Consider the following 144,179-nt stretch of genomic DNA (forward strand, 5'->3'; position numbering starts at 1 on the left):
GCGCAATATATCGCCATTTCCTCCGGGACCGAGTTCGTGCAAGGCGTACACTATAAAACGCAGATCGGCAGAGATCTTTTCCAGACGTGGTTTGTGTGCGAGTAATTGCAGAATTGCGGCAGTGTATGGTTGATTGCGTGCAGCGTAATGTCTCAGGGAGACATCAATTATTGTTTCAATGTATGTTTTAAATCTCCTTTACTTTTTACTACTGAATTTTATTTCTTACACTGTTTCTTTAATTGTTTTTAAATCTCCTTTTCTTTTGCCTTATGTTTTGATGCTTTTAATGGTTTTATGTGAAGCACTTTGAATTACCTTGTTGTTGAAATGTGCTATACAAATAAACTTGCCTTGCCTTGCCTTGTCATATTAGTCATGTGTAGCAAATAAGCTACAACTGCATTTTGTTGTTAAACCCTTGAATCCATTATTACCAGTTTGAGATGCACCGGGCTCTAGTAATTTCAATGTAAACCCATCCTCATTATTACTAGACGCTCAGAGAAAGTGCTCTGGGAGTGTGATGACGTAGTATAAAAACGAAGAGAACCAATACAGGGTGGATGAATCAACTCAGGACATTGAGTGTTGAGATCATTTAAAGTTACAGTGTTCTGTACTTGTGTTACATGGATAACGTTTTACATACTTTACTTACTTTTCTTTTGACCAACCATGACGTTTTTTCCTAAACCTAACTAAGTGTTTTAGTTTGAATTCACACCGTTAACCTTGTGTTCACTGCGACCGTAGTGTAGCATCAAAATAAAAAAAAATCAAATTTCAACAAGAAACTGAACATTCATGAAGGTAGGATTCATTGCAGGACTATTAGACTGCATTCGTTTTAGCTTGGTGTAAATAATACACTGGCAACTTGGAGTGTATCCTCCAACAGGGTCATTAACTTTGTTCCATCAGTAATATCTACACACAGTAGGAAACTGCTGTTTTCTCTCCCCAACAGCTAAGAATAGTGTTTGAAATCATAAGCTTTGAAAACAGGCACACTTATGCTGGGCTCCAAATCAGCTCATCTTTGTGTCGGATGGGTTTGGGCCAGTTAAGCTTTTGTTTAGACTTTAAAACACTACCTGCTGCTTCTTGAGCTCTCAGGTGGGAGGAAATGAAAAAACACCATCTAACACGCACGCACGCACGCACGCACGCACGCACGCACGCACGCACAAACACAGGAGAATACTGTGACACTACTGACTGGATGCTGAGACAAATGGAAATATAACAAGCCCCGGTCAGAATTCATTGTACAGAGACAATGTGGACACTACACATCTGCTTTTGCAACATTATAGAGCCTTGGCAATTAACCAATAACTTCTCAAAACTAGTGGGTCAGTGTTGCTGGGAGGCCATCAAACAGGCAGCTGATTTATTGCATCTTTGAGTGCTTCATTTAATTTCCCAGAGGGCTGTGAAAACTGACTGCTTTTTATTTATTCATGTCATGAGGGAAGCTCATAATAAGACTAAATATTCAGATATTTTTGTCAGGAAAGGTATTTTCTGTTCACAAATGCCATATATTGCTCAGAATTTCATATTCAGCTCATACTCCTCTCCCTAAAGAATGTGAATGTGACATTACAGGTACTGCAGATCAAGCCTCAGATTTGTGCATTAAGTGGCAATAGATGTAAAAAATGACATGTTGAGTTTCACCAAACACAACGTACGATATGTTTGACTGAAGTCTTGACTAACAGTCTCTCAGGCCGCTCTGGAGGCAGTGGATAAGCAGTGTGCACTTATAAAGACAGATATGTGCATACATAAAGCTGCACACTTCATTCTGTTTTTTAAATCGTAGTCATTGAGGCACATGTGCACGAGCCTCATTTCCACTCCCATGGATAGCAATGAATAGATGTTCAACGACCTGAAACATGTGGCATTGGTGAGGTTCATCAACAGCACCAGTGCAGCTGTCCCTATGTGTATTATCCGCACCACTATTCATCAATTTTCACAACCTAAAAACCAGTGGCGGCTGGTCAATAGAGGGCCATGGGGCATGAGCCACACAAAAAAAAAAAAAATTATAATAATCATAAATTATACAAATTGTCAATATTTGTGTTTTTGAACTATGGAATGTACCCAGTAATGTGTGTAAAATATGATATCTGCGCAAAATATATGCTTTTCCTGCTCGTGCTCTCCGCCTGTGTGCTCTCTGCTCGTGCTCTCTGTCTGTGTGCACGACACTCTGAGAACGCGTAGCTTGGGGGGCCTGATCGTTTTGGCCCAAAAGAGACGGGTCTATGAAGCAGTTTAGCCAATTGCTGATTCAAGATATAAATGAGTGACATACAATTTAGCCAATCAGCGGCCTCAAATAGATTCAGAGTGGGGCCAGAACGATCTGGCCCCCCTCGCTGCGCGTTCTCGTCAGGAGAAGTCTCTACAGGCGCCCGCGCCAGCGCGAGCACTCCTCCTCCAAGACCCGTTTGAGAGGAGAACTTTGAGGAGATTCTGCAGCCAAAGAGCTGATATCAGATCAGCCTGACCTCACAATCAGACAGCAGACTCGCGGGAAAGGGAAGCAGTACATGCGAAGCTTCACTACTAGCTGTACACCAGACAGGTTTGGCTAGCTGGATGACGTCATGCTAATAATTTATTTAGCTTTTTAAAACAACGGGGACGGATCCAGCACGGACAGTTACAGGAGTGAGGGATGAGGAGGTAAGGAAACATGAGAACACCAGGGTAGGGAGTGAGGGATGAGGAGGTAAGGAAACATGAGAACACCAGGGTAGGGAGTGAGGGATGAGGAGGTAAGGAAACATGAGAACACCAGGGTAGGGAGTGAGGGATGAGGAGGTAAGGAAACATGAGAACACCAGGGTAGGGAGTGAGGGATGAGAAGGTAAGGAAACATGAGAACACCAGGACACACATGAGAACTCTGTCAAGCTACATATGAGACAAAGTGAACATCTTTTCTTCTACATAGTTTTCCTCAGTCTCATCTGCTTAACTTGGTCATGGAGGCATCAACATGTAATAGAGATGTTAAATTAACAGTGAAAACTCATCATAGCTTAATTTAACATCAGTATTCATAATTACACTTCATGTTTACTTCTCCTGATCTTTACCTCCTATAACAAGGTCCATAGGGGCATCTCAATAAATGAACATGTTATATTATATTATATAAGTGTTATTTACTGATTGTTTTTGTGTTGGAATAAATGTTAAACATTTAACTGCCAAGTAATAATGAGTGTTTGATACTTACATTTTTTTGCATTAAATCATACTGGGATGTTTGCTGAAATTGATAGGACGGCCCTACCTAGAACATTTTCCACCAGCCGCCACTGCTAAAAACCCTGTTAGCCGTCTCTAAACATGCATTCAATCTCCTCCTCATCATTTCAACGTGTATGTCTTGTCTCGGTATGTGTGAGGTGTGCACATTCTCACTGCACATTCTTCCTCTCTAAATATATATATAGTTATTCATTTATTTTTACAACTCAATGCACTCTCAATACTTACCATTTATCTCTAATGTAACAACATAAATTACCATGACGATAAGGTTATTATCCAGGTTAAAAGAGAGGCAGCTTTGAGAGATTGAGCTTTGTGTCATCATCTACACCATATTTAAGATAGATAATGAGCAGCCAACACCCAGGCACAATGTTGATTTTTTGAGTGAACCATGGCTCGACCTTCATTCTTGCAGCTCAAATTGTATACACCGTCTAATACACACGTCATGCAATTTTTCTCTATAATTCTGAGCATGTTGTTGTTCAAATCATGGACTTCCTCCACTGGTGGCCCGTCAGGCTCTGCTTACATCATGAGATCTGCCGTGCCAGAGTTTTTTTTGCTGCTGATAAAAATACATACTGCAAATGCTGCATTATTGAAGCAGTGATGCAAAGCTGACAATCTGTTCCACTGCACTGCCAATGGGCAGAGAGGAAATAAAACACCAGGCAGCACACACACACACACACACACACACGCGCACACACACACACACACACACACGGCAAAAAGCTGTGTGATAATTAAATGAAAGCAGTGAGTTGAGGATTACATGCACATCAGTTAGCTTCTCTACATTCTGACATTCAGTGTAGTCAGAAGCCGCTCTGCAGAGGGCCGGAGGTGTGTCACAGCTCTCACTATCTTGTCTACCAGCTGCAGCTTTATATGGCAGTAAACAGGCCAAGTGTGACCGCTTCATATCTGGTCCTGCTGAGCGAAAATAAGCAGGAAAGTGGAGTGATTTTTGGCACTGTGGGACATATGGATGGAAAGAAATGAGGAATGAGGAATGAGGAATGGGGAATGGAAGAGCTCTTACTGAAATTAACATAAACCAACACTCCTTCATTTTCTCTGTTGTTTTCGTCACTTCGGGACAATGGGATTGAATTGGCAGGAATCTAAGTCTATCTTCTGTGTTGTAGGCTGAGAGACAAAGGATAAGAGAGATGGAAACAAAGCTAAGATACCAGCATGTGTGGAGGAATTGTAAGTAATGATCACCACATTAACTTCAGTCAACAATTCAACTGGCCGGAGCAGAACTTGGGTGGAGGCCAGCTGAGGGAGAGAGAGCCAAGGTCATGACGTCAAAAATAGAATTAAAACAATGTTTTTCAAAAGGAAGAAGCTAATTGGTAAACTTGGAATGGAAATTTGAAAAGAAAAAAATCTTGTCTTGTTTAACGCTTAATTCAACTTCGGCCAAGTTAACCAAGTTGTCTGGAAAGAACTTGCTGCCGCACATAGATGTTAGCTGATGTAAGGTGGTGTTCTTGGGTTGGAGAAAGACAGACAGATAGACAGACAGACAGACAGGCAGGCAGACAGACAGACAGGCAGGCAGACAGACAGACAGACAGGCAGGCAGACAGGCAGGCAGGCAGGCAGGCAGACAGACAGACAGGCAGGCAGACAGGCAGGCAGACAGGAAGGCAGACAGGCAGACAGGCAGACAGACAGGCAGGCAGGCAGACAGGCAGACAGACAGGCAGACAGGCAGACAGGCAGACAGACAGGCAGACAGACAGGCAGGCAGGCAGACAGACAGGCAGGCAGGCAGACAGACAGGCAGACAGACAGGCAGGCAGGCAGGCAGACAGGCAGGCAGACAGACAGGCAGGCAGGCAGGCAGACAGACAGACAGGCAGACAGGCAGGCAGACAGACAGGCAGACAGACAGGCAGACAGGCAGGCAGACAGGCAGACAGACAGGCAGACAGACAGGCAGGCAGGCAGGCAGACAGACAGGCAGGCAGACAGGCAGGCAGACAGGAAGGCAGACAGGCAGACAGATAGACAGACAGACAGACAGACAGACAGACAGACAGGCAGACAGACAGACAGACAGGCAGGCAGACAGGCAGGCAGACAGACAGGCAGACAGACAGGCAGGCAGACAGGCAGACAGGCAGACAGACAGACAGGCAGACAGGCAGACAGACAGGCAGGCAGACAGGCAGGCAGGCAGACAGACAGACAGGCAGGCAGGCAGACAGGCAGGCAGACAGACAGGCAGACAGGCAGAATGCAAGGAATGCAGATAGAATTTGTGGGCCAGGTGAGTAAACTCATTTCTTCACAATTTTCACAATAAACTCCACTTTGACTCAGTTCTTTTTTTTACGAGGTAGTTTGCGTTATCATTGCTATCAGTAACAATGACATTGTACTCATTTAGTTAATAACCTGGGAACATGCTGACAGGAAGAGTAAGAGAGTAAGTCAAACGTTCAATGCTGTCTCTTAAAAATTGTTGCATATATTGCTAAATAGTTTGATCGCTTGATAGTTCAATGCATCGTAAACAGACACCAATTGCAATTTCAGTCATCCTGATCTGATCATACTGTATTCCATCACTTTTCCTTATGATATCCAATACAGAACCCATGCTAATACCAGACAATGAACAGCATGCTGTTTGCTTCCACCAACACTGTGTTGTGAACACTTTAGTTAATAGCTCCAGCCCTTCATAATGTATTAACTTGCCTTACGCTGTCCTTTCTTAGCCAGGAAAACTGTGCAGGCAGTTCTGTCTGTAAAGCAGCTTTACGTTGGATAAATGAGTATAAAGCAGATGACCAGCAAACCTTCAAATTTGCTAAACCTTTTCACTTATATTTAATGAATCATATAATCAATCACATATTAAGAAAATACTGTTCCAATGGAATCTAAGGCATGTTCACAGAGTCTTAGCATACTGTGTACAGACTATTGGACCACATCATTACACTATGTCCTGTATCCTGTCATATTTTCAGCTCTATCCCACAGTGCAGTTCTTAAAGCTACTTCGTCCTTCAGTCTGGATTACAAAGGATGGTGAGAAGGGGATGTTTTATGCAAAATGGACTTTACTGTGTCATAACCCGGCTCCTAGGCCATGACAAATACGGCAGACACAACAAATGATGGTAACGTAAAATGTTTATTTAACCAAATGAAGGAATAGTTAAAGTTATGAAGTGTGTCAGTCAATAACATCAGTAGTGTCAACGTGGATGCGTGTGGGATGCGTGTGGGGAAGTGTGAGTGTTGTCAGCGAAACCAAAGGAAACCAAAACCAAAATAACCAGCAGCAACTGGCTGGGAACCCTTCACGTACGCCGGAGAGTAGACCCCCCCGCCCCGAGCAACGCCAGAGCAGGGTTTTATGCCCGCCCTGTTCCTGGACCAGGTGCTACGCATCAGGTAATCTGCTCTCTAGGGACAGAGGGACAAAAGCATACTTGCCGTGATTAGAGACAGGGGCCGTCACACCTGTTTGAACGATAACAAGAGTCAACGGCTGTCTGCATGAACGCCTCTCAGAGTGCAGCTCACAGCCACTCAATGCTACTTCAATGTTGTTGTGTCCTGTGACAAAGCCAGACAGCAGGGGGGGGGGGGGGTTGGTTAATGATACACAAGAGACGAGGAGCCATGAAGATGGTGGGCTTCATTTATTCCAGACCAGCGCTGTGACAGTCATGGCCAAGAGCATAACCAGTGCTTAGTCACAGAGGAGCTGTGGAAAGCACTAGGAACACATGTCCTGTACAACTCAATACATAACCGGAGACACCATGACATTGTGATATAATTCCAAGCTAATGGGAAAAGCTTAAAGAGCTGAGCTTATTTTCCAGTAGGCCTGGCTATATATGATACACACATTGCATAGTTTACTGCAGGACCTCATGATATCACCATTTAGTCCCATTTGTAGTCTGCTGGTAACCTCCTTTTTCCAGCTTTTGTCTTTTCTGAATATACTGAATATCCAATGTCCAATGTATTACTGTGTTTTCCAGAGAGTTACTTTCAAATAATCCCAGAAGTCATGAATCAACGGACCTTTTGTACCACATGCAGTGTTTACTGTGTATATTAAATGTGCTGCCAATCAAAAGAAAAAAAAGTGATCTCATTTAACGATCATCAGTAAATTCATCAGGTCATTCTGTAAGACAAGCACCATTCCTTTATCCCTACAAAATTGTTCCCGAATGCTGTGCCTGTGGCGTATGAATGGTTAGTTACTCCTGATGGGGACCTTATATAGTAGCCCCCGTCATCAGTGTATGAATGGGTATAAATGTTAATTAGACCTGATGGGCAGGTGGTACCGTGCATGGTAGCCCCCGTCATCAGTGTATGAATGGCATTAAAGCGCTTTGAATGATCGGAAGACTAGAAAAGCTCGATACAAGTACACTCCATTTACCCTTTACCAATGGAGTCTAGACAGTGGTGGTGGTGGACAGCAGTGCTGACGCATGCAGATGGATGGTTGTGATGAAAACTGGAGGTGAATTGGGTGGAGGAGAGTCACATTGATCTGACACTGAAATAACAGCAGCAGAGAAATGATCAGTTTAAACTTTGGCAGCGAGAGAGAGAGAGAGAGAGAGAGAGAGAGCGAGAGAGAGCGAGAGAGAGAGCGAGAGAGAGCGAGAGAGAGAGAGAGTGAGAGAGAGATAGAGAGAGAGAGAGAGAGCGAGAGAGAGAGAGAGAGAGAGATAGAGAGAGCGAGAGCAAGAGAGAGAGAGAGAGAGATAGAGAGAGCGAGAGCAAGAGAGAGAGAGAGAGAGAGCGAGAGAGAGATAGAGAGAGCGAAAGCAAGAGAGAGAGAGAGAGCGAGAGCGAGATAGAGAGAGCGAGAGCAAGAGAGAGAGAGAGCGAGAGAGAGAGAGAGAGAGCGAAAGCAAGAGAGAGAGAGAGAGCGAGAGCGAGATAGAGAGAGCGAGAGCGAGATAGAGAGAGCGAGAGCAAGAGAGAGAGAGAGAGAAAGAGAGAGTGAGAGAGATAGAGAGAGCGAGAGCAAGAGAGAGAGAGCGAGAGCGAGAAAGAGAGAGCGAGAGAGATAGAGAGAGAGAGAGCGAGATAGAGAGAGCGAGAGCAAGAGAGAGAGAGAGAGAAAGAGAGAGTGAGAGAGAGAGAGAGAGAGAGAGAGAGAGAGCGAGAGCAAGAGAGAGAGAGAGAGCGAGAGAGATAGAGAGAGCGAGAGAGATAGAGATAGAGAGAGAGAGAGAGAGAGAGAGAGAGAGAGAGAGAGAGAGAGAGAGTGCACTCAGCAGGAGGTTACATAGCTCATATACTTTCACTTACCAGTATTCAAGCTACTGACTGATCTGTCATCCCTTCCATTGCACATTTTGACATAAAATAGTTTCATCTTTGGAATGACAACATTTTCCCAACCAAAATCCCATGAACACAAACCGTGTCAGAGACCAAACCACAGAAGCACTGCATTAGTGCAACAGAGACCTAAAACCCATGGAACATATTTAAAGACCCCTGGTGGTCCCTTGACTTCAGTTTCATAACAATGCAGTGTCCGTGTATTCAGAGTGTAGAACAAGAACAGAACAGAGCTTATTTGGGAAAAGAAGTCACTGTGAAGCCCACTTCAGTGATCAACAGTGTTATGGTGAAAAAGGCGGAATATGCTCATGGCAGTGATCAGGAAGCTTTAATACTGGTCATGCTGACTGGTGTAAGTTGTCAAGTGAGGACAGTAGGGGTGATGGCAGGACCGAGCAACCACCATGCTCAATCACGGAGACAAACAGCAGAGCTCGAGGGAATATGTCACTCCGAATCACAGCACAGGACAGCAGCAGCCAGTGGGAAGGAGTAGCAGAGAAGAAGAGAGAGCGCGAGGGAGGAAATGTAGACGAGGACACAGTGTTAGAGGGAGGAGAGGAAACAAGGGAGCCTGTGTTTGAAAGACATCAGAACAGATAACTGTGACAGGAGGGGTACAGGAACGGTCTATGGTCACAACAACACTATGGACACATAATGTCTCTCAGGCTTTGTATGAAGGACTTGCTGGAATTTTGCATGGACAGTTAAAGCAACTGAATGTTAACAATGTGGTCAAATCTTCTGGGGGCAGGGCTATTACTATCCAGGCAAAGTGGGCCCCGAGACCTCACACCTTCTGGGGCTCTGACCTCTGACAACACCAGGGGCCAGATGTACAAACAATGACCAACACAAAAAAACATGCATAAAGCATTCCGCAAGTATAAACTGGTGTTCATAAAAGACGAATGTGCCGGGTTAATGAGCACCCCATGCAGACTTCAGGACAGCTCACAAAGTTGTCTTGAGCCAGCTGTTGGTAAAATGATATAGTGGAGAAGAAACATAAGGTGATAACCTTACAATAAAAGACTGTTTTATGTTGTTTCCAATTCCACTGACTGTTATATATTTTTTTTGATTACCGGTAACTACTTTTGAATTCTGTATTTCCTCCATTTTCTATTTACAGTTGAGCCATCGCTTCCCAATCGTAAAGCTCTATTCATTTGACCTCAAGCCCTTATAGTCTGTTCATGAGCGCTATCATTGATCATCTGAAGTTCTGAGGTTTAAAGTGATGATTGTAATGATGGTTCACAGGCACATGTGATAAATGAATGCTATAAATAGCCACAGCTGTGCATAACAGCTGCTTTGGCACTGTTGGAACGCCACTGGTACCAAACAAACGGTGACATTGCACTTCTTAGAAGGTAACCCTACGGTGAACTGAACCAGCTGCAAAGTAAAACACTTCCAATGTTTTATTTTTGCTGTTTTTTCCCAAGCTGCATATCATAGCACCAGTTTGGGTCCTTGTACGTTTTCTATGATTAGGTAAATTATTTACCAAGATGATATATGCCAGAAAATGTATTTGAATTATGATGATATTAACAAAGAAGTCCTAGAAGCCTGTAACCAAATCCACTCGTGTCTTCAATGATAAATGTGGCCTAATAACTCAAAGTGTTTATTAAATAAAAATGGTAGTTTCATTGAACCACATTGTTTTCTAATTCCTATAAATTGTACATGTTGCACAGGCACATTGCAAATCCTCCATGAACACAGTATATTCTGTCCTTCTGTTCAACTGCTCAGCTACTTCTGTTAAGCTATGTGCCCAACATGTGGAAAAAAATGGAATTTCATGTTTTTGAACATTTATTGTTACAGTGCATCTTTTCTTCTCAAATATGAGGTTAGAGCCCTAATAACTACAGCATAATAAGACCTTATCAATATGTTACCTGTTGTAATTGAGTTGAGATATCCTTCATTATGGAGCTGACGTTCAGCAAAGGGGGCATCATTGTGTTCTAATAAGTTTTAACCGCTCTCTGCTTTTGTGCACTTTATGACGTGCATAATTGATTTACGAATTATTGGCACTGACAGAATCCTCAGTGTTAAATGTTGTGAGGACATCAATTTCTTCAGGGACAGCATTGTGTTCTCCTGTGCATCCCACATATGGTCAGTCTTCATCAAAACAATCTTTTAATAAGCTTATTTTCATCAAGCATTCCAAAAACATGCTGCTGCCTTGTTACAGTCAGACAGGGCAGGTGTATGGAGGTTTTGCTGGGTGTTTCCAATACACCAATGTCAGTGCCTGGATTAGCCCTGTGAGACTCCGTGCCTCAGGCTCAACTGGATGCCCAACAACATTCAGATAGATTACTGGACATTTTGCCTGGGGCCTTTCTGAAATGAACTGATAGAGGATTGCTGACACAGATACCCTCAAAATCATGAACCATGGTCGTTAGCAATTTGTATTCAGTCGTGATCAGATCTGCTGCGTCGTGGTTTATCACACCAAACTTGTATTTGTGAGATAAAGTTCTGGTTTTAGTGGAGTTATAGTCACTGATGCCAAGACATAATTCCAGCATGTCCTCCTCAACCCACCAATTGTTGTTTTTATTTACATTTACATTCAGTTTGTTGAAAATTGCAAAAACGTGTTAATCAGTGAGCTTTAGAGGTGTTGGCAAGCATATTTTTTAATTTTGCACAGAGCCAGGCTAAACGAGATTAAAAGAAAGAAAGTGAATGTATTTCTGAAAATGTTGAACCTTTCCTGCACAGTCTGCTGGAGAACTCTGCACTCTGCACTGCCTGCAACACATCTGGTAGGCGGAGGCATACCACCGTTAGACAGTAATTCCAGAGTTCTGTAATGTTGGAGATGATGACAAACAATATGTTGAAATAAAACTTAAAATAACTCATCTTAACTCGTGAGGAAATTAAATACAATCCAGACGTGTAAGTGCTGTGGGCCAAATCAGTTCTTGAACATTAATACTTCATTTTCCATTTTATCTGTCTCCTTTGCCTTTTTGCCTGTTTCCTTGCAGTGGTTGAAAATAAGAAGCAAAATGAGCAGCCTGCAAGTTGCAGAATGTGGGTTCCACTCACTGTATCTTATGCGGTGTTTAACTCAGCACGCACACAGCGAAAGGTCCCAGGGGAAGCTGCTTACCCTAGCAAGGCTTTTAAGTCAACCAGGGAGAAGTGCACATGAAACCATTTAGAAAATACAACAGCTGATTCCTCTTAACATGCACTCCAAGCATGCAAATTACATGACTGCTATTGCTTTTCTGTGGCCATTACAGAAATGCCTGTTGAGTGACTTTTACTGGTCGCCCTACATTATGTGTTGCACATGTTATGCAGGCTTAGCAATGTTTTTGAGCATAGGCTGAAAAGCCTTTAGTGAACCAATGTGTGTTGATTAGATCTAGCATCCCCCCTTTTGACGCAAGATAATGAGGGAAAAGATGCTTAGGGAGGCATGGCCTACCATCGGGCCCCCACCAGACATTGTCCTTACTTTTATTTTTTCTAAAGTTTATTGTCATAAACATTTACACATATACAAAATTTGTCCTCTGCATTGAACCCATCCCTAGCTTATTGGGAGCAGTGTGCAGCTGAGAAGCTGCCCGGGGAGCAGTTGGGGGTTCAGTGTCTTGCTCAGGGACACTTCGGCACAGGACACGTAGCAGCCAAGGATCGAACCGCCGACCTTGCGGTTGCCGGACGACCCTCTCTACCCAGTCTAAAGGAGCGTAGTTTGGCATGAAAGATCTACAATATGAACCCATTCCCATAAATGACATGAGCTGTTTCTTAGTGAGTGGCTTAGGCAGATTGACAATGGCTGAGATGCGTTTTAGGGAAAGAGATTTTCCTTGCCCCAAAAATGTAATCTGTTGCTGGACAAACTGTATCTTAGAAAGGCTGACTTTGTGCCCTTCTTGTCACGGCTCCACTGTGACTGTGTGTGTGTGTGTGGCTTGAGCGCGGCTGCAATCATCCGGCACCTGGGCTCATCTCCTCACCTGCCAACAATTAGACCATCATCACCTTCAGCTTAAATACCCCGGCTTCCTGCAGTCTCATCGCCAGATTGTTCCTTCAGCTCAGTGCGATTCCCGTGCCACGTCGTCGCCCAGCCTCGCACACACCGCCTCGCTGCTCCACCTGCATGTTTCACCGGCTCCACAGACAAGCAAAATAAAAACCCTTTTCCTCACCTACTCTGCTGTTCCGGTGTCTGCGTTTGGGTCCAGAACAAACCGTCCGTAACACTTCTGCTGCCAAATGTTTGAGAAGGGTGACAATGTCTTGTTCACATTGCTTCTTGGTGGCTGAGGCAATTAACAAATCATCAACATACTGCAAGTGCTGTACCCGGAGAGAACTGTAGGGGCGCTAGGCTATCCCTCAGGGCGTCATTGTACAGGGTCGGTGACTTGCAATAACCTTGGCAGAGACGTGTAAATGTGTACGGTTTGCCGTTGAAATTAAAAGCAAACCAAAACTGACTGTCTGGGTGAACAGGGACACTGAAAAAAGCATTAGAAAGGTCAACAACAGAAAACCACTCCATTTGGACCTGCTACTTGGACCATCGGGAATGAGAGTTCAAGTCTTTCCTCGTCCTCGTCTGTTCTTGGTCCTCGTCCACTTCTGGTATCATATGAGTGGTGGTAGGAACTTCTCACTGCGCCTCCAGTTGCCCCCAGGTCCTCTTGTGACTTGTCTGGGCTGCCTAGTTGGGACATGGCGTGTGCGGCCTGCTGCATGACGTTGGCGACGGAGGAGATCGTGCTTGTGAGGCTGCTGGCAGGAGTGCTGTTTGGAGATGAGTCGAAGTCAGGCTGTCTTGGTGTCAGCGGGCCTTGCTGTGCTGCTGGACCGGGTGGTGGGGGCACATATGGTGGAGGGCATGCATCGAGATCAGGATCCACCCTGTGCAGTGAGGGATAGAGAGAAGATTTCTGAGAAGCTTTATCTGCTCCTTTTTCACTTGGTTTATCCACTTTAGGCATCATTTTAGATTATTTTAGTTATTTCCCTACTTTCAGATTCATCCTTCCACATTTTCAAACTTCTATTGTGACTTTCTATCATTTCCCACTGTTTGACCTATATTTTCTTTTTCTTCCTGATTTCACCCTGCTAAATGATCCTCCTTGAGGAAACCCACATACATCAACCCATTTCTTCAGATGCTGACAACTCATTTCACCATACTTGTCCTTCATGGAAATGACATTAGGCCCATCAGGCGGAGGAACCTGACTTCCCTGTGCACCCATTTTGAGCCACAGTCAGTGTACACTTATTCTTCAAACACAGTCTTTGGACAAATGGCACAATCAAAGTCAAGCCATTACTCTAACAGATTTATCTTTACAGATTCAAAGTCAAAGTCTAATCTTTTCTTTTCCAGTCTCCTTACGGATTCTTCGTCTTCAGATTCGGAAACAATCTTTCAGAGTCAATTTTCCAAATTTCATTATCTCACCGGATGTTTAGAAGTCTATCTGGACTCAATCAGGTCCTTTCGGATCCCAGTGATGAAGATGATCAGGAACCACGGATCGGTCCTCTCTCTCTGACTTTGAGGTGCAGAAGGAGAAGCCTTCTGGATGATCAATCCCCGTCCGCAGTTGGTTCCCGACGATCTTTCAAGGGATCCTGTTCATGACGCCAAGTTTGTGGTGGAAAAACTATTCAATATTACCGAGTGAGTTCTACATTACCAAACACTGAAATAAGAAAACATTGAGAAAAGAAAGTCTGTCTTTGGAACATTTATTCTCTGCGCAGAGAAGGCTCTATCAGTCATACAGAGTACAGTGAAATCTGTCGGAGGTGTTTCTCCTCCTTATCAAGCCCCCCAGCGCAGGGAGGGGGAACATCAGATATTTACATTCTAACAATACATTAGCAGTTTCAAGCTGCCCATTGACACCTCCATTCACCCCCTTCCTCTTCTGAGCTTTGTCACACAAATACATTATTATATTACCCTTGCTGTCCCATGGGAATCTTCACATCTTGAGGTTATCTATGTGAGTCAAAAGCTCAAACCACTAAAAGGCTGACAATAGAAACAGGTAAATATCTCACAGTATTAGGAGTATTAGGAATTAGTAAAGTATAAATTCTCCATCACACTAGAATGCCCTTCTTTCATAGAAGACCCTGTGAGACATTTCTGCTATCAGAAGACAGCTTACAGTGACTGATATATTTTGCACCATAGACTTTCCTTCAGTTGAAATTGTTTTATGTAACTGTTTTGAGAAAACTTTAATAAAAACACAGCCTTACCAAGTGACTGGGGCTCAAACTGAAACGTGCGATATGTGACAACATACTCTACCAGAGGAGCTTAAGGTAAGATCCCTGGGTGAAGACTTGGCAGTGTTAGTCAAAAATGGTGAGAAAACTAAAATAGGCAGTAGTAAGGTACAGACCTTCTACGTAACTACTCATACTGGGTGTTAGGGTTACATCCTACAGAGAGCGCCTAGGATGTAGCCGTACAAGACTCTCAGAAAGACAATAATTCCGAAATCCTAACGATTCAGCTACGGGGTAAGATAAAAGGCAGAAGGACTCCTGACTCATAAGAGGGACACTAATCCCCTAAGGTCGGACTACTGACGGAGTTACCACTGTGTTAGGTGCGATCCTGCCCTTCTTTACGTTGGGCAGGACCCGCTCACGCTACAATATGTAAGAAGTTTTACGTGACATAATATTTTTAGCATTTTGGCATGTTTGCCGGTGACAATCCCAATATCTGCTACCTCTGTGGAGCGTACATTTTCAGGCCTCAAACGCATTAAAACATATTCAAGAAATACAACTGGGGAGGCTCGACTGTCTTCACTGGCGTCCATGAATGGAGAAGGACTTCTTACTGGAACTGAATGGCACCGATGTTCTGTACAACTGTGAGATTAAACTCTTTGTAATCAAAGAAAGGAGGATGGACTTTGTCTTTAAATAGTGAACAGCAGCTTTGGTAAGTGAAGTGCTTTTGTGTTTTTTACATCTGCAGTAGTGTTACTACTGTGTTCATTTTTTCTATTGTGTCATTTTTTATTATATGCTTAATATTGTTCCCTCTGGTATGAACAATATTTGAATGGTTGAGTGTGTGGTGGAATGCGTGTTTTAGTGCCGCAGTGTTGCTGGAATGTGCAGAGAACTATTGAATCGTGTTCTATCGGGTAATCGGGTTTTATGTTATTCTACCTGCTTTGTTGTCATATAAATATATGTGACTGTATTTTGTGAGTTTGTTCTTGTCATTGTGTTAATTACATTGATTTTGACTCTATGTATTGTCCGTTAATCACAAAGCATCCCGTCATGCTGGCGTCATGAGGTTATTAGGCGGTGGTTCATAAAATACACGGGCCGCCAGTGCTTTTAATGTAGGTAGATAATACAAAATAATGAGGGCCGGGGTATCCATTTTTAAATGTCATGAAACAGTATTTGTGGATTTTATTTTTATCTTCCTCATTTGGATCCCAGTGTCCCACGTGGATTCATGATTTTAAGCTCTTGAATTTTTGTGGAAAAGGTGCTAATTATTGCAAACTCTTTTTTATTTTTTGAAAACTATCCAACTATCTGTCTTCATAAGACAAATGTAAACAGTGATATCATAATCAGGACTAGAGACAGAATTTAATCAAAACAATGGATACATTTGTGTTTATTCTGTGCATTTATTACAGCGTCCTGTGATGGTAAAGTGAGGTTTCACAATAAAGAAAGAACTTAGAAATGTTGATTTGCTTGTTTCCAACGAGGAAGGGAGTGCCATGATGAAGACTACAGCACAGTGAAAGAACATGTTCGGCTGTACAGAATATTGTGTTCGAAAAAAGCATCATGTTTAAAAATCAACAAAGTATAAACTTCATATGCCATACTGAATAGTGTTTGATTTAAAATGGGCAGTGTGTACTGAGCAGGAGGTTATATATTGTTTTAATATCAACAATGTAATGTTACAGTGTGTTTGCATGAACTCAATATGCCAATATTAAGACAAACCATGTGAAGGTAATACTTTGAAGATAATCATGTATGGTATACCAGCTACATTCATTGTAATAGACGGTAATGTCCGGGTCAATTATCTACATTGTGTTACACTATTGAAAGCATAAGACAGGGCTGAGCAATTTTAGGTTCAGATGAAAAGTACCTTCAAATATTGTTTGTGTTGAATGTCTCCAAATCAAGTGCTAAAGTTATTGTAGGTGACCCACAAGAATATATTATTGGTCTTCCTTGTTTCCCTAAATCATCTCAGCCACTCCATAATATTTTCACACTCATTCCTATCATATAGCACTGTAAATGAGTAAACAAATAACCAGCAGCCAACAGTTTCAACAACACTGAAAGCAAAACCTTTAGTTCTGAGCTCATTCTTGAGTTTAGTTTCATCAAAATGACCACTATGATTACAACTTTTCAGAGCCAATATGCAACAAACAAAAAAAACCTCTCCAACCATAATGGATAATGCATTTTTTGAAAGGCTGTTCAAAATGTAATTTATTTGAACTTGTGTCATATTTCAGTGGTGTTGGCCGTTCCTAAACATTCACCAGGATATGGGTTGCACAAACTTTTCAGAAATCCATTTCTAAGTTGTCTTTTACTAAAGCAGGTTGTGGCATTAGAATTTCTGTCTTATCTAGTACATGATTGGTGAATTGTTTGAAACATCAGTAACATCCAATAAAAAGCAACCAAGTGTGCAAACAGAGATAATCTGAAGTGTTGGCTTTTTTACAATCTGTCTGGCTGCTCATGTTTCTCGACCCATCAACCTCATGGTGATGTTATTGTGTTCCCAGACATCATCAATTTGTTGATGTGTAAAATGTTATCATAACTGATTTAAATGATGGGCAGAAGTGGAAAAATGTGTTTTAAACTGGAATCCTCCTTTCAGCTTTATGAGGACAGCTCATATTCACTCACTATATTTGAAGAACTGGTGTAATTAATGAGTGTAATTAACGGCTTTATCCAGAAAACCTTGTTAATGTGTTGACGTGGCAGTTTCAATAATTGGAGTATTTCCTTAATTGGGTTGTAATCAATAACAAATGTGAATGTAAAGATTTGAGTTGAGGCCACTATCATCCTGTGTTGTCTCTTCATTTTTCAACTGCTTCAATACCGATCAAGCAGACAGTCATCTAATGTAATCCGTCATGTTTAAGGTCACTTTCATTTGAATTCCCTCTCTCTGGATGAGTACACACTGCCCATTTGGTAGAAAAGTAGAAATGTTAGACATATGCAGAAATACTGTTGATACTCTCTGTGACTAGAACTATCTCATAACTGGAAAGCTCTCAATACAAAATCATGAAGTTACAAACAACTGAGCTGAGTACATCTAAAACATAAACATAGAAAAAGAAGACAGATGTGGGAATAAATAAAGGTAATTTCAATACACTGTTGTCTCCTTGGTCCTGATAAACAAGCACTACAACAACAACAACAACTAAAACAATCAAAAGATCACCCAACAAATGATGGAGTCAGAACTCTAAATAAGATGATAGGAGTAATTGCCCATGTGGTTTGATAAAATGAATCTTTTTTTATACAGAAATTGAAAAAATATTTTTTTCGCATTGAAAGGGTAAATAAAATATTTACTGTACAAGAAATGATACCAAACTTACGGTTCAATTTGAGAGTGACCCTCGAGTCCCGATGAGTACAATGCCAAGAAAATCACCCACAATGCTTTTATTAATGCTGCTTGGAACACACGGTTAAAAAACACTTGACCTCCAATTTATTGAACCAATTGTGATGTTAAGAAAAGCTGTAGAAAAATAAAGTACCAGTAATCTCAAGATTAAAAGACCAAATGCCCTTGAACATTTTCTTGAACTCTCCAGACAAATTGGAGAGGAATACATCTACAATGCTGTACTTTATTTCTTTTTTTTGTCTTCAAAAAAGTTTTTTTCATTAGTCCGGCACGGTTGATCTTTAGTGGAGCAGAGGGGATTGTGGGGAATACTGGGAGGGTTTTTGGGAATTTTCTGGCGTCTCCTTCAGGCCAAACTCCATACTCATGGAGGTTAAAGTTCATAGTTCGACATTGAAGCTTGTTCCCTCTGATGTGGTCTGGTGGTCCATGTCGTAGACAGTGCAGTTGGGTGTGATGGCTGGGGGTGCTGTGGTGAAATGGTGTAATGGAGACACAAGTAAGGGGGGGAGGGTAGGGCAGCTGAGAGGACTAACATGGTTGAATGATTGGTAGATTGAGAGAAAGAGAGATTGACAGCTGACCAGAGAAAGAAAAGAAGAGAAAGCTATTTTTAGTGGATTTTAACAGCCAAACCTCAGTATTTCAGATCCCAACACATGAGAACAGCAGCAAAATCACATATGTGAGCACAGAAAGAAAAAGGTCAATAATGACCAGAATAGGAATAAGTAGAAAGAAGAAAATACTGTGGCAGCCGGAGGGGCAACCTCAGAGGAGAAGTGGTAGAGGGACGATATTGCCGGACATGGAGGCGGAGCCCCATGTCAGGGAGTGGAAAAGAGCGCCAAACCACCATCAGCCCAAACAAGCAACACCTGAGGAGGAGAGCCGAGGGAGCGACCACACCCTATCGGAGGAGGAGGAGGGGACTATAAAAGGGCCCCGGACACAGGAAACTAGGAGAGAGTAGGAGTGGAAAGAGACGGAGACACAGCAAACGCATTGGAGACAACTGGCTTACCCCTTGATCACCCTGGAACGTCTGACTACCCGCCCGGCTCCCGACCCCTGCCTGTACGACTACCCTGCTCCTGCCCGCGCCCTGGACCGTATGAGGAATACCCGTTGTGCACCGAACCGTGGAAGTGAACCCCGACCATCCCTCTGGAAAGCGGACAGTGTATGGTTGAGTGTCTATCCTACCTCTATCCACTCTCTATCTTCAGTAAAAACCTCACTTGCACCATTTATCTACCGACTGGTTGTGTTTATTGGTCCGTGTTGTCGTGAAACCCCCTTGCCACCCCGGGGGCTGTCACAATTTGGTGGAGAACGTGGGCACAGTCCGGTTCTGGCAACACTGACCGATAGACCGACCAACCCAGTAAGCATGGCCACCCCGGTGCCATTTCAAGAGCTGCTAGCGGGGCTAATCGCTAGCAACCAGGAAACCCAAAAACGCCACGAACAAGCCATGCAAGTACAAATGCAAATCCTCCAAGCACAGCAGCAACAACAATACCAACAGCAAGTACACATGGAGCAGTATATGGCGGTACAAACCGAACGCGCGGAGGCGATGCAAAGTGACATCAAGGGCATGTTACAGACACAACAGGAGCAACGTACCGTGGAGAAAGCCAACCCAGCGCGCTTCCTTCTCAAGCAGACGGCAGCTGACGATGTGGAAATATTTTTTCAGATATTCCAGACAACGGCACTCCGGGAAAAATGGCCAGAAGAGCACTGGGCTGAGTTGATAGCCCCCTTTTTGATCAACGAAACGCAAGTAACGTATCAGGACTTAGAGCGCGCTGGAAAAGTTGACTTCCGGGTGTTGAAAGCGGAAGCGTTACAGCGATGCGGGGTCACGCTGGTACTAAAGGCACAACGATTTCATGAATGGACATATGACACCTCCCTTTCTCCGCGAGCCCAGATGCATGAGATCAAGAGGATTACGACGGCCTGGCTGCACGCAGAGCCCACCGAGGTGTCGCCCACCGATCGTGTCGTCATGGACAAATTCCTCAGATCCCTCCCGTATGAGGCAAAAAAATTGGCCGGCCAGAGAAACCCCCGCAACCTCGAGGAACTGGTAGAGATCATGGAGGGTTACCACGCAGCACAAGCGTTAGTGCGTGGGGGAAGAAACCCGAAAGTGGAGGGGTCCACCCGCAAAGAAAAGATGAGAACGGAGGAAACTACCTATGTGTCTCCCTCCTTTCCCCCAGGCTTTCCCCGACGTCGGCCGGCGGGTGGACCGGAAGAGAGGAGGTGCTACCACTGCGGCGAGATCGGGCACATCGCATGGGAATGTCCTCACCGCCAGGACGCACCCATGACCACGGCCAGTGAGGGGAGTCGCCCATGCGGACTGATTACCGGATGCTGGGCCACTCACGAGGACCTCATGCCCCTCACCCCGGTCAAAGTAAACGGCCGCGACGCCTCCGCGATGGTGGATTCCGGGAGCGCGATTACCTTGGTGAGACCTACGTTTGCTCAGTACCCGCTCCTAACCGGCACCCGAGCGGTCACGGGCATCCATGGGGAGACCCGCGAATACCCCACCACCGCCCTCGAAATATACACGACGAGGGGTAGATACGTCGGCACTGCAGGAGTAGTGGAAGGACTCCCCGTAGAGGTGCTGGTCGGCCGAGACCTGCCCGTGTTCCAGGAGCTGTGGCGCAGCCTGGTGGTGAAACCAGGTACGACCCCTCACCGAAAGTCCAAGAAGAAAGCCATCTGTGGGCTGGGGGAGGAGATCTCCACCGATCCCCTATCGGAAGGAGTCGCCAGTGCCGTGGCCCGGGCGTTGGTGGAGGCCACCCAACCCAACCCCGAGGACGTATATGCCACAGCCGTCGAGAACGACGGACCCTCCAGCCCCAGTGAGCCCGAAGGAGAGGCGCCACCCATCCCCGAGGAGGCAGATACCCCCTCCCTCGAAGAAGAGGAGCTGGCCGGGCTGTTCCCCCAGGACCCGGAGGAGCCCATCTTACCCGGGCCCCTCACAGGGAGGTTTGGGACGGCCCAGTTGGAGGACCCCAACCTAGCCCACGCCCTTCGGCAGGTGGCCGCCGTAGACGGACGACCACTGGACGGGGTAAGAGACCTCCCTCCCACACATTTCTCCATTTATAACGGGCTCCTCTACCAGGTAGTAATAAAGGACGGGGCCCCCCTCAGGTTGTTACTGGTACCACGTCCTTTCATACCCTCTGTCCTCCAGTTAGCCCACTCCCATATCTTAGGTGCCCATCTAGGAGTGGAGAAAACCCTGGAAAGGGTGAGGGCCAGGTTCCACTGGCCCGGAATAAAAAAAGCCGTGGAGGATTACTGCCGGAGCTGCCCCGAATGTCAACAAGTGGCCCCACAACCCCATCACAGAAACCCGCTGGTGCCCCTGCCGATCATCACCGTCCCCTTCAGCAGGATCGGGATGGACCTAGTGGGGCCCCTACCCAAGACCAACCGGGGACACAGGTACATCCTGGTGATAGTGGATTACGCCACCCGGTATCCCGAAGCCATTCCGCTACGCTCTATGGCCACCAAGGGCATTGCAAGGGAGCTGGTGATGTTGTTTTCCAGGGTCGGAATACCGGAGGAGATTCTCACCGACCAAGGAACCCCGTTCATGTCTAGGATCATGAAGGATCTGTGTGGCATGCTGAAGGTGACCCAACTGAGGACGTCGGTGTATCACCCCCAAACGGACGGACTAGTAGAACGATTCAACCAGACACTGAAGAAAATGTTGAAAAAAACCATGGACCAGGACGGGAAGAATTGGGACCAACTGCTACCCTTCCTGATGTTCTCCATCAGAGAGGTGCCCCAGGCATCTACCGGATTCTCGCCCTTCGAGCTCCTGTACGGTCGACGACCCCGGGGGCTACTCGACCTGGCCAAAGAAGCCTGGGAACACCAACCCTCCCCCTACCGCACCATGGTGGACCACGTCGAGGAGATGAGGGTGAGGATGGCATCCCTCTGGCCCATCGTCCGAGAACACATGGCCGAGGCACAGGCGGCCCAAGCCCGCGTGTACAACCGGGGAACCCAACCCCGAGTGTTTAACCCAGGGGATCGGGTGTTGGTCCTGGTACCCACGGCGGAATGTAAGTTTCTAGCCCGATGGAGGGGGCCGTATGAAGTAATGGAGAAAGTGGGGCCGGTAAACTACCGAGTCCGGCAACCAGGTCGGAGGCACCCGACGAAGGTTTATCATGTGAACCTGCTCAAGAAATGGGTGCGTAGGGATGCCATGCTCTGTTTCTCTCTCTCTACCCTCCCAGGAAAAACGGAGCCAGTCGAGGTACCCGTGGGAGAAGAGTTGACCCCCCGGCAGAAGCAGGACGTCCGGGAAATGGTGGATCGGTTCCGGGACGTGTTCTCCCCGGACCCCGGATACACCACACTGGTGCAACACCGGATAATCACCGAGCCCGGGAAGAAGGTGAAGCTAAGGCCGTACCGCATCCCCGAAGCCCGCCGGGGGGCGATAGAGAGGGAGGTACAGAGTATGCTGGAGGCCGACATCATCGAACCCTCGACGAGCGAGTGGTGCAGCCCTATAGTGTTGGTTCCGAAACCCGATGGCTCGGTCAGGTTCTGCAATGACTTTAGGCAGCTCAACGCCATCTCAAAATTCGATGCCTACCCGATGCCCCGGGTGGACGAGATGATAGAGCGCATCGGGAGGGCCAGATACATCACCACCCTCGACTTGACTAAAGGCTACTGGCAAGTGGCAGTAGCCCCCGAAGACAGGGAAAAAACGGCCTTCACTACGCCCATGGGACTGTACCACTATAAGAGGCTGCCGTTCGGTCTCCACGGAGCCCCCCCCACGTACCAGAGACTGATGGACCAGGTACTACGTCCCCATCGAGAATACGCGGCAGCCTATCTGGACGACATCGTCGTGCACGGGGAGGAATGGGGGGCTCACCTCCAAAGACTGGAAGCCGTCCTGAAAGCTCTGCGAGGGGCGGGGCTGACAGCCAACCCCAAGAAATGTCGCCTCGGCCTCCGGGAAGCTGACTACCTGGGGTACACCATCGGCCGCGGCTGCGTCAAGCCCCAGGTAGGGAAAGTCGAGGCGATCCGGGAATGGCCCCGCCCCCGCACAAAGAAACAGGTACGAGCATTTATTGGGCTAGCTAGCTACTATCGACGGTTTGTTCCCCAGTTCTCTGCTCTTGCAGCACCCCTGACGGACCTAACAAAAAACCGGCTGCCAGATCGGATCGTATGGACGGCAGAGACCGAGGACGCCTTCGAGAAGCTGAAGGAAGTACTCTGTTCTGAACCAGTGCTGGTGACCCCGGACTTTACGCAACCATTGGTGGTACAGACAGATGCCTCCGAGACCGGGGTGGGTGCCGTCCTGTCCCAGCTGAGGGATGGAGAGGAGCACCCGATCACATACGTAAGCAGAAAATTATTACCGAGAGAAACGAGATACGCCACGGTCGAGAAGGAGTGTTTGGCCATCAAATGGGCTCTGGGGGAGTTGAAATATTATCTGCTGGGACGACACTTTACCCTGGTCACGGACCACGCCCCCCTGGTATGGATGTCCCGTTCAAAAGACAATAACGCCCGGGTCACACGCTGGTTTTTATCCCTTCAACCATATGCTTTCTCTGTTGTCCACAGATCCGGGGCCGCTCATGGAAACGCGGACGCCCTGTCTAGACGGGACGCCCTAGGTTCCTGGAGCAGTCCTCCCCCCAGGTCGGATTTAAGGGGGGGGGTATGTGGCAGCCGGAGGGGCAACCTCAGAGGAGAAGTGGTAGAGGGACGATATTGCCGGACATGGAGGCGGAGCCCCATGTCAGGGAGTGGAAAAGAGCGCCAAACCACCATCAGCCCAAACAAGCAACACCTGAGGAGGAGAGCCGAGGGAGCGACCACACCCTATCGGAGGAGGAGGAGGGGACTATAAAAGGGCCCCGGACACAGGAAACTAGGAGAGAGTAGGAGTGGAAAGAGACGGAGACACAGCAAACGCATTGGAGACAACTGGCTTACCCCTTGATCACCCTGGAACGTCTGACTACCCGCCCGGCTCCCGACCCCTGCCTGTACGACTACCCTGCTCCTGCCCGCGCCCTGGACCGTATGAGGAATACCCGTTGTGCACCGAACCGTGGAAGTGAACCCCGACCATCCCTCTGGAAAGCGGACAGTGTATGGTTGAGTGTCTATCCTACCTCTATCCACTCTCTATCTTCAGTAAAAACCTCACTTGCACCATTTATCTACCGACTGGTTGTGTTTATTGGTCCGTGTTGTCGTGAAACCCCCTTGCCACCCCGGGGGCTGTCACAATACAAAGATTGTTTATGATCGTTGGGCTAGTACTGTCATAATAAAGAGTTACGTAGAAAGAGTAAATTGAGCAACGTCATATGATACTGACATGACAATACTGTAAATGATGCTAATGGTGGTTGCAATGAGCAAACAATAAAGGCCAGGTAAAAAACTCAAGTCGCTGTAGAAAAACCTTTGCCAAAATTGTTGTTGTAACACATGGTAAATTAAGCATCGTGGATATTTCCACAGCCGTTATTCAAACAACACAACTCAATAATCATGTGTCATTTATTACAAATAATCTTAAAATTCACTAAATATCGCCAATCACTTCCACTTTTTGGGACTTATGTAAAGCTTCTAACTCAATATTTCCTGCAGATGTTTCCCATTAAAAGCCTACCAGGAAGGGGAGGGATGAGGCTCCTTGAGCTGTTAGAGGGTTTTCAATGTAAACGTTTTCTGGAGGGAGTGTTGACATTGATGACTCTATTGACTCTGTTATTGTACTAATGGAATTAGAGCTGTGGAAATGTACATTATACTCAATTGATCAAGAAAAGAGGACATCCTGTTTGTGTTCATTCAATAGTTCTAATGTTGTGAGTTCCTAGCAGAATGAAACAAGTGCTTTCTGTATGATCTCGGAAGGTCTTTTAATTTGATAACAAAGTGCATTAATTTTAATTCATTCATTTTAACACCTCCCCTCACTATATAGCTGAACAGTTGATACAGGGCAAAAACCTTGGGTTAATGGTAAAATAGATCTATCTTCCTATTAAGCTGTATGAGTTTACTCCGGTTTATGAAAACCAAGAAGGAAAGCAGGAAAAATGCTTTATTGTCCCAGCTTCTACTGAAGCAACAAGACATTTAATTACAGGAGTCGCATTTCAGTCCAGGTTGAGGGGAATGGTTTCTGCATATAGAACATAATGAACATGTGGAATGACTCAGGAAAAAGACGTAGTGGTTAGCGTTCTTAGGCCTCACTCTGATGTAAACACAATGAGGTTGATTTCATGTGCCAGCATAACAGAGAGGGACGTGGATCATTTAAACCCTCAATGCTGCCTCACAGTACTCATCAAAATACATTAGCAGTTGTAGAACAACATGATAAAAGTCATCACTGCTGGTTGATGGCAATGTATGCTGGGATACTCTTGATCATTAAATGAGCCCTCTTAGCTCTAGTGTCCATGCTACCGATCACATGACATGACGGGCTGAGATCATAGAAGCTGGTGTCTACAGTTCTGGCTGACTGTAGCTGTGCCCTGTTGTTTTCACTTTGATCTACCCATTCCATTTCGCAGTTTTAACACTCCGAGCCAATCAACTGACCTTTATCTTGTTTTTCTCCTGTGTGCCCCGAAGGATTACACAGACTTATATCACTAATAATGTTCGAACTTTTACTTTAGCTGATTTGCTCACCACCATGCCTTCTTAGTCTATCAGACAGCACTGAGGGCTTCAACCCCTGTCTAGACTGGGAGGTGTTTACATATCAGACTGTCAACCGGCTAAACGGCACCAGATTCCCAGCCTGGACCCTTTAAAACCACATAAACAAGGTCACAATAAAGACACATGGGCCCCATTATTGCACATCATGCAGCTGAGGCACCTTGTTTCATGTGGAAATAGACTTGTTTCTGTTACCATGCAGATTTACTGAGAGTATTGGGGTGGGCAACAGTTTTAAATGACTTTGCTGACGGTTCGGCGGTTCGATCCCCGGCTCCACAGTCCATGTCGATGTGTGTCGGTGACACTTAACCCCAAATTGCTACAGTAGTGTGATCCTGCGGTGTGTGAAGGGATATGAATGGTTCCTGATGAGCAGGTGGTACCTTGCATGGTAGTCCCTGTCATCAGTGTCTGAATGGGTGTGAATGGGTGAATGATGACATGTAGTGTTAAAGAGCTTTGAGTGGTCAGAAGACTAGAAAGGTGCTATATAATCACAAGCACAAGTCCATTTACCTGGTATTCAGAGTCTGATTCCCTACAACAGCATTTAATTACGGAGTCAGATCTGGACTGTGTCTGGTACGAAACATTAATCAGTGCAAGTCATCAGAGTAAGGTGATGACCAAAAATGTACAGAATTGTATTGTGCCATAAGGGTTCATGCACTTATGCAAGGTACGCCAACATATATTGTAAATATAAAGTATACTCAGTATATATATATATATATATATATATATACAAATAGATATTCAGCATTTTTAATGTAGGTAGATCATTTTGACTTGGTCATTTTAAAAGTAGCTCACAAGCCGAAAAAGTGTGGGCAGCCCTGGTCTACAGTGTAATTATTAATACAATAGGATGTATTAGACATAAAGAGAGACAGAGAGACCAAGCATCAGGCTCAACAGCTCAGAGTGGAGCAGGTGGATATGGATGGATATTGTTTAATTTTACTCAGGGCTGGCTAGTTAGCAATTTAGCTTACTTATTCCAACATGTTTTCATGCTACAGATACAGAACAGAAAAAAGCACCACATGAACTGCTGGGCTTGGTTTACGTTACTTTGATATGTAGAACAACTTTACTGTTTTTAACTTCTATCATTCAAAAAGGCAATATCCGTTTCAATAAGCCGATGCTAATTGCTAGCGCTACTCGCTAGAGGGGAGAGGGGCATTGGTTGGAAACAAAAGATGGTTCCATATACGTTACCTGGCTCCAGATCAGCTAATATCTAAATTAAATTGCAATAGCAAGGTTTCAATTGAGGGCAGTTGCTGTGCATATCAGTGGTGGCTGGTGACCCCAAAAATTGGGGAGGACAGGAGAACAAACCACAGCATCAAGTTATGGCTGTTATTTTTCTCTTAGGGTTATAATGTATTCTAAGAACGCCAGTTCAACATGTACAATACAGTGGTAGAGAATTGAAGATGACATTTGGAAATTACCATTGGACCAACACAATGACACTATTGTGTTCTGGTTGTTTGATTGGGAACAACCCAAGGCAGGACGTCCTCTCTTTTACTTGTTTTGGACAATCACAGATTTGCATGAAAAACATGGATTACATTCGATTTATAGAGTGGAGGACAGCAGGAGTCCGTCCTCTTGTCCCCACCACCACTTTCTTGCCTGTCCTGCAGTCGAAGCATTTTAATATAAGATTTTTTTCCAAAGAAGAGAGGAACATATTTTATAAATGATACTGAGGTTTGGTTGTGGTTTATTTACACTAATTACTCTTATTTTATGCTTTGATCTTCCTCTTGTGGAGCAGCAACCTCCTCTGCCTCTCTGGACCAGCCTGTCAAGTGTTTCAGTCAGACCAGAGAATGGAAAAAGGAACGGGTGGGTGAAGGGTGGACACTCACCTTCCAAAGCATCAGTCTGTCTTACTCTGGGCTGATCTCTGTCTCCTGGTGTACAACCACTTTGGTAACAGACATGTCTGGGTGCTGCTCTTTTGCCTCTTTAATGGCCTGAGCCAAAGCCTTTGGAGAAAGGACAACAATCCAGGCTCGTTAAGTAGGAAATGATGAATGAGTTTAATTCAAATTAAACTGCATGCAGAACAGATTTACTCGATATATGAACACAATTGCTCTATGAGGCAAATTAGGCCTACAAAGTAATTCCAGCTTCACATATTAGGTACATAAACATTTCAAGCAGAAATCTGTGGCAATATATGAGCCAACGCTGAATTACACCACATGCTGCCTGCAGAGCTTTGAGGAAAACTGCATTATTTCATTTAGTTTGAAGAGTGAAGCATGAAACAATACTGATCTTCTTCCGTCAGTTACGTTACTCACCTTGTCGTGATCAATTTCAGTGTCTCCAGTGATGACGATTCTCTTCTCAATGCGAGTCTCAGAGACTCCTCCTTTAACCGTCTACAGCAGAGACATGACACAAGCTAAAAAATCCCCTATGAAAAACATGCCAAGCCACAATCCATCTTTACTGTCCCTCTACATTTTGGATGACAACAGAATCCACATTGGGAGGGACGCCAGACACAACTTTTTTAGGATGCTGCAAAGGAAAGGATGTGTGAAAGATCAAGTAAAGCAATGTCTTATTGAAGAATTTGACTAACAACTGGAAACATTGTACATGGTGTTTTTCTGCTGGTTGTACTAGATTCAACTGGCAACATCAGCAGGCTGTTATAAATGATGCCTTAGACATCCTCCAATGTAGTTATGCTTTGTGCATATATCCAAAACAATAAGGGTCTCTTAATATGGGTCTTAACCATAGATGCCCCTTAACATGCACATGTCCATCACTTCATGTAGTATGGGCCACTCACAGGGCAGATGCCACTGAGGAAGAGTGAGTTGGGGAGGATGATAGTGGTGTGCTGCTGATAGCCAGGAACATTTTTGTTAGAGAGTAACTAAACCCCCATAGACCAAGCCCAGCAGTTCATGTGGTACTTTCTTATGTTCTGTAACTGCAGCGTGAAATCACCAATGAATTAACAAGCTAGCTAGCTAACTAGCCATTCCCATCCCCAGTCTTTTGTCACAGTGTAAGAATATCTCCAGATAATCAGTCATTTACCCTCTGAGCCCTAAGCAGTTTCAGGGCCTATTTTGCTCCTGCCACATATTTCTCTCGGTGGCCTTGATTTTCACTGCAATACAAAAGTCCTGAACCTCTATGGAAACAGCACAATCATGGCTAGAAGTAGAGATAACTCAAAAATGTATTTTGTGCAGTACACAGTCACAATGCCATAAATCAGAAAAAACCCCCAAAAAAATGCAAGTTGAATTTCCTTGACCATTTATTTTACAAAAATTTGCAAACAATGGAATCGGCATCCAAAATGTTTCCAAGTTGCCACAAGTGTACCAATGTTGGAAAACAAAATGGAGGCTCAACATGCTATACATATTAAGTAGGAGTGTAACGGTACGCGTATTCGTGTTGAACCGTTCGGTACGAGGCTCACGGTTCGGTACGCATGACGAACCGAATACTTTGAATAAAAACCTTGTTTGAACCAGGTAGTCCCATTGAGATTAAAAATCTCTTTTGCAAGATGTAAGTAACAATACAAGATGTAAGCAAGATGTAAGTAACAATACTACATAACATTAAGGAGCAGTTTCTGTTTTTTATGCTTTGTGTTGCTAAGAAGACACCCCAGAAGATGGGTCACTCAGGTATAGTTCCATCATTGTTCAAAGTCAAAGAATAACTTTATGATGTTAGTTGTAATGAATACATATATTTTAAAATCAAGTACATTTCTCTGCATTTATAGTTTTCTGCTGTACCGAAACGTACCGAACCGTGGCTCCACTGTATCGTACCCAACCCAACCGTGAACTTTGTGAACCGTTACAACCCTAATATTAAGCTGTCACGCGAGTGAATCATGGCTTCACAGTTCCACTGAGGAGCACAGAGTTTAATGTTTTTTTAACAGGATCTGTTGAGAGTAAATGGTTAATTTGGGGCAAAATATTAAATGAGAAATGTAGAATAAAATGTTGTTGATGAAAAATCACAATTTTAAGCGTTTTGATTTTAAAGTGTTTTCTGACAAGAGTGTTCGTCGGGGGTTCAGTGCACTGATTCACCAGATTTGATTATATGCTGATGGTTTTATTTCAAGTCCTCAGCAAAGAGAGAAAAGACTTGATGATTGTAACGCTACACTGGTTATCGAAAATGAGCCGACAATACATGTGACGTGTCTCCTCCCCCTTTGCACATGTTGATACTTTTTTTGGAAAAGTATTAGAGTAGTAGAGGCACTTAAGCCAAAACTCTTGGGCTTAGTTACTCTTAAAGATGGACAATGAATGACATTACAATGAATGACAGTATTCAAAATGAGCTTCTATCTGCATCTCTTTGTTAATCTTAATGAACTAAAAACAATGCCGAGCTCTTTGCACGGTTAACATGAGAAGAGTGTTAGAGCAGGGTAGCCCAACCACCCAGTCTAGTCAGTCAGTGCTGCGTGCGACGGTAGAGCCACTGTGGACAAGGGTTCAGGGGAATTCAGTGGATATTGTGGCAATTTAGTAGGCTTATTGGTAATTAAATCCTCCAGACCTGACATTGTGGAAATGAATAATGATGCTCTAAATTTTGAAGATCTCAGCTCTAAGTTCACTATAGTTCCAATAATGAGGTTTTTTAAAAATCTTTAATTTCAAAGTGGATTTATGGTATGGTTTATTTCATGATGGGCATCGGAGTGTAAATTACACTGAATATAAACAATGTATGCTGTCTCTGTGTTTATATTTGACTGAGTTATGATTCACTTATAACACTAGCTGATGGTCTTGACAAGTGGTGTAATATTAGATGAACTACAATAACTACCTTCCAGTTGTTTTAGCACACTAACATGATTATGTTCCTTCTCCCTCACACGGTATCTTTGACTTACGTTTAAGGTATGCCACTGGGTTTTCCTGTCCATATTCAAAATCAAATGTGTGTCTACTACGCCACAGCATGCAAAAAATACTTTTATTGGCATCCAACAACAACACTGTGCATGATCTTTTCGGATAGTATGCCTGTCTAAAGCTCATTTAAGTTTTTGTTTAGGGTTCTTACAAAATAATAGTTCTTAAATCTTTATTAAATTTATGGACGAAGTTGCAACATTTTAGGTTCAAGTTCAAATGAATTTGTCTTTCCAACTAAAATAAATACAGCTGAAAGAAAATTTGGTTTGACTCAGTACAAGCCGAGAGTTGCATATGTAACTATGGTTCTGTAGCACTGGATATCCTTATCAGGCAGGGCACTGATCATGGCCATCCTCTATAGAGTGTGCCTTACAGGAGTTACAGCTCAACACATGAAGAGGGTGAGTCCAACAAAACTACACACAAAATATGTCCACAGCCAATTTTATGCTATTATTGAACTGCGTTCAAACTCAACAACAATACACAAATATCCAATATACAATGCTAGTCAGCCACTGCGTGTTGCAGTCCTACACACGACCGAGGCTAAATTTACCACGACCGTGTCAGAGCGTTTCTCAAACATTCTAAACAAAAGTTATCATACAGTAGCAGCGCACAGCTTGATTAACACAGATTGCGTGATGACGTTATGGTTTTATACTGGGACGTGCGCCCTATGTCATTGCATGGTAGTAGGTGACTTTGTTGGTATAAAGACTAGACCTGCACATATGCAAGGTGGATATATCCAGTGCTAAAGCACCATCGTCTGGTGGTCAGGAAGAATGAAATAGAAACAACAAAACATCAGAAAAAACAACATCTCATTCTTGCCTCAAAAACCTGAGTGCAATAAAAGAGTTGTTTACATTAATTCATTTTTTTAAATTGTAATTTCAGGAGCAGATACCCATTTGACAAATATGGACAACAACTGAGAATTTTGTTTAAAACACATCAATGAAAGAAATCCACAGGAAAAATACATTGGGGGCTAGCCAGGTATCTACATTATGACTTTGGCATTCTAGCCACGTTCATGTTTTTGATGGAGATGAGAAGAAGTGGTAGGCCATTTACAGTTTACTCAGTTACTCTCCAGCAAATACTTAAATATTGTGTTGTGAAGGCTCAATACCACTGACAGAAGTGACAAAATAGGGATAAGTAGGGATCGATTATTACTGTATTGTTCTGTATTGACTGACTGTGGGGCTGTTAGTGAAGTGAACAGACCTTGGTGATCTGGGTGGTGGTGGTGGTGCTGATGGTCTCTGAGGTGATGGTCTGGGCGCTCAGCAGCACTCCTGAGTCCCTCTCTGCCATGCCGTCCACTGGCTGTGGGAGAGACACCTTTTAAGTGTTACAAAAGAACCTCAAATTAATAAATTGAAACATACTTAACTCTCCTATCTGTTATTTGTATGTGTGATTTGTAATTCATTTAATTGTAAGACTTTTAAAGACATTCTAACCACACTTGGAAGTAGAGCTGGGTATTGAACCTCAGAACTTCTTCTTCAAACTTCAGCTGCCTTTGCATGTCTGGTCAAATAGTTTTTCTTCTTTATTCATTTTTCACTCTTGACATTTTCTGATTTAAATCTAAAATGTCCATTCACTATACCACTGCATGTGATTGAGTGACTGTAAATTGTTGCATTTATTTAGCACTTCTATCCAGAGTGCTTTACAAATTTTCTAACACTCCCACATGGTAGCGACCTCCCATTTAAGGGTTCAGTGTCTTACCCAAGGACACTGTGACACATGAGGAGCAGCTGGGGATTACCAAACCCTAATATATGGGCAACCCACTCAACCTTCTGAGCCTCAGGACCTGTTTTAATCCCTGGACATAATATATGGCCATTTCTACTAACGTAAAGGAGCCAAGGATGGAAAAAAGTAAAATATCCCAATGAATGACCTGAGCTTAGCCTGATTTCAACATATTTGCATGGGTCAGACAAGGGCCAATATTTCAGACTTAGGCTGTCCACAGTGAACATCTAAAGATGTGTACAAGCACATCTGTAAAAATAACTGCACTGCATACAACGTGAGATAATTAAGACTTAAACTGGAATTTAATCAAGGCCTGTAGAAACTGAAATCTTACTTTTTTTGTGAACAATTCCCAGAATTCCCTCACCTCTGCTGACTCGTATGTGATGGTCTTGGTCTCAGTGTGAACTAAGGGGATGTCCTTGTAGGTCACACTTCCTCTCAGGGAGTTGGTGATGTCTGAGATGGTGATTGTCTGGGTCTTTAGCACAGGAGACTGGAGGGATCAGATAAACAGTCAGCAACTCACTCTCGGAGGGCTTGATCAAGACACAACTACTGTACTTTTCTATTTGTTAAAGAAGGCAAAACATTAGTAAAATCAGGAAACCTAGATTACTTATGAATTCACTATTGTAACTTTAGTTCTCATGTTGACCGCATAGGCAGGGCTCATTGTGTGGAATGAATCTGAACTCATATTGATATGGAGAGGTACATATGTTAATAGCCACTTATTATATTAATCACCTGGGCAGTATATCCTCAGGGATAGGTCACCAATGTTATGCAGCTGTCCAGCCCGGTCTTATTCCCAGAGCCTCAAATATCGATGCTTTGTCATGCCCTTCAGTGTCGGATACCAACGCACAAAGCACCCTTTTACGTCTGTTTAAGACGCACAAGGCTTTCAAGTCACTCCAATGTAAACTCATCACCATCATTATTAGATGCTGGGAGAAAATGCTCTGGGAGTGTGATGACGTAGCATAAAGACCGAAAGAACCCACATAGGGTAGGAGGGAGGGACTATGTCAAACAAACAGAGAACTTTCATTGGTGTTCATGTGTTATTGAGTTCTTTTAAAGTTACATGTTTTCATGTGGAGCGCTATAGTTTAAAACACTGGGCTACCCCTTACATTCGGAAGTGACGTCTTTGTATATCCCTTACCTTATTGTGAATTAGCGATTGAGGTTTTCCATGCATGCTTGTCTTTCATTACATTTAACTTTTTAAATGAAAAATGTTTGCATGTTCATAGATTCTGGGTGAGTTAATTCATTTTAAATATAATTTGTAAAAAGGTGACTGAATCTTTTTGTGGAAAAACCAAATCAGACACATTTCTATGACTTAAAACAATAAAACTTAAGGAGGGGATCTTTAAAATTTTCAGTTGAATATGAGCAAAGACTTTTTAGCTCCAGGGGCTCGTGGGGTCGCCTCTATGTGACTGATAATATCTGAGGGGAGGTCTCCAACGGTTGTTTGTGCTCATGCACCAAACAACAGTTTAGAGTACCCGGTCTGCAGGCGGCGTTCTAGAAAGGACGCTGACTGTGGACTTTATAGTTCTGTAGGGGGACTTCAACGCTCATGTAACAAGCTCTGCTCCTCTCTTACCGTGCTCCTCTCTTACACGGTAAGAGAGGAGCAAGTCAACTGATCGCTACCTGGTGGTCAGTTATTTCAGATGGCAGGGGAGGCTGCCAGACAAACCTGGAAAACCAAACTTCTGGTGAATTTCTTGTGTATCCTCGTTAAGCATGGGAAATGGAATCTGAGTGGGCCATGTTCAAAGCCTCCATTGTAGAAGTGGCTGCTAGGAGCGGTGGTCATCAGTGCCTATTGTGGCGGCAACCGAACAACCCGCTGGTGGACAGTGATGGTGAAGGAGGCCGTCAAGCTAAAGAGGGAGGCATTTCGAGCTTGGCTAGCCCAGGGGTCTCTGGGAAGAGGCGACAGATCCGGTTGGCCAGAAGGGCTGCAGCAATGATGGTTGCCAAGGCAAAAACCCTAGAAAATAAGAGTCAGAAAGGGAAAGCAGGGCTTGGCACAGGCGGTTTCGTGTGGGGTCAGCAGTGCTGCCAGCCTTGTACCAGACAGTTGTGAAGAGGGATTTAAGTCGGAAGGCTCAGAATTCAAGAATGAGACTGCAGATACAAGCGGCCGAAATTAGCTTCCTTTGTAGGATGGTTGGGCTCAGTCTCAGAGATAGGGTGAGGAGCTCAGACATCTAGAGGGAGCTCAGAGTAGAGCCGCTGCTCCTTTGCATCAAAAGGGGCCAGCTGAGATGGTTCGGGTATCTGATCAGGATGCCTCCTGTACGCCTGCCTCCCTTTAGAGATTTTCCAGATACAACTGGTAAGAGGACCTGGGGTAACCCCAGAACATGCTGGAGGGATTATATATTTTGTCTGGCCTGTGAGCGCATCAGGGTTCCCCAAGAAGAGCTGGAAAGCTGGAGTGACATCTGGAATACTCTCCTAAGCCTGCTGCCCCCGCAACCTGGCCCGGATATGCGGAGAATGGATGGATTGATGGATGTTTTAAAGGAAATTTCCCAAGTTAATGAGGACTGCTTATACTTATCAACTTTAGATGCTGGGAGGCAAGGAGTGGGAACAGGAATGGTTTGTTTCAGGTAATTTATAGGTAAATTGCAAAATATGCCTTACTAACATGAAAACAAGCATGGCACATTTGTCTATGCTTTCTTTTTTTAACATGCTATAAGAGTGCTAACATCAATAAGTATACAAGGTGCTGCAGTTATATGTGTTGGACTATATGGGTGATACTCTACTCCAATCAGGAGCATGCATTCTCCCACTCAGAATTTGCATAAGCCCACCCGGCCAATCTTGAAGTGCCTACCCAAATACTTGCAGACCCCACAAACACAAGGCAGCTCACACCACTGTCACACACCCTCTTCAGTGAGCGGCGAAGGAGTGACAAGGTCCCCTTGGTAGAGGGCACGCATGGTGGGGACGCATCTGTGAACACGGTGACGTAAGAGGTCAATCGTTACAGTGTTCTCCCTAAAGGAGAGAATGGTAACAACGCACAATATATGCTCCTTGGCATCCATGCGGGAAGCTGGCAAACCATCCCTGCAGGTGCTGCATGTACAGCAGCCTCAGCGGCACCATTGGAAGGGCAGCCGGACAAACCCCAGCACCTGAATGCCAGGCAATACTGTAACTGTCGTAACACAGTTTGCCAACTACCTGCTGCATGACTGTGCGTCTATGTTCTGATAGAGATCTTCTTCTTCTGATTGTAAACCCCAACTTGGTTAACTGCAAGATCAACTGGGCTATGTGGAACATAGCTTATTTTCTGGACTTGGCCATGTTTACGTTGATTATATTTTAAAAGGGACAATGTACATTAATTACTGGGGTGTAACAATACGCGTATTCATATTGAACCGTTCGGTACGAGGCTCGCAGTTCGGTACGCATGACGAACCGAACAATACGTCTATTTGGAAAATGCAGAAGCTTAAATTGTGGGAAATATTATGTTTTCGTTGGAGCCACTGTTCTCAAATTGGCAACCCATATGACGTAACAGACAGCGCGCTCTCTAACACGCCCACCACCAAAGAAAAACATTCTACTCCAGTCGGGCACTTTTGCGCTGTGAGACACTACAGTGTAGCGGCTACACGAAGCTAGCTCGGTGCAGTATGGCTGTAGACCAGAACTAGAAGATCCTCCAACGGCTGCAGGTCTGGTGTTTGGAGCCACGTTGGTTTCTCTGTGAACTATGAGGGCGATGGCGAGAGAGTGGTGGATAAAAACAACAACAACGCTATGTTGCATTTGCTACACGAGTGTAGGCTACATCAGTGTGAATACCTCAAACATGTTAACCCATTTACGCCGACATCACCCCAGTGTGGCAGTGAGTGGAACTAAACGAAAACCTGGAGCAGCACACACGCTTCAAACTCTCCCCGAAGCGTTTAAGCAGCTGTTCACTACCGAGTAGAACAGGGCTAAAGCATCACCACGGCGATTGGTGCATTTGTAGCCGCGAACATGAAACCGGACTCTGTAGTGGTAAACGCAGCTTCATGAACCTGCTGAATGATATTGAGCCCCGTTACACAATTCCTTCACGAGCCCATTTCAGCCAAACCGTAATTCTCTCTTTGTACAAGAAAACAAAAGCACGAGTGGAGAATCAAATGTCAGAGGCGCCCGCTGTTGCTCTGACAGCGGATGCCTGGGCGTCGAGGGCTACACAAAGCTACCTGACTGTAACAGCACATCACCTGACCACTGAATGGGAGCTGAAGAGCCACGTTCACTCAGGTTTAGCTCCATCATTGTTCATACTAAAATGATGATGGAGAAGATGTAAGTACCAATACTCCATAACATTTTTTTAAGGAGCAGTTTTTGTTTTTTATGCTTATGTGTTGCTAAGAAGACACCCCAGAAGATGAGTCACTCAGGTATAGTTCCATCATTGTTCAACGTCAAAGAATGATGTTAGTTGTAATGAATAAATATATTTTAAAATCAAGTACGTTTCTCTGGCATTTATAGTTTTCTACTGTACCGAAACGTACCGAACCGTGAATTTTGTGAATCATTACACCCCTATTAATTACCAACATGTAAATGTGCCAGATTTAGCCACACAGGCTTATTTTCATCTGCAGTCCCTGGAAGGTTGATGCTGTGAAAGAAAACATACAATAGCATATAAGCACAGACCCATAAGCACGTAAGCACAACTAAGCCTTTGCTCTTTCTCTCCGTTGTAAGTGGGGATGGCAGACAGAAACTGTAACAGAAACTGGATCTTTGATGAGTGGTAATCTATCTTCTACCGGGAGGATAGATTCACTCCTTGACCCGTATAAATGGAGGGACACTGCAGAACTGGCTGTCTCAGTGCCCTGTTCATCCATTCTGATAATGTGCAGTTGAATTGCCACTCCCCATAAAAATGTGTTAGAAGACAAGCGGCCAGCTAAAAACCTTTGACATCGTCAGGACACTGTTATTGGTGCACTTGTAGAAGTATCTTGAGGTCCATGTGAAACTCCTCAGCGTTAAACTTCCCTGTCAGGGTGGAGGACAGGAAGTTAGGGATCTAGTTACACAGGGAGCTGTTGAGTCCCAGGTCCTAGAGGGTCCAGGGAGTCAGAAAGAGAGAAGGTGATGAAGGTTGACTAACAGCTCAAAGCACTTCATGATGGTGGAGGTAAGTGCTACTGGGCAGTGGTCATTCAGGATGAGGGCTTTAGTGTTTTTGGGGACAGAAGGACATGGTGGACTTTTTGAGACATGGAGGAACTGTAGATTGGTGCAGTGAGTAGTTGAAAATGTCTGTGAAGACATCTGCCAGTTGATCTAAACACACCAGCTCGGGCAGGGATGCCATCAGGGGCAAGGAAGGGTGTGTTGCGACCACGCTTGGGACAGCTGATGTGTTGGTAATATCTTGGCAGGACATTCCTCAGGTTGCCGTTGAGGTCTCAGTCGTGAAAATAAGTCCAAACTGCTTGTCCAGGGCTTGGTTGGACTCTATAACACAACAATTAATAACCCACAACTAACGCTCTTTAACAGGGCAAAACACCACGACACCACAGTTTGTGACAAATAAACAATTTATAACACTAATAATTGTACATTTATAAAATTACACCGCCGAACGGCATGCTGGGTACAGCTCGCTAGCTAGCTAGCCCGGTAGCACAACAGTCTGTTAACAGCTGGGAGAGGCTCCGTCGCTACAGTAACATTACATTAAATAACAGAAAGGAGCGATGCAGGATGAACACAGACAGACCGGAGATGCACCGATAGAGTCTGTGCCCAAGAGAGGAGCTGTGTCTGCTGTTTGGAAGTGTTTTGGTTTTAAAAAATCTGACATAGACCAAAAGACTATATATTGCAAAGTCTGTCGAGCCACTGTTGTTGCCGCTGGTGGTAACACGAGCAACTTACTCCATCACCTCAGCTGAGAACATGAGTTGGAATACCTAGAGTGTGATGACGGCCGTCGGATTCGAGGTCAACCAGTAACGTTAGCGCGAGTGAAACAGTGAAGCCAAAGGGTCAGACATCGCTTGAAGAGGCATTTGCTCGAGGCACTGCATATGACAAGAAAAGCAAGCGGTGGAGCGACATTACGAACGCAATAACGATCCAGCTACGCAAGGACATGGTCCCGCGACAGACAGTCGAGAAAGACGGGCTCATAGCAATGATTAAAACACTGGATGCAAGGTATGTCTGACCGGGGCGACAATACTTCAGCCAAACTGCTATCCCAACATTATAGGAACAAACGAGCACACCCTATACTAAGCAAAGCCTTTATACATGATGACATTTACATGTTTTTATGTTCTATGTACTTCTGACAGGAGAGTAAGCCACTATAGACCTGTTCAAGGAAAAAACAAATGCCTTGATATACCGTGGAACCGCCAGAATCTTAAAAAATACCGTGATACACATTTTTGGTCATACCGCCCAGCACTAACAACCGCGGTATTAAACTCTTTGTAAACAAAGAAAGGAGGATGGACTTTGTCTTTAAGTGAACTGCTTTTGTATTTTTACCTCTGCAGTAGCGTTACTACTGTGTTCATTTGTTTATGGTGTCGTTTTTATGATATGGTTAATATTTGAAGGGCTCATGTTCTTTCCTGTGCGGTGGAATACGTGTTTTAGCGCTGCAGTGTTGCTGGATTGATTTGTTGCTTTGTTGTCATATAAATATATATGACTGGTTCTTGTGAGTTCATTCTTGTCATTGTGTTAATTACATTGTTTTTGACTCTATGCATTGTCCGTTATTGACGAAGCATCCTGCCATATGCGTATTGATGTATCTGTTTTCTTTTACAAATCAACAATTATGGTCTGGAGTAATGGGGATTATGTGGCGATGGCTTTAGCCCTGTTTGAATCAGTAGGAAACAGCTAAACGCTGCGGGGAGAGTGTTTAGCGTGTTTGCTGCTATTGTTTTCCTGCTAAGCTAGTTTAGCGTAGTGTGCCTCCCAGAACACACGTGCCTCACCAGAGTAGCCTACAATGTTGTGGTTCCGGGATGGGCATGTTGCCAGGTTGAGCACAGTCCTCCGAAAACATTATATTTCCCACAATTTAAGCTTCTGCATTTTTCAAACGCACTAGTATTATTCAAACGTATTGTTCGGTTCGTAAGCCTCGTACCGAACGGTTTAATACGAATACATGTATTGTTACACCAATAGGAACAAATAATAACCGTAGCTGTGGCTTCATAATGAGGTTATTACGAGGTGGTTCAACTGTAGTAGGACAGCACAGAAGGCCCAGGTATACAATGCACGGCCCGTAACTGCATAAATGTCTGCGCTGAAGGAGGTAAAACAATGGTAATTGAGACTATGGCTAACTGATAAAAGTATTGCAATATTTATATATTTAACTGGGTCACTGTGGTGACATTCCCAGTTCGTAATACTGGAACTGAAAAATAGGATGCTAGAATGAAAAACTCCAGACTGCTAACTCTAAGCACAATTCCTTTGTTTACACTCAAATAAAAATTCCAAATCAAACAGGACTGAAATCTAGTATTGCCACTTTAATGCCAGAAGAGTCACAATATAGCAAGAAAGATAAGATAAATCTATTGGTTGAATAAGAGAAAGTCCATCAGTAGACAATGAAAAATCAGTTTAAATGTTTCATTAGTATCACAGTGAAAAGTACAGGCAGATTCAGAATTATCCCAAAATCCTGAATCATCAGATCATACAGATGTGCACATATCCATAAATGGAATATCTACTGAACATGCACAATATTCTATGGATATACTTAGTTAAATAGCGGTGTTGCAAAAGTAGTAAAGACAGATTGAAGCTTGTATTATGTTCATCCCACCAACACTTCAAAGGGTAAACATTGTACTTTCCCAGAGGTCATTTACATCCAGTCATACTTTGTCAAAATGAGCAAATTGTAAACGATTCCTGTCATTTGAAAGGTGCTGAGCATCGTGTATATAGTGAAAAACCGAGGAAGTATACTGCAGAATACATGATATATGGTCAGGATTTTTTAGAAGATGGTTTAGTGATGCAAATAAGGTAAAGCCAACCCATTGATATAAAGTAAAACTTTTACAATAATAATACATCTTCTGAACAAAACCTGAAACATTTCTCAGGCAAGTAAAGAAATGTTTGGTTCTGACCCTTGAAATTGTGGAAGTCACACATCAATAAAATGATCAGGTGAATTCAAGATGGCATGGTCCACTAAGATAGGTCGTGTCATCTTAGTGGACCATGCTGAGTGCATTAAGATACAGTACTTCCAGAAGAACAAATGGATCACAACAAAACGTCACCAAATGCACCGTAACCCTGTATTTAATCAGGCTGGGCAAAGATTTGAATCTTTCATCATCCACTGTTGGACACACACACACAGACCACATTTAAAGCTGAATATGCAACTTTTCACACTGTATGACGATTGCAATATAGCTACTATTAGCAGAATGAAAATTGCAGTACTCCGCAACATCTGTCATGTGACCCCAGAAATGGTACTTGCCAAATTTGCTAATGCCTGAAACAATAGTGAAAGGGAGTCGGTGAAAGCCTTTATTTCATATTTGAATAAAGGCTGGGTATTACTGTACATTTTATGAGACCAGGGCCTGTACAGTAACCCAAGTCTTGATGCTGAAACCAAAACAATATTTTTTCGAGACTTTACTTTTATATGAACATGGGGGGGGGGGGGGGGGGGCTTCTATTGCTGTACAAATAAAATAAAATGATTATTTCTACACTATTTACTTTTCTGTACTTTCTTATGGTCAATGAAAAAAACAAGCAACAACAAAGAACAAACATTGGCTTCCAAGATAAAATAATCACTGCAGGCTCTGAATGAGAATGGATAACATTCAATTAATAGAGGAGGACAGCAAGAAGCCCACATTCACGGATCACATGGCTACTGTGCTGACCAATCATTCTGGCACTGATACACATCCTCTCTCTGATAGTATCTGGAATTTGCTGTATTTATCCATCTCTATGGTAGACTATCACATGTCACACATGCCCTTTTTGATAATTGTTTAAAACAGAGCCTGTGAATTGGTAGTATGGAGTTTCATATCACATTTGTATTGTCTTGCATTAAATATTGTCAGCAAGTTCAAATGTTGTGCTGCACCAGACACAAGAGGTCAGGGCACACTAACAGGATGTGCTGGTAACAACTGGAAGTAAAGCTTATGCTTCATTATCATCCTAAAACATGAAGCTGTAGGCTACATAAATATGAAGGTTGACTGACAGCTCAAAGCACTTCATGATGGTGGAGGTAAGTGCTACTGGGCAGTGGTCATTCAGGATGAGGGCTTTAGTGTTTTTGGGGACAGAAGGACATGGTGGACTTTTTGAGACTTGGAGGAACTGTAGATTGGTGCAGTGAGTAGTTGAAAATGTCTGTGAAGACATGTGCCAGTTGATCTAAACACACCAGCTCGGGCAGGGATGCCATCAGGGGCAAGGAAGGGTGTGTCACGACCGTGCTTGGGACAGCTGAACATTAAGCTGTCGGCTACATAAAGCTGATAACACATGTAATCAAGAAGTGTTACTTTACTTACCGTGGTTATTGTGTTGATGCTACGTATTTATCATTTTGTTGTGGTAAATGGAACAAAAATCGACCAGCTCATCCCCAGGATGAATCAAAAATAGTAGCAGAAATAAAACATGTCCTGATGGAGGCATTAAAAGTACTTACAGCACTCTTTAAAACAATCTTTAATACAAACAGACGGAAGCATTTGTTTATTTATAAAGCAAACTGCATCAGAAAGTCTAAAAAAAAGGTGGCGACCAGGCCAACAAGCACTGAGACTACTGTCTGACTCTGGTGCATGAGTGATTCTGCTCTGTCTCTTCAATATTCTTTGGCATTAGGGCAGCAGTTCGGCATGTACAGGAAGTGTTGACGGCAGCGAATATATATTTGAGAGCTGGATCAGCAGCGGCTGAGTTGAGTCAGGCCTGTGGAGTATACGGGCTCCGAGTGCTGAACCGTATCTGCAGAGTGTACAGCATGTCAGTCACCACCTGCACTGCTTCAGTTTGTCAGAAAGTACTCGCTTGGGTTTGTAACACTGTTTAAGGCTGCAATGCTTCTATGTTGATGACTGGCAGTTAGTTGGTAAAAGCCAAGTAGAGAGCGAGAATATGGCTATTTCCTAGAGGTAGTTTGTGCCAGTGTAGACCCAGTGAGAATCAAAGTTGCAAAATTAAAACCATAAAGCCAGCAAGAAAGTGGTTGTCAAGTCGTTATTCTACTGCTATTGTTGCACCTCCATCTCACTGCCTCTTGTCACGATGCATCAAGACATTCATGTCAGTGTCAAACATTCTTCTGGCTTTTAAGACAAAGATTTAGCTCCAGGAGGTCATTTTGGTCAACAATAGTGATTGGCATTTTGTGAGGTTAAGGTTACACTGGTCACTTTTATTATGTTATATAAGTGCATTTAAAGTAACCCGAAGGCGCTAAGTGGACAATATGCTTATCCTGGGTCTTTCAGAATCTACATCATGAACATACAGAGATGAAAGGAAAAAGAAGGATTTCCTGAAGAGTTCTGTGTTTAGCCTAATTCTGAGCCTGCGCAAGCTACAGCCATACCTGTACCATCGCTACGTCGCTGTTTAGGGTGAATAAACACAGACTGCACAAACTGTCCAGCGGTCCACTTTGTGTGAATAATGCAAGGTGACCACTGTTCCCTTGAAGAACAGTCCTGTCAATACTGGACCGGTCTACAGGAATTGTCCCTTCCTATTTCAAACATGCCACTATCCAGCCCATATTAAAGAAACCTAACTCAGATCCAGCTTTGCCCATGAACTACAGGCCCATATCAAAACTGCCTTTCCTGTCCAAAATGTTAGAGAAAGTGGTGGCCAAACAACTTACTGCTGCACTGGAGAGGCACAATATGTACGACAAGTTCCAGTCTGGGTTTCGCAAGCAACACTCTACTGAAACCACTCTCCTGAGGGTTTCAAATGACATTCTCATGTGTGCTGATGCAGGTGACTGCTCTGTGTTAGTTCTTCTGGATCTCAGTTCTGCATTTGACACTGTAGACCATGACATCCTGATGAAGAGGCTACGTGATTGGGTGGGCATAACTGGCATAGCGTTAGACTGGTTTACATCTTACCTCAGTGACAGAAGTTTCAATGTCTCTGTGGGTGATTTTGTGTCTGTTACCTCTCCACTGTCTTGTGGTGTACCGCAGGGCTCGGTTCTGGGGCCTTTGTTATTTTCCCTTTATCTGTTACCTTTGGGACCGATCATAAAAAGCTGTAATGTGTCCTATCACTTATATGCAGACGACATCCAACTTCATCTGTCATTCAAACCCAGCGAGGCATTCACATTAACTCGGCTCCTGGACTGTGTCAATGCCATCAGAGACTGGACGGCAGAAAACTGCCTGCAACTCAATGACTCTAAGACAGAGGTCCTAGTTATTGCTCCAGAGGAGTTTGTCCCCATGATCAGGCAGATTATTAGTCCACTCTCCTCTGCTTCCCATTGCAACCTGCGCAATCTTGGGATTTTCTTTGATCGCTCCATGTCATTTGACCCTCATGTTAAGCAGCTGTCCAGGTCATGTTTCTTCCATCTAAGAAATATCAGTAAACTGAGATCTGTATTATCAACGCCTGAATTAGAAATGATCATAGACACATTTATCTCCTCTCGCATTGACTACTGCAACTCACTTTTCACATCACTCAGTGTATCTGCTCTTAACCGTCTGCAGGTCATCCAAAATGCTGCCGCCAGATTACTCACCAGGACAAACCGACGGTCTCACATCACCCCCGTACTCCGATCTCTCCACTGGCTTCCTGTAGCATCTCGGATACACTTCAAAATTCTCACCATCACTTACAGAGCACTTCACGGTCAGGCTCCGACTTATGTAGCTGATCTACTTCGCCCCTATTCACCCGCCCGCACTCTCAGGTCAAATGCTCTAGGTCTTCTGTCAGTCCCACACACACGATTTAAGACCCGTGGTGACCGAGCCTTTGAGGCAGTGGCCCCGAGGCTCTGGAATGCTCTGCCTGCAACTCTGCGCCTCGCAGATACTGTGGATACTTTTAAAAGCCAGCTAAAAACCCACCTGTTTAGGCTGGCGTTTGTGTAAAAGTAAACCCATGTCCTAGACCTGCTCTTAAAATTTGTTTTACATTTTTATTTTATTTTTATTTTATTCTTTAACATTTGTTATTCACTCTGTGTAGATAATTGATTGACCCTAGGGTCACATTGTGTTTTTTATGCTTTTAAATGTCTGCTCTGTTAAGCACTTTGTGATAGTACTGTCTGTGAAAAGCGCTATATAAATAAAATTCATTCATTCATTCATACTGTATGCACATCTGCATGCCAAAGATCACCAAAGTTGAGCTCTGCAGGGATTTACTTGGGATCCGCTGATAACCATAATTTCATTTTAATGAATGAACAGTCCGAAATTCTGTTGTCCATGATGAGTCACGAGTCTTTGGGCAGGATTTAAAGTCTGTCTAACAGAGAAAAGTTGCATATTGTAGCTAAGCATACAGAAAACACCTTCAGCAGTCATGCAACCAACAATTCTCCTGGCTCACATCTCCTGAATTTGTCAGAATTACAATTGTTCTGTTACAATTGTGCTGAACTCCCAAAATCAGTAACCTTCAAAGATTGAGATAGCTCAGTAATTAAGAACCTACAGTCAGCAAAACAAATGTCCCTCATGTCCACTGTTCTTATCTTCTGGAAGACAACAAAAAGAATGACTCTGCCTGATCTATAGCTTCATCACGTTCTGACATTGTTGTTTTATCCTCCGAGCATTACATCAAAAAGTCAGAATCAATATTTAATCCTCTACATGTTACTGTAAAAAGTATAAAAATGCTGTGATGCATTCCTGAGTAATTCCTTTTCTTCACTCATGATTCTTAACTTACACTTGGCCTGATTGTCTGCTGGGACTTGGTCCATCATTAACACGGGGTTAAAGCATGTCAGTCATAACAGCACTCTGCTTCACTGCACACAGTCTGAGAGCTTTGGTCAACTGTCTGACTGTTGATGTTTATTGACTTTTGCCACATCGCTGAATGTTGTTCTGGGGCTGCAAATGTCCAAAGTGAGGATACTATTTTTTTAAAATTGAACATGCAACATACTACAATGCTGTAGTAGTACAGCTACTGCAAATCTACTTGACAGCAGAGACACTAACTCTTAAGGAGAAAATATGTAAAAGACAAGCACGAAATGAAAGTTATTAGTAACAACTACCTTTCCTTTTCCTGCAGGGTGGAAACATGAAGGATGTATGATCATGTTTCATATACGAGAACACAGAAGAAATGCTCCGTTACTGACGTCTTTAAGCGAGACAATGTAACTTTTGACGTTGGAAATATCACTTTGTTCTCTTACAAATAAAAGGTCTTATTTCACTTCACTTATTGCTGTTACAGTTTTACTTGCTTTTGTATGACCAGTAACTTATTGTGGCTAATGTTAGCTAACATTAATTAAACACAGGTAGATACTGCTGTAATTTAAACATTCCAACCCTGTTAGAATGTTTCCATACGACTAAACTACATTCTCAATTACGCTTTGATTCAAGATAACGTATAATGTGATTGATTGTTAGTGGTATTCCTGTTGACTGTTGTAGTATTAATAGTGGTGACTACCACCACTTCCTACTGGCATTAACTGATTCTCATTAGCATATTATGGAGAGGGTAAGATTTCCCGTGCCACTATCTGTAACTTTCTCCACTGACTGACACCACTGCTCCCTCCCCTCCAGCACACCGACAGGAGACCGGTGTAGCTCTTACACAAAGAGAAAGGAGTATGGGCAGCGCTCTGATGTGTATCTATAAATAAACTTATGTATAACAGTTTTGTGGATTGCTAAGAGGTAAGGAAATATAATAAAGCCTTTGTGGGTGGAAATGGATGAACCAGGTTGAAGAGTAACTGGCCGTCAGGGACGCTCCAGTAAAGTGATCACGACCGCACCAAGGCAGGGATCATTTCATTGGTCAATGCTAAATCTGGCATTCTATTGGTTGTGGAATTTAGACCGGCATAGCTCCATAGATGCAACAAAAACAAATGTAATCTGGGCGGAAAAAATGATGATGCAGTTTCGTTGCATAGGAAAGTAATGTTAGGAGAAAGGGCTGGACATTGACACAAGTGATTTTACTGACTTCTATGTATTATGTATCTTCAGTATTTTAGCATTGTCATTGTATATTATTGGCCTTTTGCTAAAAGCCTCGCCTAAATGGTAATAGTCCAACTGTAGCTAAGCAACCACAACTAGGCATGGCAGGTCTGTTAACCTTCTCCACATGATCAAGCAACACGCTCTCACTCCCAACTCGTCAAATTGCGACGCTTGGTCAGTGGTCCTACTCTTCAAACTACGAGGCTTTAGATCCCCCTCTAGCGTCAGCTTTGGATGTAGCAGGGACGGTGTGAGTCTTCACTCGTTACAGTCACAGTGTCCTTTCAAAATATACTTCTGTATTTAGTGAAGAAAACCCTCTTCACAACCGGAACAATCCATGTGAGAGCTGCCGTCCTGCTGTTTATTGGATTTAAGAAGTTTACACTCCAGTGACCCCATCAAAGCTTGTTACCCAAGATTGTGTTTCATATGGTTCGTCCTCATTCCCAGGTACTCTGGAGAGATTCAGTACATGAACAAATGAATCTCCATTAACAAAGTAGTGCTCCCCTCACAGGTGACTATTGAAGGTACGTTTCTACTTTGTTAAAAGCTCACTAAAAGACTGAAAGCTAAGTACTACTTAACTAAAGGTAGTGAGAATCAGTGCAGAGCGTTGCAGCGGTATGAGCAGTAATGCATACTGAGGTGCATTTGGGCAGTGGTGAGACCACTTAACCTTGTTTATGCTCTTGCTTGGCGTCGTAGTACGATCTTCCACATACGGCGCGCGAGCTCCAAGCATGAACGGAGGTGTTTATACTCTGAGCTGTGCTGCATTCTCCTAAACGCCAGAGAGCATACAAACAAAATGAACTGAGAAAAATAAAGTCTGTTACCCAGAGATATGCCCATAGACTGTAGGTGTAACTGTCAAAAGCCATAAACCAACCTACACAATGCTGAGGAGGGATTGTAATTATCTGTAAACTCATGTCTCATATTCATAACTTACTGTATTGCCTTTGCAATGCTTTACTTTTATTATTTACAAGCCCTGTAAAGAATAAAAGTAAAGTATTGCATGTATTAAAAATAAACAAAGGCTGAATATCCTGTAAATTATTAGATTTTGCTGCAAAATATTTACTCAAATGAAGATTTTTAAGATCTCCTGTTTCTAAAGCATTTAAAAATGAATTGGTCTTTCTACAAGTCCCAGACACGTAAACTATTATCTGAACTATTTCTGACAGTTGCGCCGAATTAGAAAAATTCAGAAGTGCACGACCAAGCGCCACCATCACTTACGAAGCCTACACGTGCCAGCCGTGATTTCCTCATTTTCTGGCGTGCGCTTCACTACGCCGAGTATAAACTTTAGTTTAGGAAAAAAGTGAACAAACTATACGGTCAGTAACTCCGAATTTTTAAACCGACCTGAACAAAGCGAGTCAAACCAGCCAAGTGATTCAGAATTTCCACCTCCAAAAGCCTTTCCTCTTGTAACATAGATCAAACCTCTGTTCCTTGACCAATACATTCTTCTCCAGTAAGCATCTGAACAGGGTTATGTTGGAGCAACTTTGTTTGTTTGAACCTATCATGCTGTACGGAATTGCTGTAGCAACTAGCTATCCCATAACAGCAAGGAGAGCCATTTGTCTTTTACATGGTCATTAAGTTCAATGACTGGTTACGACACTGACTTTTTGCCTGGGTTGTGTAGCTTTAGCCTCAGGATTATAGCATGATACGTATTGTGTATGTTGGTATTCTTGGTCAAATAGTCAGCAGTAGACTCAATCCTAACCACCTCGGGTAAAGTTAATGAGTAGGCTAGCTGTGTGGGACAGTTATTTCAGTCAATCAATGGTTGTGGTTCAAATGGAGAGGACTACTGTATTTTGCAAGTCATAATGGACCCGCTGTCTTAGAAATGAGCACAAATTGTCACTGATAAATCTGCCACCATTATCAATGTAGAAAGCTTGATAGGCTTAGCAACAGTAACTAAGCAAGGGCCAATTGCCACAGTTCAGCAAAAGGTACATGGGCTCGCTTTAAAGACAAACATGTTTTGGGAGTCTTGCCATTTTAAGCTAAGCTGAGGAGCATGGGAAGTATATAACACATGGAGGGACAAAACAGTACATGAATGAAGCACCTTGCAGGATTAAATGTTGAGGCTCCATATTTATGTCTTTTTAAATGAAGGCTAGCCACAGCATGGTCAGGGCCATCACCAGCAGCCCTGACAGAAAGAAAGACGTCCGGGAATGCTTGAGCCTGGCTGGGTTTAGCTCACATGGGTTAACCAAGCTCCTCCCCTCATCTGGCACATTGATAGCCACCTTTAGTGCGTGACCATGAGCTTGTTCTTCATCCTCTTCCTCCTCATCATCAACCCAACCAACCTCACTGTCCTCATAGTCTTCCAGCAGGCAGCCATGTCTGTACGCCGGTGGTCCCACTGGCGCTGGGGACAAACTACATGCTCTTACCTTGTGTCCAAACAGAGTCTGCCTCCCTCGCTGTGCTCAGCAGCGGCAGACCAAGAGAGACAGATAACAATGAACAGACAAGTGGGATATGGTCAACTGACAGAAGGATGAGGGCATGGAGGAAGAGGATGTTGTACATGAAAGGGAGGCTCTGGGGGGTATGTAGCATAGAGGGAACATGGTTTTGCAAGATGTCCCACAACCTCAAAATGAAATAGTTTGTGGTGTTTATCACGGCCAGGTCATGCCTCTTGTGTTTCCCTCTACCCCTGTGCCTCTTGTATTTCCTCTGTCTGTCTCTGTGTGTGGTGTGGACGTGGCTCCTACCTCTTCTCCTCCCGGCTCCCTCTTGATTATTATTATCATTATCATTAACCTCGCCTGTCCAGTCTGCCCAACTGCCATCTTATCAACTCAGCAGTATATCTACCCCGGCTTTCCATCCACTCATCGTCAGATCCTTGTTGCAACCACAGTGGAAGTTTAGTCATTCTGGGCCGCTCAGTGTGGTGTATTCTGAGTTCATTCCTACTATTATCCCATGCCTGTATTTACCTGTTCTCCCTGTGCCTCCAGGATCATCTCCTCCGGTTTACCAGCCTGTCTCACTAGCTCCTTCCACAACCGCCACGCTCACCCTTCACCTTGCCTGTTCTGCTTAATCACCCACCATCGCCCTCTTACCCTCGGACTCCGCTGCTCCATATGACCTCTTGACATTATCACCACCCAATCTCCCTGAAAATACCTCGTCACGTAAATCTACTTCCCGAGTCTATCTGCACTTGGGTCTATAACTACAATCCGCGACAGTGTTGTCTGACAGAAAAACATGAACAGACAAGTTTGGGAAGCCTTAATCTAAGTAAGATCAAAGTCAAATGATGACAGAGTAACCTTGTGGCTTATTTCCAACCTGTCTGGTCATCCGACAGCTTGTATTTCTTGACTTGTTAAGGCCAAAATACACCACCGCCGAACAGCGTGTCAAAACAGCTCTGAAAAAAACCCACTCGTTGCCTGCTTGTAGATCCAGGCTGCCGTAGGAGCTTTGGAATAAGATGGATATCATAGTTTAAGTTTCGGCTATATGTCGGAAAACAAATAGTGAAATTGGTATATGGTAGCCCACCAAGTATGTTGGTGATCTGCTGCTTTCAAAACATGATCTTACTGCTCAGATTATACATTTATACATTTGTAGAATAGGTAACTCACCCATGCCATTTTATTGTCTTTTTGACTGTCATTAATAAAGTTCAATACCATGCGTTTGGCATGGTATTTCCTGTTGACAAGCTGCAGCACGATGGTGCTAAGGCGGCAGTGTGTTTTCAGCTTCAGACTTCATTTTAGTGATGTTGCCCTGTTCGTAGGTCTCACCATTTGACTTGTTGAGTTAGTAATTGTAAGAAACTGAACTTATCCTTTTAAGTTTCTACGACTACAGGCCCAGATAACTCTATCTAGTCAGTTTGGCGATAGATATTTTTTTACATGCAGCATGTTTTCAAACCTCGCCTTTATGCATTTTCGTTGGAGTATCTCTGCTCTTGTTGGATGGTATCACTAAAGAAGAAAATCGCCTTCTCTTGACTCTTTGGTAAAAGGATTACCGTAACACATAAGAGGTCTCCTGGAGAAATGATCCTGTGAGCTGGAGCGTCTTAGCAGAGATATTCTGTTACTAGCCAGTTAGGTAGCCAACGGTTAGTTATAGCTGGTTGCTTTTTTTTAACAAACTCACAGTTAAAGTTAATTAGGTAGCTCGCTCGAGCTGATAACTAGTAACATCTAATACCTATACTTGTCTTTTCCGGCGGCAAAATAGTCATGACTAAAAATGAGAAACCTACTTTGGCCTACCTCTGTGTGAAATCAAGAACGCATACGCTAGAAGTGGCAAATCTGCATGTTATCTTTGTAAACGGCGTACAAGCAGCGCTAGAATGGAGAGCGTGACAGGGGTAGCAACAGTAACTAAGGGGAGTGGGGCTTAGTGAAGCATGGATTACTATTGGTATTTTAAGAATTTATTCATAATGTTTCTACTGTTAATAAGCAAGATAATATTTGCAGATGGAGGACTATTAACTGATGCATTATTGGCAACATAGCTGAAAACACAGGATATCAAATGTTCAAAGCCAATCAGTAGTTACTCTGACAGGATTCCGTAGTTTGTAAGAAGATTACAGAAGGGCTCTCATCAGGCTGCGCCTTTGACAGAGCAGCAGCGTCACAAGGGGAAGGAAGGAAGGAAGGAAGGAAGGAGGGGAAGAGGAGCGCACTGAGGGTTAATACATAAATCTGCTCAATGATGGGAATAGGAAAGGCTTTCCCTGGCAGCTAAATTGCTAAATAGCTAGTGCATGGCATTTTGGCAATGCAAAGTCTTAAATGGCAAAAGGAAGGAAGAAACAGAAAAACCTTTAGAATACACCAACAGGCTGTCAACTATATTGGCGTCTCAGATGACAGGAACTCTGGAAGCTCTTGCCATGAAACATGTTTCAATTAAGGTAATTGTGCGCTGCTCACAATAGGGGTGATGTGGTACTGCACACAAGGCAATATCTGTGTTTAGCCCTGTAACAATCTAACAGTTTAGGGAAAATCTGGAAGAAATCGGTGGATGATGATGCAATGGAGACTCTTTCTATTCTTCCATCTTATGTGATCATAATTCAATTACTAAAATGATGCCTTAGGCTTTCAGCAAAACATTGCTGTTATGGCTGGATTCTTGAGTATCTAAAATGAACATGTGATTATTGTGCAGGACCTCATGTCTGGAATAGAAACTGTGCCTTTAAGTTGTGGGTAGAGGACAGCCGAGAGCCAGAGGGAAACACCAGCAGATCAGAGGTTTGAGATCCACTCTGACCTTCAGTATCATTGTCTGAACACGCAGGAGGGTTGTGGGGAAGAGGATGGAGTTGGTGGGGATTTGACTGGAGAAACCGGCCCAGACTTTAACGGGGAAGGGAAAGAAGATGAGGACAGGGGTGGCAGAGGTTCAAGACAGAGACACAGAATAACACATAAAGACATCCAGGGATGGATAGATAGAGGGAGGATTGGAGGGTGAGACAGATGAGGAGGAGGGGAGGAGGAGGGTCAGTTCTCTGGCCACTAATCATTGTTTTTTAGCTTTAGTTTTCTTGTGTTCTTTTGCTCATCAGTATTTCACTGATCATATCATGCAAATACATAGCATGATTAATCCAACCATTGGCAGATCAAGCAAGATGACAAAGCTTGCAGCAGCCATTCATAGAGCGATGTTAGGGTCAAAGGGGATGGGATCCAGGACACAAGGTGCCAGTATGCTTCAAACAAAGCGGTTGTCAGGTGGTTGAACAGTGCTAAAACACCTTTCTGATGCTGTCTTTGTGCATCCAAACTGACAATCTGCTCACTTCACAAAGTCAATCAGTCATCAAAATTTGAATTCATTAGAAGCTCTTTTTTCAATTCTCACACAACTATTTCCGTCACTTTTCATGTGAACAGCCGAGTACAACACAAACGTCCCAAAGTGTCCCCATTTGTACCTTTCATCACATCTTGTCCCTCTCTGTGCCTGAAAGCTTCACACCGTGGAATGTGAAAGTGCTGCCATCCGAGAACAAGTATGCCTTTAGATATGTTTCGACAACACTATGTAAACTCGTTGGTCTGAAGCATACTGAACCCTTTGGGATGCAGCCAAGCCCAATCTGGTGAAGTTAGAGAGCTGCTTGGTAACAGCTGGCCACGGCCTCCAGGTGCCATTTGTTATTGCTCAAAGAAACGCTGGACAGTGTTGATCTACAGCAGCCTAACAGAAAGCTGCACAATCAAGTTTACCTCCTACACGCCACCGACTACTCTGTACGCATCATACTGTGGCCATCGTCCCCTGCACACACATATACACACACATGCCATCTTCTCAGCAGCAAATTCTGTGAAAGTGTCTTGTTCCTCTGTAACTGCAGTTACAGTCATGCTCAAGCAGTGGAATGATATGGAGAAAGCCAACAACACTCCCCAGAGGAGGATCAGTGTCGTTCTAGATGATGAAGTGCATTGTGCAGTATTCTTCATGGACAACATCAATATAATTATGTCCGTTGCTACACATTTGTATGTGTCTTGTCAATAAAATCCTCCCATGGAAAAATTAAGATTGAAAATAGTGGATATCTACATATAATAGAATATACAGTATGACTCCTAAGCAAGCAAGGCCCCAGACATTGAGTGCACTTTAACAAATGTTGGGGTCCTGTCTTATAGAAGGACCCTGGCTTCAAATTGAAATACCTTAATATTTCATTTGATACTATGGTTACATAGTGTCTATTATACATGTGGGTTTAAAGGCCTTCTCCTCAGATGTCAACATCTGTTTGTGTGGAGCTTCGGTGAACAGCTTGGCTTTTTTCACAGCAGACGTTTTGACTTGTCATGGTAAGAAAAGCACAGGTGCTAATAACATTACAAATGTCTCTGTTCTATTCAAGTGTCCCAGTAAGTCATGACAGGGTGCCAGTAAGCCAGCATGCACGATAGCAGGACCCTGGAAATGAAGCAGCTGAATGGAATTCATTGATTCATTGATTTGATTATTTATACCTTGGCTTTTCCTGTGACATATAAAATATCTTCCATGAAAATAATAATTATTGTTCCAATTGAGTTGAATGCACTCATTGCAAGTGACTTTGGGCAAAAGCATCTGCAGAATGTAATGTAATGAGTCACAGAGCTCACCATTATTTCTTAAAGGTACATCGAGGATCATTTACCAACACTGCTTTGAAGGCACTGTATTTAGATTGGTATCTCTCGGGTGTACAAGTCATTGTCTCAGAAATTATAAAATCATGGAAAATATAAAATTGTATGGATACATTTAACCAATTAACTGTTTAATTTACGGTTCACATTATACAAATCGAGCCACTCAGTAAAAAATCAGCAGGCTTTTTTAAAACAAATGGGATGTTCTAGATTAACATATCACATATCACAGTGAGTACATTTTAACTCTTGAATCTTTTGAGATTTATGCTTAATATGTGTTTTGTAAATTACCGCTATGTGTCTGCTTTCACAATTTGAAACAGCAAACGCTGTGAATTTAATTAAGAACTTCAATTAAGAACACCAGGACTTCTCTTTATAAAGAAAAGAAAGGGGAGAAAATCTGTGAGCACAGATTACTAAACCAAAGTAACAAATGACGAACTGAAGTTTACAGATTAGCTCCGTTTAACTGTGTGCATGAATTAAACTGTGCAAACACTTTAGGGGAAGATATCTTTATACTCCTCTGGAATATGCATAGATCATTCTATCTTTAATTAATAGAACACAGTATTTAATTGGCATACGAAGAATTGAAAACACACACTAATAGCAGGTGTTAAATGTATTACTTCCTGCTACTATATGACCGTTGGAGGGATCTGTGCGGACGTTATAAAAATACAAACAAGTGCCATAAACTGGCACTAGCTCCTACTGTGGCGTTGTCTAATAATAATGTCTAATAATCAGGCCCGGTGTCCCCGTGTCCAAGCTCGAGCTACTATAACTAGTGAATAAGCTGCTAGTTAGTTGGCTAGCACACAACGTCTAAACCAAGAGTTGGTTCAGGTTCACTGAGCTGCCTTTACTGAATGGAGACTATGGTTTAAAGGGTCAGTGTGATATTTTAGAAAAACCCTCTTGTTTGACATGTTACCAAGAGTCAGATGAGACTAATGACAGTTGGATCTCTGGAGTCTACAGTATGTATGATCTGACTGACACATTGCATGCAATGATGTCTACTGTAATCTGCTGTCGTGTCTTTGCTCCCCAGGCTGCTGGACTTACCGCTGGTTGCAGCTGGCCGTTGATGCTGGCTGTGCGGAAAGGCGAGTTGGTGGACAGACGCTTGTCCCACTCACTGGGCCGAGGCTCCGGCACCGACTCCATGAAGCTCCTCTTCAGCTCACTGATGCTAGTGTGGTGTCGCATGATTCCAGTCTGGGTCTTATCCAGGTCCTTCAACAAGAAAAATCAGAATAGGTAAATGGAAGGGAAGCAATGAGTAGTAGGATGAAACAAAAGAATGAATAAGATGTGAAAGAACAGCAGTGGGAAAAGGAAGTGAAAAGAACGTAGGACCATGAAGAAAATAGACATCTACTGTACATGGTTAAAGAAAGAGGACAAATAGACAAAATAATGATGAATCACTGAGATTGGAAAATGAAGTTTGAAGAACTATCTCCCTATTTCAATATGTTGACGATATGGCTTTGTTTTGTACTAGGATTGAGCCTGCCTCTTCTCAATGACATGCTGAAGTGATGGAGGAAGATATCATTGAGACAAACTCGACACCAGGAGTCATCGTCCATCTCTTGTGATCTGTGATCCAATATTTCAGCCCAGCAGCAGAGTTTACAGCCATTTCTAAATCTCCCTCGTCTGGGACATGATGAGAGAAATAAAGCAGCAGAGGATGTCTACTGATGACTGGTTACTAAGAAGGCACCAGCTCACTGGCTCACAGGTTATGGCTTTCAACAATGCCAGCAAGAAGACATGTTGAATGACAGGGTGTCGTGTTTCTCTGAAAAACCTGCATATGGTGAGCAGGTTTTTCATGTTGACCTAACGAAAGCGAGGAAGGTGAATGTTGTGCACATCCAACTTCAGTTGGCTGCAGGACGAAAGCAGCATAGAAAGGAAAAGGAGAGGTAGTCCGTACACTGAATATTGCAAGCTCTCAAAAAGGTGCATGAAATGATGAGGCTAAAGCTGGTTATTCCTGCTGTTTCCAATGTCAAGAATGTACTTTTGCACAAGTATCGGCACCCTTTAGTAAAGCCTATGATTGAAATCAACCGAAGTATCTTTGGTCGTATTTTTCACCTGTAGGTTCACCTGTTTAGTAAGGTGGTCAACCATGACTTCCTGTTTCATTGAGGTCTAAATATGAGGTGACACAGGCCAGATTCCCTCAGTCATTCATCTTATGTGAAAGACCTGGGAACACAGTGAGCATGTGAGATAAAAGTTGTTGAGCTGCCCAAATCAGGAAATGGATGTAAGCAAATCTCCTAACTGTTGAAAATACATGTTGTCCACTATCACTATCAAGGCAATAATGACGACGTTTAAAGCAACAGGAGATGCAAAAGAATCTCCAAGGATCGCAGCTGGAGAATTGCAGGGATTAATTGAGTCAGGAATTCACCAAAACTGCTGTCATGGGAGGGTTAGCTGTCAATCAACAACAAACTAAAGCTACAGTTTACTAAACGTTGCTGGTACTTTCAGTGGGACCGGGTTATGTGGTCAGATGAGACCAAAATAGAGCTTTTTGGCAAAACATCAGAGGTGGGTTTGGGGTAGACAGAAAGATGTAGCCGTTTAAGGAAATACCTCAGACCCACTGTGAAGTGTGGTGGTAGGCATGGACATCTTGTTAGGACACAGAGAACAGCCCAGTATCCTGGCAGGTTGTGAAATACCGGTAGTCATCTGTTGGTTTCATGGAAACTAATTGTCCATTTATTTTGTGTCGCTCAGCACGGAAACAATGACAATGGAAAGTGAAATAGGATCCTTGTTCGTGGTGGACACTGACTGAAATGGCTCATTGACCACAAGGCCATCACAGTCCCCACACATAATGTGTGGGACGAGCTGAAGAGGGTCCACAAGCGTCAACCTCTAAATATGAAGGATCTGAGGAGATTCTGATGAAGGGGTGGTCTCAGATCCTGTTTCATGTGTTCACCAACCTCATCATGTATCATAGTGATCTTGACAAAGAGAGGTTGCAATAATTGTGGCACACATATTTTAAAATCATGATTTTTGACAAGAATGTTCGAATGTTTCTTTCAGTTATGTTACTTGAATTAAAAGTATGATTTTTGCGAATATTTTGAATGAAAGTTCATGAGGATAAACACTGGAGACATATTACCACATCTCGCTTTGCTAATTCATGCTTAAGAGTGCCAACAACTCTGAGGGCACTGTACACAGCCTACTTGTTATTCACATGGCTGTTGACCTGGAGTAGATCTTGAAGATAAAACGTTGGATGTTTACATTCAGTGTGCAGACTTCCTCTTTTTTACCTCAGGGAATCTTAATGCTTTATGCTTTATGCTTTCCTTAATGATCAAAAAGCTGAACAATGATTAAATGCTCTGAAGCTAAGCTAGGCTGAACATGTCCTGGAGCTGCTGGAGATACAGTATCTCAATACTCGACACACATGAAACTGATCTGCTCTTCAGTTTGATGGATATCAAGCTCAAATATCCAACTGTTGTTTTAATCATGTGAAACAGTCTGACGCCAAGTAGTAATGAAACTATTTAAAAGCCTGCTTCATAAGTGGTAGGCCGGATGAGTTTGAGAAGACACATGAAGTGAGAGGTGCCGTGCCACACAAGTAGCAGGCTGAGGTTGTACCAGAACTCAGCTGTAGTTTAGTTGTGAAAAGCAAACTAGGAGCTGCTCTGTGGAGCTGCAGACATTGCTAATAATATTCACAATAATCCCTGTGGGATTGTCACATTCAGGGAGCGCTTCATGTTGCCCTTTGATTCAATAGAACATCGATTAATTAATGCTGCGTCACAACAGGACTTCACTATCATATGTTCCCAAGACGGCAAAATGGCATCACTCTCTGAAATGTTCAACACCAGCACAGAGAGGCACAGTGATCCCAGTAATAGACTCACAGTCAACACAGGTAGTTATGTTCATGAAGACAATCACGTGAATGTTAATGAGGACCAATGACACACATCAGTGTCCACAATCTGTTAGTGACATCACTGAGACATACATGAGTAGGAAAGAAGAAAATAGTTTGATTTCTAATCTTCTGTCATTAGATCCTTTTCAGGCATTTGACTCAAAGCACATGCAGAATGAATGATGGCTGAATTCCATTTAGATGAGCCAGGATGCGAACTCACTGACAGGGCTGACAGACACCTAATGTAATGGAGCCCTCATTAATGTTATCTACACTTGTGCTTTTCCTGCTTTGACAAGACAGAATGTGGGCCCTGAAAAGGATCTATACATGGTGGCAGAGCAGCGGACCAGGTACTGAAACGACTTTGTGGCTGATACAGGACCAGCAAAACATGGTCAAGCTCCGTTGTTTCAGGTTAGATTCAGAGCTTTTGTTAAAGTCTGTTTCACTTCACATCGTTTCATACAGCGACTAATCAATAGCACTAGATTTCCCTGGTGTTCGAAGGCAGTGACGAGTCCTTTAGACTCACAGGAGAAAGGAAATAGCTCATTTTGATTGCTTTAAGTCCTGCTCTCAGTTTTAGTGCTAACAGCAAGTGTATTGTGAGCCCCGACAATATCATAACTCACATCTTAGACAATTTCACCGATGTGTTGTCTGTTTCGGCACCAACGGCAAAGCTGCAGTACCAGTTTAAACATACCTTTCCCAATCATATATTTCACACAATGAACATATGAAATGACAAAGACAATGTCAAAGTGAGGTGAAGCTACTTGCATGAGAATCGGAGAGGAAAATAGTGCATGCCAAGCCTTTAGGGTTAAGCTACAAACAAGACAAGAAATGAAGAGAAACAAACAGAAAATCAACAGCACCCATGCAGGCATAACAACGTGACGGCAAACAGTCAGAACAGATGTCTGAAGACTGAAGATACAAACCTCCAACATTAAATTGCTATGTCTGATATAAATAGTTTCACCCTCAAGTTTCTTTGCTCTTTTCTGTGGAAAATCAGGAAAAAAGGAAGAGCTGGTTGGAAATAATTCAGGATTAATTCAAACATTTTAGTATTTGATTTGCAATGGAATTCAATGAGCAGCACTGACCATGGTGATGACATGAATCACATCAAATGTAAACATATAAGAGCTATGGGGTTGCAGTTCCGAGGCTGCTCAGCTCAGGGGCTGGAGAGGGATTCAGCTGCACACCGGTGGTGTGTGTGAGACGCCAGGCAGACACACATTCGCTGATGTGAGTGAAGTCACATGCTGTGCATGCTAAGGCTGCTGCAGTGCAGAGTACAGGACAAGGACCACGTTGCCGTCTGCTTGTCACTCCAGGAATTTGCACGTTAAATAGCAACATTCACTCGTTACTATTTTCAGTAAACCTGAAAATCATCACCTGATATGGTGAATTATTCACCAACCCATCACATACTAACCCTGTGTTTGTATGTCCACAGTCTTCTGAGTTATCCTCTTCTGATACTGTAAACATGGCTTTATTGTGTCTGGAGATGTCATTGGTTTCATTTCATTTCAGTATCCTAACATCTATGGCAATAAAGAGTTTATTGGTGAGCACATACCAGATGTAAACACATCTGTGTGTCACACATCTGTTTATTATGATGGGGAATTAAATAAACACTGTCATAGTTTTACATAAAATGATGACTTTATTCTTAAAATATCACAACTTTTGTTGTACTGTCCTGGCTTAATTCTCATAACATTAGGGCCAACATTACGTTTGGCCCCAATACTCTAGCAGAGACAACTTCAACTGTAAAATGTCCTGTTCAGTACATACTGTGGTCAAAATAAGAAAATATAGCCAAATAACCTACTCCTCCCTATACTATTGCTTTATACTATGGGTTAATGATAAAAATAATTGTATTATTGCCAGACTCTCACACATTGCTATCGAATATGTTTACATTGTGTCCCACCATGACTTATGAGCGCCTTCCATTTACATCTATGCTTTATAGACGATTAATGCTATTGACTTGAATATACTGCTAGCCCATCTCTACTGCTCTATAAGAAGACCAAATGTTGGTTTGATTATAATAATTATAATAATTATTTTAATTGTCCAATTATGCTTATTAGCATAGCTTTGAACTGCTTCACACAAAAAGCTGCTGTAAAATCAAGCATTTCTCCTGTCACAGAAACTTCAGCAAAATCCTGGAGGGACTTATTCAATCAGCAAAAGCTTGTAACAGCCAAACATTATTTTCTTAACAAGCATGTTCACTTCTGGAGAAGTAGAAACCGTGTTTTATACAAGAAAAGCACTTTATTTGTCAGAAAGCTGCAGGGAATGACAGTGACTTAAAGGAAAAGTGTAACATTTAGGGTGCTCTATTGACAGAAGTGGTATATTATTTATTATGTTGTCTTCAGTGTATAATCTCCTGAACATTGGAATCATCGTGTTTTTGTTACCTTAGAATGAGCCTAATATCTACAAAGGGGGCTGCTGTGTTTCTACAGTAGCCCAGAACAGACAAACCAGAGGGACATTCCTATTTTCCTGTTTTTCCGTCAGCCACCGTAGCTCTACTACACGCTTGGCACACAGGATAAGTTTCAGTTGGTTGCAATCTGCAACCTCACCACTAGACGCCACCAAATCCTACACACTAGACCTTTAATAACAACTGTGCACAATGGAGTGATTCTCCTTGGACATGGACAAGCCTTCACAGAGACACAAACAGCCAGAAATCATGAAGAAATCAAGAGATTAAAGCACTTGGTGTCTCTGCACTGGAGCATAGCACTGGCAATCAACAGACAAGCAAATTAAAAGTCTCTCCATGTGTAATAGATGACGGGATGAGGATGGTGAATCAGCAGGAGCACCGGCTCAGGAGCATGCTAACCTTCCTCACTCGCACCATCTCCATCTTTGCTTTGTCCTGAGGAGAGTGCTGCTCCACCATCAGAGGAAACACAGAGTTATTGGATGTTAAGGTCCCATTGCAGTCCCAATCTAACAAACCATTTGTAAATCAATTGACAGAACATACAACTTCACCATCCCAATTGTACTGAAAAAAAGTTTACTAGTGCTGTTTTTGTCAAACAATGATAATCATGAGAAAATATTTTGAGTTGTGTTCCATAAACTCTCGAATAAAAACCAGCATGAAAATGATGGCTATCATAAACAAATAAATGCATGTTCCTAAGAAACAAAAGAACTATTATGTGTACTATAGAAGCTTATGGTAAACTCAGCTTATTCGACATTTTCACATCACTTCACTTTTTAGAAGAAATACTGTTTTAATTCACTAAGGACTTCCAGTCTTCTACTCTGCCATGCAAAAATGAAAGCAACTGGAAACAATTAGCAGAGTAGTGAGTGTGACATACTGTGTTGTTGTTGCTGATGGGACTACTGCTGTGGACATATACAGGTACACTATATTGACGTATACATTAGTATTTGATCATTTTTACCCTCAAAGATTTTTTTGTATCCCTGTTTTGTGAAATATTCTTGCTCACAATATACATATACATACCGCTATATTTTGTTCTATATTGCTGTAATTTCTTTAATATCACATACAGTATACCAGTCATGGTAATGCTCTACTCCTGTATCGATTTTTCTTCTAGTTTTTCTCTAGTTTCAGGTGGTTCAACTCTGGTTCACTTTGCTCATGCGTCAAGCAAACAAACCTGGCTCTTTTTCTCTCTTTCTCCATTGGCGGTGGTCACAGAGGGCGAGTGCCTCCGCTCTCTCCTGGCCACTGACTGGTAGCACAGACAAAGCTCACACATCAGGATCAATTCCAGGCACGACCAGGAATACACATGCCACAGAACAATTCTGTTTCCATTAAGAGCTAAAATGTTCATTTTAAAATGAAGAAACACCTCAACCCCATCAAACCTGGTGCTGGTAGCCTTGGAACTCTTGGTCGAAGGAGGTGGACCACACATTGACTTGTTCAATTCATCTATCTCTATTTATTAGGGCCCCTGATGAAGACACACGTCAAAACGTTGGGCTTTTGATTCAGCACAATATTGTTCAAATAAATAGAGAGATGAGATTGTCCTTTTCATCGATACCAGCTACACTTACCACTAAATGATATGTTCCTCTTGTACACTGTGTGACGCATTTCTCTGTACCAGCACACGTCATACTCTACAGTGAGGTATATTAGCTTCCATGTAACCACTAGTTCAACATTCTTTTGCAAAGCAAACAAATAAGCACATTTAAAAATATGTGGAAAAATTCCTTTAGGGTGGGCCATTAGGTTTTACTTGCTAAAAAAAGGGATATGTACAGTTTGGAGGATTGAAATGTGTTAAAACCTGTGGCAATGAAACAAGGCCTACATATGCAACTCCCGTTCTATATATTCTGGATGACCGGCAGAGGCTGCACTTAACACTGGATGTAGTCCATCTTGTGCATTTGTGGATCTCCTCAATGCATAGCTGAGTGGACAGCACAAAACAAGTCGCTTCGCAATCCTTGGAGGTGTGTCAACTTTGTCTGCCAAACAGTCCATTTTCTTGGCCTTTGTTCAAGTCTGTGGTACCCCTAGGTTTACCCAGTGGTGGGCCGTCAGGGCCTGCAAGGCCTTCTCTGCTGGCCTAAACAGAATCACAAAGCTATATATATTTAAATAACTATATATATATATATATATATATATATATATATATATATATTATAATTTAATAATTTTTCTTAAATACACTACATGTATTATAATTGATACAAATATTTTTCTTATTTCCTCATTGCACAGCTACTGTCTTCCTCAGTTGCTCTCAGATCTCACCTCTGTGTGTCTATGTAAGAACAGAGCCAGATGCCTGCAGACTCGGCTCTGTGCAGTGCAGATTAAAGTACATGGGGACGATATTGTTGATTGTCAGTGTTCAACCAATCAGATCTTTAGTTTGACATGTTGGGCGTATTCTTTGATGTATCAGCGCCTGCTAGCCGCCTATAATGACGTCAGCGTTACATGCCGCTCAGTGTTCATCTGTAGCTTTCCCGCGAGGTGCAGAGTGTGCTGTGATTGGTCAGTGGGCGAGCACGTGTCTATTGTGAAACGAAACTTAACAGCCAGCAGAGGCTGCTGGGTAGTGAATCACATCACGTGATGCAGTTCAGCCAATCAAAATGCATTCTGACTGAGTTGAGCTGCACCATGACAGAGAGTGCTGAGAGGAGGAAAGACGCTGCAGAGCAGTATGTTCAAGTTGTGAAAGTAAAATCCTATGATACGCTCGTTGGCTTGTCATTAAGGAATGACGGTGGATCCCACAGCCAGACCAGCTGAGAACATTATGTTTTCCTGAATTTATGCTTTTGCATTCTCTAAATGCTTGAGCGTTAATCAAACGACGAAGACGTACATAGTTACAGCCTTAAAAATGAGCTGTGGCGCCACAATGTGGTTATAAGGTGGTATTTCAGCTGCAGGACCAGCAGTGAAGGCCCAGGTATAAAATGCACAGCCCGCCACTGGGTTTACCTGACCCACCAGGTGGTTTGTATGCTGAACCATCTGAGAAGCTGGCATCGGAAACTGTTATATGAGGCAGGTGATTTGATGAACCATCTGTCAATCAAACTCTGAAGCCAGTCAGGAACGAAGCGAAAGCAATCGTCAGGGAGCAATGAATTAAAAACAAATATACGGCGACTATCAGCAATTGTAATTCTGAAGCAAGGCTTGCTAATCACTGCAAGGACACAAAAGTTTAGAAGAAACCTGAAAACAGGCTCCTTTTAAAAGATGAACTTACTTGAAGCGACAATAGAGAATTTGTACTTTTCTAGCCGAGCTTCAGAGTTGGCGAAGACACCTGCCTTACCCTTTCTGTATTGTCAGGTGCTGAGAGCACCAGCGAAATCACCAGTCTGTCAGCTAAGAGATACGGGTGTAGCCATGGTTGCCTAATTGCAGCCCTTGGAGGATGAAACCGTAACTCCAACCAAGCTCGTGAAGAGAAACTGGTTATCTGCTTTTTTAAAGCATTTAGTTTCAACCTGCATTCGCGGGTTACCTGCGAGAAGCTACAAGGGATAAATATGAAGACGTGGGCTTATCTGGGCGGGACTGCCCAATGTCATATGTGAATTTATTTATGTTAAATACTCGACCTGCGCATGGCGAGATGGATGACATCCAGAGTTTAGCACTGTCTCTGGCAGTCAGGAAGAATGAAACAATGTTTTTTAAAACTTTCCAGGAAGGCAAATTACAATTCTTTACAAGTGAAGTGGCCTTTTTGCTTTCTTATTATTGTATAACTCAATATTTAACTTTTTGCATACAGTAGCATACATTTCATCTCACCATATATTCATGCCTGAGTCAGTGGCTCTGAGCATGGATCTGAGTACTTGTTTGAATTAACTATCTAACAAACTCAATCCCTCAATGGTGGCCAGGTGCCCTCCTTAAATGTTTACCGTAAACTATATGGCACTCATACAGTGTGCATAAATGGGACAATTGTGTATTACTATTTTCATGACTTCATTTCTAATTTGACCAGTGGGAAAAAGACTGTATTTCATTATTAATAACCTCTTCTGTCTAGCCTCGGCCCTGATCTCTGGTTATAGATGCCCTGTAACCTCCCTTTTTTCTTCAATAATGAACAGAATAAAAACTGGTGACGTCAAGGACTGTGTCCACTACCTTGATTTCTGGAGTGGACTCTGGTCTGGGGCTGTGTCTCTTGGTGTACTCTGCTGGCTGACCCTCTGCCTTCACTTCTACCTTCCTGTCTGCAGAGCGATGGCCTCTGGGTGTAGAGCGGTGGTGGTCAGAGCGAAGCAGGGTGGGTAGCAGTGGTGAGGCAGCTGCCTCCCCAGGAGACACCGGTGACATAACGGGGGCGCTGACTGGACGAGTGGATTTATTGTCGGGAGTGGATGCCATGGCTGGATTGGACAGAGAGGAAAGACAGCTCACTTTAAGAAACAGGAAAGGATGTCATGTATTATTGTGGTATCTGCAGCTTCTGGACTTTTTTTTGACTTTTTCTAAATAACTTTAATTATATCTAATTATATAGAACTCTGACTTTCTTGCCCAGTTTGCAGCATGCCCTCTATTGTCTGCATTAAGATTTCATTCAGCTCTGAACAATAAAACCATTCTGTCAAACTGCTATAGTAATGATGTCCATACATTCATCAATTCATTCACTAATTCACTTATCCGGATCTGGGCTGCTGTTGCCCAGTCGCCCTTCTCCCCAGCCACGTCCTCCTGCACTGCCTGTATATGGTAGACCCGAGACGTTCCCAGGCTAGATGGGCTGTAGAATTTACATCATTTAATACAAATGTGGGGAGCTAATGGCAGGAACAAAATGTCTTTATTGGACTAGAAAAGCCAAGAGCAAAGAGATGGTGTCAAACAGTCACTTGAGGCAGCCAACCTAAAAGCCCCACATATACAGAGTTGTACTACACAACTGCTCCTACTGCCAAAGTTCAGCTCATTACCCTCCATGGCAGCATTGAGTTATTTCACGCAGAGAGTGCTCTTACTGGAAATGAAGCAGGAGTAGGGTGTGGGATTGGACTCCAATGAGAAGCAAAATTGTATTCAGTTTAATAAAACAGCTAATTCTGTAGCACACACAGCAGCTAGAACAAGGTCCCGATCAGTTCACATCTCCAGCAAATGGAGAAGAGAAATAGCAGATTTTTAAACCTATTCCCATTTGTACACATGCCAAAGTCAGCCCTGTAGTCAAAAAGATTTCCCTTTGCTATGTCATACAAGTAACCTAAAGCCTTATTAGAACACACCCAATGGTGACATTATGTATGGTCAGTATTTGCACTGTTCCTTGCTGTGGTGTGATTGTCACAACTGGTGAGGGCAGCAGGCTCAACAAGCGTCAGTGGCAGTCAGTGGATAACCTCTGTCACCCTCTCCATGACCAGATGGGCAGCTTCTTCTGTCACCTCATCAACCCACCCAGGTGCAAAACAAGCTTCAGGCTCTTGTTTGTGTTCACTGCCATCACACTATATGAAGCAGAGGAGATCTCTTTGAAAAGCATTGACCAGACCGCTGCCACTTTACCTTCTACCTCTGGCTTTACTTGCTCTTTTATAGTTTCTATACTTCTATTGTATGTACCTCTGTTATTATTAATATTTACTTCTCTATTTATCTGAAATTATTTATACTTTTGCGTTGCTGCAACACCTGAATTTCCCCTTTGGAGATCAATAAAGGCTCATCTGATCTTATTTTTTCACATTCCATAGCTTTAATTGGAACTGCCGAAGTCTGCTTTTCCCATGTGGGATTCAGATGTCGTACCCATGCCCAAGGGATGCCTGTCCTGTGGTATATGAAACATACTGAGGCTGTGAAACACACATAGTGTTAGGGTAGACACTCACACACGGGAAGATTATTTATCACTTTATGACAAGTTAGAGTGATTTCAGTGAAAATAGAAGGACTTATGCTGTCCTGTTTCATTGATAACTAAAGACAAAACCGTGCTGTCAATCTGTTTACTAAATATGAAAGTGTTATTTACTTCTTCCATGAAGACTGACATTTTTTTTAAGCATCATTCAAGACTCATATTGTGTTATATATCAGACTGAGCTGTAGTAAAGCGGATGGGCAGCAGTGCACACAGTGACTAGCATGAGCCAAACAGCAACGTATAATAATAGGTGGCACCAGATGTGAGGCCATTAGTGTAAATCTGCTTGAGTGCATGAATGTGTTCATTAACTCTGAAGGCATTTACAAGATTAAATTCAACAGATTATAAAATATCTTATCTACACCACCAAGTAGAGAGGTAAAGGCTCAACACTTTTTGATATGATGCTGTTTTTAAATTTCAAAAAACTATTTTGAATTATTTTGTTTATCATAATGTACACAAGCACACGCACTCACACACACACACACACACTTTCCAACATTCAGATATCAACACGCAAGCGCTCCACAATACAACAGCGATGTCCCGCTTGGAAACTAGGAAAATAGCCCAAAACAAACATGAGACAATGACTCGATGTGATACAAAACAGTAAAAACTACAACTTTGAAGCCAGGGCTCTAGAATGAAGGCCTGACATCATGGAATGATTTTATGCTGTAATGGCTCATGGTTTTCTCTTGAGGTCAAAGACACGCGAATCAGAGCAAACGAAAAGACTCCATGAGAACCACTTGCTCTGGGCTAATATGCTCATGCAATCACACTTTTATGAAGGCAAACAAGTAAAGCCCGACAAAGATGCACACACCACACACACGTAGGTTCCATAGCCTACACTGTAACTGTAACTGTCATTTACAGAAATGTTCTGAACCTAGGAGGTATATTCTATCGAATCTGAAGGCCTCAGGCCATGAATGTATTTCTATCTCTCTTACTGCACAACCCCCCACACACACACACACTCCTACAGCAGGTGCAACAGTGTACCTCCATCCAGGCTGCGAGAGTTCCTCTTGCTGGAGGAGCGCTGGAACAGAGGAGCTGGTCTGTCGATCAGAGAGCTTGCCTGTCTGGTCTGAGCCTGAGTCCGACCGCTGTAGCGAAACTTAGAGCCCAACGCCAGGAACGTCCTGGGAGTGGTGGCCATCTCAGTGGAAGTCAGCCTGCAGACAAAGGTCACTGATACTGATCTTCCGATCTGACTCTGGGTCAGGCAGCGAACAAGCATATTTAGCGAAATGTCCACACTTAAACGCTGCACAGGCATTATAACAAAGTGACTTCAAGAATACCTGAAGAAGGTGTGATGTTCTACACACACTTTCCACAGCTTCTTGGCCGCCTTGTAATTGGGTAGTTTGAAGCCAATTGCACTCTCATAATGTTCCACCTGTTGAAACAAGAAAAATAAACCCGCTAAAAAGATGACTGATGAAATGATGTTCATGGTGTCATGGTTAAGGTGAGTTCAGTGATAAATAAATAATGAACAACAGATTTGACAGGTGGATGGATATCTGTGGATATGAAAACAGCCTGTACCTCTGACGGTCTTATTTTGATGAAGAAGCTGCTGCGTTTGTAGGAGACCTTGAGGACTTTGGGCCATGGGAAACGGTTGATCCTCAGTTTATCTTTGTAAACCATCAGACCACTGGAGCAAACCCCCAGCATGATGTCAACACCATCCAGATCCTAACAGAGACACCCAGGGAGACAGAAAGATTCCCATTAACCAGACACTTCAGAAAGCCAAGACCTTCTGAGGGAGCCTGGAATGAACAAAGATGTTCTGTAAGCTGATTCAATACAGGATTTAGGTTCTATAAAATTCTATCAAAACCAAATTTAGCTTAAACATAATCATGTTATTGCTTTTCCAATTAATTGTAAATACTAATAAAGTCTGGCTTTGCAACAGGTCCCCACCCTGACGAATGATGACATTGTAATTTTTACACACATTTTACGGGTGAACGGTTTATTCTAAGACTCCCTCAAAGTGCTTATAATAGTAGTGATCAGTACACACCATGTGTTTGAAATGTTTACTACTGTATAGTATGTACTACTACAAATGATAATCCATGTTAATCTTCAGCAGTTGTTTAATGATGCCGCTTCCTTGTACTGCTCACTATCATCCACAGAGGGGCAGTATATTCCGTAGCTCCATCGCTGGTTAAAACCCTGTTCTGACATAAACAGATTGACCTGATTTCAGCTGTGAAGCCTCACAAGTCACATGTCTCCTTGCTTTTCAGGCCAAGCATGCATGCTTCTCTGATGCATGACATTACAATACTAACAGACAAAGCAGCAAACACATGATATGTATTTCTTCTTTTTACATCTATGCTGTTTGTTGTCACGGAGAATTGACAGGCTGATCAAGTGGATTATGTCTTCTATTTGATCGATGACAGATACTTGGATCTAAAGGATGACCTGCTATAGTAAATGGACTGTACTTGTACAGCGCTTTTCTAGTATTCCAACCACTCAAAGCTCTCAAACACTACATGTTTATTCACCCATTTACATCCATTGTTTCCCATTCATTCAAGTGTCTTGCCCAAGGACACATCAACATGGACTAGTGGAGCCGGGGATCGAACTGCTGATCCTCTGATTGAAGGATGACCCTGCTCTACCACTGAGCCACAGTCGTCCCTTCACCTGACTACTCACCCCTTACTACTTACTATGCACTTGGTCAAGCATTTAGCAACTAAGAGGGCGTAGGTTGGTGGGGACATATAGAAAGTGGAGGGTCTGGAGGTCCTCCCCCAGGAAACATTGATGTCAAACTTTCATTCTGGGGAAGTTTTCTGCATCCATTTATGGTGTAATGTCTATATTTATGTAAAGGCAAACACTAAGCTCAGTAAGGCTCTCAGGCATGCTGTATTGCTTTCAAATATATATTCTCCAGATCAACTTCTCTCCTTCTCTTCTTCAGCACACAAGATTGACTCTTCCTTCTGCTTTTGTCTTTTGTTTGGGAAGGAACCTCTTTAAATGTTAATGTGGCATCTATTCACCTCCATGATACATGAATTAATTTGAACTCATGTATTTTATAGCTCATATCAGGCAGATTATGTTCAAAACTCTCAACACACATAGTCATGCAATTTCAAGAAAAAGTCTACCTGCTCTCTAAAACCCTTCTGATCAGACATAAATCTCACTATTGTGTGTCTTATTGTCGACACAATTGTTCACCACCTCTGATAAAGTGCAGGCTGGATCCACTTTATCATCAATATTCATACCAGCAGTCTTTTTTTTGCTAGTGAGCCATAGCTATTCCATAAGAACCTTTAAATTGTAAAAGATATAAGTCAATTCAAATATAAAATCTAATTACACTCAAAATATTGACAGGGACATTACCAATCACATGCAAACCTACGTCCTACATCCTGTGCTCACCTTGACCTGGTGGAGGTCCACTCCGTACATGGAGAGCTTCTTGGCATTCTCCAGGAACATCAGGTCTGCCTGGGCCGGACTCATTGACCTGCCACAACACCACAGCAGCAATCCCACAAAATGTCTAGTTACTGTTACTGTGAAGAGGCTGTGATATGAATACTGAAAGTGGTTCAGATTTTGACAGTCAACATTTACATTTAAGGTATCAGGATGGAAGATTTCATTGAATCACACAAAGAAGTGCTTTTTTAGAAGAGCAGGGAAAGTGTATCTTCCCCTCATCTTCCCTTGTCATAGAGTTCAAGTGTAGTTCATACATAATACATTATTGGAGTTGGTTCTGTTGAGTGGAGTACTCAAAAGTTAAAGTGAGGTGTATTTACTCAAGCGCTATCATTTAGTACATATTTTTCATTATCACTTAGTAATTTCATTGATACGACTTTAAATACTTTAGAGGCAGGTGCACCATCATCATCAGTACTTTTATTCTAGATACTTTTTGCAGACAATAGTAATGTACTTTTACTTATGTAACATTTTGAATACAGAGTTTGACTTGTACCATAATTGTTTTACAAATCCACTTAATTGGTGGATTGGGTCAAGAATATGGAACACCGAGGCAGAGTTCTGACCTGTATGTGCGGTGCAGCTCCATCATTTTGTCTTCCAGCTCCTTGGTCTGACCCTGGGCCATTTTCATATCCTTAGTGTATTCGTTGCCGTGAACCTCAGGGTCGTACTCACCCAGCTCCGACTGCAGGGCGTAGGAGCCCAGCAGGGACAGGGTGACAAAGGAGCAGGGAAGGCGGCCCTGCAGGATGTCCTTCCGCAGCTGGAGACACAGGTAATACCTGCAATGCACACAAATGGATAATATGGACTCTGTATGGAACAATATATTCATAATATTGTAATACAATATGTTTGATTCAAAAGGCTTCATAGTGATCTTGTATTCAATCAGCTTGGAGGAACATGTCCAAGGAAATGTGTTTCAGCTCATGCCCAGCAAGCTAGAGCCACTGTTGCTGACTTCCAGAGTTTCAACACCAACGTGAGAACTTTTTCATTTTAAACAAGGGTCAAAAGTGACAAAAAATTAATATTAGCTGAGCATCATAGTTCATCGATTGTTTTAATGGCACTTACTGTCTTGGTTTGTTAGTTATATGATCGGACCCCTGCATCATTATCCTTACAAACACAGAAATCTCTGAATACGCCACGTAATGTTTTCATAGCCTATCCTCTCATCTGGAGAAATGAATCCTGTCCACATTAGGCATTTGATACAATAAACTGATGTTTGCAGGTAATTGACAAAAACCACAGGGACCCATGTAGTACCTTGTTATGTCTTCAGACAGTTGGGCTGGGTCTGGTGGATAGAATTTCACATTAAAGGTGAAATTATAGTTGGTACCTTGAGAAAGAAAAGGAGAGTGTGACGAAAGAACTGTAAACATGGATTCGAAGCATATAAATGAGAACAGATGATGCATTTGTGGTTAAAGTTCCGCTCACCTTGTACCTGCCTGCGGATCTCCTTGGTTAGGTCCATCCAAGTCTGGTCAAAATAACGAAGGATGTAGCATGATATCATCAAACACTGCTCAGATTATTCTATTCAACACTGAGGGCCACAGGTTACTCTAACCACTAATGCCATTTACATATAAAGAGCTGCCCTCTTCTGATTGGCATTGTTGGAATACTACCCAATGATGCTCACCTTCATGGTGGCCATCTCAAAGATGACCAGGCCATAGTAGTCTTTCTCCAGCAGGTTGAGGTGGTCACAGACCTTCATGAAGAGCTCCTGACCTTTTGCGTGTTTCTGACACAGACATGCGTTCAGAGAACAAGACACTGAATCATTACAACTTGACATTACATAGGACAAGGACAATGTATTCAGTAATGTGCTGAACATGACTGAGCAGATGGTGAAAACAGCACAGAGGCTCAGGGGAGCGGTCGCTGTCCTACTGGACTGGTTGACAGCTGTCAGGCAGCTGAGGAGAGAACCCAAAACCCCGAGACATACTGGAATCACAAGGAGTTTCTTTCCAACTAAACATTAAACCATCTTTGACTGCTGGTTTTATGACAATGGCGGTATTCTGTTGAAGATCCATCAAGGCTTGTTGTTTGATGGGCTTGACGCTCACACGATTCTTAACAGAGGTAGCTGTAGGAATGAAGGAGAAACTCCTCATCACTAATTGGTGTTGCACTGAGGTTAGTTAAATGCTTGAGGAGATATTTAATACTGATTGGTCATCCGTTGGGATTTGGGTTTGTAGGTGACCTAAACAAACTTTCCAGTGGTTTTACATTTCCGTTGCAGTGCTTGCCGTCCAATGTATGTCATCTGATTCTATATAGAAGGATTCCCGTTTGAGACGGAGATATGGTGGAAAGAGTCAGGATTATTTGGTTGTTGTAAATCTCTGCATGTAGGAAGGTGGCCTTTGCTGATTGCAGGATGGTTTTTAGGTTGTGATCAAGAATGGCGGTGTTCCATTGAGGCAATGTTTCCAAGATAAAAGATAATGAGGAAACGTTGGAATTGGGTGCCTTTCTGGTAGCTTTGTGTGTCTTTGTCCAGTGGAGGAGAAAAGCTGAGTATTCTATTGATATGGGTCTAGACTCTAGAGCAGGGGTCGGGAACCTATGGCTCGCGAGCCAGATGTGGCTCTTTTGATGATTGCATATGGCTCGCAGATAAAACAAAATATTCTCACTTGTTTTAATCCATCCATCGATTTTTCACTGCGCATGTCCTGTTCAGGGCTGCAGGAGCAATTGTCCATTATTTTAATTGGATGATACTGGCCTACGTTTGCCGTTGCTGGGTAAAACAGGTAAACGCCCCCTTTTGAATCAGTCTGAGACTGCGTCTGCTCGGTCATTAGCTCAAAGCTAACCCTTCGACGAAGAAGATGGCGAAAAGAAAAAAAGACGACGAGTATCGTACATTTCAGGACGAATGGACCGAAGAATTCGCCTTTGTGGAGAGAGCGGGTTCTGCGGTGTGTCTAATTTGCAAAGACAAAATTACATCGTTGAAACGGTCGAATGTAAAGCGGCACTTCAACACGCGCCACGCTACCTTTGCATCAAAATACCCTGCGGGAGACAGCAGAAAGAAAGCGTGCCAAGAGCTTCTGAGCAGGGTGCAAGCTAGCCAGCAGCAACTCCGCGTATGGACCCGGCAAGGTGACTATAATTCGGCTAGCTTTGCTGGTTCTTTAGCAATAGTGAGGAACGGAAAACCATTCACAGATGGCGAGTATGCTAAAACGTTCATGCTGGATGTAGCCAATGAACTTTTTGATGATCTTCCGAACAAAGACAAGATAATCAAACGGATACAAGACATGCCTCTGTCGGCAAGAACTGTTCATGATCGTACCATCGTGATGGCAAACAAAGTGGAGGAAACGCAAGTGAAGGACATAAATGCAGCGCCGTTCTTTTCTCTGGCTTTGGATGAGTCAACAGACGTGAGCCATTTGTCGCAGTTCAGCGTGATTGCAAGATATGCTGTTGGTGACACACTGCGCGAAGAAAGTCTTGCTGTTCTGCCATTAAAAGGGTCCACAAGAGGTGAGGATTTATTCAAGTCTTTCATGGAGTTTGCTCAAGAAAAAAGTCTACCTATGGATAAACTTCTCTCAGTGTGTACTGATGGTGCTCCGTGTATGGTGGGGAAAAACAAAGGATTTGTGGCGCTTCTCCGTGAACATGAAAATAGACCCATCCTAAGTTTCCATTGCATTATACACCAGGAGGCACTTTGTGCTCAGATGTGTGACAGGCAGTTTGGCGAAGTGATGTCGCTGGTCATTCGTGTGATCAACTTTATTGTTGCCCGAGCCTTAAATAATCGCCAGTTTAAAACACTGCTGGATGAAGTTGTAAATAACTATCCTGGTCTGCTTTTGCACAGCAATGTGCGTTGGTTGTCAAGAGGGAAGGTGCTTAGCCGTTTTGCGGCTTGCCTGAACGAAATCCGGACTTTCCTTGAAATGAAAGGCGTCGGGCATCCTGAGCTAGCCGACACCGAGTGGCTCCTCAAGTTTTACTATCTCGTAGATCTGACTGAACATCTGAACCAGCTCAACGTGAAAATGCAAGGCATTGGAAATACAGTGTTATCCCTTCAACAAGCTGTATTTGCTTTTGAAAACAAGCTGGAGCTTTTCATCACGGATCTTGAAACAGGTCGTTTACTACATTTTGAAAAACTGAGCCAATTTAAAGATGCATGCACAGCAAGTGAGCCCATTCAAAACCTTGATCTCCACCAGCTAGCTGGCTGCACATCCAGTCTCCTACAGTCCTTCAAAGCACGCTTTGGAGAATTTCGTGAGCACACTCGTCTTTTTAAGTTCATCACCCATCCAAACGAGTGTTCACTGAACACAGCCGACCTGAATTACATCCCTGGTGTCTCCGTCAGAGATTTTGAAGCAGAAGTGGCTGACCTGAAGGCCTCAGACATGTGGGTGAATAAGTTCAAGTCACTGAATGAAGATTTGGAAAGAATCACACGACAGAAAGCGGAGTTGGCGAGCAAGCACATGTGGACAGAAATGAAAAACTCCAACCCGAAGACCAGCTGATTCTCAAAACTTGGAACGCGCTTCCTGTCACATACCACACACTGCAGCGTGTGAGTATTGCTGTATTGACCATGTTTGGATCTACGTATGCATGTGAGCAGTCATTCTCACATCTTAAAAACATCAAGTCCAACCTACGATCACGTTTAACGGATGAAAGCCTCAACGCTTGCATGAAGCTTAACCTCACCAAGTACCAACCCGACTACAAAGACATCAGCAAATCCATGCAGCACCAGAAGTCGCATTAATGGTGAGTGTTATAACAACATTATTTAAAAGAATAAATTCAGAGGCTTATTATACTGACATTTAGTTGAATTCACTTTTAAAATATATTATATGGCTCTCACTGAAATAAATTTCCAAATTTTTTGCTTTCATGGCTCTCTTAGTCAAAAAGGTTCCCGACCCCTGCTCTAGAGGGACCTGGGGATAATGGTTGGATGGAGATGAGTGTCACATTATTTGTGACGATATGGTTGTGTGTTGTTACCCCTTTCTTTCTTGAACCAGAAGCTGAAGTGATCCATGAATGGCTAGTGTAGGGACCAGTGGAGGTCTCCCAAGTCCAATTTCTTCGGTTCATCCACCACCCACTAAATGATTTCATCCTGTATATGAAACCTTCTCCTATAGTCCATTTGATCGTGTTTTGGGTTTGGACAGTGATCTGATTTAGTGAGAACCCGAAGGATGACTTGTAGCCATTTAAAGGCATTACCACTCGAAAAGAGAGTCATGTTGATTTGGTGCCGCAGGACAGATAGTTCCAGAGAACCATTTTGTCACCTCTGACAACAGACAGGTGCTGCCTGGTTGGTCGGAGAACATTGGACATGCCACAAATGGGGGTGAGCCTGAAGTTAGTCAAAGAGAGTCTGAGTTAGACACTGGGTGTTTTCCAGTTCCTTTTGGATTGCCATCTATCAGAACTAGGGGTGTCACGGATCACAAACCTCACGGTTCGGTTCGGATCACAGTTCAGGAGTCACGGTTCGGATCATTTTTCGGATCAACAAAGAAAAGGGGAGGAGACAAATATAACTTTGCTTTCCATTTATTAATTAAAGAACCTCAAGAACACTTAAAGCAAAGAACTTTGGGCTATAGTCTTACATGAAAACTAAAATATTGAAGATGTCCAATTTGAAACAAAATGAAATAAATAAATAAAAATAATACATTCAAGAATTCTGTTAAGTTTAAGTGCAACATGAGGTATGTTGATTCCCTCGTCCTTTGATCAATACTGAAAGAAACAGCCAGTGAGCTTCCACTGTTTACACTGAACTGAACTGCTCAGCAACAACATGGGTCTGTGTTTACTTCCTGTCAGGTCATTCAAATACACAATGTTTACCATTACTGTGACATTATTTTCAAAAAGATGAGAATATCTCCATTGTCTGGGGAGAAGGTCGACCTTTCTGTGGTGACTGGAATATCATTGGGCCTGTCTAGCTTCACTCTGACACTTCTGTCAGCACCTGAACCAGGTGTGTGTGTGTGACTCTCACAGAGGGGGCGTGTCTACAGCACCTGCCCCAGGTGTGTCTGTGTGACTCTCACAGAGGGGGCGTGTCTACAGCACCTGCCCCAGGTGTGTGTCTGTGTGACTCTCACAGAGGGGGCGTGTCTACAGCACCTGCCCCAGGTGTGTGTCTGTGTGACTCTCACAGAGGGGGCGTGTCTACAGCACCTGCCCCAGGTGTGTGTCTGTGTGACTCTCACAGAGGGGGCGTGTCTACAGCACCTACCCCAGGTGTGTGGCTGTGTGACTCTCACAGAGGGGGCGTGTCTACAGCACCGGACTAAGAATCACTCCGCCGTGGTGAAAGCAGTCTCTGCAGTCTTTTCCTTCTCATAGAGGTCTGGAACAGCTTCACACTGAAGTGGGTGCGTGAGTGGATTTCGTAGCGTGGCTCAAGCATTTTAACCAGATTTAGAAATCCTTTGTTTTCTACACCGGAGTGTCCCCGTCGCTGACAGACGGGTTGGTGTCTCTTCATATGTGTGGACATGCTGATGTTTTACCGTTGTCGTGTGTCTCTCTTTAAATAACGCCGACATACCGTAACGCTTTGTCCACCACCCTCATCCGTCATTATACGTTATAGGGAAGACAAAATGTTCCCAAACTTGCGACTTAAATGACGCCGCGGCTTCTGACGTTCCTCCGCTGGCCATGACGTCACCGTTAAATGCTTCTAAGCTGCTCCGGTCACGTGAACACACTACTGCTTTATATCTGTTCACTGACACTCTGCATTGATATTCGGGGACTTGTTACTTGAAAAGGAACAGCAGCAGTAGAACTTTATTACACACTGTGATGATTAAGCTGTAAAAAAAAAAAAAAGGAAAATAAATACTCGATTGATCCGCGGTTCACAAGTGATCCGAACCGTGAGGGGTGATCCGAACCGTGAGGGGTGATCCGAACGGATCACGGATCGATCCGTGATCCGTGACACCACTAATCAGAACCTGGGTAAGGATGGGTGTATATAGGCTTGGTGAGTTTAATGTTTTCAAATGTCTTGTTTGTCGTCAGAACAACAGTCCAGAAGCCAAAGATATTCCCTTACATGACAAGAAGAGGAGAAAGTTCTCACATTTCAGAAGCTGGAATCAGGAAATGTGGCATTTTTGCATAAAAAATTACTCCAGAAATCGATTTGTTTATTAGCCAGTTGATCGATTTGTTTATTAGCAAGTTGACAAAATGTAAATCAATTTAGCATTTTTAGGAATTGCTAAATCATTTTAAGTGATTTTCAAAAAACAAAGGGGAAAGATTTTTGGGTTCTAGCTTACCCAGTGTGAGCAGTTATAATAAAATGAATCATATGCTGCAGCCCAAATAAAACTCAACCGTACATGAAAATGGTGTAACACTCGATGCTGTATAGGAGCTGTATACGACCATATTCATGACATGTTAATACTATGAAATTGATTTGCTCTGATACCTTCAACGAAAACCTGTGGCTGCATAAATTAAAATGAAATCATTTAACCATTTGAAATTTGACCTGTGTGCATAATGTATGAAAGAATAAAAATAGAAAAAGCTCTTACATCCAGCTCACACTCATAGAGAGTGTCATCCAGCAGGGTGACTCTGATCTGCATGGTCTTGGGTCGGTGTGGAGCTCTGGGAGCTTTGGACTCCTCTGTCATCTTCTCCTCCTCCTCCTCTCTCTGACTGCCTCCTTCAGGGCCAGACTCCTTCTCCTCCTCCTTCTCCTTGTCCTTATCCTCCTTCTCCAGGGCAGCCTCCTCTATTTTCTCCTTGTCGTTGTCTTTGTCCTTTCCACCCTCCTCCTCTTCAGCTTCTTTGTTCTCTACCTGGATAGCCTGACAAGACACTTTATTACAAAGCAGTCTACACTCTTAAAAATGTGTGTTCCTGTGAAACATTTAGTCTTGACATCCGCAGTTTTACCACTAAACACATCAATCTGTTGTCACTTTTTATGTTTTTGTCTTTGTATGAAGGGTATATTTACTCTTTACTTATTTATATTAATGCTCTGATGAGGCAATTGTATGTTCATGCAAAACCCAAAAAACACTTAGCATAAACGCTAAGATTACAATTCAGGCACACATATGCATGTATGGCAGATTTTAATCTGAGCTTTAAAATCTAGCATTCTGGTTTACTCTGAGAATAACATTAAGTGATACATTTACTTAAAGCAAAAAACGAATTTATTATTCAGTTGTTAAAGGTTAAAGTTTCGCGAGCGAGCAGGTTTAAGCTTCGCGAGCGACTTTTGCTCACGCGAGAGTGAATTCTGCTCGTGATGTAAAAGCGCTCGTCAAAGTAAAATACGCGCGCGCGAAAATCAAACAGCCGCGCGCGCATGGATCTCATTTGCGCTCTCGGATTTCGACAGTGATTTGCCTTCATAGCAACCAGATCCGCCGGTGTTCCGGTTTAACGTTAATAAGTGACCGCGTGAACTGAATCGGAACACGGGGGGGGGGGGGGGGGGTTGCATGTTTCATCATATTATGCTTTTACCTCGTAAATCGCGATACTGACGAACGTTAAAAGTTCCGCATGCAGTGGCCGTCAGCCTTAACCCAGCAAGTCTGAACTGTAACGGAACATAATGTAATTTAAACTTTAACGGAGGGAAAGACGGTGTAGACATCTGAACGCTGATTGGCCAAGACTCGACACGTCACATCAAAGATGTTCTATTGTGAAGATCACCACATCAGCTTTTCTCCTCGTCTCACTCCAATCGGAGAAACGCTGGCTGGCCAGTTGACCCCTCCCCCCCCAAAAACGGATCTACACGATTCACGTGGATAATATATTTTGATTTTTTACGATGCAGCCTGTGTAGCCACTCTGCTGCAGGTTTTCAGATCACATAAGTCTATTCAAATGGTTGTATTATTACAACAAACTTTTAGGATGTGCTGAACAATAATCTCTCACTATATTTTGAATCTATCATTCCTGCCAACTGTATTGATGAATAGTATAGCAAAACACTTTACATACACTGTAACAGCAAATACAAATGAACCGCGTCCCAACCTAAACGTCCTGTCATTCAATGCCTATTCTCTAATAAAGTCAAATAATGACTTGAAGTGAAAATGTATCAGTGGATTCACTGTGAGAAGAGGGGGGCGAGCCTCCTCAGTGATGCAGCCTGAGAGAGAACAGAAACTGTCTCTCTCTCTCCTGTCTGATGAAAGCATTAGTAAGCAATGTCTAATGAATGACAAGAAGCCATTCATCTAACAGAAAGATGTGTGAAGAGGGCTTCAGATGTACTGTAGACTGACCTGAGCCTCAGCACTGCTCACCGAGTGCTGGTCCAGGGCCACCTCTCCCTCGGTCCTCAGTTCAGGTTCAGGGTCAGCGATGGGGGCTTTAGCTTCTTCTTCTTCCTTGCCGTCCTTCTCTCCCGCCTCACTCTCACACTGCGAGCGCCTCTTCAGGAAGGAGGAGAAGAGGCGGGAGAGGCCTCGACCGGCAGAGTTGCGGTTGCGAGGCCGGAGCTGCTCCTTCTCCGGTGAGGGCGGTCTGGCGTCCTGGCCCGCTTCCTCCTGCTGCCTCGGCTTCTTCTGGTGACTCTCCGCCTCGTCTGTTGTCATGGTAACAGCTGTGGCGATAGAGACAAAATACATTTAAAAAACAAAACAACAGAAACAGCCCTGTGTACGAGCTAATCCAGATCAGACAAACCAAGAACATGTTCATACCAGCTGGAAATGGAGCCTTTTACTGACATAATTATTATTATTATTATGGTGAAGGGGAAATGGATGTATGAGTAAAGAGCCTTTCTAGTCTTCCGACCACTCAAAGAAAGCTCTTTAACACTACATGTCATCATTCACCCATTCACACTCATTCATACACTGATGACGAGGGCTACCATGCAAGGTACCACCTGCCCATCAGGACTAACTAACATTTATACCCATTCATACAATGATTATCATTATGATTATTGTTATTACTATTATTGTTGTTGTTATTATTATTATCATCCATGACATGCCAATTAGTTGGTGTTTCAAGAGTTTAGCTGCTGGGCACAACATGTCTCCTACTTCACTGAAAATACTTTTGTGTGAGTGAGTGTGTGTGTGTGTGTGTGTGTGTGTCTGTCTGTCTGTCTGTGTACTGGAAGCATCACACCTGTGTGGCACAGTCCAAACACTGGACCATGATCAGCTTTTAAACCATTTGTGATGTCAAAAAGTCCTGCTCCTACACACACATAATAAACTGAGATTCAAGGTAAGCACAGACAAACTTTCCCCCTTCAGCAGATCATCAGCCTTCTAGTGTCAAACTGCACAGTGTGAAAGAAACACAGTTTTGAGTGGTTCTTTGGTATCAAGCAGGCCAGTCAATGAGCTGGAGCCACTCTGCAGACAGCAGTCATACAGGTAAATGTTCCCTGTATACTATATTTCAGCAGCGTCTCTCCTGTCCTGTGTTGTCTTGAGTGCACTTTATCCTTCTCAAATTTTTCATACAAGTGTTTATTGAAACCCATCCAGCTAAGGATGACTTCCATGATTGAAATAAATGTCAAAATAACTGCCTTCATTGAAAAAGCCCATCAAAATAGAATTAAAAGACGTGGAATGAATGTATACAATTACAATTACAATTAGCCAGGACATGGCTTGTGGTTAATGTGACCATATGAGAGCCGGCATCTGCTCACATTTATATAAAGCCTGCACACACCCACATCATGACAGTGAAGGTGGACAGCTGTAAAAGCTCAACTCAGCAGACAGAAATGTGGGAGAAAAGAGAGGTGGTCACTGATTCATGCAACGGTTAGGAAACTGTTATCCAAATTAGCAGTAATATTAAACTGGAGTCCAGGTTCTGATAAAGACAATGGGTTTTTGGATCTCTTGTTCATGAAAGCTGCTGGACAATGGTGGGAAGTAAAATACTACTTCATTTGAAAGATGTTTCATATTTCTACTTTAGTTTATTTCAGAGAGTAATATTTTACTGATTTACCAATATTTTATTTTACTGTTTGAAGGGTGCCTTCTACAGGATAACGACCCAAAACACAGCTACAAACACCCAGGAATGTCTGAGCACAACATTGGACTCTTGTGAAGTGGCCTTCTATGAGCCCTGATCGAAATCCTGTTGAACATCTGTGGAAGGAGCTGAAACATGCAGTCTGGAGAAGGCACCCTTCAAACCTGAGACAGCTGGAAACGTTTGCTCATGATGAGTGAGCCACAATACCTGTCGACAGGTGCAGAAGTCTCAATGAGAGTTACAGAAATCACTTGATTGCAGTGATTGCCTCAAAAGGTTGTGCAACTAAATATTAAGCTGTGAAGGTGTGCGTGCGGGTGTGAAGGTACTGTCTGTGTTGCTGTGTGCCGACGTAAAACTATCATACGGCGAAACCTTAAGCACAGTGAAACCTTAAGGTTTAAATAGGAGTTGAGTTACGTTACTGTTCCTATGGCACCTGATACAACACTTTAAGGTCTGCTGGCAGATTGACGGTGGACAGAAATCACAGCTCGCACCACATGAAGCTTCAGAAGCTGCTGGCGGGCTGCAGTGCTGAGTGGATGCTGGCACAGCCACACAAGTGCTGACAGGGCAGATAAAGTGAGAACGTGGGCTCCACAGCTCCAGGTGTATAACGAAAACTAAACATACAAACAGGAATTTCACGTTCTCATGGCTGATTGTTTAGTCAGCGCAGGTGTTCCACAGAATCAAGAGTCTGCATCTTTTCTGTCCAGATAAGCAGCACATCAGTGAAATGAGCCGTTTGCTGGAATAGAACCAGGCTTGTTCCACCACGGTAAATGGAATGGATGGTAAATGGACTTGTTCTTGCATCGATCTTTTTCTAGTCGTTGGACCTACTTTAACACTCCATGTCTTCAATCAGAGGATTGACCCGCCGATCCTCTGATTGAAGGACGACCCGCCATACCACTGAAACACAGTCACAGTGGTATGGCAGTGTATCAGTGTATTAGTGTATGTGCCTGTATGCAGAGCAGCAGACAGGAGACTGAAGCTAATTCAGAATAATGAGTGGTGTAGGTTGTTCCTCTCGCTCTTCAGTCGCTTGACATTTGTATTATGATTGTCATGAATTCAGTTGTGCAACACAGTAACATTGAGTCTCACATACAATAAGTTATGGATTATGACTACGACATCTCTGTGGAGGATGTGATTAACTATTCAGATGAACTGCTTGATGTCGGCAGGAATCTGTATGAAACAGAACAATTCTAATTGCTAGTTTAAGCCTGTGCATTTTTGGGCTGATGTTTTGAACATATTAGTGCATCTCAACTGGAACACACTACAAATCAAGGATTTAAGAATCATTTATTGTCATTATGCAACACAGGGATGCACAACGAAATGTAGCCCATTTTCAACGAAACAAAAACAGAAGTACATTCCTGTGTAGCATTTTTTGAATTTGCATCATAAGTAATGTAAACAGGAGCAAAGCAAACAATTCTCTGGGCAGATAATATGGCCGACATCTGAACATAAACAATTTGACATAAGGAAAACATTGTTCATCAACTTTCAATATGTTTGCTTGGTGCTCAAACAGAGTCCACCTCCTCTGAGACTCAAGGGCCGCTGCACCTTTTCCCATTTTAAGTGTATTCTGTCACATGCCATAAGTGCTCCAGCAATAACCACAAAAAAACATCAAATTAAGACAAAAAATTTAACGAAATTCATGAGAGCTACCTGCCAGATTATAACATGATCTGTAACATGAAAGAAGGGTACAACAACAGCTTAAGTTTCCTCAACAGCTAAAAACCACCTGGTCACTCTAATTGTTATTAAGCATGCAAGTATGTCCTTCCATACATGTCGTGTTGACTGAGTTTGTAATTTACTAAATGGGATTGGGCCCATAAACTCATGTTTAGAATGTTTACTAAGGTCATAGACTTCTATACAACCAGAGGAGTCGCCCCCTGATGGACATTATAGAGAATGCAGGTATAAGACACTAAGGTGCTGCTGTGAGGTCAGAGGTCAGAGCCGCTATACAAGCATATGTCATCAAACACACCGCTGACCATACTTCATACAATTATTTTTCTGCCTTTATCCATCTCTTCAGTTACCCTTCAGACAATGTTCTGAAGCTCAAGTGATGGAAACGATCCTGTTTTTATTATTGAGCACTAAAACCCCAGCTAATGATCTGGTGACAATATTTGATGGAGGTCACCAGGTTTAAGATTCCAAATGGATTCTTAGATGCGGACCAAGGTTTGGTTCAAAGGTTAAACGAAAGTTACGAATGTAACTACGGTTCTATGAATCCTGGATGACCGCCAGAGGCAGTGCTTAACACTGGATATCTTCCGTCGCGCGCATGCGCAGGTCGAATATTTATATCAACAAAGTCACGTGTGACCTCGGATGACCCCCGTCGTCTATAAGTTCCGGTGTCATCCTCAGCTCAGTCCTATGGAATCTTCTCGCGAGTTCACGGGATTCCGAGTGACCAAGAACTCTGGCGGTCATCCAGGATTCATAGAACCGTAGTTACATTCGTAACTTTCGTTCTATTTCATCCTTACTGACCGCCAGAGGCAGTGCTTAACACTGGATAACTTATACCAAAAGAGTCACGAGGAAGCACAGTAACTACCCCTTATAGCTCCGGCAGAGAAAATTGGCCAAGAACCCTCCCCAGTGGGTGAGGGTTGGCAACGTTAACTCTGTAGTGTTTGGTGAATGTGCTCGGTGATGCCCATGAGGCCGCCGCACATATATCCCCCACAGGCACACCACTCAGGCTTGCCCTCGGTGTGGAGACACTCTTGGTAGTGACCCTTCACCCCGGATGGCCGAGCGCAGCCGCTCGCCTTGTATGTATCGGCAATGGCCTCCACTATCCAGTGGGACAGGTGCTGTTTTTTCTTTAAAAAGGAGCACAGCCCTTCTTAGGCTCACCATAACTGACTATGCAGGCGGTGGCTTCCATATAAGCTCTGAGGGCCCACACTGGGCACAGCAGCCTTGACCTCTCCTCTCCCGATGGGGGAGGGGGGGGTCAACTTTGCCAGCTGGATAGGCCGGTTTATATGTGAACGTATCCACCCGCTTGGGAGAAACACTGCCTTAGGCCAGAAAGTGACACCCAAGCCATCTGAGTTCCACCTCAGACATGATTCTTCCACTGATAGGGCATGCAGCTCGCCCCCACATTGAGCTGAATTGACAGCAAGGAGAAAACCGTCTTGCTGATAGCCATCTAGGCTCCGCCTGTGCCAGGGGTTCAAAAGGACAAGCATAAGGTGTCCAGTACCAAGGGTAGGTCCCATGCAGGGGAGACCGGCCCTTATCCAGGAGGGACTGTAGAAACTCAGTACAGCAGGCACGGGGCGCTGTACTGGGACCTTGTTCTGAGCCGCACACCAGTCGGAGAACAGCTTCCACCTGTTTCTTGTACTGCAGGCAGGTAGACCGCGCACTGGCATTCAGAATAGTCCGTCAGACTGGTTCTATGGAGCCACTCAGCATCCGGTCGGGCCCTCCCGTGACCCCTAATTGAAGGCGGAAGGGATTGGAATGCCAAATCCGACCCTCTAGTTGCGACAGGAGATCCCTCCTGTCGGGGAAGAACTCTGACAAGCTTATAGCAAAAGCAGAGGGAATGGTGGAAAGGCATAAAGAAGATCCTCTGGCCACGTGTGAGCCAGGGCATCTTGACCCAGAGGGCTGGTCCTCTCCGTCAGGGAGACCCAGTGGGGGCAGTGGGTCGACACGTATGGATGCAGCCGCCACTCTCCCGGTGGAGGCTTGTAACGGAACAGGAAAACCACAACCTTGTTCCATTCTCCTGGTGGGTACATTGCCCACAGGCTGGTCAGGCGAGGGGCCTCTCAAGTCAGAAGGCCACGGTGATCCCCGTAGCAACTTCTGCAGATCTGGTGCCCCATCGATAGTTCATGGGAAATCACAGCAGAGGTGCTGTCCACCGGACAAGCACATGCTTTCCCTTCAAACATGGAAGGAAGTGCTCGAGCGCTAGCTCTAGAACCCGGACCTGCGGTCTTTCAGCAGACAACTGCCCCCAGGCTGTCCTGTTCTGTCACCCTGCACCCCGCCTTGAGAGGCAGGTATCTGTTGTGACAATCTCCTGGTGGAATGGGACACTGTTCGCCAGATATGCACTCCCTCCATGGGGATAGTGAATAGATGAATAGACACTGTTTCGATAATATTATTGCCCTGTATCTGTGCCACTTGGCATCCAAGTGAAGGCTGTTCAGCCATCCGCACTGGGGCAACAGACAGGCCCTCATAGGGCCACACTAATGAAGGTTATGCTCTGAGAAGGGCTCAGGTAGCTCCTCTCCATGTTCACCTTGAGGCCCACCGGGCCACGTGAGAGAAGGCGAGCAGTGTCCTGTGGCGCCTGAAGCCGGGACGGCGCCTAGGTCAGCCAGTCGTCTAAGTACGGCAGTATGTCCACGCCCTGCGATTGCAGGGGGAAAGGACAGCAGTAACACACTGTGGACACCCATGGGGAGATGGGAGAGTCCGAATGGAAGCACCCAGGACTGAAAGTTGTGGTGATGCACCATGGGAACACCACTCTCCCTTGGAAATCCGCTGATGGGAGAAAGAACCCCGACAGCCGGCCTGGAGACATCTCCTGGCACCCCTGCCGGGGGGGACGGGGACGTAAGTAGGGTTGTATAGGTAGCGGTCCGGCCTCTCAGCAGGACGCCGAGGCCTGTTGTGGCTACTAGGGTAAGCTGGAGGCTGAGAAAACGGCCTTGTGGGCCAAAAATGGGACCCCTAGGTCTGGGGGTGCAGGCATGTCCCAGAAAAGACCAGAGAACTGCTGCCTGGTCTGGCTAGCTCTAACAGTCTGCTGAAGCGCCTGTACAGCAGCTGACTCGAACAGCTCACCAGGCTCCACTGGGACAGTATGGAGGGTCCTCCTACATGTCTCAGATAGGGGTGACTGCGCCAGCCAAACCTGGCGGCGAGTCTGAACCAGGGTGGACATCATACATCCACGTTCCCTCGATATGAGCGCAAACGCCTGCAATGAAGCATCACTGAGCAGAAGCGTCAAAGTAGCCCGCTGCAGAGAATCTGCGAGGGAAAGCATGAGGTGGGAGAGGGAGTTGTCGATACGGTGCACAGCGCTGCTGTGTCCTAAGCCCTGGATAGCAGGTCATCTTTGACCCGACATTGGGTCGAGGGCACCTGGCATCGGGCCTCAGAGTCTCCCCAGGGGAAACTGATGGACGCCATAGTCGTCTAACTGGCTGGCATACGTGCAAGGCCAGATTTGCCACCTCCTGCATGGTCTGATGTAAGGCGGGAGAGAGCCCTGGTGTCCCCACCATGCACGCAACTCCCTCAGATATTCCTCGGAGGGAGGAACAGAAAAGGTGGTGAGGGCGGGAAGGTGCCTGAAGAAGGCACTCACAGGTGGATGTTCCAGCTGCTGTGTATGCCCGGCGTGCAAGCGCCATAGAAATGACCAGGGTAGGTTGGTCTGGATTCAGCTGCCCTGACAGGGGGAGGTAGACCTCCCGCATCAGGTGTTCCACTTCGGCCAGCCTAGCAGACCTTACTGCTCAAGGCGTGATGCCGCAGGTCCTGCCTGGGTTCTCCCTGCTAGGGCAAGAGGTCAGGGCCGTCCTCCGGCTGAAGAGGAGCTATACAGGTCCTGCAGCCGGGAGAGTTTAACATGGCCGCGATTCTGGTGGAACCCTTGTCCCACTAGTTTATGCGGAATTCCAAATCAGTCCGAGCGGGAGCGCTCTGCTGAATGTTGAGAGAACAGGCAGGGGGCAGTCAGTGGCGAGTGATCCTTCGGACACTCTTCCCTTGGCCAGCCGCTGCGGATATTGGTGACCCACCAGTTAGCCTGAGCGAGAGCACTCTGCTACTGTGGAAACAGGTCAGGCAAAGTCCTTATAGTGAGAGGGGCGAGGACACTCTCTAAGCTCACTCTCTTCACTAAGATAGTTGCTGCAGATATTGGTGTCCCCCCAGTTAGCTTGAGCGAGAGCACTCTGCTACCGTAAAAAACGGACAAAAAAGAACACAGTCCGTACAGTGAGAGGGGAGCGAGGACACTCTTCACTAAGATAGTTGCTGCCGATATTGGTGTCCCCCCAGTTAGCTTGAGCGAGAGCACTCTGCTACCGTAAAAAACGGACAAAAAAGAACACAGTCCGTACAGTGAGAGGGGAGCGAGGACACTCTTCACTAAGATAGTTGCTGCCGATATTGGTGTCCCACCAGTTAGCTTGAGCGAGAGCACTCTGCCACTGTGGAAACAGGTCAGGCAAAGTCCTTATAGTGAGAGGGGCGAGGGCACTCTTCACTAAACTAGTTGCTGCAGATATTGGTGTCCCACCAGTTAGCTTGAGCGAGAGCACTCTGCCACTGTGGAAACAGGCCAGGTAAGTCCTTATAGTGAGAGGGGAGCGAGGACACTCTTCACTAAGCTAGTTGCTGCAGATATTGGTGTCCCACCAGTTAGCTTGAGCGAGAGCACTCTGCTACTGTGAAAAACGGACAAAAAGAACACAGTCCTTACAGTGAGAGGGGAGCGAGGACACTCTTCACTAAGACAGCTGCTGCAGATATTGGTGTCCCACCAGTTAGCTTGAGCGAGAGCACTCTGCCACTGTGGAACAGGTCAGGAAAACAGTTCTCATAGTGAGAGGGGAGCGAGGACACTCTCTTCACTCGGATAGTTGCTGCAGATATTGGTGCCCCACCAGTTAGCTTGAGCGAGAGCACTCTGCTACTGTGAAAACGGACAAAAAAAACCACAGTCCTTACAGTGAGAGGGGAGCGAGGACACTCTTCACTTGGACAGGTGCTGTAACTCTTGGTGTGCTACCAGTTAGCCTGAGCGAGGGCACTCTGCTAATTGATATCCGCTACCGATATGTCCATAATGTTTACAACAATCAATGGACACAATCCGAGTATTAGCTTAGTCTAGTTAGCCGGAGCGAACTCGGCGGCCGTAATGCGTAAAAACCATCAATGGGCACAACCTCAATGTTGATTTAGTATAACTAGCATTCACCGAGTTAGCCTGAGCGAGCACATTCCGCTAACTGTGATCGTTGTAATGCTACAAAGTTGATGGCCACAGCCCCAGTATCAGCTTTGTTTAGCTAGTTTCCCACTGAGGTAACCTGAGCGAGGACGCTCTGTTAACTGTGACAGCTCTGTTAACTGTGACAGCCGTAAGGATACAAAGTTGATGGACGCAGTCCCAGTATCAGCTTTGTTTAGCTAGTTTCCCACTGAGTTAACCTGAGCGGGGACGCTCTGTTAACTGTGACAGCCGTAAGGATACAAAGTTGATGGCTACAGCCCCAGTATCAGCTTTGTTTAGCTAGTTTCCCACTGAGTTAACCTGAGCGGGGACGCTCTGTTAACTGTGACAGCCGTAAGGATACAAAGTTGATGGCCACAGCCCCAGTATCAGCTCTGTTTAGCTAGCTTCCCACTGAGTTAACCTGAGCGGGGATGCTCTGTTAACTGTGACGGCCGTAAGGTTTACAAAGTTGATGGACGCAGTCCCAGCTAGCATCCAAGTTAGCCTGAGTGAAGACACTGCTAACTGCGAATTACGTCAGATGTAAAGATTAAATCTCCATGTACACAACGCCAATGCGGATCTAGTGTCTCACCAAGTTTGCCTGAGCAGGAACACTCTGCTAACTGTGATAGCCGTAACACTGTGAAGGGCGGCCGACAGCGTAATTCTACGCTCTCGTTAGCGCGCCACTCGATTAACTAGAGCGGAAGCGCTCTGCCAACCGTGGAACAAACAACTGTTATAGAAAACAATGTTAATCGATCTTACCGATTGCTGTCATCACGACTTAGCTGGCCCTTATCAGACTGATGACGACCGATGATAGGGGCGTCCACCAGTCCGGGGCTCGATGTCCGAACGGCGAACACACCGTTCCCTCCGAAGAGGGACAGCTCGTCGCAGCCTTTGGAGGGCGAGAGAACCGCAACTCCGACCGGTAGTCACAAGGCTACAGCGACGAGCTCTAATATGTCTTGATCGTAGACACATCCTTGTTTATGCTACCATGGTAGCTAACCTGCGACGCGAGAAGAAAAAAGGACTGAGCTGAGGATGACACCGGAACTTATAGACGACGGGGGTCATCCGAGGTCACACGTGACTTTGTTGATATAAATATTCGACCTGCGCATGCGCGCGACGGAAGATATCCAGTGTTAAGCACTGCCTCTGGCGGTCAGTAAGGATGAAATAGAACTCAAATGCATTTGTTAAAAGTAAAAACATACTTAAACATATCTGTATATCTGGCTGCGTGGTAGCCTGTGTCAGAGTGCTGAAAGTGAGCTTAAGGATTGAAAGCGGCTTTAAAATGAATCGGGCCCTGTGTGGGATTAAAGGCTGCTGTGTGCTGATGTCTGGATGTCTATCAGTAACCACTGGATGTACACAGGGTTGCTCTGCTGGCACGAGCGCTGGAAAGAACCCAGCTACTGTAAGTAGGCCTGACCCACATGAAATCAGAGGTGGGGAATATTAGATGAAAGACACAAGTGAAAAGCCCAAAAACACAAAAACATCTGTTTAGGGAGGGGGCAGTATGGGGTCACACCACTAACTATAAACAGGACCGCAGGAATCAGTGATGGAAGCAGTTCTGATACCGCCAGCAGATTAAGGAGTATCCAATTGTTTCATTCTGACAAATTTCACACCGCATTTGCTCCGTAAACTTTTAAAACCCAGAGAGGCTGAACAATTCTTAAAATAATCATTTTTAATCTGCATCTAAATTTGCATTAAAATATCAAAATTAGAGACAAACATGCTGACTGGTTGTTTATAATACCAAAGTTATGTCCTTTTTGTTAATATAACGTGATGTTTGAGGTTTTTGTTGCAGTGGAACACAAATGCACAGGAATCACCAATAATACAACACGTATACTGTATGTGTAGCGTTGTGTTCAGACTTACTTTCCCAATAGTCTTAATATTCCCAGTCGTATTGCTATATAAGCCTCATGCTGTCAACATGTCCAGTCTGAGGATATGTGACATGCTCACAGCAGATGTGTGCACCTGTGCGTGTTTACGTGTTGAAGAGTTATGGCTTCCATCCATCCATTATCTTTAACCGCTTATCCTGCTCAGGGGCGCTGGAGCCCGTTCCAGCTGACATTAGGGGAAGGAGTTAACTGACCGGACTATCACAGGGCTGACACAGAGAGACAGACAACCACACATTAGAGTTGTCAGTTAACCTAAGTTGCATGTCTTTGAACGCCAACATGCATTTTGCAAAATTTGCCATCTATTAGATGAAACGTGTAGGTGATGGTGTAGTGGTGAAAAAATGTTTTACAGGGAGACAGACTCATCCTCGAAACAAGTCAAACGTGTTTAATAAATGTCAACATTTTACTAGCCACAACAAAAAACGAATGACTTGTTGGACAAAATAATCTGAACTCAAGGTCCACTAACTAGCTTTTCTGGAGCTTTCGACTGCATCTCACGGGCATATCAGAAAATGGTCAGATGAAGAAGACCATAAGATACAGTTGAAAGCTCAAGAAAGAGCTAGTCAGTGGACTTTCAGTCAAGATTATAATGTCAAACTACTATTCCCAAGGTCAACTAAACCCTATCATACACAAGTGGGGCGACTGTGGCTCAGTAGAAGAGCGGGCTGTCTTTCAATCAGAGGATCAGCGGTTCGTGCAGGTTGCACCTTGCATGGCAGTAATCAGTGTATGGGTGTGACAAGACCATGACAGGCACAAAGCATTGCCTGCGTAGAAGAAGTACCAGTAAAGCAACTTAATGCCAGGACGCATGCAGTGTTAGCAGGGCAGGTGCTACCTATTTTCTTCTTTCCTTATATTCCATAAACATATTCCATATGGTCATGTGTTTCACAGGTAGGATTTGAACCGCTCTGACCAGAGAGTCCTAGAGGCAGTATCAAATTACTCACTGATACAACTCTGGGATTCATCAATAGTTTCTTACCTAAATTGGTTCTTACTCTAAGAACATATTCAGAGCTGCCTCAGACCAGGCCTACGCAAAAGTGATAAAGGGTAAACACACACCTTTCAACTAAATGCATCTCATATATTTAATAGACAACAATATCTAAAACAGTTTACTAATGCAATGGCCAAATGTATTAAATAACTATGAAATTGGCATAATCTATTTGTATTTGTTACGGCCCTAATACAATGATGAAAAAAATGACCTTGATGGATGTCCTTATTTCTTGGACATTTCCAACTAATGGATGTTTGTCCAATAATTGTAGTGAGTCGCTCGTCTCTGGCAAAGCATGCGGTCTTTGTTCTCCTCCTTCACCTGTTGTCTTGTTTTTTGTCTGTAAGTCTTTTTTTCCACATTAACCCTTTTCTTTCATTACATTACAGTCATTTAGCAGACGCTTTTATCCAAAGCGACTTACAATTCAGATTCTATCACACTGTAGGCACAGCTACGGGAGCAATTTTTGGGGTCAAGTGACACATTGACATGCGACGAGTGGAGCCGGGGATCGAACCGCCGATCCTCTGATTGAAGGACAGCCCTGCTCTCCACTTAGCCTCGGTCGCCCCTTTCTTTATCTGAGCCACATCTCAGGGGAACAACATTCACCATCTGTCCTCTAATTAAAGGTGACATATGGGCCAGACAGTCATATCCAGCTTTGATACTATTGTTTACTAGTAATGCTGATGAAAGTGCCTACTCATAGAACTTTGTGCTGTATCACCACACAACACAACTTAAAGGAACAGCATTGTCCTACAGTCAGCTACAGGAAAATCTTAGTTTTTCTTATTTCAATTTTGACTTAAAAGTTGCCAGCTAACAAAGTGAGACTTGACAGAAGACCAGCATGACACACAGGAAAAACAGAAGAATAGTTCTGGGTGGACTGGTTTATCTGGATCTATAGACCTGCAACACAGGCCCGTAGGCGGACCTAAAACCAACAGATAATTAAGAATCATTACATTTTGATGGAGTGCTTCTATTTTAACCGGTGCAAATTTTCTAGCCTCGTTCAGCGATCCAGGAAACACACCGACCAATTACATGCGTTGTAAATCACATCACGTGATACTACTCAAGCCAATCAAATATGTGTATTCCAATAAGCTTCCTGACTCGAGTGAGATTGACACACACAGGGGAGATGGGCGAGAGACCGAGTATTCGGAGAATAATACGTGAGTTAGAAGTTATTTCCCATGACGTTCTCCAAAAAGAGAGAAGTAGTCAGCGAGAGAAGAGAGAACAGAACCTTTAACCAAGAATGGACAGACTCTTATTTGTCCATTCTTCACACAGGCAGTTTAAAACCAGTATGTCTCATGTGTTCAGAGACTGTGGCGATTATTAAAAGAGGTAATGTGAAGCGCCACTACGAGACAAAGCACAACTCTTTTGGGCAAACATACCCACTCACATCTGTTGGGGTCTGGCGCCACCTCCTGGCTGGCTGAGCTCCTCACATGTTCCTTCCTCCTCAAACAAAGCCTGACCTGAGACCAGAGCGAAACCCCACCTCTCATAACCTGAGCCTGACCCTCCATTGGCCAATAAAGGGCCCCCCACTGTTTGTGAGACCAGGTTTATAAGCACTAACACAGCGAGATTCCTCCTCTTCGTGCCGGACCTCGTCCGGTCTCCAAGAAGATTCACGAGGACCGCCGGCCTCATTCAACCCTCATCTCAGCGCGCACGTGCCATTTCGCTGGTCGAAACAGACTGTGTTCCATTCTGAGTTAAGGCCTTTTCCCGCTAGAACGAATCACTTCGCGATCCGTTCTCCGCTTTTTGTGTACACAGCCGGCAGGAAGACGACTAACCCTCTCTCCTGACCGATGATTCCCGGGAGGACGCACGGACCACGTCGCCTCAACCGAAGTTAAATCGCCCTCTCTGCAGCGAGGACAGATCACGTCTGCGTCAGCTCCAGAGAAAGCCACGCCACGACGGACCGAATCCGCGCTATCTCAAACACCGCGCCGAAAAGCAGCCCCCTCCTCGAGGAAAGAGCAATTCCTCCACGGACACTCTCTCCTCTGCAAAGAAGCTTCTCACAGTAAGGTTCATGGTATCTGGGCATAGCTTAGTTTAATTTAGCCTTAGTTTAATCTAGGTTGTTCATTTATGGGTTGTCATTCCCGTATCTTGTTGTGTTAAGACACTGTCGCGTTATACGGAGGTATTACGCAATCATCACGGACCAGAGGAGCGTGTATTGTGTATTAACTGCTATGACTGTTTTGTTTGGGGATTATTTTGATTTGTTTCATTTCGTTCTGTTTTATTCTCTCTTCATTAAGTCGACTCTGTGAGTGGGCATAGACCGTGGCTATCACTGCATAAGCTGCCGGCAGTTCAACCCGACAGCGGTAGACTTGTGGATTGTAAGACCAGCTGTTTCTCATCCTCATTCCGACACCGTGGCAGAGTTTGACCCCCCTCTCTCTCTTTCCTTTCTCTCTCTCTCTCTTAACCTGCACACACATAGCCAGGGCCTATGCCCCTGGGGAAACCCCTCGCCCTCGATTGTCCCGACACACGTGCTGCGCCGGCACACGTGATTACATATAGCCACCTCTCAGCCATTTTGTCTAGGTCACTCGTGTCCGCCATCTTGGTTTGTAGTTCCTAGCTGTAGTTCTTAGATTGCCCCTCCTCCTTTCATCACTGATGGAATAGGTTACACCCCCTCCTCTCACACACACACATACTTACATACATACATCCTCCATTTTATTCATTTGACTTTAGGTAGTAGACATAAAATTGTGTGATAGCGTTTGTTGGTTGCAGTATTAATTGATCTGATCATTTATTATTTTGATTTAATAAACTCTGTTATACTTTAAGGAGCAGTCGTCTGTGATTACTTGTGCATATGTGTGTAATGAAAACTGTATGTAGTATCTTTGTGTACGAACTTAAACCTTCACTGTCACTGAATGTGTAGTCATACGCAGACTATTAACATTATGAGTGACTACTAATTATGACACTTAGTTTTATCGTTTGGTTATTAGTCCCTGTTCGCAGGGTGGTGCCCCATTGTTATTAATAATCATTAATAATTGTTACTTACATTAATAATTCTATTGATGTCAAGAATTCAGTTTCTTAAATGCTGATAACCCAAACACGCTCCTCTACGTTCCCAACACATCCAAAGTTAGGGGCCGGAAAATTAACAATCTTAGAGAATCCTAACACATTAATTCACTGCACAACAAAGATGTTAACAGAGAGGAATAGAGCGGAAACAATATAATATATATAATAACGTTAAATCCTGCACACAATTTTATCTTATTGGAAGATGAGAAGAAGGTAAGAATATAACATTGTGGGTTTTTTAGGTGACATCACTTCAAGCTGCAGGGCAATTCAGTTCAATTAGTTTTTCTAAAATGAAGTACTTTATTTTAAGATAAAGAAAATTCAAATGCTTTCTGTGATGTAATCTATTCTTTAATCCAGAACTTATTTTACTTGAAATAAGAGAAGAACATTTATTTATTATTAGATTATGATTTATTTATAATTCATCCAGTTAAATTTGAAAACAATAAATGTTGTTGAGATATTATTCAATTGAACTTTCTTTATTTGATTTGACAGTCAGTTGTTGACGACATACAGACGTTAATACAACTGTTGGCTACTTTAATATATATGGGACTAAATCACAGCACAAGTTAGTCGTTTCTGTGATGTTCCGGACCTTTGCAAGAGGAAATTCTCTCTAACTGGACCTCGTTGAATCTTAGTTGACTACCCCTGACCTACAGGGTGGAACCAGTTAGCCGTAGCTCTCTGAGCAATCCAGGTTTAGCTAGCTAACCTATACAAACAAAGAAAACCTTTATGTCACATTTTTGTCGGGACACAACATGGATGGGTTTTTGAAATGAAAGAGTGGTGTGGGAGACAACCCTTACCAGTAAAAGCTCCAAAGCATGTAGTGAGGAAATATGACCTGAATACAGGAAACATGGATTCATGATGGTGAGGGTAAGCAGCATAATTTATTTTGGTCATTACAACTGACACTGGACTATTTTTTGCCATGTTGTGTTTTTTCTCATTTATTTGGGAAGGTGGTCCTCAGGTGGTCTTCAATATTGTACACAAGTTCAGTAAGTTACAAAAGGTTGAGACCCCCTGATTAAGTTGTTATATAGCTGACACATTTAAAGAAAATATGAGGAAACAGTTTATGGGGACAGAAATCTGCGTAACAAGAATGATCCAAATATATTCGTGTCAAACAGAGGAATAAGATGAACGAGAAAATGCATTTCCTGCAGAAAATGCGTTGGAATGGTAAAAGCTGAAATGATTCGCAAAAAATTGCTGAAAGTACAGAAATGGGAGACCACCTGTCTGAAAAATGTTGAAGGCCATAAGCATTAAACTGCACTGCTGAAAACCCTTCCAGTTGAAATGTCTAACTGGCAGAGTTGGAAGCTAAACTGTATTATCTAAAGAAGGTAAGAGCTGAATTGCAATGCAGGAAAGGCTTGAAGCTCAACGATTTTACTGTCACAGTAATAGTAGTAAAAGTAGTCGTAGTAGTGATTGTAGTGGTAATAATAGTAGAAGTAGTCGAACTATTAGTAGGAGTAGTAGTAATAGCAGTAATAGCAGTAGTAGAAGAAGTAGTAGTAGTTGTACTAATATTCATACTAATAGCTGTAGTAGTATTGGTAGTAGCATGAATAGCAGTAGTAGTAGTTGTAGTATAAGTAATAGCAGTATTGGTAGTAATAGTAATGTTGGTGGAAGCAGTAATAGTAGTAGTAGTAATAGTAGCAACAGCAGAAGTTGTAGTAGAAGTAGTAGTAGTAATACTAGAAATATTAGCAGTAGTAGTAGTTGTCGCAGTATTAGTAAGAGCATTAAGTATTTCAACAAAAAAGCCTAATTTTGTTAAGATACCGTGAATCCATGGGGCTTTTATTTTTATTTTGGAAGGGTGGAACTGGGTGGGGGAGAAAGGAGGAGAGGAGACAGAATCAGAATGTTTGACACACACAGATTATTAAATGGCAGGCTTCATCACAAGCATTCCAGTTAGATTTCACTCTGTGGGTCTTTTATTTTGAAATGGGGGAGTCAAAAATCTTCTAAAAATCTCTAAGACCTGAATGACTGTGTGTGTGTGTGTGTGTGATAGAGATTGAGAATGAGAATGACAGACAGACAGAGAGAGAGAAAGAGACAGAGTGAGTAAGTGAGTAAGTAAGTGAGTAAGAGAAAGAGGGAGGGAGAAAGACAGACAGAGATAGAGAGAGATGAACAGAAAGAGAGAAAAAGAGAGAGTGAGAGCCTGAGACAGACAGAGACAGAGAGACAGAGAGAGGGAGGGAGCGAGAGAGAGTGAGTGTGGGAGAGGGAGGGAGAGAGAGGGAGAAAGACAGACAGACAGAGAGACAGATGGACTGAGTAAGTGAGTGGGAGAGGGAGGGAGAAAGAGAGAGACAGACAGACAGAGAGACAGAAGGAGAGACACAGACAGACTGAAAGAGAGAGACAGAGAGAGAGAGAGAAAAAACAGAGACACCCTGAGTGAGAGAGGGAGAGACAGACAGACAGAAAAAGAGAGAGAGAGACACACAGAATGACAGGAAGACAGAGAAAGACAGACAGACAGGAGGTCTAATAATCTTTGCCTGAATATCTCCAAGTCATGTGTGCATGTGTCAGTATCTCTGCAAGTTAATCAACTTCACTAATTAGCTCAATCAAAAACACCTGTGTGCCTGCAGCCTTTACATTGAGATAAAACTGAGAAAAACCTGTTAAACAAATCCTCAAATCCCCCATAACCACAGCTCCATATTGCTCCAATATTAGAACTGGAGAGGAAGGATGACTTGAAGAACAGATAATGTGAGAATTGTGTCTGTAGTCTAAAAAATGTGGCTTCAGTGGCGATCCAGAAATGTTGTACGGTTGTCTCTGCAAGATGTTCTTGGAGATAGAATTAATATTGGTCTCTATGGAGCAGATAGTTGTACTTCCTCTCAATTTGAGGCTGTTGTGCCAAATGTTTAAATCTGTTGGATTCCACAGTCATATGCGTTGACCAGAACAAGATTAGCTAAACATTCACTGAAGAATTATGCATGAAGAGTGAAAATTGTGTTAATATTAGAAATATTTTTTCACAAGATTCTGAAGCTCCTCTTCACTCTGGCCATCGCCAGAGTGAACGCACTCTGAGCTGCGCAATACACCCCCATTATAAACTGAGAGAAGGACTGAAGAAATCAGAAAAGTTAAATTGCTACAGTTCAAAAAGTGTAAAAGATATCAAAAAGCTGAATCATACGGCAATAGTTCAGGGTTTCTCAACATTTTAAAGTTGAACTGGTGTCTGTAGCTGAAAGTATGAGGAAGTAGAAGGCTTTGAAAGTTTAAGAAGTTTAAGAAGAGGATTTGAAGATTTTCTCCATAGACATCCCATTCAAAAAGAATTGCAAAAAGCTTAATAATTCAAAAAAGTTAAAAGGTTAGAAACATGAAAGGTCATAGCCGGCAGCTGAATATTTTGATTGTTAAACGGTTTCTGTAGCTTGAATAAAAAGCAGAAGAATAAAGATTAGACGGACATTACTTGAAAATACACCAAAATAAAGTAAGTACAAAGGTATACCTAAATGATATGACTGCACTGTGGTGAAACACACCAGTGCTAATAGTAAGAAATCTTAACTCATTCATGAAAATCCAAATGTTGATGCACACTGGAGATGTTCCAGTCACCAGATGCTGCCAAATCTTTTACACATGGCCTCAAATTTCTCTTTCTCAATTCATTGTTCCATAAAATGTTGGCAATTCAGTGAGATTACAAGCTGTTTTATATATTGTTCATGATACAGAAGGCGACATAGATATAGATATAAAGTAGACATAATGTCACATGTATCACACACTTGCCACCCACCCCAAGGAAGGATTTGCTTCAATTTAGAGACCTACACCCGCATGGATACTTGGAGGCTTCTAGACACATTATGAACACACCAGGTTCATCCCCATCCAGAGCCAGCGGTGAATTAGTCAAGAAATATTGTTTGCTTTTCCTTATTAAGTGTGTATATTTCACAAATCCGCTGTTATTCAGAGACATTATTTTTGATGGCCTGCAATAACAATAACTGCAACCTGCACATTATGAGACAGGTCTCTTGAGAGACCTCCAGCCAGCTCACAGCATGGTTTGCGGGCTGGCTACCCAGCTGGCATACTGGGTAGTCACCATCAACCAGCAGTTTACAGGTGCATTATTAACCACCCACTAATCTGCAGTGTGGAAGGGAAGGGGAAACCAATCAGATCAGTAGCCCCGCCCCCAGGACCCTCTCGACTCATTCGAAAGATTGAGCCCCAGATCTCCGCGGACTAGATGCACCCCTGCTGATCGTACACAGTCAACAGTCTCCATGATGGTTCTGTCTGCTGAACAACATGCAGGCTGATAGCAGCAGCTGTGACGCGCGTGCGATGGTGATTATAATGACTAATACACCAAATAATTTACAAAGTCAATTACAATTTATCGTGTCAATACATGAATTATGCAAGACAAATATGAGGAGTATCGCAGATTCCAAAGACATAAGCATCCCATCTGCTCTCGTTCATGTCGGTACAGCATCACAGCCCCGTGGCTGTGTAACATCCTCTGACAGGAGGATGAATTTCAACACTTCATTCTAACAGCCCCGGTTGCCTGCGGCGGCGTTTGTTTCGGAATAAAAGCAGTGCGTTTGAGAGCGGGGACAATAGACGCGTCGGTAGGTGTACCTGTCTGCAAATGGCGCTGATTGTGGAAAAGATGTCAACACATTGTGTGTGAGCTGCTGCTACCCATGATGTTAGTGACTCACCGCTCCGTTCAGATCAGCTGCAGAAGAGAAGATGCTCAGCGGTCAGTGCTCCTCGAGCCTCAGCGAAACAAAGCGGGAGTTGATGAGCGTGATCAAGAAGCTCTAACAATGTGTTAGGTACCAGGAGACCACGGTTCAGTGCTGCCTCTGTGCCCTCAGTTCTGTCTGACAGACTTCTACAGCCGCACAACAGCGCGCCCTCACAGCAGAATGAGAAACACGGGGAGGGCACCAGCAACAGATAGGGATTGTACCTTTATTTCAGATGTTATTATAAGGTACACGCAGGGTCGTCCTTCAATCAGAGGATCGGAGGTTCGTTCCAGTCCATGTCAATGTGTCCTTGGGTAAGACATTTGACCCCACATATAAGTCGTGTACATCGTCTGAAAGTTGGGAACCTGAAGTCTAATATTTTCACATGAAGTGTGTTTGTCAAGGTCTTCTTCATAAATCAGAAAATTGTGTAAAAGGGCATAGAACATTATGGTGGAGGTTTAAGATGGCCATTCACACCTATGTCTCATACTATTGATTCCATTTGTTACACAGATTTGGTGCTAAATGTAACAATTGTTGACACGAGAGAATTGATACAAATGGTGAAAAGTTTTTGAGTAACACCATAAAAAAATCCGTGCTGTGATTTGGTATCAAAAACCTTTGCCAATTGCTTTCTGCAAGAATTGCGTTTTTCAGCGACTGGGTGGCAAGCACTGCTCAGAAACCCTCTTATTGTTTACATACCCAGGAAAGACCGGTCATTTTATACAATGACTAAAAGGTTCACAAAATGCTCCCACTCCGTGAAATGGCTGCTATCGAGACTCACATCCTCATAAGTACAGTTGGTCTCATTGGATCCACAAGAGTCTCAGCTGTCAAACCCAATTTAATGCAATTCCAAGACTGTTATGGACCCCGTATGCAGAAATATTCAGATACACCATTTTCAAAAATAACACATTTATACTGCATTCAAAAAACTGCATGAGCACAAAGTGGATCCATTTCATTCACATATTTTTTGCCAGGATTCATTTGATTTTTTAGTTTCGATATTCAATCTGCTCTAAAACTGAGCCTGCTACAGCCTCTGGAAGACAGTAAATTGCTTTGTTTTGTTATAATTTGTCCTTAATCATATTTCACATCAAAACATTTTCCATGATCACTAAAATAGAAATATGTCTCTAGTCAATTAGAAGACCCGTTAGCAGTATGTCACTTAAATATATAATGAAGTCCAACCAACAGAGCCGTAGAGTCGACTGCTCTGATTTGCAGCTGTTGAGCTGTGAGCACACGTTCCTCTACACAGTCTGAAATGTGTTTAATCATGATCAATTCATGTTGTTCAATTTTTCAAAAATATATTACAGGTTAATAGATTGAATTTACAGTGTGTCATCAAACATTTTTGTGTGTGTGTGCGTGTGTGTGTGCGTGCGTGTGTGTGTGTGTGCGTGTGTGTGTGTGTGTGTGTGTGTCGTTATGAAAAGGTACCCAGCAGCATGTCTACACTGTAAAGGTTTCCCTCCCGACGTCAATGCCCACAAGGCTGGGCTTTAGTGTCTGTCTGACTCCACCTGAGTGCCTGCATACATACTTTACAGAGCCAACACAGCTCTAAAGGAAACAAAATAGACAAGTTAAACAGATACTGTATATGGTGAGACACCAGCCTGTAAGACAGTGTGTAGGGCTTTGTCTCCCGAGTCATCGCTCTGTGGATGCCCCTCCTTTGTACATGAGACAGGAGTTTTGTATGTAATGAGGCAAGTGTATTTGTGGAAGCAGCCAATGGGAGCAGTGCAGGGATCAGTCTGCTCCAATCACAGCTTAGAGCTGCTGTTCATGGCAGCGCTCCGCCATCAGTAACCAAGGATTCCTGTGCTATAAAAATCAGCGCAGCATTTTCACTCAGCAGCAGTAAGAGAGGCTGAAGTCATAAATAGGTTCATGTCCCGCTTCTGTCTTTAGCTGATACAATCCCACAGCGAGATACAATCCAAACGTGTTGGAGCGCTTTAAGTTACGTAACATACATGAGTAGGACTACATTGTGAGTGCGTGCGAATGTGATCAGATCTGGCAACAAGATCAAGAAAGCAATCTTTAAGGAAGAGGACATAAACAACAGCCTAGCTTAGCATAAACACTGTAAGCAGGGGGAAACAGTTAGAGGAAATATTATACCTACCAACACCTCATATATCCTATTATCACCTGTACCTCATTTGTTTAATTCATACTTAAACAGAACAGAAAACAACAGTTTGTAGTTTTAGCAGAAGTAAGATGCTGGCCAACAATCGGGTGCAGAGACAGAGCAGCAGCCAAGCTTGGAGTTGCCTGTTTGTAGACCAAAACATATCTGGCAACACACGTCATAGCTGGCACCAGAGTATAGGCGGATGAAGATACTGCTGTTTGTCAAGAAATAGTTACAGCTCACATAACTCCCACTAAAAGCAAATAGTTTGCCACGGAATATTGTCGATTGTGATTGGCTGGCAGGTATTCATTTCTAGTACCAGACAGTTCCATTAGACACCTCTGGAGTTACAGTTCCTCGTCAATTTGCCTGTATTGAATCTTAACGGTGGCAGTAACAAGACAACGGGTAGTGTAGGAGCCAAATTCAATGTGCTGTTAAATATTCACTTGTATTTACATGTTTAACTGTAATCACTTCTGTTTCTACTTTGAATGTGACAAGGATGTCGTTATAATTTGTTACAGTGAGAAATACATGTAAGTGACAGCCAACTGTCCCTTTAAGGACACTGCGACAGTTACTGACAGTTGTGAGTACTATCTGAAGCAGTATGGAGCCGCACAGTTTTCCCAAAAGAGGCGGGACTATGAAGCAGTTTAGCCAATTGCTGATTGAAGATATAAATGAGTGACATACAATTTAGCCAATCAGCGGCCTCAAATAGATTCAGAGTGGGGCCAGAACGATCTGGCCCCCCTCGCTGCGCGTTCTCGTCAGGAGAAGTCTCTACAGGCGCCCGAGCCAGCGCGAGCACTCCTCCTCCAAGACCCGTTTGAGAGGAGAACTTTGGCGGAGATTCTGCAGCCAAAGAGCTGATATCAGATCAGCCTGACCTCACAATCAGACAGCAGACTAGCAGGAAAGGGAAGCAGTACATGCGAAGCTTCTGTACTAGCTGTACACCAGACAGGTTTGGCTAGCTGGATGACGTCATGCTAATCATTTATTTAGCTTTTTAAAACAACGGGGACGGATCCAGCACGGACAGTTAGGGAGTGAGGGATGAGGAGGTAAGGAAACATGATAACACCAGGGTAGGGAGTGAGGGATGAGGAGGTAAGGAAACATGATAACACCAGGGTAGGGAGTGAGGGATGAGGAGGTAAGGAAACATGAGAACACCAGGGTAGGGAGTGAGGGATGAGGAGGTAAGGAAACATGATAACACCAGGGTAGGGAGTGAGGGATGAGGAGGTAAGGAAACATGAGAACACCAGGGTAGGGAGTGAGGGATGAGGAGGTAAGGAAACATGATAACACCAGGGTAGGGAGTGAGGGATGAGGAGGTAAGGAAACAAGATAACACCAGGGTAGGGAGTGAGGGATGAGGAGGTAAGGAAACATGAGAACACCAGGGTAGGGAGTGAGGCATGAGGAGGTAAGGAAACATGAGAACACCAGGGTAGGGAGTGAGGGATGAGGAGGTAAGGAAACATGAGAACACCAGGACACACATGAGAACTCTGTCAAGCTACATATTATGCAAAGTGAACATCTTTTATTCTACATAGCTGTCCTCAGTCTCATCTGCTTAACTTGGTCATGGAGGCATCAACATGTAATAGAGATGTTAAATTAACAGTGAAAACTCATCATTGCTTAATTTAACATCAGTATTCATAATTACACTTCATGTTTACTTCTCCTGATCTTTACCTCCTATAACAAGGTCCATAGGGGCATCTCAATAAATGAACATGTTATATTATATTATATAAGTGTTATTTACTGATTGTTTTCGTGTTGGAATACATGTTAAATATTTAACTGCCAAGTAATAATGCGTGTTTGATACTTACATTTTTTTTGCATTAAATCATACTGGGATGTTTGCTGAAATTGATAGGATGGCCCTACCTAGAACATGTTCCACCAGCCGCCACTGGACCCTAGGTTACGTAGAGGGTCATTATTTGAAGCTTAGGGCCACTGACCAAGCTGCGGTATTTGAACAAAGTAAATTGAGCAGGGCTTGTTTTATTCCTCATGAATAAATATAAAAATGAAAGTAGCAGCTGAATGAAACAATTTAAAAACGGGTGGCAGTATTTGAGTAAAGACTTCCATCTTTGACAAAAATGAAAAACTTAACACTCAAATCAGCAGCACCATGCATACTCGTTCAGCACAAGAGAAACCAACAGCATGAGTACAAAGACATATGACGCGACTCTCCTTATACTTGCCGTATCTAAGCCACTTTGAGCGCCTTTGTGTGGTGAGCATAGCGCTCCCTGCATCAGCAGTCTGTACAGTCACATCTCCCCACTCATTCATACAGACTGTCCTTCCCCCATCACTACACAAAAGGCCCCCCTTTGCCCTCGCAGCCCTCCCCCTTCACTATAACTAGCAGCCTCTCCCTCCCCCAGTATGAGCAGGTGCTGAGCCAGACCGTCTGCTGAGGTGACGTGACAGAGGAGCAGAGAGACATGACCCCCGTCCCTTCCTGATGGCTACTAGTTTGGAGACAATACATTTCAAGCTTAAATTACGTCTGAACCTTTTCACCACATCTGAACTCATGTTGTGCTGCAAATTATAACCCACAGAACGTTGTTTAACAATCTAGTGCAGATCCTAAAGTTTCCAAATTTACCAATATGTCTGCATGGTATATATTTATAATGTGTATATTTATGGTAAACAGTGTATGAAATGATACACTAGTCACTTAGAATAGTTCCATTTATCTCCAGCTTAACAAGAAAACACAAGTGTTAGTAATATTCTGTCACTGTCTGAGTAGCATCGGCTTGGATGACTTTAGCCAGATACAAATGTTACAAAGTTGTCAAGGAACACATGGGACTGAGTCACAAGAAGACTATACAAATATCACCGACTAATGATGGACACATCATACATTCAGAAGGGTTCATGAACCATGAGTTGACTCCTTCATCCTATGTGTTTTTGGAGTGCAAGTTCTTGACATAATTACTCTTGGTCCAGAGACGTCTATGGTTGATAACTACAGTAATAACCAACCTCAGTACATGGCCAAAAGGAGCTGTGGGCCCACTGACCCCTTTAGTTGTACCAGTGGTGGGCCGTCAGGACCAGCAAGGCCTTCTCTGCTGGCCTAAACAGAATCACAAAGTTATAGCTATTTTATAATTGAATCATTTTTCTTAAATACACTACATGTATTATAATTTATAAAAAAAAAAAATCCCATTATCTTATTTTCTCATTGCACAGCTACTGTCTTCCTCAGTTGCTCTGCTTCCAGTGCAGCTTGTTTTAAGTAGAGCTTTCATCCAATCAGATCTCACCTCTGTGTCTCTAGGTAAGAACAGAGGCCCGAGGCCTGCAGACTCACAAGTGAATCCATCTGCACTTTAAGTGAATGGGGACGATATTGTTGATTGTCATATTCTTCAACAAATCAGATCTTTAGTTTGACATGTTCTTTGACGACAAGTATGTCAGCATTAATGGGCAGCTCAGTTTCAGGTGCAGCTCTGCAGTGAGGTGCAGCGTGTGCTGTGATTGGTCAGTGGGCGAGCATGTGACTATTGTGAACCGAAACCTAACTAGCCAGCAAAGCTTAGTCGGAGTAGTAAGAGTTCAAATTGAAAGATATGGAAGAAATTATGACATTTTTTGCATTTTGCTTGGTGTAGATTTTTTATTTTCTTTACCTAGTTTTGTTTTTTAACACTCAATGGCTGAAGGAGGAGAAACGGATTTGTGAGTTGGGATTTAACCGTGGGATTAAACTCTTTGTCAACAAAGAAAGGAGGATGGAGTTTGTCTTTAAGTGATCAGCATTTGGTAAATCAACTGGTTCGTTTTTTTACATCTAATATCCAGTGGTGTATACTGGACTTTAAAATCAACACTTACACATAAAGTTTACTAGATTATGGTCCATAAATGTGGTCAACACACGTCTCTCACTCGTTTCCTCGGTTATGTTGTCTGTTCTCACTCGTAGCTCTGCTGGTGGCTGAAGTCTCTGTCCTACTGGAGAGCAATCCATGTTTTGTTCCTTTACATTTTATCTGCGGACTTCATAATAGTTGTGCACAACAAAATAGCATTAATAAGAAAAGGAAAGTCCTCTGTTTAGTGTCCATCACCCTCCCTAAAGCCGCTAACCGTCAGACGTCCGCTCCGTAGGTCTGATGACGCCGCTGGACACGCCGCTCACTAATCGCTCCACTAACAGCTGCTGTCAGTCATGTCAGCGTTACTTTGATCTGGTTCTTTCTTATGCTGTGGTGATTATCAGCTGTGGAAGGAAACCTTCCTACTGCTTAAAATTATGTTATATATTTTTGTATATGACCCCAAGTCCGTTTCACACCGACGAGGTTATGGATGAAAGAACAGGAATACCTCGAACCAACACGTTCATTTAACAAAATACGCACATGTAATTATAGTCCGATCTATCATGGTCTAGTGAGGTCTATTCATTTAAACACATTCACACAGTCAGTGATTTATTACCAGCTGTCCTTCCCGCATTTGACAGTTTAAACTGTTACTTTCAGCTTGAATTATGCGTTTAACTTCTTCATATTTCTCTGATATTGTAGTTTTTTCTGTATTTGTAAAATGTGCCGCTCTGCTGATGTGGTCAGATGCTGCAAACACGCCCTTTTATGTGAACATCTTACAGTCAGATTGGTTGATTTACCGAGTTGAGGACCGTTTAACCAGAAGATACCCTGTGTAAGTTGAACTCACTTCCTTGTACAGGCCTCTGGCCAAACATCTAAATGCTTGATTGTTGACTCATCAATCAGGATGTGAGCACTTTAAAGTGACCACATGAGTACCTGTTTACAACAATGGAAGCCAACGTAGAGGCCTGTTTTCAAAAACGTGTATTAGCAATTGAATTTGAATGTAATTCATGATTTTTATTTCATCTCCGCAAATGATTTTTCTGTGTTTATGTACTAAATTCTATTTAGAATCTGATCGGTTCTGATTTTCAGTACAAAATGCAACCTTTGGAAATGCATTGATGTTTTGATTGATTTTACAACGTGGAGAGAAATAAACATTTTCAACAGTGCTGGTCTTGTGTGTTGTGTTTGTTCAATACATTCATTGACTTCACACAACATATCTAAGGTGTGTGTAGTATTTTGACAAAATGAGCCCTGATTTTAAAATTGTGCTTCAGCAATTTAAAAAAACTGTAAAATGATTTACAAAAATTACAAAATAATAACGTCCGAAAGAAATGCTTTAACGTAAACAGAGTCAGTATGGCCCCGTCCACTGCAGCAAACCACGACCGGGCTCCGTCAGGGAGCTCCAGAACAGGACAGTAGGATCAGTCAGGCCGGGTCAACCGAGTGAAATATTATTTAGTGATTTTATTATTTTATCGTTGGAATGCTGTTAAGCATTCCAACAACGACTATTGTTATCCTCTTTCTTTATTCCACTATTTATTCTGTCCCCCTTTTTTTGAAACTCTTCTTCTTCATTTTTTAAGCTACAGAAACCGCTACAGAAACCGCTACAGAAAACTATCAAAATGTTCTGCTCCTCATCTCTGCGATATCTCTTCATATTTTTAACCTTTAAACTTTTTGAATTATTAAGCTTTTTGCAATGGGTTTCTATGGAGAAGATTTTCAAATCCTCTTAAACTTCTTCAACTTTCAAATCCTTCAACTTCCTCATACTTTCAGCAACAGACACCATTTCAACTTTAAAATGTTGCCGTGTAATTCAGCTTTCCGATGTCTTTTAAACTTTTTGAACTGCAGCAATTTAACTTTTATGATTTTTCAGCCCTTTTCTGACTTTATAATGGGTGTGTATTGCACAGCTTATGCTGCGTTCACACCGGTCGCGTTGATTTTTTGATGCACTGCAAAATCGCATCCAACGCGCCGCCGGTCGTGTTCACACCAAACGCTGCAAAATCGCATAGCGCCGGAGAGGGGGTGTGGTTTATCGTCCTGGAAGCCGTTCACCTGGCCGTCATTTCTTTCCGCTGTCAACCGTGAAAGGAATAAGGACAATTGCTGCTTTGTACGTGTTGTGGAAGTCCCTCAAACATCGGAATGCCAAACGCCGTCATGTCTGGTTCATAATATTGTTCAGAGGAGCTCCGTGGATTGTATCGAGCTGTATTCACTGTCTAGCAAGCCACCGGTCGCTGTTTACTACAGCTGTAGGAACACAACATAAACTGATTTGGCTGTGATTCAACGGCAATAAACCGACAAAAAGGGACTCCGAAATAACTACGTAATGATGCCGATTTGTAGGTTACTGGTCTTCTCAATGGAGCTCTGATGGATCGGTGCTAGGCTATGCTAACATCGTAGCAGCTCCACCAGCACTCAATAACGTCATGTAGACGTAAATACGGCAGCGTCTATTAATTGTTTGTACCGTATGGTTTACACACACATGCATACACATAGTTTGGTCCGGTCTCTGTTGATATGAGGTATCGTAGAGCTCTGGGTGAACACAGACGGCTACAGGATTTATTTCCTGATTCAACAACGGCAGGAAGCCAGTGATGACAGTGGGAGCAACTCAACGCTGATAGGCTATCACGCCACAGCGTCACGCGATTATTTCGCAGAAGTTGAAAAATTTCAACTCGCGCGTCCAACGCGCCATCGCAAAATCGCGGCGCGCCAGTCTCATCGCGTCTGTGCATAGACTTTGTATGTAATCTCGACGCGCATCAAAAAATCAACGCGACCGGTGTGAACGCAGCATTAGAGTGTGTGATGTCACCGCTAGAGTGAAGAGCAGCTTAAGATTCTTGTGAAAAAAACATTTGTGTTTGGCCACTGTGTCCACAATCTTCACTCTTCATGCATAATTTCTAGATGTAAAAGTAGCTAACATTGTCCTTGTCATAGAAAAATTACTGTGGAATCCCACAGATTTCCACATTTGACACGGAAGCCGTTAATTGAGAGGAAAACCAACTTTCTGCTCCATAGAGACCAATGTTAAATTTTGCTTCAAAAACATCTTCCACAGAACACGGTACCCCATTTCTATATCTTTCCCCTCTCCTCCACCCCCCCCCCCACACACACACGCCATTTTAAAATAAAAGCCCCACAGAATGAATCCTAACTGAAATGCTTGTGATGAAGCCTGTCATTTAATAACCTCTGTTGTGTCAAACATTATGATTATGTCTCCGCTCCCCCTCCCTCCCCCACCCAGTCCCACCTTTCAAAATAAAAGCCTCATGGATTAACTGTATTTAAACGTTTAGCTCAAAATTAGGCTTTTTGTTGAAATAATGAATGCTCTTACTAATACTGCGACAACTACTACTACTGCTGCTAATATTTCTTGTATTACTACTACTACTACTACTACGACTACTTCAACTTTTGCTGTTGCTACTATTACTACTACTGCTACTGCTATTACTGCTACCATAAATATTATTACTACCACTACTGCTGTTACTACCACTACCACTACTATTGTTACTTATACCACAACTGCTAATACTGCTATTCCTGCTACTACCAGTACTAATAACCAGTACTAATACTACTACAGCTATTAGTACGACTGCTACTCGTACCACTACTACTGCTACTTCAAAAACTGACTTTACCATTACTACTACTACCACTACTTATGATACTACTACTACTGTTATATTAAATACTACGACCACTACTACAGCTATTACTACGACTACTGATACTACTACTTCTACTACTTCTTCTAATTACGAATACTTCTACTACTACTGCTACTACAAATATCACTGCTGCTACAGCTAGTACTTATTCAAATGCTACTAATACTTATACTGCTAATAATACTTCTACTCCAACTTCTACTACTACTACAACAAATATCACTACCGCTGGAATTCTTTTAAGCTACAGAAACCATTCGAATATCAAAATGTTCAGCTCTTTCAGGAGAGGGGTGATATGACTTCATATTTGTAATCTTTCAACTTTTTGAATTATTAAGCTTTTTGCAATTTTTTAAAAATTGAATATCTATTTTCAGCAATGTTTTTGAGATTCATTTCAGCTTTCAGCATTCCAATGCATTTTCAGCAGGAAATGCATTTTCTAGTTTATTACGGCCCGAGCCACCGACAACGTCGGTCCGCGAAGGCCCTATTGAAATTGTATAGGGTATTATGATTCCGATTATTTTTATTTTTACACTTTGGGACTGCTTGGGGGGGACTTGCTGTACTCCAAAACTCACCAGATGTTGGGGACTTGTCAGGCCTGGTGAAAATTGCCATCTGAAAAAGGATGCAACTCTGTGTAAAAAAATGGCTCTCTAGCGCCCCCTTCAATGCGGACCGGTGAGCCCCCTCTGCAAGTATGCCCGATTTACTTGAAATTCGACACACATACCCAATCAATATAGATCTACAAAAAATCCTCTTAGAACCCTAAGCTCCGCCTACTTAGATTTTCCGCCATTTTGAATTTAGTGTGAAACCCATTTTTGCTATCTCCTCTGGGTCCGATTGTTACCAAATTTGCTGTGGATCATTAATGGATCTACCTCATCAAAAGTTATTAAAAGCTTTCTGATACCTCTTAGCGTTTACAAGATATGGACCAATAAACTTCCTAGGGGCGTGGCTTAATATCAATACACAACTTCTCAACCGTTGGTCCTAAAATTCCAAAACTTGCAGCATATGTGCACATCGCATGCTGGAACATACCCTGAGAAATGTTTTGCATTCAACCACTAGGGGGCGCTACAGTAAACCCGCGAATTTGTGCCTTTTGTCACTTTTTGCCGATTTCAGCCTTCGCATTTTAACGAACTCCTCCTAGAGAATTTATGCGACCAACTTCTCCTTTGGTCAGGATGTTCTTAAGACCTTTGTGATTAAAAGTTATCAAAATCTCGCGCTTTCATCAAAAAACCTTGACGTGGCGTGGCGGCCATTTTGCCTCATTGTTTTTGAAAAAACTCATTTGTATCGTTTGCATCGTTCGCCATGAAACAGGAAGCTGATGGTTGAGTGTGTTGGGATGCTCAAAAACTCATGAAACATTGTACATGAGTCGTAGGTCACAGGAAGACATAGTGTATATGTTTTTTTGGCTTGTCCGTTTTAAATTGCCTCTATAGCGCCCCCTACAATATTTCGAAAGAGCAGCCCCAGCGCTACGTTTGAGCTACATGTATGAAAGTTGGTACGCACATGTATCCTATGGAGACTTAAAAATAAGTCTCCTGGGACCATGCTCTAAACATGAATTTTGATTCATGTGTCATTTTTCCATCGATTTCGGCCTATTTCTTGTCGCTATACTTTAACGAACTCCTCCTAGGGACTTCATCAGATCCACTTTAAATTTTGCTAGTACCTTTTCATGAGGAATCACATAAAGTAATCGCCCGCTACGATTCCGTCAAACGTAAAGCTTTTAATAACTTTTAATCACAACGGTCTTGACTCAAACTTCACATGCTTGATAAAACTCACGGCCCGAGGATGTCTACACGCTTATTTTCACTAGTACTCACAGCGCCACCTGCTGGCGAAAGGAAATCTGCGTTTTCTGACAAACTGCATCCGATTTACGTCACTTTTACACTACGCGGTTGACACTTGACACAGAGCAACACGACGCACGCGTTCTGTAGCGCCAGGCAGAGGACGCAGGAAGTGTCGGACTGTTTGCAAAGCGTCATTTCCGGCACCAGGCGGTCCACGCGGGATTAAACACGTCTCACTCGCGGACGCGCCGTCCGACGGTCGCGGACGTTCACGGACGCACAGGCCGGAGTCCCGCCGGCACACCGACGCACCCATGGCGAGGGCCCGTTCATCGCTGCTCGCAGCTTTAATTTTGTTTTAGTTTTTTAATTTGTTATTCAGAAACTTGACATGATGAGAAGTGACTTTGCCACAAAGATTGGAATCCTGACTGCAATTCAAGATGTTAAGAGGGATGTGTGAGACATCCGGAGGCGATGAGGCAGAGGAGCGTTAGCAACATCAAGGACACAGTTAAATCAGAGAAAGGCTAGACTAAAGCACTGGTTAAACAAGTGGCTCCTCCTCCTCCTTCTTCATGACAAGTACCATAGTAATAGAAAGTACATATATATCAGTGCGCTTTTCCGGGGTTGTTTTGATTTTACCAATTTGGGGCATTGAACAGGCTGGCTAAAAAACGCATGGGATTTAAAACACGGTGAAATAAGGGCATAGTTTAACTACTATATCTCTATAAGAACAACCATTTCATGTAATTTAACAAGTTGAAAGTGAAGTATGATGTGCTACAAACACTTTTTACAAGTTTTATTCTGTCTAAAGAATTGAGTGAAACGGCCTCATGCCCACACTGGAGATGTTGTCTAGAGGAGAGGAGAGACGGACAAGAGGACATCTTGGTAGATGAATGGGGTACAGTATAATATACTGTATATACCCATATATATAATGTATAATGACACATAGACAAATCATAAACACACAATATATATAAAATTGGCGAGTGAGAATCACCCCTGTGATGTGAAATTAATTTGATTTTAATATTCCAGATAAGCTATAAGTGGGGGTATTATATTCATCCAGGTACAGCGTTGCTTGTTGGAATGTGAGGACGATTCTAGACTTCCGTGATACAATGTAGCTCTCAAATGACCTCTTCTCCAATACCCTTTTTATCTTTAGCTATTTATTTTCAAGTGATAATGGTTCATTTATCAATATTTATTTATGGCAATATATAACAATACATTGCCACCTGATCAATTTGGGGGACGTTTCAGATATATATGTACGTGATATATATATATATATATATATATATATATATATATATATATATATATATATATATATATATATATATATATATATATATATATATATGTGTGTGTGTGTGTGTGTGTGTGTGTGTGTGTGTGTGTGTGTGTGTGTGTGTGTGTGTGTGTGTGTGTATGTAAATGAATAGAATCAATAAATACAGAGTTTTAAAAATGCATCTTGGGTGATGAGATCACAAGTGTTCACATTGCGTCTGTGAGTCGAGCTTTTGGCTTCATTTCTTGCTGCTCGCCAGTGTAGTAGCTTTGACCTGATCTGCTGTGATATGTCTTTTTTTTACACATTTGATGATGATAATCCATCCTGAGTCAGGGACCACCTGTTCATCCATTTCTGCTGCTCCGCTCTCTGCTGCTGTCTGCTGGACAAACTAACAGAGGCTGTGCTCTATTAAAGGAAAAGTCACCACACTGCATAGAAACAGAGAGGAGCTGGGGGGGGGGGGGGGGGGGTTTGAACTACTTTGGATACAAGGACACCTCAGAGTCAGGAAGGATCACAAGCTGCTCCAACTCCTCCCCTCTGGTAGCGCTACAGAGCCACCAGATACCAGAACAGCTTCTTTCCACTGGCCGTCACTCTGATGAACACTTAATCAGTCATTCTGCACTATTACCTCCATTTCATTATTGTTGTTTTTATGGTCGTATATATACTTTTAGAGATATATTTACATTTATATTTGTACATAGTAGTTACATTTGTATGCTTACCTCTGTTCTACTTTGTTGTCCTTGTTTTTTTGTGTTTCTTGTTGTTGTTTATTTGTATATTCCGTGTATGTACGTTGAGAGCAATGGAAAAACCGTCAAATTCCTGCGTACGCATACATGCCAATAAAGCTGATTCTGATACAGATGGCTTGTTTATTCAAGAACGATGCATCGTATTTCATTCATTGATTACTTCAAATCTGACTCTGCTAAGAAACAAACCAACTACAGCACAGTACACAGTCACAGCAGCAAAAAGTACAATATTTCCATCTGAAATATAGTGCAGTAAAAGAATGAAGTGGCACGAAATGAATACAATTACGTCAACATAAGCTTAAGAAAATGTGTTATCACAGGCTCGTCTCGGAGCAGTTTATGTCACAGATGCAGAGGAACAATGAAGATAAAATGATTGCATCTATTTATAACAATAACCTCAGTACAGATAACATCCTCAACTAGGAAACAGGTGAGAAGAAGACACGAGGGAGGTCACATGCTTGGGTTTGCTAAGGTCCCTCAAATCACTAAACTTTTAGCTGAGAGCACTTCAAAAACGACCCCACACCAGATGTATAGAAAGTAACTAAAGCCGCTTTCCAACTGCAGTAACTTTCCCCAGAACTAGGAACTAAATTGCAGTGTTTCGACAGCAGGAATCAGGGTCTAAATAAAGTTCCGGGGTTCATTTTACCCCCATAACGGTTCTGGTCCGAGGATAGAACCTTCTGAAAGTACAGGCACTCTTGCGGTTGGGGTTTTCAGTACTTGGTCAAACACACACAGCGCTGCTGCTTCAACTCATAAACGGCTTCATCCATAAAACAAGAAAGTAGTCTATCGAGTTAAGATTTCAGGTCGAGGGGAAAGCATTTCTCTTTGGTTGATCACATTCAAATAAAGGTTAGGCTTTGATGTCAAAAGTTATCTGATATTCTAATTGTTTCACAGCGGCTACGTTCTAAAGCACAAATACATAACCATCACAGACTCTCCTCTGCATTTCATTTATCACATCCAACGTGCATCAGTAAATACTCTGCAGCAGTAAAACTATCGTCCCAGTGAGACAGAACGTAGCTTTATTTAGTTTTCAACGTGATGAAACGGGCCGGCACGCTCACCTGCAGGCTGCAGAGTGTTTACCTCTGGGTTCCCCAGCAGCCCTCCTCAGCCTCCAGTCTTTAGAAACACACACAACAATGAGCTGAAAGAACCTTTTCGTTCATTGAAAAGTAAACCTGGGACTAAAATGACCAGCAACTTGTTGATGGAAACACAGCTTAAGAGAGCTACTTGCTTGTACATTTCTTACTAAATTCGTACCATGAAATTAAGTAAAATTTTGATATATTAATGCAGGATTAAAAATGTTTTATTAGGGCTACTTAAGAAAGGTCGTTTGTTATTTATTCACGGTAGTTATGTTTTTACGGTTGTTATGACGTTGATGAATCATGATCTTTTTTCTAACCTCAACTGTGGGAGCTTGAGTTTACCCCACAGAGAGGAGGCCGGAGCACATGATCCAACTGCTGTTTACAGTAGAGACGCTGCGATAATAAATCTACCAAAACTGGTTTACAATTAAAAGGAATTTAATCCTACTGAAGCAAATACAATTATACAGTGAAGTACACTACTTCTATGGAATATAAAACAATAAAACCCCGTGCAAAAAACTCCCCTCAGCTTCTCAGAAAACACGTGTTTCCTCAGAGCAAAACGCAAGAGAGAGAAAAAGACTTTGATTCAACCCACCCACTTACAGTTCGAAACCCCTCCCCTTTTGTCTATCTCAATTCCTATTGGCTAACTCCCAGGACCCTTTCCCTGGTGTGCTCTGTAATCGCCTGTCTAAAAGTCTCTCTGTCCCTACGCTCTTAATACATTCAATGACTGTCTGTTATGGCTTCACCCTTCTATGATAAACATTCCATATAAAAGATAAGACTTTGCAACTTTTGGCAAAAGCTTCATGTCTACAAATTCTACTTCTAGCTACTAATCCTAAAACACTTTTATGCTTATCCTAATTATGCATTTCCAAAACACTTATGATTATGACTAATTATAAATTCTTAAATATGAATCATTAAACACTTCTGTTATAACTTCTTAACACACAGTTCTACACTCAAATTTCCTACACAACCAATTAGTTTTGTTCCCTAAACCCAACCATTCGTTTTACCACGTTAACCATGAGGCATCTGCCAGCGTGATCCGAGGCTTATTCCGCTGCCGTCATCAACACGGTTTACTTTGACTCCAGAGCACAGAGCCATAAATACTGGTAAATGAATTGCTGATGTTGTTATTTTATTAAGGGGACGCACCAATATTTGAAACAAATCGACAGGCAATTCTGCACGACAAAATGAAAATGTGTCATATTTTCCAGCTCCATCGTTTATGAGTCATATTTGTATCTACTGTTTCAGCCCAACAGTGTTTTTCCAGATAAAGTGTACAAACACTTATCACACATGATAGTAATCCCACAATCGCGCCTTGTCAGTCATGATGAATGCACATGTGTTCATGCAGGATCAGCTGGAATGAATCAGGGGAGTGGATCTACTTGAGCAGCACCAGACCTTCTCGCCCCTCATTCTCCACTGGATGACACACAGCAGCCAGAACCTCAGAGGGTGGCTGCATTGCTCTACTCTACAAAGAAGAAAAAGGCTTTACAAATGATCTATATCTTGTCCTATGTTTATTCACTTATCTACAACTAATGAACTGCATATTTAGCTTTTTCTGGGCAGGCTGCCCTGCATGTAACCACGATGGCAGCTTAAAGGTTGTCCAACCAGTGATGGTGAGCTCTGTTATGCGGTTAGAAGTTTCACTCAGTCTCTAGATATTAGGTGTTATGATAGTCAAGTCAACCATATATCACTGAATGTGATCTACACATTTGTGTCCTTCCTCCAGCATATGAAGCTCAGCAGAAGTTCAGTCAAGACTTTATGTTACTTAATGCTCTCATTCATTCACTCAGCTGACAGCAGGCTGAGTCTTTCAAGTTAAACCAGTCAGATTCAGCCACGATCTCCCTGAGCCAATCACGTCATTGCTGTCAAACTTTAAAAGGGTTCTGCCTCTGTCAGTCTGAACTCCATCGGGTGGAATAGTCCTGTACTACACATGGCATACAGAATCTGCATGACACAGAGATATTTTGTTATTTTTAATCCTTGTTTTTTCAACTCCACGAGGGAGAACGTTTTTTGCATTCGGTCAGAGCAAGCAACTTAGTACAACGAGCGATGAGCAGACTCAGTTCAGTGGGGATAGCAGGGCGGCGTTCCTGCAAGCTTGATACAACTCTTGAAAGAGGTTATGGGTGCCATCGGGCCTTGCATACCCCACATTATCAACTGTTATCCTTACTCCTGCTTATTACACCTTATTACATCTTAAGTTATTTAAAAATGCCTGTTGATTACGTCGACTCATTGAATCAACTAATTCTCTCAGCTGTAATTTGTTGTCAAAAGAAGTGGCTGCTGAGGAGCTCTTGAAGCTCCGGTCACTGTCACAACTCTCTCGCTGTGGTTCTGGTGTGTGTGTCCTGACTGGACCGCTGTCTGACAGTCGGCTGCCTTATAGACACTCATTGACCAACACAGCACACACCAACAGGACTGGTTCAGTGTTAACTGGCTGTCTGACCCACTGGAACGCTGTGTGTGTGTGTGTGTGACTGACTGAGTGAATGAATGGACTCCTGATGAATGTATTTGTCCCATTTGTTTTTTGAATGAGCACTTAAGCACTTTATCTGGAATGTATCGTATTTATCTTCTTTTTTTTGCTGTTCATCATCTTTTACTACGAGTGACTTCAGTTGCATCTGAAAGTCTATGGTACAACCAAAATAAAGCACCTACCAGAATGCCTTTTATGTTGGATGTAACTAGAGAAGAGTTTGACTCCAAAACATCCTAAATTCACACAAATAAATCTTTCTGTACTTTTAAAGGGCCAGTGTGCACTATTTGGGGCTCTGGCGGTATCGAGCGGCGAAGTTGTAGATTGTAACCAACTGAAACTTCTCCGAGTGCGACAAGTGCGTAGGTGAACCACAGCGGACACAGCGAAAACACCTGTGGCCCTATCTAGAGCCAGTGTTTAGTTTTTTCCGCTCTGGGCTTCCGTAGAACATGCACGAATGTACCACGGACGGAAAGATGAACTCCCTGAAAGAATCCCAATGAGTGTTAATGGGAATGTCATTAAGCACACAGGCGGCCCGTCCTTATTTGAAAGAGGTTTTAGAGTATGTAGACAGCAATATTTAAGTGTCATTATATGGTTTGTGTATTTCCTGTCACTGTTGAGGCCCTGCCCTGTGTATGGGTTGTACATGCAGGACTGTGAAAGACAACTTGTGGACCTTTGGGGAAATAAATAAATGAACACAATCTGATGTTGCACCAAAGCACAGACTGTTGTCAGTTGTGCTTGCAGATTTTCGGTCTGACACAGTTTTAATAACTGCATAGTAACGGAAATCATTCATGAAATATTGCAGTCTTTGGCCAACCGTAGAAGTAATATGGAAATGTACAAAATATTGGAATAATAATATAAGAAAAATGATTCCAGAAAAACTATGAATGTGTAATTTTGAATAACTTTGGGCTGCTTTTCAACTCGGTTTATTTCAAATAAAAATGTGCACTATGTTGAAAAAATATGTTGTCATTTTTTGTGTTGGAATTATACTTAAAAGTGCACATTTGCCCACAAGGTAAAACAAATCTGATCAGATCCACAAAATCCTTGAAAGCAAATAATACGCAGAAACGACTGAAAAACACAGACTTTTAACTCGTCATCGAGTGCAGATACTTTTAACTCGTCATGTTTTTGAATCTCAGCTGAATTCGGCTGACATTATACAAAGTTTCACGTAAACAATCATTTATTTGCTTTGTTTTTGAATTAACTGTCATTGCTTTTACTGTTTGCTTTTACCATGTAAAGTGCTGTTAAAGCACAATATATTAATATTACATCACTTTCTGTTCATTTCCATGTGTCTTGTACATAGAAATAGAATAGGAGTTGTAGCGGCAATCTTCTCTCCGTACCGATAGTCCACATTACCACTACTGTTACAGTCTGGATTTGGCAATAAGCTTGACGCGTAATGAATCTTCGTAGGCCGTAGCTTCATTTAAAAAAAGTATTAGAAGTATTAGAAATTAGAAGTAGTAGAAGTAGTAGTATCAGTCGTCGTAGTAATAGCTGTAGTAGTGGTCGTAGTATTTTATATAACAGTAGTAGTAGTATAATAAGTAGGAGTAGTAATAGTAAAGTCAGTTTTTGAAGTAGCAGTAGCAGTCGTACTAATAGCTGTAGTAGTATTAGTACTGGTAGTAGCAGGAATAGCAGTATTAGCAGTTGTGGTATAAGTAATAGTAGTACCGTAGTGGTAGTGGTAGTAATAGCAGTCGTGGTAGTAATAATATTTATGGTAGCAGTAATGGCAGTAGCAGTAGTAGTAATAGTAGCAACAGCAAAAGTTGAAGTAGTAGTGGTAGTAGTAGTAATACTAGAAATATTAGCAGTAGTAGTAGTTGTCGCAGTATTAGTAAGAGCATTAATTTTTTTTAACAAAAAAGCCTAATTTTGAGCTTGTTTAAATACAGTTAATCCATGGGGCTTTTATTTTGAAAGGGCGGTGCTGGGTGGGGAGGGAGGGGGAGAGGAGACATAATCAAAATGTTTGACACACATAAACAGAGGTTATTAAATGCCTGGCTTCATCACAAGCATTTCAATTAGAATTCACTCTTTGGGGCTTTTATTTTGAAATGGGGTGTGTGTGTGTGTGTGGGGGGGGGGTCCTCTAAAAGTCTCTAAGACCTGAATGATTGTATGAGAGAGAGACACAGACAGAAGAAAGAATTAGTGAGAGAGAGAGAGAAGAAAGAATTAGAGAGAGAGAGAGAAGAAAGAATTAGTGAGAGAGAGAGCAAGAGAGAGAAGAAAGAATGAGTGAGTGAGAGAGAGAGGAAAGAATGAGTGAGTGAGAGTGAGAAGAAAGAATTAGTGAGAGAGAGAAGAAAGAATTAGTGAGAGAGAGAGAAGAAAAAATTAGTGAGAGAGCGAGAGAGGCTCTGATATCTCTGGCAAACTTTCTCATTTGGAGATTGTCCGATGTTTTATCTTTTAGAGCTTACATGACTGTTGTCCTGCTCTGCCATGTCTTTCCTCGTCTCTCCCTCTTGTGTCGCGGTGTGTGTAAATGTCACTCGAATCAGGAAACTTATCAGAATACTCATGTCTGATTGGCCGAGATGCAACACGTAACAGCTGCAACAAATCATGTGTGTGCGGCTTTTATTTTAAAATGGGGTGGGTGTGTGTGTGTGTGGGGGGGGGGGGTTGGAGGAGGGGGGAAAGACATCTAAAGATCCCTAAGACCTGAATGACTGTATGAGAGAGAGACACAGAGAGAGAGAGAGGGAGAGGAGTGTATGTGCGCGTGTGTCTGTGAGTCTGTGTGTTTATCAACATCACTAATTGGCTCAATCGCAAACACCTGTGTGCCTGAAGCCATTTCATGGAGATAAAACAGGGAAACACCTCTCAAACAAATCATCAAAACTCCCATAACCGTAGCTCCTATTGCTCCGATATTAATAAGTGCGAGGAAGGATGAGTTGAAGAACAGATCCTGTAAAAATTGTGTCTGTCGTGTAAAAAATGTGGCTTAACTGGCGATCTAGAAATGGGGTACCGTGTTCTGTGGAAGATGTTTTTGAAGCAAAATTTAACATTGGTCTCTATGGAGCAGAAAGTTGGTTTTCCTCTCAATTAACGGCTTCCGTGTCAAATGTGGAAATCTGTGGGATTCCACAGTAATTTTTCTACGACAAGGACAATATTAGCTACTTCTACATCCAGAAATTATGCATGAAGAGTGAAGATTGTGGACACAGTGGCAAAATACAAATGTTTTTTTCACAAGAATCTCAAGCTGCTCTTCACTCTAGCGGTGACATCACGCACTCTAAGCTGCGCAATACACACCCATTATAAAGTCAGAAAAGGGCTGAAAAATCATAAAAGTTAAATTGCTGCAGTTCAAAAAGTTTAAAAGATATCAAAAAGCTGAATCACCTGTGTGCCTGAAGCCATTTGAAAATATTCTCCATAGAGATCCCATTGAAAATAAAAAGCTTAATAATTCAAAAAGTTTAAAGGTTAGAAATATGAAAAGTCATAGCACCCCTCTGGTGAAAGAGCTGAACATTTTAATAGTTGAATGGTTTCTGTTAGATAAACACAAACCGGTTATTAAATGACAGGCTCATCACAAGCATTTAAGTTAGGATTCATTCTGTGGGGCTTTTATTTTTAACATGGCGTGTGTGTGTGTGTATGTGGGGGGGGAGGAGGGGGGAAAGACCTCTAAAGATCCCTAATTCTGCGTTCACACCGGTCGCGTTGATTTTTTGACGCGCGTCGAGATTACATACAAAGTCTATGCACAGACGCGATGAGACTGGCGCGCCGCGATTTTGCGATGGTGCGGCGCGTTGGACGCGTTATTGCAGTGCGGTTGGACGCCGCAAAATCGCCAACGCGCGAGTTGGAATTTTTCAACTTCTGAGAGTAATCGCGTGACGCTGTGGCGCGATAGCCTATCAGCGTTGAGTTGCTCCCCCTGTCATCACTGGCTTCCTGCCGTTGTTGAATCAGGAAATAAATCCTGTAGCCGTCTGTGTTCACCCAGAGCTCTACGATACCTCATATCAACAGAGACCGGACCAAACTATGTGTATACATGTGTGTGTGTGTAAACCATACGGTACAAACAATGAATAGACGCTGCCGTATTTACGTCTCAACAATAAAGAAACAGGATAACAATAGTTGGAATGCTTAACAGCATTCCAACAATAAAGTTACAAGACACATTCTTTGCTCAACTTGTCACAGCGTTAGCACAACGGTCAAAAAACTATGTTGCTCCGCAGACTGAATAACCTCTACTGAGGGCTGTTGGCTGTGATGTAGTCAATAATGCAACTAAAGGAGCATTTCCACATGTTTGTTACACAAATCACTTAAGACATCTTATCAAGTCTCATATGGCTCTTACAGGAGTAAAACAGACATTGATTCCGTTGTAATATCACTAATACAAAAGAAAATTCGGATTGTTGTTACGGTGACAACACACGCCGTCTGTCGAGTTATTTACCACATATTTAGTTTACTGAACCTCAACCCACGCTAACGTTCCCTCTCAGGTCCCTCAGCACGAACCGGAGCTTCGTGGTCGATGGACAGCAGCTCTGACGACTCCCACTGCTGGTCAGACAGCTGAGGGTGTCTGACCAGCGGTGGGAGTCGTCGAGAAGAACGGCTTCCTGTTCGTCAACTACTCCGAGGGGCAAACTAAGGTCCCTCACCCCCACCCACACCACCACCCGGCTCACCCAGGCCAGGGCTCGGTGACAGAGCCCTCCACCATATGTACGACAAGTTCCAGTCTGGGTTTCGTAAGCAACACTCTACTGAAACCGCTCTCCTGAGGGTTTCAAATGACATTCTCATGTGTGCTGATGCAGGTGACTGCTCTGTGTTAGTTCTTCTGGATCTCAGTTCTGCATTTGACACTGTAGACCAGGGATTCCCAAAGTGGGGTGCGCGAGCTGCCTCTAGGGGGTGCGCGAGAGGAAAAGTGTAATGGCGGTCTGATGGTGTAATAATATTAAATATAAAAAAAAAATGTAATTTTAATTTAAAAACTGTCAGGTGGGACATCTGAAGCTATCAGTCGTAAAAGAGGAGAGGGACAGAGAGAGAGAGAGGAATCGGAGGCGAGGGGAACGGAGAGGTGCGTTGGGGAGAGACCGGGAGAAGAAATCGAGTCAGAGTCAGAGGAAGATGAGACGGAGGAGACCGAAAAGGAGGAAGGGATAGCACAGACAAATCGGGAGCACATCGGCCCATCGCGGAGTCAAGGTGAAAAAAGAGGAAACGAGAGTGAGCATCAGACTGGGAAAAAAAAGAGGAAATATGATGAAAAGTATCTGTGTCTGGGCTTCACTTGGATTGGCAACGCAGATTCCCCAAAGCCGCAGTGCGTGGTGTGCAGTGAGGTTCTGGCTAACAGTCTGAAGCTCTTATTTACGTCGCCACCTGAACACCAAGCATGCCAGTGCAAGTCAAAAGCCCCTTACATTGTTTATATCGAAATTGGAGGAGTTACAAAACAGCCAAAAACAACTGCAGTCTCATTCATATGTTGGGTCTATAAATGACGCACTAAGTAGTGCTTCATATCTGGTTACAGAATAGCGAGAAAGGGGCTACCGCACACAATCACTGAAGACGTGAGCTTGCCAGCTGCCAGAGAGATGGTGGAATGTATGATTGGGGAGAAAGAAGCAAAAAAGTTGGACATGATCCCGGTGTCCAACAACACTGTGTCGCGCCGCATCGATGCTTTGTCCGAAGACATCCTGGCTACATTAGTCGCTCATTAATTGTAAATTAAATGTGATAATCTGCCTCTGAGCCTGTGCGTGTGTGCTCGGATCCGTATTGCTCTTTAAAAGTGACGCCTTGTGTCACTGAAAGTTATTGAAACTTTGTTGCAGTGTTTCAGGGCGTTTTCACACCTTCAGTTCGTTTGCTTTGTTGCAGTTGCTCCTTTGTTCGGTTTGTGTTCACACTGCAACATTTAACAGCGGACTAAATCTTGTAAACAAATGCCACGCGCGCGCAAACTGTTCTCTCATTGGTCCGATTCTTATGCGGCTATGAAGGCTTAAAAGGCTCTGTTGCTTCTTTTTTTAAAAATGTTATTAAGGGGGGGGGGGGGGGGTGCGCGAACCCGGTCGGGATGTAGAAGGGGGTGCGCGGCCTAAAAAGTTTGGGAACCGCTGCTGTAGACCATGACATCCTGATTAAGAGGCTTCGTGATTGGGTGGGCATATCTGGCATAGCGTTAGACTGGTTTACATCTTACCTCAGTGACAGAAGTTTCAATGTCTCTGTGGGTGATTTTGCGTCTGTTACCTCTCCACTTTCTTGTGGTGTACCGCAGGGCTCGGTTCTGGGGCCTTTGTTATTTTCCCTTTATCTGTTACCTTTGGGACCGATCATAAAAAGCTATAATGTGTCCTATCACTTATATGCAGACGACATCCAACTTCATCTGTCATTTAAACCCAGCGAGGCATTCACATTAACTCGGCTCCTGGACTGTGTCAATGCCATCAGAGACTGGACGGCAGAAAACTGCCTGCAACTCAACGACTCTAAGACGGAGGTCCTAGTTATTGCTCCAGAGGAGTTTGTCCCCATGATCAGGCAGATTATTAGTCCACTCTCCTCTGCTTCCCATTGCAACCTGCGCAATCTTGGGATTTTCTTTGATCGATCCATGTCATTTGACCAACATGTTAAGCAGCTGTCCAGGTCATGTTTCTTCCATCTAAGAAATATCAGTAAACTGAGATCTGTATTATCAACACCTGAATTAGAAATGATCATACACACATTTATCTCTTCACGCATTGACTACTGCAACTCACTTTTCACATCACTCAGTGTATCTGCTCTTAACCGTCTGCAGGTCATCCAAAATGCTGCCGCCAGATTACTCACCAGGACAAATCGACGGTCTCACATCACCCCCGTACTCCGATCTCTCCACTGGCTTCCTGTAGCATCTCGGATACACTTCAAAATTCTCACCATCACTTACAGAGCACTTCACGGTCAGGCTCCGACTTATGTAGCTGATCTACTTCGCCCCTATTCACCCGCCCGCACTCTCAGGTCAAATGCTCTAGGTCTTCTGTCAGTCCCACGCACATGATTTAAGACCCGTGGTGACCGAGCCTTTGAGGCAGTGGCCCCGAGGCTCTGGAATGCTCTGCCTGCAACTCTGCGCCTCGCAGATACTGTGGATACTTTTAAAAGCCAGCTAAAAACCCACCTGTTTAGGCTAGCGTTTGTGTAAAAGTAAACCCATGTCCTAGACCTGCTCTTAAAATATGTTTTACATTTTTATTTAATTTTTATTTAATTTTTATTTTATTCTTTAACATTTTGTATTCACTCTGTGTAGATAATTTATTGACCCTAGGGTCACATTGTGTTTTTTATGCTTTTAAATGTCTGCTCTGTTAAGCACTTTGTGATAGTACTGTCTGTGAAAAGCGCTATATAAATAAAATTCATTCATTCATTCATTCACCATGGACGCACAACCAGCTCAGGGCCGGTGGTGTCCAGTGATTGAACATGTTGTTTCTTTAGCTCTAAAGTCAGTGAAGGGACGAGGGTTCTATACTAATACTCATTCGTTACTTAATGTTGCTGCACATTTGTTTTCCAGCATCGATGCACACTAAAAAGGGACTCTTTGTCTATATTGTCTGTTTGTTTTTTTAAATTTCCTTGTTGGTTTCTATTAAGATGATTTTACAACTCCAAAAGAACCTTTTCATCGCACCTTTGGAAATCCAGCTCCAGCCGAGCCGTCTCGGCATCTAAAAACCAATGAGTATAACCTGAGAAGAAAATTAACCCTTAGATGCATAAGTGGGTCAAAAATGACCCGGTGAGGTTGTTTTCTTGAAATATCTTCGTAATGAAAAATTGTTATCATTTCATATTCCAGGTATTCCTCAAAAAACATGTTTTTGATATAATGGCATTTACATTTTTAACTTACCTTTTATACATTTTAAGAAATTGTAGTTTTTGTATTGCTACCCCAAGCTTCCATAAGTGGGTCAAAAATGACCCGCATGCATTTTCTATGGAATCCAATGGGAACCTTTGATTCTTATCAACTGTTTCTGTCAGGAATAAATTAACTGTGGACCACACAGACTATATCAGAAGTGTCACCCCTCAGGAAGATTATTTTACACAGCAAGAGCTGATACGTGTAAGTATTATCTTCATATAATATTGTGTGTCTCTTTCGTGACTGTTGTTATTATTTATCAACAAATTAGCCTACTTTATAACTAGCTAACACTAGCTAGCTAACTAAGTTAGCTAACATTCCTATATGTAGTGTGTGTGTGTGTGTGTGTGTGTATTTATTTATATAGCTACATATTGATCTATTGAAAACATTACTCTTATGTTTCCTCATCCAAGGTGTCATGGCTGCTAGATACACAGCTGAAATGGTCCTACAGATGCTGGATGATGGAGAGGCAGTAACGGGGTTGGACTCCGAGTCTGAAATTTCTGATGATGAGGACCCAGACTATTGTCCAGGTGGCAGTGGCAGTGGCAGTCGTCCACCTGGAAATCCAACTGAACAGGATCCATCTGACTCAGAAGATTCCTCTTCTGTGTCCTCTGAAGAAGAAAGTGTCCAAATCATGTCCAACAGAATGAGTCGGAAGGGCTCTTACTGGAGCGAGTTACCTCCCACCCAGGGCAGAACACAGAGCCACAATATCCTCAGAAGTCGGTCAGGGCCTGCACAAGGGCTTAGCACCACTGTATCACCAAAAGATGCATGGGAGCTCTTTATCACTGATGATATAATACAAGAGGTGATGAAGTGCACAAACTTGGAAGGACGGAGAGTAGCAACAGCTAGAGGAAAATAATGGAAAAATGTCACCAAAGATGAATTCATGGCCTTCATTGGATTGACCCTGCTTGCAGGAAGTGAGAAGAACTGGGATGTATCAGTCCGTGAGCTGTTTGGGAGTCCTCTACATAATCCCATGTACAAGGCCACTATGGCTGTTGGAAGATTTGAAGACATTCGCCGTACCTTGCGCTTCGATGATAAGAGGACCAGAGCCTTCCGACTGGAAACAGACCATATGGCAGCCTTCCGCTATGTATGGGACCTGTTCCTGGTCAACTGCAGACAGCGATTGCCAAGCAAGCCCGCCAAGTACGGCCTAAAGATCTTCTGGGTTTGTGATGCATGCATCCCCTATGCAATAGATAGTATAGTTTACACGGGGAGACAACCAGGGGAAGAAGTTCAGAAGAATCTGGGGGAAAACATTGTCCAGCAGTTGTGTAGTAGATTTAGAAACACAGGTCGCAACATCACCATGGATAACTTTTTCACCAGTGTGCCTCTTGCGCAGCATCTCCTGGAGAAGGATCTCACTCTTGTGGGGACTCTACGTCAGAACAAGCCAGACATCCCTCCTCTGATGAAGCCTTCCAAGTCCAGGGAGGTTCACAGCACAGAGTTTGGATTCAACGACAGCCTTACCATAGTCAGCTATGTCAGAAAGAAAGGAAAATCTGTTGTGCTCCTGAGCACGATGCACCACGACAAAGTAGTGGATGAAAATAGCAGAAAGAAAAAACCAGAAGTGATCACATTTTACAACAAGACGAAAGGAGGTGTAGACACCACTGACCAAATGGTTGGCACCTACACCTGCAAGCGCCAAACACAGAGGTGGCCCATGGTGCTGTGGTACAACATAATTGACATCGCCACCTTGAATGCCTACACCTTTTTCACGGCTCAGCACCCAGAATTCAAGAGCGGCATCACCAATGCACGACGGCTCTTCCTCAAAGAGCTGTCAAAGGAGCTTGTCACACCACACATGAGGAGTCGACTGGAAGGCTGCCCGCAACTGCAAACCCCGATTATTGAAGCAATGGAAAGGTGTGGGGTGACAAAAGCCACAGCCCAGCCACAGGAAAGAAGCAGACAGGGCCAACCAAAGAGAAAGAGGTGTCAGATCTGCCCAAGTAACAAAGATCGCAAAGTCAACAATAGGTGTGGGAAATGCAATGTACCTGTGTGCAATGATCACAGCCAGAAACAGGTAGTTTGTCTGAACTGCATACAGTGATGAGACAAGAAGGCAAAACATGGAAAAGAGAGAGGAACTGTCAATGACTGGACAGTTACACACAATGGATGTTCACATTTTTCTATTGCTGTTCTGGGTAATTTTCTTTTTCAAAATGTTAAAAGGTGAAAAATAAATATATTTCAAACATGAAATCATTCTTGTGTGGCCTAAATAAAATACAAAATATTATACAAGTGATTATTCTGAACCAAAATGACAAAAATGGCATAACAACACATTTTTTCTAATATGGGTCATTTTTGACCCACTTATGGAAGAGTGTAGGGTCCAGTCACTCGTGCATCTAAGGGAGTAACGAATCAAGTGTAGTGACATTTTATGTGAGCTGTAGCTTAACCCTTGCAAACTAACTAAATATAACCTGCAATAAATATCTAATCTGCATTTAAAGTAAATTTCTCAAGTGCATTTATTTGCTCAGGTAGTAAAAAGTTCCTCGTGGCAGTAAAAAGTTAAATCCATTGTATGTCTAACAACTGAGTTCTGTAAGGTTATCCTAGAGACCGAATCCACTTAACAATCCCTTACGGTTTTAGAAGTAATCCTAGCCGTTAAAACCTAACCTGGCATTTACCAAGAGCACGGATCCAGAAGAGGGAAGCTGCCATAACCGACGCGACTGGTAGGAGCGCCTGGGGTCAGGGTGGCCCCTCGACCGAGTGCACTCAGACCGGAGGAAGCAGGGTAGACGTCGGGAGTAACGGCAGTTAGAAGAGCCAGGCGAGTTCCCTCGCAAGAACACCAGCTCGACAATCTTTTAATAGAGAGCTGAGTCAGTAAGTAGCCCCGTATCGGGACAGAAGTATCCCAGGATCTAACAGGGAGTAAAGAACTGGCAACCGAGCGGTTTATGTACAGAGCCGGAGATCGTGTCACCAACATAGTCCTGATGGTGGGCATGGCCCCTCCATCAGCTATGAATGTTCATCAGTCCTGATGGTGGGCATGGCCCCTCTATCAGCGTATTAATGTGTGAATGTTAGTCCTGATGGTGGGCATGGCCCCTCCATCAGCTATGAATGTTCATCAGTCCTGATGGTGGGCATGGCCCCTCCATCAGCTATGAATGTTAGTCAGTTCTGATGGTGGGCATGGCCCCTCCATCAGTGTATTAATGTGTGTGCATGTTAGTCCTGATGGTGGGCATGGCCCCTCCATCAGCTACGAATGTTAGTCAGTCCTGATGGTGGGCATGGCCCCTCCATCAGCTATGAATGTTCATCAGTCCTGATGGTGGGCATGGCCCCTCCATCAGCTATGAATGTTAGTCAGTTCTGATGGTGGGCATGGCCCCTCCATCAGCGTATTAATGTGTGAATGTTAGTCATGATGGTGGGCATGGCCCCTCTATCAGCGTATTAATGTGTGAGTGTTAGTCCTGATGGTGGTCATGGCCCCTCCATCAGCTATGAATGTTAGTCAGTTCTGATGGTGGGCATGGCCCCTCCATCAGCTATGAATGTTAGTCAGTCCTGATGGTGGTCATGGCCCCTCCATCAGCTATGAATGTTAGTCAGTTCTGATGGTGGGCATGGCCCCTCTATCAGCGTATTAATGTGTGAGTGTTAGTCCTGATGGTGGGCATGGCCCCTCCATCAGCTATGAATGTTAGTCAGTCCTGATGGTAGGCATGGCCCCTCTATCAGCGTATTAATGTGTGAATGTTAGTCATGATGGTGGGCATGGCCCCTCTATCAGCGTATTAATGTGTGAGTGTTAGTCCTGATGGTGGTCATGGCCCCTCCATCAGCTATGAATGTTAGTCAGTGCTGATGGTGGGCATGGCCCCTCCATCAGCGTATTAATGTGTGAGTGTTAGTCCTGATGGTGGGCATGGCCCCTCCATCAGCTATGAATGTTAGTCAGTCCTGATGGTAGGCATGGCCCCTCTATCAGCGTATTAATGTGTGAGTGTTAGTCCTGATGGTGGGCATGGCCCCTCCATCAGCTATGAATGTTAGTCAGTCCTGATGGTAGGCATGGCCCCTCCATCAGCTATGAATGTTAGTCAGTCCTGATGGTAGGCATGGCCCCTCTATCAGCGTATTAATGTGTGAGTGTTAGTCCTGATGGTGGGCATGGCCCCTCCATCAGCTATGAATGTTAGTCAGTCCTGATGGTAGGCATGGCCCCTCTATCAGCGTATTAATGTGTGAGTGTTAGTCCTGATGGTGGGCATGGCCCCTCCATCAGCTATGAATGTTAGTCAGTCCTGATGGTAGGCATGGCCCCTCTATCAGCGTATTAATGTGTGAATGTTAGTCATGATGGTGGGCATGGCCCCTCTATCAGCGTATTAATGTGTGAGTGTTAGTCCTGATGGTGGTCATGGCCCCTCCATCAGCTATGAATGTTAGTCAGTTCTGATGGTGGGCATGGCCCCTCTATCAGCGTATTAATGTGTGAGTGTTAGTCCTGATGGTGGTCATGGCCCCTCCATCAGCTATGAATGTTAGTCAGTGCTGATGGTGGGCATGGCCCCTCCATCAGTGTATTAATGTGTGTGCATGTTAGTCCTGATGGTGGGCATGGCCCCTCTATCAGCTATGAATGTTAGTCCTGATGGTGGGCATGGCCCCTCCATCAGCTATGAATGTTAGTCCTGATGGTGGGCATGGCCCCTCTATCAGCGTATTAATGTGTGAATGGGTGAATGATAACAAGTGTGAAAGTGCATTGAGTGGTCGGAAAGACTAGAAAAACACTTTACAAGTACAGTCCATTTACCTGGATGTGGGACAGGACTTGAGTTCTGCACCACATAGGTCAACAGTGTGACAGAAGGCTTGAGCCTGTGTGAGTCTGAGGGACTTCTACTGTGATGTAGTTAATTAAGGCTTTTCTCCGGTTCCCCCAGTTTAACGTGTCAAAATGAATTCAATAACATTGTTGGGGATTTACCCTCGGGCTAAAAGCCCACCATATAATCTGACTCCAGAAGACTAACCTTCAGAAGGACCCCACACAGGGGGGTTGTTTACAGTGATACCTGTCCTCAAATCTATACTTAATACCTATTGGTGTCCTGATGATCTTTGAAGAACGCACTGGAATCAGACAGAGTTCGATGCCTTTTCCATAACAGTCTTACCGTACGCCTGCCATGCCTCTGTAGTAGCAAAGCCAGTCTCACTATGCACCTGCTACGCCTTTCGTTTCTATAAGAAACTTGGATCCTTACTAAGGCACACAGGCTGTATGTTGACCCATTCAGACATTCTAGACACACTATTCACACTAATATGCAGATGTCATATATGTGAGTTTCAAACATTTAGATATATTTAAACAAATAGATGGTGGCATCATGATAAATTAAACTCCAACAAGACCCCTGCGGTTATACAGTGGATATTTAAAATGCATGCGAGAGACGATTGATCAATGAATCTTAATCGTCTCCCTCCATCCAATACAGTATGTTCTCCATACTGTCATTTTATTAGAAATGAGATTTACATTAAACTAAATGTAATTTGGAATTACACAATGTCATTTTTTTCCATTATAGTAAACATTTGTGTTTTTTAAATATTCTTTCAAACTCACTAGAAGACACAAAACTGATGACATCCTGGAGAGCTTAAGTGTTTAAGACATTTATTATGCATACTGGAACGACTCATAGAAATCAATTTAAAAATGTTTTCTTTGAAGACTGGACTTTCATTTTTTACTGTCATAATGTACTTAACAGAATCTATTGCAGCACTTTGTAATATTTACAGACATGGATTAGATTCATACTGGTAATCTGTTAGAGCTTTCTTCATTTTACAACATATATATTACAACCACGACTGCCATCACCACCAGGATTAATACAAGTCCCATGTAATGTTACCGGGAAGGCCAGGCACTCCACACACTTTACACCAGAAGATGCCCAAATAGCCTCTTAAAACCAGATTCATTTACATTAACAAGTTGTGTTTCTTTTTGTGTTTTGCCTGTTCTAAAATCATTCCCAATAACATGTTTTCATTTTGAAATACAGTGACAACGAGTGTTAGTGCAGTAAACAAGACAAGACATCGCCTCAGTCCTTCATCTCACTTTAAATAGGATTTTACAAAAACAGGCTTGATCAGTTCAGATGAGTATGTTTTCCACACTGACCATCCCCCCTGCAGAGATCTAATCTGCTGACCGTGGTGAAGCATCTTCTTCTTCTTCTTCTTCTTGTGATTCCAAACAGGTACTTGCAGGTGGGAAGGGCAGAGTAAAATATAGCAGTGACACATCGGTTGTGTGGCGTCAACTCACTTGGCAGCTTGCCAGATAATGATGCCAAGTATGACGAGCACAACAGAACAAACCATAGCAAGGATACACATCTTCTTCCGGGACTTTTGCTGTGACAGAAAAGCAGAGACAGGAGGGTTACTGGCAGGAACTTCACTGATGGACAGCACTGATGTGATGCAGACTCACCTGGTAGAAGGCGGCTCTCTGGAGCTGTTCTGTACCTCGTTCTACATGAACTTCAGCATTCTCCACATTTGCCTCAATGCTATCTGCAAGGCAGAACATACAGCAAGGTCAGCTGGAAAGTTCTGAAGTCACATTCTTAGGCTTTATTCACACCAAAATCAGGCATTGCAGCGATTAACAGGGTTGTGCGGCGGTGTGAGTTTTCCTCAGACGGCCCGCTGATCGCTGGTTATCTTAGTGCAGGCATGTCCAAAGTCCGCCCGCGGGCCAATCACGGCCCGAGGTCAGATTTTATACGGCCCGCGCCTTCTGTCTTAAAATGCATTATTTATGGCCTGCCAGCACAGTCAAAACGGAATGAATAAATCATACAAATTCAACATGCAATTCCGCTTTTTACCTAATGGTGGCAGCACCACTCTGTAACTGTCTGGCTGTTTGAAATTGGCTGAACTGTCATGGCTACGGCAAGTCAAAAAAGGAAAGTCGATAATGAGGGCCGCCGCTTCCAGGAGAGGTGGAGATCGCAATATTTTTTCCACCGAAAACCGAAACAACTGTGTCTGCCTAATTTGCCATGAGACTGTTGCCTTGTTTAAGGAATATAATGTAAAGAGACAATACGAGACCAAACATGCTAATGCTACAACAAGCTATCAGAGAGAGAGCGAGCTAGAAAAGTGAAGCAACTCCAAGATAACTTGGCCACACAGCAGCGGTGCTTTTCACATGAAAACATCAAAGTAAGCTATGAAGTGGTCGTGGTAATTGCTAAACATGACAAACCTTTTACGGAAGGTGAGTTTATCAAAGACGGTGTTATGAAAATAGCAGAAAACATAATTTCCCCGAGAAGAAGACAGAGTTTGCGAATGGTTGCCTGGCTCGTAACACTGAAGAGCTATCATCAGATACGAAGAGACAACTTGATTTTCTTCGTGAGCCTGTTTCATGTGTGTTGAACTTAAATGTTAGACAACTTTTCATTACCCTCACTAAGTCATATTTAAGATCATCTTGAGGTAAGAATATTGATCGGTTTCATATGTAATTAGCTTGTCCTTTGTGTTATCCGACTTTCAAGATGTGAAAGAGAGGCAGAATAGTTGTTGAGATTTGTTCACACATGAATGCTCACATTTGGTTAAGTTACATTGCTATGTGCTGTCATTGAAAATAAAATGATCAAATAACAATGTATGTATCGGCTACTTGTATTGTTTAAAATAATGTCAGCAGGGATTGTTGGCCCTTGGGCATTTTCACATTATCAAATCTGGCCCTCTTTGAAAAATGTTTGGACACCCCTGTCTTAGTGGCCACCACAGCATGATGTCGGCCAGCATTGCTCCAAAAGCTATAGAACTGCTCTTGTCTTTGGACCAATCAAAGCGCTGTGCACTACCATACCTGCAAACTCAAGAGGTGAAAAAGGAAAAACTTCCTCTGTGACTGTATGTCTTCATATTAACTTCCACTGTTACTGTATGCCTTCATATTAACTTCCTCTGTTACTGTATGTCTTGTTAGATCCTGGGTACTTCTGGCCCGATACGGGGCTAATTACTGACTCAGCTCTCTATTAAAAGATTCTCGAGCTGGTGTTCTTGCGAGGGAACTCGCCTGGCTCTTCTAACTGCCGTTACTCCCGACGTCTACCCTGCTTCCTCCGGTCTGAGTGCACTCGGTCGAGGGGCCACCCTGACCCCGGGCGCTCCTACCAGTCGCGTCGGTTATGGCAGCTTCCCTCTTATGGATCCGTGCTCTTGGTAAATGCCAGGTTAGGTTTTAACGGCTAGGATTAATTCTTGCTAAAACCGTAAGGGATTGTTAAGTGGATTCAGTCTCTAGGATAACCTTTCAGAACTCAGTTGTTAGACATACAATGGCTTTAACTTTTTACTGCCACGAGGAACTTTTTACTACTTGAGCAAATTAATGCACTTGAGAAATTTACTTTAAATGCAGATTAGATATTTATTGCAGGTTATATTTGGTTAGTTTGCAAGGGTTAAAGCTACAGCTCACATAAAATGTCACTACACTTGATTCGTTAATTTAATTTTCTTCTCTGATTATACTCATTAGTTTTCGTTGCCGAGACGGCTCGGTTGGAGCTGGATGTTCAATGGTGCGATGAAAAAGGTTCTTTTGGAGTTGTTAGGAGCGAAGGTCTGGCCAGACCCTCGGTCCTCCTGCTCTGCAACGGAGTTCGGCCAACAGTCCACAAAACTCAGTACAAAGTCTTTCTCGGGCTGCTGCATCTTCTCTGTTGTCCAGATGTTTAAGAGTCGAGCAGTGGGGAGAGGAAAACCTCCGTCTTTAAATCTTCTTGTCCACGAACAGAGGTCTCTTTTCCATGAACAGAGACGAAGCCCTCAATACATCAGCTGCAGTCGTCCGTATCTTCTCATCTGGTGCATTTGGACAGCACGCGTGTTGAAATCCCAGCTTGCAGCAAGCAAACCACTTCTTTTATTCATCATTTGGGCTGTTAGCCCCCCTCCTGCTCAATACATGCTCTCATCCCCCCCACCCTCTGGAAAGGATGTTGGGTTCGAACATGTCCGGACATGTCCAGGCTTCATCCTGTATCATGCCTCTATGACTCATCTCTTGCGACAGTCTGTCCCTATTTTCTGCAAGTCATCCTGACTAGCACTTTTATCGCAGCTCCGTTTACACAAGACATTTGTTAATCAGTTTTTACATTTGTTAAATCGGTTTGGTTAGTACACATTTGCTTATAAAATGATTATTGATCTCATCCTTCATCATTATTGTGCTTTGTGTCTTTTCTTCTCAACCATCATTATTTCCCCATCCCTTGAAGCCAACACCCTGCTTACTTCCTCTTTCTCCGTACTTTCTACACTCAGACTGCACTATACTCAGATACACATATTATTATCAGGTTTACATTTGTTAAATCACTCTATGTATTAAATATTTGTTATGTAACGATCATACACTTTATCTTTAGATTACACTTTAACTATTGATTTCTGATTATATGCTTTTTATATCCTGACCTTCCCCTGATCGTGTATGCATGTTTTCGAGGCAGCTCTGTGGGCTCAACTCTTCTTGACATCCCCTTCTTGAGGTCACAGGCTGCCTCGCCTTAGCTAGTAGGAATCTCACAGGAAGTTTTCGTCGGCCAGGGCAGTGATGACGAGCACGTCGTCCTCTGGTGAAGACGGTCCTGATGCCTGCTCCCAGCTGTCGATCACCACTAGGTGATGAAGGTTAACCTTGTTAACTTCTCCACACGGCATGTACCGCATATGCATGCATCCATAACCTTCACCGGTTTATGGCGCATGCGGTTAAACTCTTTTCTTTTTCCTGTGACCCGGAGTAGTTTCTGGTCTCCGGGTCCCTGCCATGCAACGGCTAGGGTGGTCGGCAGCAGGCAGACCACACAGTCATTCTTAATTTCTCTCCATTGCAACACTTCTTTTTTCTCCGGAGAGAAATCACTTCTTGCATAACCCAACTTCCTCAGGGCTCTTCCTGCCCAGAGCCCCGTAGTACTCCTTCTCATGTTAACCACCCCTTTGACATTGGCCACTCTGACGTAGGGTGGTAAATCTTGTATGTTGGTGGCCATTCTTGAGTTCCTGGTTTTCTCCTAATGCGGAACCGGCTTCAGCTGCCCCACTCCTTGGATTCCTCTTTTCTTAATGGTGAGTCCTCCCCTCCCTTTGTCCTCTCCTTCCTGCGTTGTATCGACCACACAACTCACAGTTTTTTTTAGGATTCTGCGGACTTCTTTTTCAGGAATCCAGAGTCGCTGCTTTTCCAGTTCCCTTTGCGTTGGAACGGTGACTGCAAATCCTAGTGTGCCATGCACTGCCTGCACCACCTCCTCCACGCTCTCTTCTGGGACTACCCTTCCTTTGGGCAATTCTTCCCACTTCTCGATCCCAACAAAGACAATTTGTGTCATCTGGACGAAACGATCCACTTCTTCGTTTCCTTGCCAGTGAATTTCTTCTCGCGTGTGGGCCCTCTGGTGCACCACTTCGAGCTCCAGCGCCGTCCTCCTCCTGGTCCGCGCTGCCGTCTGCTGCCGGGTCCTGGGTCGATGTCGCTGGCACGTCCTGCTGAGTCGTCGTCGTCTGCGGGCTGCCTTCGTCGCCATCGGGTCCTCTCTGCTGTCCGGTGGCGATTCCTCCATCAGGGCCGTTGGCTCGTACCGCTGGGTCGCCTCCGTCTGCCGGCCGGTCCCTGGAACATCTGGTCCGTTCTGCTGCACTTGCATCTTGGACTTTGTCTTTGTCTTTGTTGTCTCGAGTCGCCTTTCTCCCAAAGCCTCTCGTCGCGCGTTGAGGAAGGGATGGGATCAGGCTCTGGCCCCTCTACAGGTCGGGCGAGTCTGGTCGATGCTCCCCGTCGCCTGCGGCTTCTCCTGTGCTGGCTTGTAAATACCACACACAGCTTCGATGCGTGGATGTCTCGCCATCGGACTTCTTCGAGGCTTGGGCAGCTTTACTTTCTACCACAACGCCTCACCTCAGGTCTTTTCGTACACGAACGACAGCCTCTCTTGGCTGCCGGGGTTCTTCTTTTGGACTCAACGTACTCCTTTTCCGTCGAGCCCCACGTTGGGCGCCACATGTTAGATCCTGGGTACTTCTGGCCCGATACGGGGCTAATTACTGACTCAGCTCTCTATTAAAAGATTCTCGAGCTGGTGTTCTTGCGAGGGAACTCGCCTGGCTCTTCTAACTGCCGTTACTCCCGACGTCTACCCTGCTTCCTCCGGTCTGAGTGCACTCGGTCGAGGGGCCACCCTGACCCCGGGCGCTCCTACCAGTCGCGTCGGTTATGGCAGCTTCCCTCTTATGGATCCGTGCTCTTGGTAAATGCCAGGTTAGGTTTTAACGGCTAGGATTAATTCTTGCTAAAACCGTAAGGGATTGTTAAGTGGATTCAGTCTCTAGGATAACCTTTCAGAACTCAGTTGTTAGACATACAATGGCTTTAACTTTTTACTGCCACGAGGAACTTTTTACTACTTGAGCAAATTAATGCACTTGAGAAATTTACTTTAAATGCAGATTAGATATTTATTGCAGGTTATATTTGGTTAGTTTGCAAGGGTTAAAGCTACAGCTCACATAAAATGTCACTACACTTGATTCGTTAATTTAATTTTCTTCTCTGATTATACTCATTAGTTTTCGTTGCCGAGACGGCTCGGTTGGAGCTGGATGTTCAATGGTGCGATGAAAAAGGTTCTTTTGGAGTTGTTAGGAGCGAAGGTCTGGCCAGACCCTCGGTCCTCCTGCTCTGCAACGGAGTTCGGCCAACAGTCCACAAAACTCAGTACAAAGTCTTTCTCGGGCTGCTGCATCTTCTCTGTTGTCCAGATGTTTAAGAGTCGAGCAGTGGGGAGAGGAAAACCTCCGTCTTTAAATCTTCTTGTCCACGAACAGAGGTCTCTTTTCCATGAACAGAGACGAAGCCCTCAATACATCAGCTGCAGTCGTCCGTATCTTCTCATCTGGTGCATTTGGACAGCACGCGTGTTGAAATCCCAGCTTGCAGCAAGCAAACCACTTCTTTTATTCATCATTTGGGCTGTTAGCCCCCCTCCTGCTCAATACATGCTCTCATCCCCCCCACCCTCTGGAAAGGATGTTGGGTTCGAACATGTCCGGACATGTCCAGGCTTCATCCTGTATCATGCCTCTATGACTCATCTCTTGCGACAGTCTGTCCCTATTTTCTGCAAGTCATCCTGACTAGCACTTTTATCGCAGCTCCGTTTACACAAGACATTTGTTAATCAGTTTTTACATTTGTTAAATCGGTTTGGTTAGTACACATTTGCTTATAAAATGATTATTGATCTCATCCTTCATCATTATTGTGCTTTGTGTCTTTTCTTCTCAACCATCATTATTTCCCCATCCCTTGAAGCCAACACCCTGCTTACTTCCTCTTTCTCCGTACTTTCTACACTCAGACTGCACTATACTCAGATACACATATTATTATCAGGTTTACATTTGTTAAATCACTCTATGTATTAAATATTTGTTATGTAACGATCATACACTTTATCTTTAGATTACACTTTAACTATTGATTTCTGATTATATGCTTTTTATATCCTGACCTTCCCCTGATCGTGTATGCATGTTTTCGAGGCAGCTCTGTGGGCTCAACTCTTCTTGACAGTCTTCATATTAACTTCCACTGTTACTGTATGTCTTCATATTAACTTCCTCTGTTACTGTATGTCTTCATATTAACTTCCTCTGTTACTGTATGTCTTCATATTAACTTCCTCTGTTACTGTATGTCTTCATATTAACTTCCTCTGTTACTGTATGTCTTCATATTAACTTCCTCTGTTGCTGTATGCCTTCATATTAACTTCCTCTGTTACTGTATGTCTTCATATTAACTTCCACTGTTACTGTATGTCTTCATATTAACTTCCACTGTTACTGTATGTCTTCATATTAACTTCCACTGTTACTGTATGTCTTCATATTAACTTCCACTGTTACTGTATGTCTTCATATTAACTTCCTCTGTTACTGTATGTCTTCATATTAACTTCCACTGTTACTGTATGTTTTCATATTAACTTCCTCTGTTACTGTATGTTTTCATATTAACTTCCTCTGTTACTGTATGTCTTCATATTAACTTCCTCTGTTACTGTATGTTTTCATATTAACTTCCACTGTTACTGTATGCCTTCATATTAACTTCCTCTGTTACTGTATGTCTTCATATTAACTTCCACTGTTACTGTATGTCTTCATATTAACTTCCACTGTTACTGTATGCCTTCATATTAACTTCCTCTGTTACTGTATGTCTTCATATTAACTTCCACTGTTACTGTATGTTTTCATATTAACTTCCTCTGTTACTGTATGTTTTCATATTAACTTCCTCTGTTACTGTATGTCTTCATATTAACTTCCACTGTTACTGTATGTCTTCATATTAACTTCCTCTGTTACTGTATGTCTTCATATTAACTTCCACTGTTACTGTATGTCTTCATATTAACTTCCTCTGTTACTGTATGTCTTCATATTAACTTCCACTGTTACTGTATGTCTTCATATTAACTTCCTCTGTTACTGTATGTCTTCATATTAACTTCCACTGTTACTGTATGTCTTCATATTAACTTCCACTGTTACTGTATGTCTTCATATTAACTTCCACTGTTACTGTATGTCTTCATATTAACTTCCTCTGTTACTGTATGTCTTCATATTAACTTCCTCTGTGACTGTATGTCTTCATATTAACTTCCTCTGTGACTGTATGTCTTCATATTAACTTCCTCTGTTACTGTATGTCTTCATATTAACTTCCACTGTTACTGTATGTCTTCATATTAACTTCCACTGTTACTGTATGTCTTCATATTAACTTCCTCTGTGACTGTATGTCTTCATATTAACTTCCTCTGTGACTGTATGTCTTCATATTAACTTCCTCTGTTACTGTATGTCTTCATATTAACTTCCACTGTTACTGTATGTCTTCATATTAACTTCCTCTGTGACTGTATGTCTTCATATTAACTTCCTCTGTTACTGTATGTCTTCATATTAACTTCCTCTGTTACTGTATGTCTTCATATTAACTTCCACTGTTACTGTATGTCTTCATATTAACTTCCTCTGTTACTGTATGTCTTCATATTAACTTCCTCTGTTACTGTATGTCTTCATATTAACTTCCTCTGTTGCTGTATGTCTTCATATTAACTTCCTCTGTTACTGTATGTCTTCATATTAACTTCCACTGTTACTGTATGTCTTCATATTAACTTCCTCTGTGACTGTATGTCTTCATATTAACTTCCTCTGTTACTGTATGTCTTCATATTAACTTCCACTGTTACTGTATGTCTTCATATTAACTTCCTCTGTGACTGTATGCCTTCATATTAACTTCCTCTGTTGCTGTATGCCTTCATATTAACTTCCTCTGTTACTGTATGTCTTCATATTAACTTCCTCTGTTACTGTATGTCTTCATATTAACTTCCTCTGTTACTGTATGCCTTCATATTAACTTCCTCTGTTGCTGTATGCCTTCATATTAACTTCCTCTGTTACTGTATGTCTTCATATTAACTTCCTCTGTTACTGTATGTCTTCATATTAACTTCCACTGTTACTGTATGTCTTCATATTAACTTCCTCTGTGACTGTATGTCTTCATATTAACTTCCTCTGTTACTGTATGTCTTCATATTAACTTCCACTGTTACTGTATGTCTTCATATTAACTTCCTCTGTTACTGTATGCCTTCATATTAACTTCCTCTGTTACTGTATGTCTTCATATTAACTTCCTCTGTTACTGTATGTCTTCATATTAACTTCCTCTGTGACTGTATGTCTTCATATTAACTTCCACTGTTACTGTATGTCTTCATATTAACTTCCACTGTTGCTGTATGTCTTCATATTAACTTCCTCTGTTACTGTATGTTTTCATATTAACTTCCACTGTTACTGTATGCCTTCATATTAACTTCCTCTGTTGCTGTATGTCTTCATATTAACTTCCTCTGTTACTGTATGTCTTCATATTAACTTCCTCTGTTACTGTATGCCTTCATATTAACTTCCTCTGTTGCTGTATGTCTTCATATTAACTTCCTCTGTTGCTGTATGTCTTCATATTAACTTCCTCTGTTGCTGTATGTCTTCATATTAACTTCCTCTGTTACTGTATGTCTTCATATTAACTTCCTCTGTTACTGTATGTCTTCATATTAACTTCCTCTGTTACTGTATGTCTTCATATTAACTTCCTCTGTTACTGTATGCCTTCATATTAACTTCCTCTGTTGCTGTATGCCTTCATATTAACTTCCTCTGTTACTGTATGTCTTCATATTAACTTCCACTGTTACTGTATGTCTTCATATTAACTTCCTCTGTTACTGTATGTCTTCATATTAACTTCCACTGTTACTGTATGTCTTCATATTAACTTCCTCTGTTACTGTATGTCTTCATATTAACTTCCTCTGTTACTGTATGCCTTCATATTAACTTCCTCTGTTACTGTATGTCTTCATATTAACTTCCACTGTTACTGTATGTCTTCATATTAACTTCCTCTGTTACTGTATGTCTTCATATTAACTTCCTCTGTTGCTGTATGTCTTCATATTAACTTCCTCTGTTACTGTATGTCTTCATATTAACTTCCTCTGTTACTGTATGCCTTCATATTAACTTCCTCTGTTGCTGTATGTCTTCATATTAACTTCATCTGTTACTGTATGTCTTCATATTAACTTCCACTGTTACTGTATGTCTTCATATTAACTTCCACTGTTACTGTATGTCTTCATATTAACTTCCTCTGTTGCTGTATGCCTTCATATTAACTTCCTCTGTTACTGTATGTCTTCATATTAACTTCCTCTGTTGCTGTATGTCTTCATATTAACTTCCTCTGTTACTGTATGTCTTCATATTAACTTCCTCTGTTACTGTATGCCTTCATATTAACTTCCTCTGTTGCTGTATGTCTTCATATTAACTTCATCTGTTACTGTATGTCTTCATATTAACTTCATCTGTTACTGTATGCCTTCATATTAACTTCCTCTGTTGCTGTATGCCTTCATATTAACTTCCTCTGTTACTGTATGTCTTCATATTAACTTCCTCTGTTGCTGTATGTCTTCATATTAACTTCCTCTGTTACTGTATGTCTTCATATTAACTTCCTCTGTTGCTGTATGTCTTCATATTAACTTCCTCTGTTACTGTATGTCTTCATATTAACTTCCTCTGTTGCTGTATGTCTTCATATTAACTTCCTCTGTTGCTGTATGTCTTCATATTAACTTCCTCTGTTACTGTATGTCTTCATATTAACTTCCTCTGTTGCTGTATGTCTTCATATTAACTTCCTCTGTTGCTGTATGTCTTCATATTAACTTCCTCTGTTACTGTATGTCTTCATATTAACTTCCTCTGTTACTGTATGTCTTCATATTAACTTCCACTGTTACTGTATGTTTTCATATTAACTTCCTCTGTGACTGTATGTCTTCATATTAACTTCCACTGTTACTGTATGTTTTCATATTAACTTCCTCTGTGACTGTATGTCTTCATATTAACTTCCACTGTTACTGTATGTTTTCATATTAACTTCCACTGTTACTGTATGTCTTCATATTAACTTCCTCTGTTGCTGTATGCCTTCATATTAACTTCCTCTGTTACTGTATGCCTTCATATTAACTTCCTCTGTTACTGTATGTTTTCATATTAACTTCCTCTGTTACTGTATGTCTTCATATTAACTTCCACTGTTACTGTATGTCTTCATATTAACTTCCTCTGTGACTGTATGTCTTCATATTAACTTCCACTGTTACTGTATGTTTTCATATTAACTTCCACTGTTACTGTATGTCTTCATATTAACTTCCTCTGTTGCTGTATGCCTTCATATTAACTTCCTCTGTTACTGTATGCCTTCATATTAACTTCCTCTGTTACTGTATGTTTTCATATTAACTTCCTCTGTTACTGTATGTCTTCATATTAACTTCCACTGTTACTGTATGTCTTCATATTAACTTCCTCTGTTACTGTATGTCTTCATATTAACTTCCTCTGTTACTGTATGCCTTCATATTAACTTCCACTGTTACTGTATGTCTTCATATTAACTTCCTCTGTTGCTGTATGCCTTCATATTAACTTCCTCTGTTGCTGTATGCCTTCATATTAACTTCCTCTGTTACTGTATGTCTTCATATTAACTTCCTCTGTTACTGTATGTCTTCATATTAACTTCCTCTGTTACTGTATGTCTTCATATTAACTTCCTCTGTTACTGTATGTCTTCATATTAACTTCCTCTGTTACTGTATGTCTTCATATTAACTTCCTCTGTTACTGTATGTCTTCATATTAACTTCCTCTGTTACTGTATGTCTTCATATTAACTTCCACTGTTACTGTATGTCTTCATATTAACTTCCTCTGTTACTGTATGTCTTCATATTAACTTCCACTGTTACTGTATGTCTTCATATTAACTTCCTCTGTGACTGTATGCCTTCATATTAACTTCCTCTGTTGCTGTATGTCTTCATATTAACTTCCTCTGTTACTGTATGTCTTCATATTAACTTCCTCTGTTACTGTATGTCTTCATATTAACTTCCACTGTTACTGTATGTCTTCATATTAACTTCCTCTGTGACTGTATGTCTTCATATTAACTTCCTCTGTTACTGTATGTCTTCATATTAACTTCCACTGTTACTGTATGTCTTCATATTAACTTCCTCTGTTACTGTATGCCTTCATATTAACTTCCTCTGTTACTGTATGTCTTCATATTAACTTCCTCTGTTACTGTATGTCTTCATATTAACTTCCTCTGTGACTGTATGTCTTCATATTAACTTCCACTGTTACTGTATGTTTTCATATTAACTTCCACTGTTACTGTATGTCTTCATATTAACTTCCTCTGTTGCTGTATGTCTTCATATTAACTTCCTCTGTTACTGTATGTCTTCATATTAACTTCCACTGTTACTGTATGTCTTCATATTAACTTCCTCTGTTACTGTATGTCTTCATATTAACTTCCTCTGTTACTGTATGTCTTCATATTAACTTCCTCTGTTACTGTATGTCTTCATATTAACTTCCTCTGTTACTGTATGTCTTCATATTAACTTCCACTGTTACTGTATGTCTTCATATTAACTTCCTCTGTTACTGTATGCCTTCATATTAACTTCCTCTGTTGCTGTATGTCTTCATATTAACTTCCTCTGTTGCTGTATGTCTTCATATTAACTTCCTCTGTTACTGTATGTCTTCATATTAACTTCCTCTGTTACTGTATGCCTTCATATTAACTTCCTCTGTTGCTGTATGTCTTCATATTAACTTCCTCTGTTGCTGTATGTCTTCATATTAACTTCCTCTGTTGCTGTATGTCTTCATATTAACTTCCTCTGTTGCTGTATGTCTTCATATTAACTTCCTCTGTTACTGTATGTCTTCATATTAACTTCCACTGTTACTGTATGTCTTCATATTAACTTCCTCTGTTACTGTATGTCTTCATATTAACTTCCTCTGTTACTGTATGCCTTCATATTAACTTCCTCTGTTGCTGTATGCCTTCATATTAACTTCCTCTGTTACTGTATGTCTTCATATTAACTTCCACTGTTACTGTATGTCTTCATATTAACTTCCTCTGTTACTGTATGTCTTCATATTAACTTCCACTGTTACTGTATGTCTTCATATTAACTTCCTCTGTTACTGTATGTCTTCAT

The 144,179-nt window shown here is 42.9% G+C and overlaps 2 protein-coding genes across 2 annotated transcripts in view; both read right to left on the reverse strand.

Moving 5' to 3' along the window:
- Window positions 1–28,161: 28,161 nt before the first annotated feature.
- On the reverse strand, window positions 28,162–99,816 carry epb41a (erythrocyte membrane protein band 4.1a; the record flags this gene model as incomplete). The annotated part of the gene is made up of 20 exons (XM_079287981.1): window positions 99,728–99,816; window positions 80,020–80,339; window positions 78,286–78,564; window positions 72,303–72,407; window positions 72,095–72,137; window positions 71,918–71,993; window positions 71,203–71,421; window positions 70,562–70,649; window positions 68,666–68,818; window positions 68,416–68,513; window positions 68,111–68,286; window positions 65,326–65,570; window positions 62,324–62,398; window positions 61,516–61,563; window positions 59,549–59,611; window positions 55,697–55,867; window positions 33,383–33,511; window positions 32,464–32,565; window positions 28,585–28,665; window positions 28,162–28,260 (listed from the first exon to the last, which is right to left on the reverse strand). Exons 2-20 carry the CDS (start codon window positions 80,329–80,331, stop codon window positions 28,162–28,164), a joined length of 2,562 nt encoding a protein of 853 aa, XP_079144107.1. The 5' UTR covers window positions 80,332–80,339; window positions 99,728–99,816.
- Window positions 99,817–130,997: 31,181 nt separating this feature from the next.
- Window positions 130,998–144,179, reverse strand: part of stx12 (syntaxin 12) — a 24,560-nt gene continuing 11,378 nt past the window's right edge. Inside the window, exons 9-10 of the mRNA XM_079287656.1 lie at window positions 131,843–131,925; window positions 130,998–131,763 (exon numbers count right to left, since the gene is read on the reverse strand). Of these exons, the coding sequence (XP_079143782.1) occupies window positions 131,671–131,763; window positions 131,843–131,925 (176 nt within the window). The 3' untranslated portion in view covers window positions 130,998–131,670. The remainder of the gene's footprint in view (window positions 131,764–131,842; window positions 131,926–144,179) is intronic.

This window comes from Melanostigma gelatinosum (genome assembly GCF_949748355.1).
Source record: "Melanostigma gelatinosum genome assembly, chromosome: 17".
NCBI classification, from domain to species: Eukaryota; Metazoa; Chordata; class Actinopteri; order Perciformes; family Zoarcidae; genus Melanostigma; species Melanostigma gelatinosum.